This window comes from Eschrichtius robustus, chromosome 9, assembly GCF_028021215.1.
Source record: "Eschrichtius robustus isolate mEscRob2 chromosome 9, mEscRob2.pri, whole genome shotgun sequence".
NCBI classification, from domain to species: Eukaryota; Metazoa; Chordata; class Mammalia; order Artiodactyla; family Eschrichtiidae; genus Eschrichtius; species Eschrichtius robustus.
This window is the reverse complement of record NC_090832.1, coordinates 19,853,052-19,997,230: the sequence shown is the minus strand read 5'-3', so window position 1 is coordinate 19,997,230 and position 144,179 is coordinate 19,853,052. Positions and strand designations below refer to the sequence as shown.

Sequence of the window (144,179 nt, the reverse complement as noted above, 5' to 3'; positions counted from 1 at the left end):
ACTCTCTTTTAACAAATGTGATTTCTGGTAAAGAATAAAACATGTATATTTGAATGATTCTGTTTTAGCTTTTACCCTGCTCTTACAAATGTAAATTCTATATTGAATCTACACAATGCAACTACTGGAAAATCTGTTTATCTTCAAAATAAATAATTTATTTAGTGGCATTTGCTCCAGAGCCTGAGAATAATTTTCATAAATCAAATAGTTCATCAAGATGTTTCAAAGAAACAGAAAAGGAAGGCAATTTGAGAACACTGGGTAAATGAAAGTAGCTGCTTTCTCATATCCTCATACAAAATACATCCCTTAATCAACAAGATTACTTCCTTTTGGAAGAATAGAATAAAGTATATTACCTACAACTCCTTCCAACCTCTACTTTCAAATGACTGTGTGGATCTAAAATATAAGTATGTAGAAAAAGATCTAAGTCTGAGAAACAGTAATGAGGACCACTGGCCTCTAAAGATGAACTCAGCTAGACTGTCAGAGTGCCAGACATTTCACTGCTAGGGATTCATTCCTTGGGGATTTTTGCCATGTGGAAGCAGGTCCCTTTTTGGTGTCTAATTTCGGGGGGATCACTAAATATATCAAACTTTTACTATTCAATCATGTTGCACCTATAACTTAGAATACTGTCAGCCCAACCATGAAAGTAAGTCACAAGCAGGAAGGAATATCAGTTAGATTGGAGAGATGAGGAGAGAGGACCTATAATCAAGTAGGGCAGGCCTAGGGGACCAGAGTGAGGCATCTCTGCATTCATATTGTGGCTTATTGGTATCACTGGGGTTGGGGAGAGGGAAGGAGGGAACAGAGAACAGTAATGGATGCTTAAAGGAACAGCAAGATGATGGCAAAAATTAAATTTACAACTTTGCCAGGGACAGATTACATGTTTCGTGGTCCACTTATTACAGAAAAGTTGCTTCTGAAAGTCAGACAGTGGCTTTGACTGTCAACCTGGAGTTCACCTTCCTTTGAGAGACCGTTCGGTATTTCTAACAACAACGACAACAGCAGCAGTTATTCACAAGTTATAACAATTATACCAGAACGCCATACATGGTAAGTAAAATACTCTTTGGTTTAGCATGTTCTCACTTGAGTATTTAAAGGTTTTTTTTTTTATCTTTTATAGAAACATAGAAAAACATACTCTGAACAGTTTGGGCACTACTCTAACTTTTGATATCACCAACCCCCAGTAACTGGCCCTGTACTAGGACATGTGTGCTTCATAAGCTCAGGCTCTTCCATTAGCCTCTTCTCTAAAGCCGGGATGCTAAATAGGAATTCTTCATTCTGAAGTTCAGCCACAGTGAAAGGTAAGAGTATGACTATGCAGACTGCAAGTCTCAAAAAGGAATAGATATGGCTCCTATATATGGCTCAGAGGTAAACCACCATCACTGTAATTCAGGAAAACTGACACTCAAAAGAGAGTGTTCTCAGGCAGAGAAAGACACATTGCTTACTAATAATGCTGGCTTTCCAGATACAAAAAGGGAGTGGTAACCTTGGCATCAAATTTTTATATTGTAATTTACCATTTATGTACATTAAAATTAAAAAGATTTAAAATTAAAAACTCCATGGTCAGAAAGAAACAAAAAATATGCTTTCAGACTCGGAAGAAATAACTCAAAAAGTGATACACCAAACGACAGCATATTTAATATGGTTAAGAAGAAATTGTGGAAAAAAAAAAAAAACTACAGGAAGCTTTCATCACACCTTAGATTCATTGATAACCCTAACTATTCATCATACAGCTTTTTATCCCATGGGATACTTCTCAAACCAGGTGACTAGCTATGGAAATTTACTTCTGCCAATTGATTATTCCTTTAGCAATCATCTAAATTCTTATTCAGTTTCATAACCACCAAAGAGAAAAAGAAGAAAATGAAAATCAAATCCAGGAACAAAAGTAGAAAAGTTTGACTCTACATGAATAGAAACCCAATTGTTCATGGTTCTTGTGTCCCCTACTCAGCTATTTCTGTGCCCTGCATGAACTTCTGGAGGCAGCACACATGTATACTTTAATTTTTCATTTCTTAACTGTGTAATTTATTTTATTTTTTAGACATCATCATTCTTTTTCCTCACTGGTGCACTTCTTATATGTAGAAAAAATAATAATACCCTGGTATAAATAAAAAATATATATGCTTTTTAAAGCGTGTGTTTACATTTTATGTTAATTTTTCATGTTTAAATATTTATATATTATATTAAACTTTTATGCAGAAAGCATTTCTAAATTACGAACCAGAATCCATTTGAGCTATGCCAAGACATAAATATTTGCTTCATCGTTTTTTATTAACGATTTTAAATGTTATTTTTCTATTTAAAAAACCATGTGTACAGTTTGAGTTGTCTTCAATACAAATTTAAAAATTAATCAGCTATAATGGCAATGTGGCATAGTGACTAAGAGTGGGGTTTGTGGTATCAAAAAGCCTGATTTTAATTCTGCCTCTAACACTTTCAAGCTGTTTTACCTTACAGAAGGTATTAAACTCTCTGTATCTCAGCTTCCTCGTCAGCAAATGAGAACAATCGTAGCAACTACCTCAAAGAATTGTTATGAGCCCTGTTCATTTAAAGTCATTACTGTTACTATCGTGTCTAGTGTCAGCCGAGGAGATATCTTGGTATTGTTTTCACTATCATCCCCAAGAATCAATTCTGCACTTATAGACACATGATGCTTTGCTAGACACTAGGTACATGAGTTCATCAATTGAGTCCTCTCAAAACCTGCAGACCCACACATGTGCACACGTACACACATCCTGCAACAGAACGGCCTGTACCAAACTCTGAAATAACCAATTAAGAACATCATCTATAGATGTGCTGTGCTGACATTAGAAACAGGTCAAAGGTAAATGGGAAGGGATGTGGAGATGCCCGTGGAAGTCCCTGGGAATTCTGTATTTCACAAAGAAAAGTACAGATCCCCTCTGGTTAATGGCTTCATGGAAGAGCAGTGACAGTGACAGTTTTAAGGGAGGAGAAACACAATTGGGTGGATTTGAAAGAAAAGAACCTTATCTAGGCTTACAAGGCTGTTATCTTAAAGACTTGGCATTTGGACTGGAATGACTGTATCATGGGAGTTTGAGACAATTTTGTCTAACATGATTAAAGACTCATGAACCAAAGAATAGAAACTAAGGAAATGAAGTTCAAGGCTTGTCCCTGACAGGCTGTGAAGCACGGTATGTGGATCTTAGAGTTCTGAAGAACATAATTAGTGACAAGACACTATCAGGCTCTGGGGGGAGATAAGCAAGAGCATTTTAAGAAGAACTTCAAGAGGCTAAGAGATGGATGAAGAAAACAATGCTGACCACAGGATGACAGTGAGAAGTGCAGGACAGCTGTAGGCAGAGAGCCCAGAAAGAGACTAAAATCGATCAAGACACAAAATTAAAAGTACTCGGGACAGGTGGTAAAAATGTGGGACAGATACGAGGGAAAAGCATGAAGCAGAATAAAGTTTAGTTTAGCAATAAAATGCATGAACAGAATGCAGAGGAGGTGAAATGACACTAGTTTGCGGCTTGAAATGGGAAAGAGATGATGATGACACAGCTGCTTTGATTGACAGCAGGGTGGAACAGAGGATTTGAAGGAAAACATAACATTGTTCTTGAATCTTCAGCTGACATGGGATCTCCATCACAACTCATCCTATGTTCAGGGAAATATAAATCAAGAGTGGGAGCAGGCAAAAGGAAAATTACATTTGTATTTCAAAGTCCTTGATACCATGTGAGGTCAGCACTTACTATCTAAACTCTCTGCTGCGTCTCTCCTTTTCTTAACCCTTTGTCTCTATCAGTTACCCAGTAGTTAGGCATCTGGCCTGTGCAGGGGGAAGACAGAACCTAGGATTCAAAGATAGTTTTATGTACACACAGACTGAAGCATGCATGCACATACATACACCTTCCAAAGCTAGAAAACAGTATCAGAATTCAACTTAAGAAGCTATTTCATTAATGCCCTTTCCACGTTGTTTTCTTTTGTAAAATGACTCTTGCTTTCTGCACTTACTCATATAAAAATATCTTTGTTATTCCTTACATTTGTTTCACATGTATCACTTCATAAACAGTTGAATTGTGGTAAATAAGAGGAAATGCTCACAATACCTCCTTAGTTGGTCATCTCTCTTCTCCCGTGGTACTAAAGAAAGTAGTATAAGCAACACATTTTTAAACAACAGACAGTACAGAAGAAGTGCTGCTTTGAGGACCCATTTAAGTTTGATGTATTTTCAGAGAGCCATAACACGGTGCTGAAGAAATAGATGCAAGTGTGCCACGAAGAAAATAGCAAAACGAAAAGTTACTCTCAGAATGAGCATCTGAGAGCCAGCTCCCATCCTGAGCTAAGTACCTCCACTTCAGCACAGACAACAAATATCTAATTAACACAAATATCTAATTGCTTTAACAGAATAGGCAGTAAATTATATTAAAGGGAAAAAAAATAAACAGCAGGGAAAATAGGGAGAAAACTACTCAGGAGATTATTTATTTGAGAAATGTGATTATACTCACAAGTGTTCTTCTCTTTACTTTACTTGGCTAAGACACCGTCTCAGCAAACAGCTCTCATCCTATGAAACAGTAAAAGGAAGCAAGTTCTCCCAGGGAGAGGGAGGGGATGGTGGTTAGCCACAAGACCAGGTAATTAGTAGAATCCTGGCATGTCTAATACACTTGCCTTGAGTAGTGTTCTGAGTCAATTAATTGATCTGATATATTGCTTAGCTCAAAGTTAAAATACCAAATGAATAGGTGAGCAGGACTTGACCAGTCAATACACCTAATATAACATAGCCCATAGAACTGTCAGCCAATAAACTAGAACTGTGTCCAGGAATGATCAAATTTAAATTTGCTTTACTGACACCAGACTGGATTTCTGTCAGAGATGTTTTAAAGTGAAATTTTCATGAATTCCGAATAAAAATTTTACGTGGAAAAATGCGTGGAGAAGATAATGATGTATACTCAATCAAGACAATTACATGAACTCTAAATGATTTCAGGGGTTTATTCTTGTGGCAAAGATGGCCTCTTCTCTCTTGCAGGCTATGACCCTCTGTTTCCTTTAAAGTTCTTCTCATTGGAGAATCTACCCACAGCTCATTCCATTTGGCCCACGGTATGTTATTCCAGTGTTCCCTACACACATAATGTGGACCCCTGCGTAGCTTCAGAAGGTTTACACTTATTTTTTATCTGTACATTCATTCATTCATTCATTATTCATTCATTCCTTTCTCCTATCTTCTCCAACATCACTAGGAAGGAGCAAGAGCCAGTTGAGCATTCAGCTTTCTCTCTGAGCACTGTAGAACATTTTTACTGTCCTCTCAGGTCCTTTGGTTGCTTTGGTAAATGCCAATTTGTAGCTTTTTAATGTTCAAGGGAAAAGAGGAAATTGAAAGTTGACACAAATCACTAATTAGAAGCATAGATTGTTAACTTTGGAAAGGACCTCAGTAGTCATAGGATCAAGTCTTCCATCCAGGAACCGACCCACTTTAAAATATTTGTAGAGGGGGTTTTTTTCAACTTCTGGTTTAAAATCATTTAGTGGCAGGAAGCTCATTATCTCACAAAGCAATCTATTTTACCACTTTCCAATTCTGTTTGGAAAGTTCTTCCTTAAAGGAAGCCAAAACCTACTACCCTATAACTCCCAGCCATGAATCTTTCTTCTGCCCTCTGGAGCAGCAAGTGCAAGGTACTTGCCTTATTTATATGTCAATTCTTCAAATATTTCGAGTGTTATTTCTTTCCACAGTCTTCTTTTCTCCAAGTGAATTGTCCTAATCTCCTTTCTATATATTTTGATAATTACATCCGTTTAACAAAGCCATTGTATTAAGTGAAAGTCCCAAATGGTGCCTGGAAAACAGTAAGCATTTACACGATTGTTCAAAAAGATGAATTTACTAGTTCAGAAAGATCTCTGGGTTTGAGGATACGGGGAGGGGGAAGGGTAAGCTGGGACAAAGTGAGAGAGTGGCATGGACATATTTACACTACCAAACGTAAAATAGATAGCTAGTGGGAAGCAGCCGCATAACACAGGGAGATCAGCTCGGTGCTTTGTGACCACCTAGAGGGGTGGGATAGGGAGGGTGGGAGGGAGGGAGATGCAAGAGGGAAGAGATTTGGGGACAGATGTATATGTATAACTGATTCACTTTGTTATAAAGCAGAAACTGACACACCAGTGTAAAGCAATTATACTCTAATAAAGATGCTTAAAAAAAAAAAAAAAAAGATCTCTGGGTCTTGTTTTCTCCACCTATACTTTTAAAGAAATCAGAAATCCTCTTTGGAAAACTGTCTAATCTGTAAACGTCAATATCCTTCTGCAAACTTGTTGACAGAACAGAACACAATACTTCAATTAGCTAGTGGTCAGAGCAAAAATTCTGCACTATACTTTTACGTGGTCAAGACCTAAGTGCTCCTTGTTTGTATAATTTTGTGTGTAAAAAACCAGCCCATCATTTTGTTAGCCTTTTTAGCAACAACAGCAAATGGTGGGCTCATTTAAATACCCTAGATTTTTTTCACTTGCACTATTACTAAACCAGGTTTCTCCCTTATTTATTTTTGGAAAGTATCTCATTGATAACATTTTTATTATGAGCTGTGGGAAGATTGACTCCTGACTAAAATGTGGATTTTGTTTATGTATCCTCTATTTCTGTCATTAAAAGTGACAATCAAAAATCATATATCATATGGATCAAAGAGTTCTTCTCTTTGAATTGAAAGAAAATAGGCCACTGAGGGATAAAACATATTCTGTGCTAACAACAAATATTTTTGTGAAAGTAATTCCTGGAGAAAGAAGATTGGCAAATGCTTCAAATTAAACTGGGACATTTACCTATAGACACTTAAAAGCACTTTGTCAAAGAGACTTGTTTTATATCAGTTGTTATTCCTCATGCATATTCAGAACTATTTAAATAACTTAAAAATAAAACAAATTTTCTTTACACAACTCTAATTACTGTTTGCCAGTGATTACATGCAAGCGTCCTTTATTTAACTGGTTTACATATGCAATGATCTTGTTATCTTCCAAAGAATATCGCCTCCATTTTCAAATAATCAGCTTAACATACTTAAAACACTGAAAAATTTTCTGTGTACAGAAATTTGAATCTTTTTAGCTAATAAGTTAACAAATTTTGATTACCCTTGGAGAAAACAATATACTATAAATAGGAAAAAAATTAAAACTTTGTGTTTATTTCATAAGGGAATACTGTGGATGTCATAACAATACTATCAGGTATGCAGTTTTCTCTGGAAGAGAGAATTCCACTCCGCAGACATCTGAAATGTAACAGGTCACTAGGTGAGCCTAATCTTTTAGTTGTGACTTTTATTTATGACTTTCAGAGGGCTGCAGCTGTTTTTTCCTTTTTGTCAACATCTTTATTGGAGTATGATTGCTCTACAATGGTGTGTTAGTTTCTGCTGTATAACACAGTGAGTCAGCTATACATATACATATATCCCCATATCCCCTCCCTCTTGCCTTTCCCTCCCACCCTCCCTATCCCACCCCTCTAGGTGGTCACAAAGCACCGAGCTGATCTCCCTGTGCTACGCAGCTGCTTCCCACCAGCCACCCATTCTATATTTGGTAGTGTATACGTGTCCATGCCACTCTCTCACCTCGTCCCAGCCCACCCCTCCCCCTCCCTGTGTCCTCAAGTCCACTCTCCACATCTGCATCTTTACTCCTATCCTGCCCTTAGGTTCTTCAGAACAATTTTTTTTTTTTTTTAGATTCCATATATATGTGTTAGCATATGGTATTTGTTTCTCTCTTTCTGACTTACTTCACTCTGTATAACAGACTCTAGTGAGTTGGACTCTATCCACCTCACAACAAATAACTCAATTTCGTTTCTTTTTATGGCTGAGTAATATTCCATTGTATATATGTGCCACATCTTCTTTATCCATTCATCTGTCGATGTGCACTTAGGTTGCTTCCATGTCCTGGCTATTGTAAATACTGCTGCAGTGAACCTTGTGGTACATGACTCTTTTTGAATTATGGTTTTCTCAGGGTATATGCCCAGTAGTGGGATTGCTGGGTCATGTGGTAGCTCTATTTTTAGTTTTTTAAGGAACCTCCATACTGTTCTCCATAGTGGCTGTATCAGTTTACATTCCCACCAACAGTGCAAGAGGGTTCCCTTTTCTCCACACCCTCTCCAGCATTTATTGTTTGTAGATTTTCTGACGATGCCCATTCTAACTGGTGTGAGGTGATACCTCATTGTAGTTCTGATTTGCATTTCTCTAACAATTGGTGATGCTGAGCAGCTTTTCATGTGCCTCTTGGCCATCTGTATGTCTTCTTTGGAGAAATGTCTATTTAGGTCTTCTGCCCATTTTTGGACTGGGTTGTTTGTGTTTTTGATATTGAGCTGCATGAGCTGCTTGTATATTTTGGAGATTAACCCTTTGTTAGTTGCTTCATTTGCAAATATTTTCTCCCATTCTGAGGGTTGTCTTTTAGTCTTGTTTATGGTCTCCCTTGCTGTGCAAAAGCTTTTAAGTTTCATTGGGTCCCATTTTTTTATTTTTGTTTTTATTTCCCTTTCTGTAGGAGGTGGGTCAAAAAGGATCTTGCTGTGATTTATGTCATAGAGTGTTCTGCCTATGTTTTCCTCTAAGAGTTTTATAGTGTCTGGCCTTACATTTAGGTCTTTAACCCAATTTGAGTTTATTTTTGTGTTTTGTGTCAGGAAATGTTCTAATTTCATTCTTTTACATGTAGCTGTCCAGTTTTCCCAGCACCACTTATTGAAGAGGCTGTCTTTTCTCCACTGTATATTCTTGCCTCCTTTATCAAAGATAAGGTGGCCATATGTGCGTGGATTTATCTCTGGGCTTTCTATCCTGTTCCATTGGTCTATATTTCTGTTTTTGTGCCAGTACAATACTGTCTTGATTACTGTAGCTTTGTAGTATAGTCTGAAGTCAGGGAGCCTGATTCCTCCAGCTCTGTTTTTCTTACTCAAGATTGCTTGGCTACTTGGGGTCTTCTGTGTTTCCATACAAATTATGAAAATTTTTTTCTAATTCTGTAAAAAATGCCATTGGTAGTTTGATAGGTATTGCATTGAATCTGTAGATTGCTTTGGGTAGTATAGTCATTTCACAATGTTGATTCTTCCAATCCAAGAACATGGTATATCTCTCCATCTGTTTGTATCATCTTTAATTTCTTTCATCAGTGTCTTATACTTTTCTGCATACAGGTCTTTTGCCTCCTTAGGTAGGTTTATTCCTAGGTATTTTATTCTTTGTTGTTGCAATGGTAAATGGGAGTGTTTCCTTAATTTCTATTTCAAATTTTTTGTCATTAGTGTATAGGAATGTAATACATTTCTGTGCATTAATTTTGCATCTTGCTACTTTACCAAATTCATTGATTACTTCTAGTAGTTTTCTGGTAGCATCTTTAGGATTCTCTAAGTATCATGTCATCTGCAAATAGTGACAGTTTTACTTCTTCTTTTCCGATTTGGATTCCTTTTATTTCTTTTTCTTCTGATTGCTGTGGCTAAAACTTCCAAAACGATGTTGAATAACAGTGGTGAGAGTGGGCAATCTTGTCTTGTTCCTGATCTTAGTGGAAAAGGTTTCAGTTTTTCACCATGGAGAACGATATTGGCTGTGGGCTTGCCATATATGGCCTTCATTATGTTGAGGTAAGTTCCCTCTATGCTTAGTTTCTGGAGGGTTTTTATCATAAATCGGTGTTGAATTTTGTTGAAAGCTTTTTCTGCATCTATTGAGATGACCATATGGTTTTTCTCCTTCAATTTGTTAATATGGTTTATTTTATTGATTGATTTGCATGTACTGAAGAATCCTTGCATTCCTGGGATAAACCCCACTTGATCAGGGAGTATGATCCTTTTAATGTGCTGTTGGATTCTGTTTGCTAGTATTTTGTTGAGGATTTTTGCATCTATGTTCATCAGTGATATTGGCCTATAGTTTTCTTTTTTTGTGACATCTTTGTCTGGTTTTGGTATCAGGGTGATGGTGGCCTCATAGAATGAGTTTGGGAGTGTTCCTCCCTCTGCTATATTTTGGAAGAATTTGAGAAGGATAGGTGTTAACTCGTCTCTAAATGTTTGATAGAATTCACCTGTGAAGCCATCTGGTCCTGCGCTTTTGTTAGTTGGAAGATTTTTAATCACAATTTCAATTTCAGTGCTTGTGACTGGTCTGTTCATATTTTCTATTTCTTCCTGGTTCAGTCTCAGAAGGTTGTGCTTTTCTAAGAATTTGTCCATTTCTTCAAGGTTGTCCATTTTACTGGCATAGAGTTGCTTGTCATAATCTCTCATGATCCTTTGTATTTCTTCAGTGTCAGTTGTTACTTCTCCTTTTTCATTTCTAAATCTATTGATTTGAGTCTTCCCCCTTTTTTTCTTGATGAGTCTGGCTAATGGTTTAAAAATTTTAGTTATCTTCTCAAAGAACCAGCTTTTAGTTTTACTAAAACTCCTTCATTTCTTTTTCATTTATTTCTGATCTGATCTTTATGATTTCTTCCCTTCTGCTAACTTTGCAGTTCTTCTGTTCTTCTTTCTGTAATTGCTTTAGGTATAAGGTTAGGTTGTTTATTTGAGATTTCTCTTGTTTCTTTTTTTTTTTTTAACATCTTTATTGGAGTATAATTGCTTTACAATGGTGTGTTAGTTTCTGCTTTATAACAAAGTGAATCAGTTATACATATACATATGTTCCCATATCTCTTCCCTCTTGCGTCTCCCTCCCTCCCACCCTCCCTATCCCTTGTTTCTTGAGGTAGGACTGTATTGCTATAACCTTCCCTCTTAGAACTGCTTTTGCTGCATCCCATAGGTTTTGGGTCATCGTGTTTTCATTGTCATATGTTTCTAGGTATTTGTTGATTTCCTCCTGATCTCCTCAGTGATCTCTTGGTTATTTCGTAGTGTATTGTTTAGCCTCCATGTGTTTGTATTTTTTACAGTTTTTTTCCTGTAATTGACATCTAGTCTTACAGTGTTGTGGTTGGAAAAGATACCTGATACAATTTCAATTTTCTTAAATTTACCAAGTCTTGATTTGTGACCCAAGATATGATCTATCCTGGAGAATGTTCCATGAGCACTTGAGAAGAAAGTGTATTCTGTTGTTTTTGGATGGAATGTCCTATAAATATCAATTAAGTCAATCTTGTTTAATGTGTCATTTAAAGCTTGTGTTTCCTTATTTATTTTCACTTATGATGATCTGTCCATTGGTGAAAGTGGGGTGTTAAAGTCCCCTACAATGATTGTGTTACTGTCGATTTCCCCTTTTATGGCTGTTAGCATTTGCCTTATGTATTGAGATGCTCCTATGTTGGGTGCATAAATATTTACAATTGTTATATCTTCTTCTTGGATTGATCCCTTGATCATTATGTAGTGTCCTTCTTTGTCTCTTGTAATAGTGTTTATTTTAAAGTCTATTTTGTCTGATATGAGAATTGCTACTCCAGCTTTCTTTTGATTTCCATTTGCATGGAATATCTTTTTCCATCCCCTCACTTTCAGTCTGTATGTGCCTCTAGGTCTGAAGTGGGTCTCTTGTAGACAGCATATATATGGGTCTTGTTTTTGTATCCATTCAGCCAGTCTATGTCTTTTGGTTGGGGCATTTAATCCATTCACGTTTAAGGTAATTATCGATATGTATGTTCCTATGACCATTTTCTTAATTGTTTTGGGTTTGTTTTTGTAGGTCCTTTTCTTCTCTTGTGTTTCCCACTTAGAGAAGTTCCTTTAGCATTTGTTGTAGAGCTGGTTTGGTGGTGATGAATTCTCTTAGCTTTTTCTTGTCTGTAAAGCTTTTGATTTCTCCATCAAATCTAAATGAGATCCTTGCCGGGTAGAGTAATCTTGGTTGTAGGTTCTTCCCTTTCATCACTTTAAGTATATCATGCCACTCCCTTCTGGCTTGCAGAGTTTCTGCTGAGAAATCAGCTGTTAACCTTATGGGAGTTCCCTTGTATGTTATTTGTCGTTTCTCCCTTGCTGCTTTCAATAATTTTTCTTCGTCTTTAATTTTTGCCACTTTGATTACTATGTGTCTCGGCGTGTTTCTCCTTGGGTTTATTCTGTATGGGACTCTCTGCGCTTCCTGGACTTGGGTGGCTATTTCCTTTCCCATGTTAGGGAAGTTTTTGACTATAATCTCTTCAAATATTTTCTCACTCCCTTTCTTTTTCTCTTCTTCTTCTGGGACCCCTATAATTCGAATGTTGGTGCATTTAATGTTGTCCCAGAGGTCTCCGAGACCGTCCTCAATTCTTTTCATTCTTTTTTCTTTATTCTGCTCTGTGGTATTTATTTCCACTATTTTATCTTCCAGGTCACTTATCCCTCTTCTGCCTCAGTTATTCTCCTACTGATTCCTTCTAGAGAATTTTTAATTTCATTTATTGTGTTGTTCATCATTGTTTGTTTGCTCTTTAGTTCTTCTAGGTCCTTGTTAAACATTTCTTGTGTTTTCTCCATTCTATTTCCAAGATTTTGGATCATCTTTACTATCATTACTCTGAATTCTTTTTCAGGTAGACTACCTATTTCCTCTTCATTTGTTTTGGTCTGGTGGGTTTTTACCTTGCTCCCTCATCTACTGTGTATTTCTCTGTCTTCTCATTTTGCTTAACTTAATGTGTTTGGGGTTTCGTTTTTGCAGGCTGCAGGTTCATAGTTCCTGTTGTTTTTGGTGTGTGCCCACAGTGGCTAAGGTCGGGTCAGTGGGTTGTGTAGGCGTCCTGGTGGAGGGGACTGGTGCCTGTGTTCTGGTGGATGAAGCTGGATCTTGTCTTTCTGGTGGGCAGGACTGTGTCCGGTGGTGTGTTTCGGGGTGTCTGTGAACTTAATATGATTTTATGCAGCCTCTCTGCTAATGGGTGGGGTTGTGTTCCTGTCTCGCTAGTTGTTTGGCATAGGGTGTCCAGCACTATAGCTTGTTGGTCGTTGAGTGGAGCTGGGTCTTAGCGTTGAGATGGAGATCTCTGGGAGAGCTCTCGCTGATTGATGTTACATGGGGCCAGGAGGTCTCTGGTGGTCCAATGTCCTGAATTCGGCTCTCTCACCTCAGAGGCTCAGGCCTGACAGCTGGCCGGAGCAACATGACCCTGCCAGCCACACGGCTGGAGAAGATGGGCCCTGAGTTGTGTGTCAGCCACTGCCCTGTGTAGCTCTGTCTCAGCTGTCTCCAAAGGTCACCCAGATACATTGGGTTATCCCAGCATTCCTCAGAACTTGCACATGCCAGTCTGGGATTTGTAGTTGTCCTCCTGATACTCTTCCCTGAAGTACTAATTATAGGCCCATCAGTCAAAATTATGACCTCCAAAATAGCAGGCTTTCGAAAGTCAGCTGAAGGTACATGTGTCACAGGACAAAGCTTGCATTCATGGTGGTGAGAGATAGGCTAATAGTGTTGGTTCTCTTCAGTTCAGACACTGGGACAGTCTGAGCCTTCATGTAGCCAAGTCAGGAGCAGCTGGTCAACGGCCCCAAAGTGGTAACATGTTAGATTCCAAGAAGGCTTTCTGTAGCACCCGAGCAGTAGTCCCAAGCAGCCACTCTGCTCAGCTGCAGCACGCTGACCAGGGAACCCGGTGGGACCCTCAAATGAGGATTTCTGCTGGCCCTAGAGCCTGACTTGCCCACCCAGGCAAGGAGCTGAGGAGGGCATCTCCCGGCTCCGTCTCACCAAAGGAGCGGACACCTGGAAGCTGTGCAGCCAACAGCGCTGGAGCTGAGAGGTAGGCAGGCGGGGCTGACGGCCTCCCGAGAAAAGCCTGAACTGCGTGGAGGGTTCCGGTGCTACCGCCCAGGTAGGGGAATTTATTCAGAGCTGAGGCTGAGAGTAGTTCCCAGCCCACCCTGCCTGGAAAACCTGGTGTTACCCCACCCGGTCCTGATAAGGCAAGTTGCTGCAGCTGTTTTTATGCTCAACAGAATGTATAGAGGAAGAACAGGTGTTCACATCTGATTATTTACTCCATCGATTATAAATGAAATTATGGAGATGAGGCAATTTGTTGGATTAATCAGAAAAAGAAAAGAAAAACACAAAAACACATCCCTCCCTCTGTAAAGTTTTAGACATACAGGAAACTTATGATGATGACCTGAATTCTAGCTCATCCTTGCTTAATCATAAGAATGCATCTATCAATCAAATCAACACATAGGCAGGAAGACAATCTGTGGGTTGAGACAATCGTCTGATATTTGTGTCCATGAGGCAAAGTATAAAGGATGATGGTATTTTTAGAGTATCTTCATTTCCAAAATATGGAATCTTATCCTGAAACATATATGACATTTCATGACATTTCACCACTTTTTGACATTTATACAAATAGTATTCATATTCATTCTTTATTGAGCAAGTGTTTTAACATGGCAGCTATTTTATCTGTATATTTATTTAATCCTCTTTATCCAAAAGGAATTAAATATGACACTTATAATGAATAAAACAATATAGCAAAATGAAAATAAAATTTTAAGTAAGTAAGAAAGATGAGGCAATGGAGTAAAAATGGGCAGAAAAACAAGGCAGACCATGGAGTAAATTTAGTTCAAGAAATTTGTACTACATAATCCTAATTGTTACTGGGAAGAGGAAAACAGTTATTTGTAAGCTTCACACTTTCATAAAGTATTTTTTATTGCTCAAGAAAACAAGAACTGTGCCTCATTCCTTGGCCAGAAGGAAATTTCTTCCATGAGATCACTCATTGTGAGAATACTGTGCAGTGCAATACAATCAATAATATTCTTAGTACACTTAGCAATGTATTTCATAAGGCTGTTCTTTTTTGAATGCCATCAGTATTAGCCTATGATGGCAAACCAAAGGGGGATTGAATAAATGCAACTTTCAGCAAGAGATTGGGTTGAAAATGCAATATAAAATTTTATGGAATCATGGCTTTCTGCTGTTGACATATATTTGTTATGATTTAATACCATTAAATACTAGTGGTATATATAGAAATGGATATTAAGCAAAAAACAACAAAAGGAAGCCTCTGATAGTACTTTTCAATAAATTACCCAATCATTAACTTACATGAAAAAAAGTTATTCTGAAATGTTTTCTTCATATTTCTCTTAGGTTAAAATATACATCAGATCTGAGCACAGGAGCCAAAGAAGTATTTGGCTTAAATGATATCTGAGAATGTGCAAAAGCCTGTGCTGCTAAACACTATTTACGATTCCTACCTAAAGATGTTATAGTGCAGTGTGTTAAGTGCTTGAAGAGCAGCAAACGTGGGTCCTATGAAAATGCCGGGGAGGAGCAACCTTGAGGACGCACGAAGACATCTCAGAGAGGGTGACCTTGGAGAACAAAGGACAGGCCAGACATAGATGGGAGGGAAGAGGGTTCCAGGCAGAGGAAAGAGTATGTGCCAAAACCAGAGGGTAAAAAAGTTCATAGAACATTGATGTAATTCACTGTGACTGGAGTGTACTCTTGGAGGATAGTTACACGAGTGACAAGAGACACTGGAGAGAAAGACATGGTCTGGATCATAAGGGGCCTTATATGTCCCAGTAAGAACTTTTTAACTTTTTCCCTAGAACGATGAGGAGACATTGAGAAACGCTGAGCAAGGAAGAGACAGTATCATATTTGAATTTTAGAAGGGTTTCTCTGGTAGCCACATAAAGAATGGTCTGGAAAGGGGTAAGAATAACAGTAGGAAGATAACTCAGAATGTTTTAATAATCTGTATCAGAGCTGATAATTGGAAGTGGACATACTTAAGAGATATTTAGGAGGTATAAGTGAAAGAACTTGCTGAGTGATTAGAGGGCTGGTGAATGGGAGGAAAACGGCAGAAATGACATTCAATCTTCTGACTTGAGCAACTGGGAGAAAGATGTTGTCACTGCTTGCCCAAAGGAGAAAATGTGGGAAGTTCAGCAAAAGAAAGAAAACTTCATTTTGTGGCATGTTGAATTTGAAAGCTATCCTGGGAGATGTCCAAATAAAAATGTTCAGAAAAAAAATTGATATATGGGCCTGGCACTCAAGAAAGAGCTTTAGAATTGAGATTTGGGTGTCACTGGTATAGATGATGATTGAGAAAATTCTGATTTAAAATGGCAAACATGGGCTTCCCTGGTGGTGCAGTGGTTGAGAGTCCGCCTGCCAATGCAGGGGACACGGGTTCGAGCCCTGGTCTGGGAAGATCCCACATGCCGCGGAGCAACTGGGCCCGTGAGCCACAACTACTGAGCCTGCGCGTCTGGAGCCTGTGCTCCGCAACAAGAGAGGCCACGGTAGTGAGAGGCCCGCGCACCGCGATAAAGAGTGGCCCCCGCTTGCCACAACTAGAGAAAGCCCTTGCACAGAAACAAAGACCCAACACAGCCAAAAATAAATAATAAATAAATAAATAAATTTAAAAAAATAATAAAATAAAATAAAACAAAACGGCAAACAAGCTATCCCTCCTGACATCTGAATGGAAATTACAACATAAAATTTGAGGATAGAAATCCACCTGCAACAATGAATAGAAAAGTTAAGAAGGATGATAAGACATTTCATCACCGAATGAGGAGATGCTGTACTGCAGGAAGATGGGCAATAATGTGCTCATTGGAACCTTGAGACTCACTGAGCTTAAAGTTCTCAAATATAATGGAAGTTGTGAGATATAGGAAGTTGGCAAAAATGAGATGGGGTGGTAATTATAAGTCTGGCAATAAAGAGTATGTCCTCACCAACATTTGCTTTGCCCTCCCTAACAATTAAAAAAAGTTAGAAATATAAAAAGGAAAAAAGAAAGTATATCTAAAACAATTCATAATTATAATTGTAATAATGTCAACAGGAAGGAGGGATAAACACAAGTGGCTGTAGGTCAACATTAATGTTCTTTCCTTTAAGGAGGAGGAAATAAAGTCAAAACTAAAAGCAAGAAAGGAGAAAATAAGGCATAGAAAAAGCAGAAAGATTTTGAAATAAAAACTAAACAATAGAAACAAGTTCAAATATATCAGTAATCATAATAAACAGAAATGGCTTAAATGGCCCCTGAAGCATGTGAGGTGCTGGGCAGACATAAGATTTGTTTGAATACCATTCTATAAGAAACGGAGGATACTTATCTTGTTTGTCCACAGTTGGTACAAAATCTTCACTGCAATTATCTGGACCATGAATCCATCTTTGGATTTGTCGTTTAACTTTAAGAAAGCAACAATAAGGATCTCTATTAAATGAAAAATATATTCCATTTTCTTAAATAATTATATACAGCAAACTAAATTTTATTCAGTGAGTTCTGAGTTTTCTCTCACTAGAAATTGATGAAAGCCTTGATAGGTGTGACAATGACAATTATCTGTTCTGTTCTGTGCTAGGTCCAGCTCTTTACTCTTTCACTGTCCAGTTTCTTCTGAATTTCTTTTTTGTAATCCATACCACTTTGATGCTAGGCCAGATCATTTAATACTAATTATTTATAGTTCAGGTTTTAAATGACAACAATCTTATCCACTGAAAGCTAAGTAGTATTTCCTTTAGTAATATTGGTATAATGCCTGATACAACTATAGTACAGGAATTCATCCTGCCTGTTACTTGAATGGCCCAACATTTTCTGTCTGCCTCCGGCTATTCTTTCAGCTGTCTCTGGATTTTCTTCTTGGGTTTCTGTCCTTTGGGCCAAATGATAACTTCCAGATCATATTTGAGCTTAAAGCTTTTCCCCCATTGGACATATTCTTAGATATTCTATATCCTCTAGCTACAGGAGCCCAGAGCTAGTCCATGCCTACTATAATGTTAACTAACCACATATTTTATGTTGACACTAAATTAATGCTAAGGAATCAAAGAAAAACAAACAAGACTAATGGGACATCTTTAGAAGGTAATAAAAGAGCTGCTCAGTAGAAGACTAATAACATGAAACACACAAATACATTTTTACCAAACTCTAAATGATCTCACATAATAATAATAGCTAATTATGCAACCAAAGAAAGTTTTGAATGTGTTTTGTGTTAGGGTTTTGAATATAAGTTTTATTAGATTAAAAACGTGGTCCAAGTTTACAGTAAAAGTATACAACTAGAAACACTGAACATTGTCATATGAATCATATTTTAAAGTTTCCCTCATCTAAATTACCTCCTTGAAAATTCTACTTTTAAAATGTGAAAACCCAATTCATATATTAAGGGGCTAATGATTCCATTTGTGAAAGTCCATTATTTTTACTGCTTCTTCCTTTACATGCTACTTTTTTCTTTTGTCTCTTTTCTTCTTTAAGAAAAAAACAACTTTATACTCAATATAATTTATGTCTAAAGGTAGGGAAAAGAAGGCATAAACTTCAAATCAGCCCAGTCCGTTTAATTTTTCACCATCTACTTGGTTAGATATTAAGATTACCTGGCTCACATAAGGTGTGGAGACTATCTGAAGGTGTAATCCTGCGCAGTACATTTGTTTATTGCCAAGAAAAATGGTGGGTTTTCAATATCTTTCATTTTTGGGTTGGCTTTCGGTTAGCTGGGTAAGAACCACTACTCAAAGTACAATCACTGGAAATCACAAATATAAAAATGTTCTAAGAAATTCATCACAAACTACTTTTCTCTGTAACATTTTCATTTGCAGATCATCATTTAAGAGCTTCCATCTTCCTTTTAAGAACTATCCTCTGAAACCCAGTAGTGAAAACACTGCTATTGGGCAATATCCCAGTAGCAGCAAATATAAAACATAAGCTGTTTAAGTGACATCAGAAATCAGAATACATTTTAATGCCACAAGTTATGACAAAAATATTTTTTTGCCCCAAAACTAGAACTTATGTGTTGGAAATGAACCAAATACAATGGCTTCAGCTGTAAGCAATAGAAAACCCAGCTCTCTGGTTTATACACAAATAAGTAGTCACACACAACTGAAGTCAAGAAGTTGGGAAGACTTCAGGCTAACTTTTCTAGTAGCTCCAGCTTCACCACTTCTCTTTTCTCTCCTTTTGTGTTATTCTCAGGCTGGTAGGAAGATGGTTCCGCTAGTCTGGATCACATATCTACACAAAACAACCGCCAAAGGAAGAAAGAGCATCTCTTCCTGTAGTTCTTTCTCAAGAGGGAGAAAACTTTACCCAGAAGCCCCCAGAAATGCTTTATGTATGTCAGGGACCCGTGTTAAGTCACATATTTTTCCTGAACTCATCTCTATTACCAGGGAAATACTTAATTTTACTCAACTCTGGGCTCCTGAACCAAGGAGGGGAGTGCTTCCTGTCAAGTGTTTTACTGGGACTGTGGCCTGACATCAGGGTAAAGCGGTAAAGGCAGGAGACTCAGTCCATTCTGAGCCCTTCTTCCACATTTCCACTCTTCTCCAACCTGCCTGGTTTTTCATTCACCATAGTCTACTGGAAGTTGTTTTCTGTGGTGGTATGGTTTGAATTGCGTCCTCACCAAAATTCATATGTTGAAGTCCTAACCTCCAGCACCTCAGAATACGACCTTATTCAGAAATAAGGTCTCTGCAGTGTAACTAGTTAAGACAAGGTCAGACTGGAGTAGGGTGGGCCCCTAATCCAATGTGACTATACCAGTCCTCATAAGAAGGGGAAATTTGGACACAGACACACACATAGGGAGAATACCATGGGGAGATGAAGGCAGAGGTTGGGGTGATGCTTCCACAAACCACGGACTGCCAAAGACTGCTAGCAAATCACAGAAACCAGGTGAGAGGCCTGGAGCAGATTCTCCCTCAGAGCCCTCAGAAGGAACCAGCCCTGCTGATACATTATCTTGGACTTCTAGCCTCCAGAACTGCAAAACAGTCCATTTCTGTTGTTTAAGCTACTCAGTTGGTAGTACATTTTTATGAAGGCCCTAACAAACTAATACATGTGGTGTGCCCAGAATTCATATAGGCGCTTCTCCACCAAACCAGGAGTGAAACTGTCCTATTTGCCTTAGAATAAAGTCACATTTTCTTTGTGCTTTCTTATCTGTCAAATAGGGATAATAATAATATTTACCTCATAGGATTTGCTGGGAAGATTAAATAAGCTCCCAAGTATAGGTAAAGCACTTGGAGAAAAGTACATGGACCATATATGCTCTCAATAGTTACTAGCTAGAAGAGAAGCAAGAAAAACTACAATCCTGCAGCCTGTGGACCAAAAACCACAGTTACAGAAAGATAGAGAAGATGAAAAGGCAGAGGGCTATGTACCAGATGAAGGAACAAGAAAAAACCCCAGAAAAACAACTAAATGAAGTGGAGATAGGCAACCTTCCAGAAAAAGAATTCAGAATAATGATAGTGAAGATGATCCAGGACCTCGGAATAAGAATGGAGGCAAAGACTGAGAAGATGCAAGAAATGATTAACAAAGACCTAGAAGAATTAAAGAACAAACAAACAGAGATGACCAATACAATAACTGAAATGAAAACTACACTAGAAGGAATCAATAGCAGAATAACTGAGGCAGAAGAACGGATAAGTGACCTGGAAGACAGAATGGTGGAATTCACTGCTGCGGAACAGACTAAAGAAAAAAGAATGAAAAGAAATGAAGACAGCCTAAGAGACCTCTGGGACAACATTAAACGCAACAACATTCGCATTATAGGGGTCCCAGAAGGAGAAGAGAGAGAGAAAGGACCAGAGAAAATATTTGAAGAGATTATAGTCGAAAACTTCCCTAACATGGGAAAGGAAATAGCCACCCAAGTCCAGGAAGCGCAGAGAGACCCATACAGAATAAACCCAAGGAGAAACACGCCGAGACACATAGTAATCAAAGTGGCAAAAATTAAAGACAAAGAAAAATTATTGAAAGCAGCAAGGGAAAAACGACAAATAACATACAAGGGAACTCCCATAAGGTTAACAGCTGATTTCTCAGCAGAAACTCTGCAAGCCAGAAGGGAGTGGCATGATATACTTAAAGTGATGAAAGGGAAGAACCTACAACCAAGATTACTCTACCCGGCAAGGATCTCATTTAGATTTGATGGAGAAATCAAAAGCTTTACAGACAAGAAAAAGCTACGAGAATTCAGCACCACCAAACCAGCTCTACAACAAATGCTAAAGGAACTTCTCTAAGTGGGAAACACAAGAGAAGAAAAGGACCTACAAAAACAAACCCAAAACAATTAAGAAAATGGTCATAGGAACATACATATCAATAATTACCTTAAACGTGAATGGATTAAATGCCCCAACCAAAAGACATAGACTGGCTGAATGGATACAAAAACAAGACCCATATATATGCTGTCTACAAGAGACCCACTTTAGACCTAGGGACACATACAGACTGAAAGTGAGGGGATGGAAAAAGATATTCCATGCAAATGGAAATCAAAAGAAAGCTGGAGTAGCTATACTCATATCAGATAAAATAGACTTTAAAATAAAGAATGTTACAAGAGACAAGGAAGGACACTACATAATGATCAAGGGATCAATCCAAGAAGAAGATATAACAATTATAAATATATATGCACCCAACATAGGAGCACCTCAATACATAAGGCAACTGCTAACAGCTATAAAAGAGGAAATCGACAGTAACACAATAATAGTGGGGGACTTTAACACTTCACTTACACCAATGGACAGATCATCCAAAATGAAAATAAATAAGGAAACAGAAGCTTTAAATGACACAATAGACCAGATAGATTTAATTGATATATATAGGACATTCCATCCAAAAACAGCAGATTACACGTTCTTCTCAAGTGCGCACGGAACATTCTCCAGGATAGATCACATCTTGGGTCACAAATCAAGCCTCAGTAACTTTAAGAAAATTGAAATCATATCAAGCATCTTTTCTGACCACAACGCTATGAGATTAGAAATGAATTACAGGGAAAAAAACGTAAAAAAGACAAACACATGGAGGCTAAACAATACGTTACTAAATAACCAAGAGATCACTGAAGAAATCAAAGAGGAAATAAAAAAATACCTAGAGACAAATGACAATGAAAACACGACGACCCAAAACCTATGGGATGCAGCAAAAGCGGTTCTAAGAGGGAAGTTTCTAGCTATACAAGCCTACCTAAAGAAACAAGAAAAATCTCAAGTAAACAATCTAACCTTACACCTAAAGAAACTAGAGAAAGAAGAACAAACAAAACCCAAAGTTAGCAGAAGGAAAGAAATCATAAAGATCAGAGCAGAAATAAATGAAATAGAAACAAAGAAAACAATAGCAAAGATCAATAAAACTAAAAGTTGGTTCTTTGAGAAGATAAACAAAATTGATAAGCCATTAGCCAGACTCATCAAGAAAAAGAGGGAGAGGACTCAAATCAATAAAATCAGAAATGAAAAAGGAGAAGTTACAACAGACACCGCAGAAATACAAAGCATCCTAAGAGACTACTACAAGCAACTTTATGCCAACAAAATGGACAACCTGGAAGAAATGGACAAATTCTTAGAAAGGTATAACCTTCCAAGACTGAATCAGGAAGAAATAGAAAATATGAACAGACCAATCACAAGTAATGAAATTGAAACTGTGATTAAAAATCTTCCAACAAACAAAAGTCCAGGACCAGATGGCTTCACAGGTGAATTCTATCAAACATTTAGAGAAGAGCTAACACCCATCCTTCTCAAACTCTTCCAAAAAATTGCAGAGGAAGGAACACTCCCAAACTCATTCTATGAGGCCACCATCACCCTGATACCAAAACCAGACAAAGACACTACAAAAAAAGAAAATTACAGACCAATATCACTGATGAATATAGATGCAAAAATCCTCAACAAAATACTAGCAAACAGAATCCAACAACACATTAAAAGGATCATACACCACGATCAAGTGGGATTTATCCCAGGGATGCAAGGATTCTTCAATATACGCAAATCAATCCATGTGATACACCATATTAACAAATTGAAGAATAAAAACCATATGATCATCTCAATAGATGCAGAAAAAGCTTTTGACAAAATTCAACACCCATTTATGATAAAAACTCTCCAGAAAGTGGGCATAGAGGGAACCTACCTCAACATAATAAAGGCCATATATGACAAACCCACAGCAAACATCATTCTCAATGGTGAAAAACTGAAAGCATTTCCTCTAAGATCAGGAACGAGACAAGGATGTCCACTCTCACCACTATTATTCAACATAGTTCTGGAAGTCCTAGCCACGGCAATCAGAGAAGAAAAAGAAATAAAAGGAATACAAATTGGAAAAGAAGAAGTAAAACTGTCACTGTTTGCGGATGACACGATACTATACATAGAGAATCCTAAAACTGCCACCAGAAAACTGCTAGAGCTAATTAATGAATATGGTAAAGTTGCAGGATACAAAATTAATGCACAGAAATCTCTTGCATTCCTATACACTAATGATGAAAAATCTGAAAGGGAAATTATGGAAACACTCCCATTTACCATTGCAACAAAAAGAATAAAATACCTAGGAATAAACCTACCTAGGGAGACAAAAGACCTGTATGCAGAAAACTATAAGACACTGATGAAAGAAATTAAAGATGATACCAACAGATGGAGAGATATACCATGTTCTTGGATTGGAAGAATCAACATTGTGAAAATGAGTATACTACCCAAAGCAATCTACAGATTCAATGCAATCCCTATCAAATTACCAATGGCATTTTTTACAGAGCTAGAACAAATCATCTTAAAATTTGTATGGAGACACAAAAGACCCCGAATAGCCAAAGCAGCCTTGAGGGAAAAAAATGGAGCTGGAGGAATCAGACTCCCTGACTTCAGACTCTACTACAAAGCTACAGTAATCAAGACAATATGGTACTGGCACAAAAACAGAAACATAGATCAATGGAACAAGATAGAAAGCCCAGAGATTAACCCACACACCTATGGTCAACTAATCTATGACAAAGGAGGCAAAGATATACAATGGAGAAAAGACAGTCTCTTCAATAAGTGGTGCTGGGAAAACTGGACAGCTACATGTAAAAGAATGAAATTAGAATACTCCCTAACACCATACACAAAAATAAACTCAAAATGGATTAGAGACCTAAATATAAGACTGGACACTATAAAACTCTTAGAGGAAAACATAGGAAGAACACTCTTTGACATAAATCACAGCAAGATCTTTTTTGATCCACCTCCTAGAGTAATGGAAATAAAAACAAAAATAAACAAGTGGGACCTAATGAAACTTCAAAGCTTTTGCACAGCAAAGGAAACCATAAACAAGACGAAAAGACGACCCTCAGAATGGGAGAAAATATTTGCAAATGAATCAACGGACAAAGGATTAATCTCCAAAATATATAAACAGCTCATTCAGCTCAATATCAAAGAAACAAACACCCCAATCCAAAAATGGGCAGAAGACCTAAATAGACATTTCTCCAAAGAAGACATACAGACGGCCACGAAGCACATGAAAAGATGCTCAACATCACTAATTATTAGAGAAATGCAAATCAAAACTACAATGAGGTATCACCTCGCTCCTGTTAGAACGGGCATCATCAGAAAATCTACAAACAACAAATGCTGGAGAGGGTGTGGAGAAAAGGGAACCCTCTTGCACTGTTGGTGGGAATGTAAATTGATACAGCCACTATGGAGAACAATATGGAGGTTCCTTAAAAAACTAAAAATAGAATTACCATATGACCCAGCAATCCCACTACTGGGCATATACCCAGAGAAAACCGTAATTCAAAAAGACACATGCACCCGAATGTTCATTGCAGCACTATTTACAATAGCCAGGTCATGGAAGCAACCTAAATGCCCATCAGCAGACGAATGGATAAAGAAGATGTGGTACATATATACAATGGAATATTAGTCAGCCATAAAAAGGAACGAAATTGAGTCATTTGTTGACACGTGGATGGATCTAGAGACTGTCATACAGAGTGAAGTAAGTCAGAAAGAGAAAAACAAATATCGTATATTAATGCATGTATGTGGAACCTAGAAAAATGGTACAGATGAGCCAGTTTGCAGGGCAGAAGTTGAGACACAGATGTAGAGAATGGACATATGGACACCAAGGGGGGAAAACTGCGGTGAGGTGGGGATGGTGGTGTGCTGAATTGGGCGATTGGGATTGACATGTATACAGCGATGTGTATAAAATTGATGCCTAATAAGAACCTGCAGTATAAAAAAAAAAAAAAAATAGTTACTAGCTATTCTTGGCCTTGACTCACTGAGCTACATGCCAAGCTCCATTACAGGCACTGTAAGTACATCACCAAACAAAACAAATACAAATTTTGGCCTTTATGATTCTTACATTGGTAGTGAGAGGATGCAGAGAATAAAACAAATAAGCAGATTATGTGATATACTGGCCAGTAGTAAGTTCCATGAAGAGAAATGAAGCAGAGAATGAGGAGAGGGAGAGCTGGGACTGGGTGTGGCAGGTTTCAGTAGGGTGGTCCAGAGAGGCATCCCTGGAGGAGGGATGGGAGTGAGGCATGTGCTCACCTGGAAAAAGACCATTCCAGGCAGAGAGAAGAGCAAGTGCGAGTGCCCTGAAATAGGAGCCTTCATGGAATAATCAAAGAGCAAGAAGGCCAGTGTGGGGAGAGCAGAGTGAGGTGGAAAGCAGTAGGAGGTAAGGTCAGAGACATAACAGGGGACCAGGTTGTGTAAGTTCTTAGAGGTCTTTGGTTTTTATTTTGAGTGACATGGCAAGACATTGGAGGTTTTGAACATGGGAATGAAATGATCTGACATACATTTTTAGAGAATCACCCTGGCCACTGTATGAGGATGGTGGAGGCAGAGGGAGAGGGAAGGCAAGACACAGGCAGACCAGGTAGGAGGCTGTTTCTGAAGTCCAGTCTAGAGATCATGGTGGCTCTGCCTAGGGTGGTTTGGGGGAAGAGGTAAAACACAGTCAGGCTATAGATATTTTAACAGGAGAGGTGACAGGTTTTCCTGATGGAGTAAATGTGGTATTTGAAAGAAAGAATGGAGTTAAGAATGTCTCTGAGGTTTGAACCTGAGACTCTGGAAGCATATTTCCATTAACCGAGTTGGGAAAGACTGTTGGAGTAATTGGGGAAGGAAAGAACAAAGTTGTTATTGTTGTTCTTCTTCTTCCCTTTATTATTATTGCCATTATTATTGTTGTAATGAGAGGTAGCTTCACCAGTCCTTCCCATTTTATTCTTAGTCCCATCTCCTATCAGATTTTCTCTTTCTCCCAGCAGGTAATAAACCTCTGTGCATCCCTCCCTTCTATTTGGTCAGCACATTACATCAAACTGGTCCCTTTTCCTACTGTGATCTAGTCCCAAAGAGAAGTATTATAGATGGATACTTAGCATGACCCTCTATCCTGGGAACATAAACTTGACCCTAACTGCCCGTTTCTACATTCACATCTTCCTTCTCAATCCCCCCAATAGTATCATTATGAAAGGAGCCACCTGCTTTTTCTTCTTTTGGAAATTTTGCTGCCCTTTGCTTTTTCTCATTTTAGCCATTTTTCTTCCACTTACTCTAGTTTCCATTAATCTTCCCACCAACTCTTCCCCACTAACAATACTGTCTGCTCTCACTCCCATGAACTTTCCTATGACCCCTCAATACCGCAATAAATCTCCTGACCTATCTCCCTAGCTCATCCCTTTCCACTGCCCTCAACTAAAGCTTTTTGCTGCAGGAAGAGTCATTTGAGGTCTCTGAGACTTAGTTTGCTCCTCTGTAAAATAAAGGAATTAAACAGATTATCTCCAAAGATACTTTCAGTTTTAACTTTTGATCAAACTGACTCTACGTTTAGCAATTCAGTATTCTTTCATGTGTGGAAGTTCTCATTTCCTAGCTAGCTCGTCCTCGATGTTTCCTTTCATTACTTCTTTACAGGTTCCAAAGTCCTAACCACATTTTTTCATCATTATTTCTTAGGCCAAGGCAAGTGGTTTTCACCCACACCTTAATGTTGGTCAAAAGAGTGTTTCTTTTCTTAATTTTTTCCTAACATTAGCACACAAAATAATTGAAGGATAATGTTTCAAGTCTAAAAGAAAGTAAACTTATTGGGACATCTCTTTACCCTGAGTGAGATCTTATGTTGTTCTTTGAAAAATCTGTGACTGGAAAGTTTTGTTAATGCCAGTGACAAGCAGCTAACGGCACAATATCTGCTTTGATTTTCTCTGACACACCCTTGAGCTTTCCACCCTCACTTCTTTGTGGTGCCCCCACCTTTGACTTTCTTTTGTCCTGTAACTGCCAATTTTGATCAGCTAATGAGAGCGATAAGGGAAAAACAATTTAGCTCAGCCGAATGCCTCTTTTAACAAATAAGGAAACAGTTTGTTCTTCTGGATTTCAGACTAAATTAACAACATTTTAAAAAATCCTGTACACAGAGGTCATTTTTAACGCTTTTATTTAGCAAAAGTTCCAGGTGATTTTGAAATACTTTGGACATTCCATTCACTGAGGATAAGTTTTTCCAAAACATTTTTAATAGCCCTAAACTGATTTTGTCTATCAAAGCAAAAAAGGCGAAAATCCACCCCAAAAAAGTCTTTCTATAGTCGAGGTTACGTAGCTGGACTTCGTAGACATTAAAGAAATTCTCACACACACACATTTATATAATTAGTTAGAAATATTCCATTTTTAAGATTAAATTTTACATAACACATTATGACTGTGGGTTACTCGAATACCATAGGTATTTCTACTTATTTTTAGCAAGAGAACTAGACTTCACATTACTTAATCCTGGCTTATAAATGTAACTTTGTAAAATTGTAGGATACATGTGTCCTGTCTAGCCTTCTCTGCTCAAATTAAATGCCATCTCCTTTGAGTCCCATTTATAAGATGCCTCTCCCTCCTCTGAACTCCACTGGGACTTACCTTTCGCCCTTCTTATCCCCATACTTCCTAAATCAGAGTCTCTCATATCTATCAATAAGTGTTTATGGAAGAAAAGGAGGAGGAGAAAAATAAATAAGCATTTTATTTTAACAGAAAAAGTATGGGCTTTGAGTCAGACAAACCTAGTTTTGTATCTTATTTCATCTATTTATTCACCGTGTGATAGAGGACAGTTGATTTAATCTCTCTGAGTCTTAGTTTCCTCATCTATATAATGGAGATAATAAAATCTCCCTCATAAGGTACCGTGAAGGTTACATTAAATAAGATTTAAAGCATCTAGCACATAAGAAGTACCCAATAAAAGTTATTTCCCCTTCCGCATTCCAGCAAATCATTACTAGTTCAACCCTGCAGTGCACCTGACTGAACACAGGGCTTTTTCTAGGCTATGAGCTTTTTGAAGACATCTTTTTTTTTTTTTTTAAATTATTAATTTATTTATTTATGGCTGTGTTGGGTCTTCGTTTCTTTGCGAGGGCTTTCTCTAGTTGCGGCGTGCGGGGGCCACTCTTCATCGCGGTGCGTGGGCCTCTCACTATCGCAGCCTCTCTTGTTGCGGAGCACAGGCTCCAGACACGCAGGCTCAGTAATTGTGGCTCACGGGCCTAGTTGCTCTGCGGCATGTGGGATCTTCCCAGACCAGGGCTTGAACCCATGTCCCCTGCATTGGCAGGCAGATTCTCAACCACTGCGCCACCAGGGAAGCCCGACAACATCTTATTAATCTTCATATTTCCTGTAGAACCCAGGATAGTGAGTTGCATAGTCTGGAGGCATAGTAACTGTGTTTTGTATTAAACTGGGGGATAACGCAGGATCACCCCTAAACTGTGGAACAATTGTCTGTGGCCTTCGGCACTTGGGGCTCTTTTGCGAATACAGCTCCTCTTGTGAGCTCTGTACGGCTCCGGCCACTCTGGCGGTGAGACAGCCCCCATGGTTTAAATCAGGATAACTACCTTCCTGAATTCTATGACGACTGATCAGAACACTGTTCCATTTCTCACTGTAGAAACTGCTGCAAACAAATCGACCTTCCTCTGAGAGGGACTGAACTTTGTGCTGGCAAAACCACAGGTTGTGTTGAAAAAGCACTGAGTCAAATAAACCTGGGTGATAAACTCCAGCTTGTCCCTGACCAGCCATGAGACCTTGGGCACGCTCCCTCTGCTTCCAGAGCCTCAGCTAAAACAAATAGAGATAATAATGCTAACTGAGGCTGTCACACAGGGTTGTGGGTAGAGAAGGAAGGCAAGGCCTTGGAACACATTTTAACAACCATGAAGCAGAATGCAAAAAAAAAAAAAAAAAAAGTCTAGAAAGTCATCGCTTTGGGTCATATGAGGCTCTTACTTTATCATAGCCTAGGCTCCCGCCCACCCTTATTCCCTTCTTTGGTCAAATGACCAACTCTTACTTTATAATTCCATCTCAGTTCAGCAGAAAAGCTGTGCGTGTATGTACGTGTGTGTGTGTGTGTGTGTGCATGGACACACACAGTGACGCCATCTACATAACTCCTAACCTTTTCTTCCGCAAGCCAAGTCACAACGCAACAAGCAAGGGCAGTCGTGCGGTCACGGTACCGCAAAGCAGCCAGCATGCTGAAGGGGCCGAGCTGCCTGCAGGCACAGAACTGCACCCATTCACCTTCTGTCTGATGCCAGAACCACACTGCACAGTCCAGCTGCTTGTGGACTCTTCTTGTGTGTCAGTTACAGCTTCCTTTGTAAAATAGTCCAAGGAAGATACAGTTCAACCAAAGCGTAACCAAAAGTCAGTGCCAGACTAAAGAAGGCAGGTCAGGGAAGAAGCCAGGACCCGTCTTTCCAGTTGAGGAAGAATCTTGGTTTCTAGGTCATTTACAAGCAGCACTCCAGGCTTCGTAAGGAAACCGGGAGGGAGCGGAGGCAGATCCATCACCTATACACCGCATGGGGAAGACCGAACCTTCCCAAATTTCTGATAAAAGTCTTCCTCTGCCTGGGCCAAGGCGTCTTCATCAATGTACACAGCCGGCCTTTTGGCCACGAGGAAGTACTGCACCTTCCTGCGATTCCAGCCCAGCACGTACTGGAGCCAGCCGCAGACGGCGGCGGTGGAGCGGCCCACCCCGGCGTTGCAGTGCACGTACACGGTGTGTCCGTTCTCAAGCAGCGCGTGGAGAAGACACACCGCCTGCGGCAGCATCTGGACGCGGCCTGGGATTGAGAGAGCACAGCATAGACCAGTGAGAAGTGAACCCCGTGTTGCCGCTAATAGTCACTCCTCCAGCGCACCGAGAAATCACAATGTTTTGGCGGGAGGGGCAGGGATGTCGGAGCTTGCTTCACTCCTTTGTTTTGAAAGAAAAGGTGAGACAATATCAAAACCTGCTAATTATGAAGTGGAAAGAGCAGCCAGAGGCAACAGGTCAGCTCTGAATCTTCACTTGATTTTCCTTTGAATGATGTCTGCATCCGTGCAAATCTCCCTTCAAAGATAATTTCACTACCGCCTATCCTCAGAAGAATGGATTTTTACATCCATCAGAATGGTCTGTACAGATTGGGCAGAGGTTTAAAGGATTTCAAAGAGAAGCTCACAGGTCCTGTCACCTGAATTTCCTTTAATCCAAAAGGATCTCCCAGGTAAATCCAAAACAGAGTTAGTCCATATTGGTTAAAGGAGTCAATCTGACTCTTTCAACATAGGCTAATTTTAATTTGTCCAATGAAAAGGCTAACTTATTAATTGATAAATGTGGGATAGCCAGTCATTCATGTATTCCCTCATGACGCAGTGTGTATTAAAACTGATTCAACTTCTCCTTTACTGTGCAATTATGATTATAGGTGTTGCTGCTCTATGGCTACTATCTTGATGATTAGATGATCCAATGTCTTCCCCTCGTCCCACTGAGACAGGATATACAATGCTCTGCTGAGGCTCATTGGACTCAGGCCCTTTTCATCATCCTAGGGACAGAGAGGCCCCTAAAACCAGCAAACTCCTGGATGCCTGGAGTTTCTTCTGCTCACAGATTCTCAGAGCAAAATGAATTTAGTGGATTTTTTTGGAGAGTGGAGGATGGTCATTATAAATTACTTCAAGAAGCGATTAAAGAGGGAAACTATACAGAGTCCTGGATGAAAACTCTGTGCTATGACCTCACATTCTCCAGCTGCTCTCTGTCCTCAACCACATGGAGACACCACAGCCCTGGGGCGACCTTCCGAGGGCCACAGAGAATGCCCTGTCCGGCCCTCACATTGCCATCCCGTTGGATGACGGCAGAGGTGGGAAAAACCCCTCCCTCAAATGATTTCATGAGGCCTGGAATTCTCCCATGAGAGCTGCTCAAGTAAGTTTAGACTTTCCTTAGATGTCCTTTTTTAAAATGCCTTGAAGGGACCAACACAACACATTGCAATCAGGCATCACCACCTTAGAAGGAGAGAGTTACCAAAATCCCATTGTGGCCTGAAGTCACCTCCCTGCTGGGGCAGGGGGTGTGAGGGGGGTAGCACTTAGCTTCAGGCTCACCCTGCTCTGAGATCAGAGCAGGAGATCTATATGGAGGCCGGATAATATTCTAGTTGCTCCTGGTGCTCTGTTACTCCCTCTGACTAAGGGATCTAAAGGCCCCATGCGGCAGTTTAGAGATGCTTTTAACAGGAATGCTTGAGGCAGAGCACACTTCGAAGTTCCTGAAGCTCCATCTCTTGCCAGTACCTGTTGCCACACTTTCATGTTCCCTGCCTTGTCCCTGAAGGCATCTGAATTGGAGACACACCAGCTCCAAGCCTTGCTTGATTTCTCAGAGTCCAAACTGAGCCATAAACTTTAATTGATCTATGCTTCTGTGCTTGGTTGCAGGGTGCTCTGAGGTTAGAGCTAGGTGGGCCTGCCATACAGTCAGTTACTCATGGCCCTCTCCTAGAGGCAGTAAGTATCACCGGAGATGTAACAAGGCAGAAGACACCATATGTACCAGAGAGGTGTCTCTCTGTATGTCTCAGGGAAAGGGCTGTGTATTTGGTCCAACATTTGAGTTAAGAGATCAGAGGAGGCAAAACCTCCAAGGTCTGTTTGAGTGACCCTGCTGATAAGGGCGAGGCCTGTTCAAGGGCACAGCTTTTGTTCTGCTGAGGGCATGTTAGAGGTTTACTTTAAGTAATGTTGTCCAGGAAGGGAACTACCAGTGACGGATCTGGGAAGCTTGGGTTACTCCTGTTCCTGCCACAGCTGGCATCACTTTTCAAGTTCCCTGTTACGGCTGCCTCTCCAGTTACCATGTTCATGGCCAGGAAATAAACATAAACATTTTTAATATGGGTTTTCATCAAATGCCAAATACACAAGTAAACCACAGCGGACATTTGCAGGAGGAGCTGCTGCAGAGTCCCAGAGTCAAGGTTCAGCTTTTGCAGCATCAGTGGGGCCAGCCTGCCCCGGCCACGTCTATATGGACCCATCGGGATCCCTTCCGCTGACCTTCCTTCTGGCCAGAGGTTCCCCAAGGAAGGGTCTGCACCAAATGGCCGAAATGACCTAGTATCTCCCCCTCTCCTTTTTATCTGTAAAAGATTCTTCAACAGGTATGTACACAGTTTAGAAGTTGAAAAGGGATTTGTGTTAATTTAAGGTTCAGTGAACTCAGACACATAATCCTGGAATGTAAATGCCAGCTGCCACGTGGAAACTCCAGAAGGCTCCCAGTTTAAACACAGGTCTCACCCACCAGTGGTCTTCTCCTAGAATCACTCAGCCGTCCCCCTTAAGAACTGTCACACAATTATTTAAATAACATAAAGAATGAATAAAGAATAAAAAGGAGAGCCAGAGAAGCAGTCAGTCTAGGGGGCCCACCCCTCTCAGCCTGGCTTCAGCTGGAGCCCTCCTTGACTTTGACCCTGTTTTGAGTGATGACAGCTAACACGTACTGAGCCTTTTCTACCTGCCAAGCACTGATCTAAGCACTGTGTGTGCAATAGCTCCTTTATAGCTACCTCTCAACAGCTCTGAGGTTGGTACTATTATTATCCTCAGTTGTATCTGAGATTTGCCCAAGGTTATTCCCTAATGGCCACCTCCAACCCAGCCATCCAGATTCTAAAGCCTCTGGTTTTAACCTCTGTACTATTGTCCTTCCCTAACCTACCTGGTCAATGGCACTTGCTGGCCACTATGCTGTCAATCTGAATTTTCAGTCAGTCCCTGCCCCCACTTACCTGGTCATGCTGCGGCCCTCACTCCTGGAGGATGGTAACACCCTCCGTGGGATTCAGCACCTCTGCCCCTACCCTCGAGGGGCCATCTGTGCCCTACAGGCGCATGTCCTTCTGCTTGAAAACCCATTCTAGGGAGCCTGAGCTAATATGTAACCCACCAAGGAATCACAAGACGGTCCCCAGGGTCAGGGCTCACACAGTAAAGCCAGCGTCAACCAGATCCCCTAATTTTTATGTTTCATATATTTAGACGCCATATAGAATTTAATTTGATAAAATGTTTCCATTTTTAAAAACAATAACACCCCAAGGCAAAAGAGAACCACTGATTTTTTCGTGTAAAATATTCCAAATTTTAAGTGTTGGCAACTAAGTTGAAAATTTTAAAGCCTGTACAGGTCCAACAAAACACTCCACCATCTGTGATTCTTACTTTGGAATTTAAAACAGGCCTTGACTCTCCATAGATGCTCAATAAACATTCTTTAAATACATGAATTAAAACAATGTAAAAAACCCGTTAATACCGATTTGATCTGAGACAGTCCGAGACCCCTCTTATCTAAATTTCTGGTCCACATCTTCTCCAGGCTAATCCAACTCTGGAATGATTAAAAGCTACCTGAAAACATGCAATGAGCAAGCAAGCACAGGTGAGAAGGGGGACAAGGGCATGGTGGGGCAGCCTGAGGCATGAGGGGGCCTGAAATAAGTGGGAGTGGGGAGTCCCTAAAGATATCTGAGGTTGACCTAAAGCTGACCCTGAAAGAAATCATTCCTGGCACAACTTTCAGCCTTCCAACACACACACACACACACACACACACACACACACACACGTCTTTCCTTTCTTAATCCAGAGGCAGATTTATGGCTGAATATATTACTGTTTTATTTGAGCATATCTTCTTTTCCTGAATATTGATAAGGTCTATGTTATCTGTAACGCCCTTTGGTAGAAACTGAAGAACTTGGCACTAATATTATAGTCCCAACTTTGGAATTTTCAAAGCACTTTCATATCAATTATTTTATTCTATTGTTATAATTGTGTAAGTCTGCAATTATTATTCCCCATTTTCCAAGTGCAGGAACGAGCCTGCCCGTATCACGTGATGGTGATAAGGCTCAAGCCCAGGCGGAGTGGCTCCAAGGCCAGTGGCTTCGCCTCATGGCAGCACTGAATTTAGCATGCTGAGTCAGAGAAAGAACTAAGACTGTCATCGCAAATGGGTGGCTCTGGGGACCATGTTAACCCATTTGGGAGACAAGGGTAAACCATTTGTTATAAACAGCACTGCGCTTACAGAGGTCAAAACCCAATCTGAGTACTTCCTGTGTGAAGGAAAACTGACTTTTAATGAACAGATTTTATGTTTTCAGGTGAGTGCTAGATTTGGGAGCTTTTTGTTCCTCAGGTGAAAGACACAAACCAAAAAAAAAAAAAAAGAAAGAAAAGAAAAGGAAAAACCTAAACAACCCCAGCCCCACTGCATATGACAAAAAGTACAAGAGAAAGAATCGACGGCACAATTGATTGTACCAGGTCTGTGACAACCAGTGGTGACAGTCAGGCCTAACAAACTGTCTTCTTTCTCAGACTTTATCTGACAGCATTATGCTGCGGCTCAAAACACTTCCAGATGGATTTTTCTCTAGAGTTCTAAAAATATTCAGCTGAATTAATCTGTGTGTTCATTGTGCTAATGTTGTGAGCCACAGAGATTGATCTATTGGTCAGAAATTCCTCGGCGACTCAGGAGTGTTGTTAACTCTTTGATTACCCGCCCCCCCAGGTTATGCTGAACCAAAGAAACCCTTTATTTAGTCTTGGGGTTTGGTCTTTTTCAAGTGGGAGCTTTCATTTTGCTGCCATTTCATGTTTCCAAAGTGCCTCAGGGTGGAAGACGCTCTGTTGTATGACTGGGTCCTGGTGACTCCGTATCCCACCCACCCCTCCCCGACAAAGGTTTTAATACCATGACAGCGGGTCTTTGGAGGTAGAATTTTCCATCAGGCTTCTGTATATTCCCAAACTATCAAGCAAATTGCCTATCAGTCAGCAGGGTTTTGGAGAATCAGTGCATGGGGTGCAGCAGGCCATATTTATCTCAGCTTCTCTGAGCCTCGTCTCACATCCTACTCCAACAGGATAACAGTGCTCTAAGATGACAACCAAAGAAGCGAAAATCAAAACACTCCCTAGAGGCTACAGGCACACTGTCCTAACGACCTTCTCTATTTTGAAACCAGAGAAACAAACTGGACAGGGCAAATATGACCTAGATTCGACCACTGCTCTTCTGTGCAAATAAGGTGGTTTTTTTTTTTTTAATTCCTTGAAAAAAGACAGAGCTCTTGCAGCTGAATCAAGCTCCTTTGGATCAGCATTAATTACCAAGAAGAGTAACCAAACTATCTCCTCCATCAGGAAGAAAAATTATACATCCCCAGTGATAGTTCAGTTCAGACGGACCCACAAAGGGGTCTAGCCCGGCCAGGAGGACCATAAAGATTCATTAAGAGCCAAGATGGCCAAGGTCCTGGGACACTCTGGGGTGACAAGCTGCCTCCCTGGAAACTCATGACTTTGTCTAACTCCAGCTGACGATGTACGTGACAGGCTGAAAGTGCGGGTGGTGGTCTGCAGAAGGGGCATGAAGAGTCCACGTGAGCATGTAGAGAAGCTTCATCATATGGTGTCAGGAGCAATGCTCTGCGCCTGACTGCCTGGGGTGGAATCCAGCCTGTGTCTCTGCTATATGACATAGGCCAGGTTACTTAACTTTTTTGTACCTCATTCTCTTCCTCTGCAAAATGCAGATAACTACAACATCTGCCTGGACTCTTGTCTTGAGAATTAAATGAGTTAATGTATGAAATTACTGAGAAGAGTGTTTGATACGTAATGTACTTTGCGGGGAAGAGGGCTGATCGTAGAGACGCTTCCCCCCTGGCCAACACTGTCTTCCTTCTTTCCCCCAGAATAGCAGTTCACCAAACTCCCTCAGCCTGCGCCAGTCCATAGCTCTCTGCTGCCCCCTGCTGACATCTGGTTGATATTATTCGTGTGACTTGTTCTCTTGGCTCCACTCCTTTCTACAAACAAGAACCCTCCTCCACAGCCAGGCTGAAATTCAGATCGTTCCTCTAAAACACCATGCCTCTGTGCCTCGGTTGTTTCTTCCACCTGGCACGCTCTTTCTCCCTCTACCTTGACCTGCCACGCCCACCTCAAATCCCAGGAGACTCATGTAGCCTCCCTGCGCTCCGCCGTAAAAGTGCTCCTCCCACGCCATAACCCTCCTAGTGCGCAGGACTCATCCCTCTCATCACATTCTTCTTTCTACTATAATTAGTTTTGAACTTGCCTTACTGCCTCTTACCATGAGATCAAAAGTGTGCCTTGGGCTTCCCTGGTGGTGCAGTGGTTAGGAATCTGCCTGCCAATGCAGGGGACAAGGGTTCGAGCCCTGGTCCGGGAAGATCCCACGTGCCGCGGAGCAACTAAGCCCGTGAGCCACAACTACTGAAGCCCGCGTGCCTAGAGCCTGTGCTCCGCAACAAGAGAAGCCACCACAATGAGAAGCCCGCGCACCGCAATGAAGAATAGCCCCCGCTCGCCGCAACTAGAGAAAGCCCGCGCCCAGCAACGAAGACCCAACACAGCCAAAAATAAATAAATTAAATAAATAAATGCAAAAAAAAGAAGTGTGCCTTATTTATCTCTGTTTCCCTGGCAGCATCCGTGTCACACCCTACTTCCTTCTTCACAAAGACACGCTCAGCCAGTGTTTGTGCAGTAAATGAAGCATCACTATCGCCACCCTGCCCCAAGCTGCTGCGTTCTCTCTCGTTATCTCTCACCTTACCTACTGCAGTCGCCTCCTAACTGGCGTCCCCAGGTCGGCTGGGGCCCACTCCGACATTCTCTACACTGCAAACGAAGGGCACTTTTAGAGGGAAAAAAAAAGTTAATTTGACATCTCTCAGCCTCCTGCCCTTTCGACTGCTTCTCACTGTTTCAGGATAGCATCTAAAGTTTTTATTGTGCCCCAAATCCTGCAAGACTCTGTTCCCTCCTTCCCAGCCCTGCAGCCACACTGGCCTTCTTTCAGTTCCTCCAACACTCTGTGCTCTCCTGCAACGGGGATTCTTCCCAAGCTGCTCCCTCTGCCTGGACCAAGCCTCTTTCCCACCTCACCCGTGCCAACCCCCGCTTCAGATCTCAGCTCAAACACACCCGAGAAAACCTTCTCTGGCCCTTCTTCCTAGGTCTGATTTGCCTGCCTAGGCTCTCATAGTAATATCTATGTATCTTTCTAACCAAAAAACTCATCATAGCTTTACAACTCTATCTGCAGTCCTTTGATTAATGCTTGTCTGCCCTATAGAGCTAGAAGCTCCATGAGGACAGGAGTTGTGCCTGCTTTTCCTCACTGTTGTATTCCCAACCACCAGCCTAGTGCCCCTAGCACACACGTAGCTGATACACAGTAAATACATGTTTAATGAATAAATAAATCGAAGGACCCATGTTAAACAGAATCTTAGCCAAGGTGTCAAAAGATATATATATATTAAATATATTAAACCAAAAACCTTATATTTATTCCATATCTGTCATTCACATTTAGGTCATTCAATTATAGACAGCAAGGTAGGTAGGTAGATAGGCAGACAGATAGACAGACAGACAGGCAAAAAACCAGCAAGGGCTTCTTTGAAACACATTCAACAAGGAGCCAGAAAGCTCCTTCTCATGCTTACCTTCAGTGCTCATATCCGGTGTCGGCATCCAGATGTAGGCCAAGCCTTCTTCCTTATACAGCTTAATCATAGTGTCAGGAGTCATGGGTTCTGGGTAGCGGTTACAGCCTGAGGAATTCTGTACAATATCCCATTCCGTCTGGAAATTCATTACAGCCGTAATCCCCAGTTCATGCTTCAGTTTGATGGTTACATGTTCCACTTGGCGAGGGCAGCTACCCAGCCAGATATTTGGTAGAATTCTAATAAGAACACATGGAGTCAACTATTACTATTGTTGGTGTTACAGGAGCTGCATAAAACACGTAGTATTAAAATGCAATTAACCTTTAAAGCTGGAACAGGAAAAGCTGTATTAAGAATATGAGAACCAATATTATTATCAAAAGACCGAAATACTGGTGGTGGTGGTTTGGAGGAAACAAATAATTCAATTAACTAAACGCCAGGAAATAAGCATTAGCAAACCAAATCTAGCAATATATTAAAGTAAGTCCACCAAGTTATACCTATTCCAGGAATGTATATGTGTTTCAATATTAGGAAACCCATCAACATATTTCAAATACTAACAAATTAAATGTAAAACTCCTATGATTAATTCTGGAAAATATGTGCTAAAATTCAGCATTCATTCCTGTTTAAAACTCTATACAAAAATTTCAAATAGTATGAGATTAACAGAAACTAATAATCAACAATCTTCTTTTAAATAAAATCAAAGTAAAGATTATTTCCATTAGTATCAACATTGTATGATTCACCTAATGCTACAATGTAAGAAGAGGAAATGTAACTCTGAAAAAGAGATTAAACTACAAAAGCTATGAAAAATATTAAAAGTATTAAGATTAAGATATCTGGATGAAGGAAAATATAAAAAAATCAAGCAACCATTCTCTGTACTACCAATAGCCAGGTAGAAATAGAATGGGAGGAGCAGGGAAAATCTCATTCAAAAATAACAACAAAATTATAAAACATCTAGGAATACCTTTTTTTTTTTTTAATTAATTAATTAATTTATTTATTTATTTTTGGCTGTGTTGGGTCTTCGTTTCTGTACGAGGGCTTTCTCTAGTTGCGGCAAGGGGGGGCCACTCTTCATCGCGGTGCACGGGCCTCTCACTATCGCGGCCTCTCTGTTGCAGAGCACAGGCTCCAGACGCGCAGGCTCAGTAGTTGTGGCTCACGGGCCTAGTTGCTCCGCGGCATGTGGGATCTTCCCAGACCAGGGCTCGAACCCATGTCCCCTGCATTGGCAGGCAGATTCTCAACCACTGCGCCACCAGGGAAGCCCCTAGGAATACCTTTAACCAGAAAGCACTATAAAATTATATTAGAGGACATTACGAAAACAACAACAAATAAATAGAGAGACATACTGTGATATTGTGATTTTTAATAAGAAGTATATATTTGCTCTTCATAAACATTTCTGGCACAGAGCTCCTAAAACCATTGAAATTTCCTAAGTGATGAGAGCCGCAACGGTGTCTTTTGTTAATGAGGTAACTTTTGGAATACACCTAAGCATGGGGGCTGGTTGCCATGGGGCACCAACCTTGTGATTAGAGAGTTGGAATTTTCATCCCACCCCCTGACCTCTTGGGAGGGGAGAGGGGCTGGAGGTTGAATCAATCACCTTTGGCCAATGATTTTATTAACCATGCCTATGAAATGAAGCCTCCGTAAAAACCCAAAAGAACAGAGTTTGGGGAGCCTCCAGGTTGGTGAACACGTGGAACTGAGAGAAGAAGGCCCTGCCCTTTTCCCCATGCTTCCCCTAGGTGTCTCTTATATCTGACTGTCGCTGAGTTACATGCTTTTATAATAAACTGGTGATCTAGGAAGTAAAATGTTTCTCTGAGTTCTGTGAGCTGCTCTAGAAAATTAATCAAACTCAAGTCTAAGGAGAGGTATGGGGAATCTCCAATCCGTAGCCAGTCAATCAGAAACACGGGTAACAACCTGGGTTTGCAACTGGCTTCTGAAGGCAGGTTGGGGGCTGGGTCTTGTGTGACTGAGCCCTTAACCTGTGGAATCTGATGCTGTCTGTAGGGAGGTAGTGTCAGAATTGAATTGAACTACAGGACACCAAGCTGGTCTCTGGAGAATTGCTTGGATGTGTGAGAACACTCCCTCCCCCACACATTGGAATTAGGTCTCAGAACCCAAAAGATATACCATGCTCTTTAGTTGCAAGACTTAAAGTCATAAAATGTAAGTATCTTAAAAATGTAAATATTTTCCAAATTAATATATAAATTGAACACATGTTATTATAATCTGTTACATATGGTATATGTTGTCTTGCTCACTGATTATTTCACATGCGTACATTCTCTCCAGAACTAATAGGTGAATAATCTATTTCAAACTTTACTTGATTCATGTAACCTAGAACCTTACTAGGTTCATTACAGGGCGTTCAGACAATAGTTCTTAGATGACGGTGGCAGGCATCACGGATGCTCACCAGTGTTCCCAGGTATCCCCTTTCAAGCATGGAGGACTAAACTTCCTCTCCGCCTCAAAGTTAGATATGGCCACGTGACTTGCTTTTGTCGATTAAACGTAAGCTGAAGTGACCGGTGTGACTTCAGAGGGACATACTTAAGACCTTATGCATGATCTTCCACTCTCTCTTTCCCTGCTGCAATGAGTATGAAGGCACATGTGGATGCTGAGCTTCTAGGAGCTGAAGTCACCTGGATGGTAACCTAACTCAGGGAGGACAGCAGCCCAGAGAGCTAACAGCTCATTGTGTTAAGCCAATTTTGGCATTGTTTGTTACCACAGCCTAACCTGACTTGTTCTGACTAATACAAAGCCTAAATAAACTAATTGCTTAAAGTCTCTAATATGCAGGGAAGAAACAGAGCAGAGGGACTACACTTTTATTTAGTTACTTTCATTTTAAGTTTAGAGCAGTCATTCTCAATTGGGAACAGTTTTGCTTCCCGAAGGATATTTGACAGTGATTATGGAGACATTTTTGATTGTCACACTGGGTGGTGCTACTGACGTCTCGTAGATTGAGACCAGAGATGTTGCTAAGCATCCTGCAATGCACTGGACAGCTCCCCACAACAAAAAATTATCTTCTCCAAAATGTCAATGAAGTAGAGGTTAGGAAACCTTCGTTTAGGGGAAGAAAACTGGAATAGAACTCTTTACTTTCTGTAGAAAGAAAAGGAATGTGGAGAATGAGTAAGACCAACATATCTGACACAGAGTTTGTGACTCATCAGCTACAATATTCTGATGATAATATGATTCCATGTCATATTTGAAAATACGTAAGTATGTATGTATGTGTGTATATGAAGAGAGATTATAGAGAATGAAGCAAAAGCCTAATATTAGATAGCTGAACAGCATGATAACATGTTAAGTGTGGCATAATGGAAAGGGCACTAAACACAAGCTAGAAAAACTGGGTTCAAATACCAATTTTAGCACAATATTTTTAAAAGCACTTGGTAATAACTGTCTGACCTTAGGCCAACCTATTTATCATCTCTGAGCCTTTGGTGTGCTCATCTTTAAAATGGGTCTAAAAATAACTAATTCATAGGAATTTTGTAAGGAGTAAATACAATTAAGTAATGTATTTGAATAAGTCTGACACTAGTGGATACACAATAAATACTAGTGGAGTTTATGTCTAGTTATTATAATTTACCTATTTTAGTAATTTATTTGATATTGAAATGACTATTCATATAATTTTTCATTGTTCTATGTATCCTTCGTTTGAATGCTGCAGAGCGTAGACTATTCACCCTATTTTATACTATGAAATCCAGCTAGTTATTCTCCTTTGGTTGTTGTTGTTGTCATTGTGGATGTTAACATTAAGAAGCCAACTGACTAATCCTCCAATGTGGGTATTATCCATCCTCAGTGAAAATATCTTACAAGATCAAGCATCATCTTTCTAAAGCTTGAACCCTACTTACTCTCCAGGAGAGGATAAACCAATTTTTGTTGCCGCTTGGGTTCTAAGTATAATGGGTTATTAGGAATTTCCTTGTGGATATTGATGATTATTATGGAAGCAATAAAAGGATAAAATTTAAAACAAAGAGAAACCCAGGTGCTATGAAGAAGGGCACAGGATCCAAAGGTTTTTTTTAAACCTTATTTCTGACTCCAAAGAATTCTCAGACGCCCCAGTGAACTGAGAGAAAGACCACCAGCAGGGACACATTTAGAGTACCCCAGAGCTATGCTTGGCCAGGACACTGTTAGCTGAGTATTTGGTCTTTGCAGGAATGGAAACTTCACATCCCCTGGGTCGTTGCCCCTTCACTCCGGCTGTTCAGTGAGAGTAGGAACCCTCCCCCATGTAGATGTTCCATCCTTCCTTCCATTATTCCATAAAGATTCCTCCTGCAGCAACCTGCTGGATGCCTAGTAGGTAACAGTGTTGGGCTGCTTTACCTATACTTTGGGGTTTAACTGAGTATACTTAAGAACACTCAGCTGGAAAAAGAAGGAAGTGGACACCTCAGTTATACAACCTTCTGAACAATAGTGTACTTTTACTGTCCAAATTTTGAAGTGGACTGGTTACATATTAAAATGAATATTCATGACAGGTAAGCTAAATTCCAAATGTTATCCAGAGTTCTCTTGAGTACTGTACTCTCTGAGTGGGAGCATTTAGTATTTAACTAGTAAATAAATGCCAAAACAAAGTGGCTGGCATGCAAGATTTGCACAAATACCAGAGTAGTTCATAGAGATATATAAAGGGTAAATCAGGATATTTGACCCTATAAAATAAGAAATCAGAATCCAAAACCATACTCAATATATAGATCACATTGTGTTGCTAAAAAAAATGGTGTTATTTTATCATCTCATTCAGCCCTGGTCTTCAAATGTATTTAAACTAGCCAGTAACCTTAAGAAACTCAGAACAAATCAAAGATAAATAGGCCCAAAGTTGGTACCTTAACATATATATTTCCCACATCAAGTTTCTAATGGAAATAAGCCCTTGAAATACATACCCACACATACTCACACACAAATAACACCAGTTTCTATACCAGATACTTCCAACTTTTACTTAACATAATTAATTCTTCCTCTAACAATTCTAGAAGGCAGAGTACATATTTAAGAAATTAATATAAAATAATTCCTGATTTTTTTAGAGTAAGATGTTCTGAACCTAGGAGGCGGATAACTAAAGATAAATTCTGAAAACAAGCAGTGTAGTGAAGGATAGAGAATTGAAGTTGTAAAGTAAATTATACTGAACCATTACATGGGATATAGAGACAAAATACTGGGCTTGTTGGAAACAGACAGATCAATAGATTCTACTTAATCAGGCAGCTAAAGTGCCCTTTATATGCATCCTATTTCAGTTTTTTGTCTCAATAGTAGGTGATACATTTCTAGTTACACGATACACTACAGTAATAAGATGCATGATGTCCCTTCTAAACAGTAATTAAACTTTTACTTCATTCAAAAGAGAATGATTTGACACCATTAAAAATCAATTTTTACTCATCTCATCTTAGTTTTAATCTTCTTTTGGTGTCAATGATACTTTAAATGATTTTTTAAATCAGGATTTTTTTGTAAAGGTGATAAGAAATTTGTTGAAATATAAGATTTAGGGAATAAAAAATCTTCTGTAAAGGTAGTTTTAATGCTAGACACACCAAACTTCAAAGATACAATAACAGAATAAAAAGCATAGCTTACAATTATATTGTAAATGACATCATAAAACTTCCAGAGAACTATTTTATGAATAACTCACTATCAATCATGAATTACAGCAGAGATTTCTGGCAGCTCCACTATAGATTATTTGGAAAGGTCAAAGAGAAACCACTGTACCAAATGGGCATTGACACTCAGTCAACCCAGAACAGAAGTTCCCAGATCTGGCTTTGCATTCAAGTCACATGCAGTGCTTTTATAAAAACTTCTATTACCAGGATCTACCCCAGAGATACTCATAAAGTGGCTCTAAAGGGAGGTCTCAGGTTCTGTGAATTGATTTTTACTTTATTTTTTTAGAAATTAACCATATTACATATATTGCATATGTAGCTAGATTCCAGAACCACTAGCCTAGCAGATCCCAATAAACATGCAGGAGGAGCTGAGTATATAGATCTCAATACCTTTTAGTAGTGGTGAAAAATATGGAGATGAGAGGATGTGGACTTGCTCAGCTCTACACATGGACATATAAAGTGAAGCCCTTACTTTCTCCAAAAATAGTTTCAAGACTGCAAATGATTCCTAGACAGAGAGTGAGGAATGGGAAACTCTGTTATAAGAGAGTAGTTGTGAGACCATGTGTCCTTATGTTTAATGCATATTATCTTCCAAAACATCAAAACTAAATCTCTTTCTGAGTCATGCCAAATACTTAACACAGTTATATCCACTAAGAATGTACTATTGTAGAAAAAATTATTCACTTGGGTTTTGACTATTGCCACTATGATTCAACAAGATTGAATTTAAATAAAATCCATCCTAGTCATATCACAACTTGGTTAAAGACCAGGGGAAAGAAATGGATGGCTGACATTCTGGAACCTTACTTTCTTGGATTGCAAATCAAAATCAGTTCCATTCATTTGAGTGAATCTGGATTTGTGGTTCCAGGTAATCACATCGCAATACTACACCGATTGCTTCATTTGTCAGGCTAGGACCTACAGTACAACAGCTACTGAAGCATATGAATCACAACTCACTTGCTCCATCTCAGCTGTCAGTCAAAGGAGGCCTCACTGGCAGTAATGAGTACATCAAGCAGAATGGGCACCCAAGCACTTTGCAAAAACATCACAGGGTACTGACAGGAGGAGGGAGCATGGAAAAGACAAGAGATATCAGGAAAGGAGACAGCTGCATAGACTCCACATCGCAGGTTCCATCCTTAATGGCCACAAGAAATGGCAGAATAAACTTTTCCTGAAGGTGAAAATTAGCATTATTTTTTGTCCACAGGAAAAAAAATTAGGAAAACCACAGGAATGGTGGGATCAATGGATGAACATAGGCTTTTGTTTATTTCTTATCACACCAAGAGACCACAACTCTGGAATTGCAGCACCCTCTTCTTAGCCATACAAACACAGCACCATTTCAAAGACAGAGAAAATGGATTTTGCTGAGGTTCTTCACAAAATCTAGCTAAGAATTCAGGAGCAAAAAGAGATTAGCACATTTCTTAAGATGGATAATTGTGCTGCATTTACCTTATTTATTATTTTATGGGTGATTCGATGTGAAATTAAAATGTGATTTGGCTTTTAAACAATAGGTGAAGGGGCTTCCCTGGTGGCGCAGTGGTTGAGAGTCTGCCTGCCAATGCAGGGGACACGGGTTCGAGCCCTGGTCTGGGAGGATCCCACATGCCGCGGAGCAACTAAGCCCGTGAGCCACAGCTACTGAGCCTGCGCGTCTGGAGCCCGTGCTCCGCAACAAGAGAGGCCGCAACAGTGAGAGGCCCGCGCACCGCGATGAAGAGTGGCCCCTGCTCGCCGCAACTGGAGAAAGCCCTCGCACAGAAACAAAGACCCAACACAGCCAAAAATAAATGAATTAATTAATTAAAAAAAATAAAATAAAATAATAGGTGAAGAAAATAAGTATATTAGTACTGTAATTTAGATCTCATTAGGGAGAAAGCAAGAGAAACATTAAAATCAACCTCTAGTAAGCTCCAAGCTTCATTAGCACATATAGCTCCTTCCGCTGAAAATTTGTTCTCTGGTGTCAGGTGTTATTAATGTCAAATTTCTACCCCAAAAGGGTGCTTATAACAGACTCCAGTTAAGGCTGAATAACTGCTCAAAGACAAATTCCAATTTAAAGAGTGATGCTAATTAACTTCCTCAATAAAAAAGTTTTTGTTTTTTTTTTAAAGATTTATTTATTTTTATTTTTATTTATTTATTTGGCTGCATCAGGTCTTAGTTGCGGCATGCGGGATCTTTCATTGTGGCATGCAGGCTCTTCATTGTGGCGCGTGGGCTTCTCTCTAGCTGTGGCGTGCGGGTTTTCTCTAATTGTGATGCGCGGGTTCCAGAGCGCGTGGGCTCTGCAGTTTGCAGCACGCGGGCTCTCTAGTCGAGGTGCGCGAGCTCAGTAGTTGTGGCATGCTGGCTTAGTTGCCCCGCGGCATGTGGTATTAGTCCCCCGACCAGGGATCAAACCTGCGTCCCCTGCATTGTAAGGTGAATTCTTTACCATTGGACCACCAGGGAAGTCCCAATAAAAAAGTTTTATTATAGTTTGCTTATGGGTCATAGACTATAGTCTATATAGAGCATATGTGAATTTCTATAAGTGCAGTTAGTTTCTTAGATTTTTGGGGATGTGCTGTGTAGCTTTTGGCCACATAAAGCAAATATTTTTGACATGTTCTTTTATTTTCTGTATTATAAAATGCCATTTAAGTAAATTAATTATGAAGGTCTGTTATGGGTTGAACTGCATTTCCCAAAACTTCCTGTGTTGAAGTCCTAATCCCTTAAAATGTAACTTTATTCAGAGAAGGTTCTCTACAGAGATAATCAAGTTAAAATGAAGCCACTAGTGTAGGCTAATTCAATAGGAATGGTGTCCTTATAAGAAGGGAAAATTTGGACACAGACACATACGGAGAGAAGATGATGTGAAGTTAAAAGGAATAAGATGTCAATCTCCAAGGCAAGGAAAGAGGCCTAGGACAGATCCTTTCCTCACAGCCCTCAGAACAAATCAATCCTACAGACACATTGATCCCATACTTTTAGTCTCCGGAACTGTGAGACAATGAATTTCTGCTATTTAAGCCATCTGCTTGGTGGCACTTTTTTATGGCAGCCCCAGGAAATGAATATAAGGTCTAAAATTCAGACTTAAAATATATACTATTATCCAGACTCTTCAAATATCCATATATCAGGTGCACTTAAAGTTAAGCATTTGGATAGATATTTTTCACCTTTCATCCTGATATTTGGAATTCTACAAATGCAACTAACGTTTGATTGCGGTGCCAAATTGTTCTTTATACACAATACTACCCACACTCCTTCCTTTACTCAGGTCCTTCAATCCATCACCTGAGCACCTCCAACGTAGGGGAAGAGACCATCAGGCCCCTGGCTGGGCTATTTGCCTTTTTTCTTGATCTAATAACTCAGTTCTAAAGTCCTGAGGTATCTATCAATAGTTTTGATAAATACAGTAGAGTCTTGGGCCCCTTTGCTTGGCTTTCAGGGAATGCGCCTCAATGGAGAATTACCTGAAATGTATAAGAGCACAGTCTCTCAGACTCACGATTTCTTCAGACTCTTAGTCCTATAGAGTTTGTTCTTCTTATTTTTGCATATGTGTTGGCCTGAAATTTGGTTTATATGTCATATTGACAGATTGTACCGGTAAATATGGCAACTAGCACACTTCCCTTTCTTAAAGTCAATCACAAGGTGCTACAGACTAAGACAAATAACTAGGCTAGCAGCCTCAATTGGTTACCTTGATACAAATTTCAACAAAATGCTCCATTAAAATATCCTCTTGGCATGTTAATTTTGTTTCCAATGCTGAGCATTCCTTGAAAGAGTAAAATGTCATGTTTAATATTTCTTCACATAATGAACTTGAAAGGATTTCTTCAAAATTAATCACTTGCATAATGAATTAGGAATCACAGAAGATCAAGGAAGTAATAAAAAATTAAGCATGTGAAATTTTTTATATTTATTTTACAGTCATCCTTTCTATTCAAGAAAAATGTAATGATGCCTGCTTTTTGCCAGGTACTCAACAACTGGTGGTGAGCAAGACAGTCAAGGTATGCCCTTATTGGAGCCTACTTTCTTTGAGGAAGACAGGCAATAAATGAATAAATATCCAAAATGTATAAAATTTATAAAATTAATTTGTAATGTGCTACTGAGGATTTAAACAGGGAGTTAAAATAGAGAACCACAGAAGAATCAGAATTCAAATAAGACAATCAGGCAGGTTCTTCCTGAAAAGGTGACATTATTTATTTTTTTTAATTGAAGTAGAGTTGATTTACAATGTTGTGTTAATTTATGCCATACAGCAAAGTGATTCAGTTATGCATATACATACATTCTTTTTTATATTCTTTTCCATTATGGTTTATCATTGAATATAGTTCCCTGTGCTGTACAATAGGACCTTATTATTTATCCATTTTATATATACTAGTTTGCATCTGCTAACCCCAAACTCCCCCTCATCCCTCCTCCACTCCCCCTCCCCCTTGGCAACCACAAGTCTGTTCTCTATATCTGTGTCGTTTCTGTTTTGTAGATAAGTTCATTTGTCTCATATTTTAGATTCCAAATATAAGTGATACCATATGGTATTTGTCTTTCTGTTTCTGACTAACTTCACTTAATATGATAACTCTAGGTCCATCCGTATTGCTGCAAATGGCATTATTTCATTCCTTTTTATGGTTGAGTAGTATTCCATTGCATATACGTACCACATCTTCTTTATCCATTCGTCGATGGACATTTAGGTTGTTTCCATGTCTTGGCTATTGTGAATAGTGCTGCTATGAACATAGGGGTGCATGTATATTTTTGACTTACAGTTCTGTCTGGATATATGCTCAGGAGTGGGATTGCTGGATCATATGGTAATTCTATTTTTAGTTTTTTGAGGAACCTCCATACTGTTTTCCATAGTGGCTGCACCAACTTACATTCCTACGGACAGTTTAATGTTCCTTGAAAAGGTGACATTAAAACTGAGACATGATATAGAGGGACTTCCCTGGTGGTCCAGTGGTTAAGACTCCAAGCTTCCACTGCAGGGGGCACAGGTTCTATCCCTGGTCGGGGAACTGAGATCCCGCATGCTGCTTGACATGGCCAAAAAAAAAAAACCTGAGACATGATGTAGAAAAAGGAGCAAGACATACAATGTTTTATGGTGAGAAAGAGAGGTATATACTTTAGGAACCAAGAGAAACGTGGAGACAGGAGTGAGGGGAATAAGGAAGAAGTGTGGCATGAGACAGATTGAAAAGACCATGCCAGGCCTCACTGATGTACTAAGGAATTTGTATAAGAATATAAAAGCAATGAAATGCCAATGAAGGGTATTTAAGTATAGGAGTCACATGGACTTATTTCATAATTTTTAAAAGGTGGCTCTGGCTGCTATGAGGAAGAGGGAAGACCTTTTGGATAGTGACAGCTTGGAATATAATTAGCGGTGCAGACAGAGAAGTGGATTAATTCAAGATGTACGTTAGCAGTGGAACCAACAGAACTTGCACATTGATTGGATGAAAGGATTGAGAAAAGGGAAGATTATAAAATGTCTCTAAGTTTACTAAAGTAATATTATAATTTACAATTGCTTAACCAGGTCTGCCCTCAATGAAGTCTATCTCTCTAAGTTTCCTTACTACATATTTTTACAAGTTTCAGATTAACCAACATTTCATTGACTAGACATCATGCTAATGGCATCCATATGCCCAAAGTCTTGAGAATATCAAACTATTCAAACTTCCTTTCAGTTTTCCACTCAACTCTTTCATTTCTATTATGGAAATGTTAATAAGGTAGGATTTTATTTTGTTTTTTTGATGTAAGAACTTTGTACACAGGATATGTTGCCCATCAATTAGATTTAACTCATATCAAGGAAATATCCATTGTAGGCAAAGTGGTACACAATGAAACTGATTGACTTATTTAATCAGTTCTCTAAAGAGTTATTTTTTAAAATTTATTCTTTGCACCTGTGGGTCTTTATTTCAGCTCTGGAAAAATGAATTTAGAAAACAAGACGGTTGGAAAATGAAAAAAATGATTTTTTTTCTTTTTTATGTTAATTCTTCATCATTGCCAACTAATCATTGGATTTATTGAAATACAAGGAAGTTCTATTCTGAAAGGAATTCTATTATGTACTTTGAGCCACAGTAGGCGCTTTCCTTATAATTTTCTTGATCAAAAAAAATCATCTGGGGTATTTGTATGGTTATTATTCATCTAGACCAGTGTTTCTTAAATATTAATGTACAGGGCTTCCCTGGTGGCACAGTGGTTAAGAATCCACCTGCCAAAGCAGGGGACACAGGTTTGAGCCGTGGTCGGGGAAGATCCCACATGCTGTGGAGCAACTAAACCCGTGCGCCACAACTACTGAGCCCGCATGCCACAACTACCGAAGCCCACGCGCCTAGAGCCCGTGCTCCACAACAAGAGAAGCCACCGCAATGAGAAGCCCACGCGCCACAACGAAGAGTAGCCCCCGCTTGCCGCAACTACAGAAAGCCCACGCACAGCAACAAAGACCCAACTCAGCCAAAAAATAATTAAATAAATAAATAAATTTATAAATTAAAAAAATATATGTTAATGTACAGAGGAATCATCTGGGGATTATGATAAGATGCAGATAGTGATTCAGTAAATCTAGGTTAGAGCCTGAGATTCTGCATTTTCACAAGCTCCCCTGTAATATCAATGCTGCTGGCCCTTGGAACACACTTTGAGTAGCAAGGAGTACTCTAATAGTGATATTTAATCTATATGCTATTATGATATCGTTATACAATAGATCAATGCAATTCATAATGCTCAGGTGCACTGAGAAGTAAACAAAATAAGGTCCCTCTTGCAAGTAGAAACAAAAAGAGAAGCATTTTATCTCTATTGTTGATACTGATACTAGAGGCCTAATAACTGTGCAGAGAGGCTTGCTATTTTTAAAAATTCTACTAATTACAGAAAAAATTTTAAATCTCTTTAGCCCTCTTTCTTGATTTCTCAGTGAAGAATCTGTAGGAAGCCAAATGGTTGTATTTACATAATGACCTTCCTTGGTTCTAAAACATTCCTCTTTTCTCCTTATTTACAGTGCTCACTGGCCTCTTGATAGGGGGGAAAATTCCCTTTTGTGTTACCTTTTTAAAATGAAGCTTGAGCTTTTTTACATGCAGATGCTGAAAACTGGGGATGATACACACAAGACTTGAAATTTAGGGAACACCAAGGAATTTAAATGGTTGAGAACTCTGATGCAATTAGCAGTGTTGCAGTCAGGAGTGTCAGAAATTAGATAAGCTTCCAGAAAGACAAACAGTAAACACCTCCTCTCCCCTATGAGGTGTAAGTAGTTTGGATGACAGGTACAGAAGAGAGATTCATAGCTACAAATACTGTAATATTGGGACTGAGAAAATCCCTGGGAAGTTTTGCTTCTTTCATTCAGCCTGGAATCAGGGCACATATATTTCATGGAGACCAAAACAAAGTCATGACAGTCAATAAACCCACTTAAGGAGGTACAAATCAAAAAGGCCTCTGTTTACTTCATGTTACCCACAGATTCTGAGCATCCATAGATATGGAAAAAAATCCACAGATATGTCAGATATCAGTGATACTTGGTCTACTTACGTTATTTCTAACTAGGAAAGGTCTTAAATAAACAGTCGGGCATATATTCTAATACAATACACAAAGAGAATCAAACACCAATAATACCCACACTAAAACTGTCATATTTAAATTGGTGAATTTCAAACAACCCTAATCATCACGAGAGTGCATTCAGTTATGTGGTGCCCTTATATGAAGTTAATTCATTCTGGCAAGACCTTCACAATACAGATTTATTTCAGATCATCCATTCCACTGAGCATATATTAGCTTCCATTCATTGAAGTGCTTAATTGGGAAAAACTGGTCTTATATTTTTTAAGCTAAAATTGCCTCTTCCATGTTTCATGGTCAAGGACATCATTGCCTCCAACTGCTGTGCTTAGATGTTTTCAACATTTTTCAGGAACATTATTCTGCATTCACAACTGGGCTTAAGTGTGTGGAGAAATGTTTGGATTTCAAACTTTTGAAACATATCTGATATCTAAAACATCTGTCCCTTAAATAATATAAATCATCCATAGGCTTCTACTAAGAGAATTCAGCCCAGCAGCCAGAGACCCAACACCTATCAAGTCCCATCTGACACAGTTGATATTTCACAGTTTAATGTACACTTTCTATCTCTGTCTCAAATTACCTCCCTATTACGTCTATCAAATTACCTCCCTATTACATCTATCAAATTACCAAATTACATCCCTGTTATATTATCCCAAATTACATCTCTGTCCCAAACTACATGTATCCTATTGATCACTTCTACTATCCCACATACTCCTAGTTTATTCATACTTATGCTCTGTTTCCCTCATAAACTCTGTGTCCTCTACAAGCCTTAAGTGTGAGTGTTTCTCAGGGTTCCAAACTCTGGTCTCTCTTCGATTTATATACTCTTAAGTTATCTCACTAATATACGTTGCCATCTATAACTGCCATCTACATGCTGGTAAATTCCAAATCTACTGCCTCCAGCTCAGACCTCAACGCTCTATTGGAATTCTCCACTTATAGTCCCGTAAGTATCACCTGAACTCATTTTCACCATCTTCCACTCTTTGCTCCCGATCCACAAACCTGATTCTCCCCAGTTGCTCTAGATTTCCATGTATTGTGCCACAAGCTGCCCAGTCACCTAAGCCAGGAAACTTTTCTTCCTTCTTTCTGCTTCCCCTCTCTACAGTCACTAACCCAGTCATACAAGACAAACTCCTGAAAAGCTGCAGAATCGATCCCCTGTTCTCCATTCCCATTGCTTTCCTTCAGAGCCTCAACACTCAAGAAGTGAATTACACTAACAGCCTCCTAAGTGATCTCCCAGTCGGTCTCCCTTCTACATTGTAGCTAAAGTGATCTTTCTAAAACACAAATCTGATCACATGACCCTACTGCCGAAAATACTAAGGTGACTACCCATCACTTTCATATGAAGTCTCAAGTCTTTGGCCTGACCCTTTGGAATCTGACCCCGACGTAGGTCTCTCATTCTGAAGCCCCATATGAACCCCACCGTCCAATTTAGGGGAGATACTTGTAATTCTTCTGAAGCACCATGCACTCTCCCTTCCCTGCCATTTATCCTGCTGTTCTTCCTCTTGGAATGCATTTTCACTGCTCATCTATCTGATTAAACCTATTCAGTCTTCCTTGGTCCTCCACTTAGGTCCTCCTTCTTTGTGTTCCCATAACATATACACACCTTTATTTCAGTCTCTGACCTCTCTCGCTAGAAATTTTGGGTTTTCTGAGCATTTCTCCCACTGTAATGTGTGCCCCTTGAGAACAAGCATGACATCTTATTGATCACCTTATTTCCAGAACTTAACATTGTATCCAGCATAACGTTAGCAATTAAAAGCAAACAGGTGACTGAATAAATGAATGAGTGAATGAACAACTGTAGAAATGTCTTTACTTACTCAAAATATTTGGTTCATTCAACTACATGATGGTTCTTACAACTATCACCAATTGAACAGCATTTCTATAACTTTTGCAAAACTGTGGTGAAGATATTTTTAATTGTGTTATCCCAAGGATATATGTTAAATTGCTGGTTGAAATTAGTTTAAAAATAACAATTTTCTCTGCAGACAAAGTGAAAGCTGTTTTTAGCCAAAATATAAAACTATATTTATATCCTTTTTTTGCCTTAACTACCAAAAAAGTTAAAGACAGATTTAGTGTTCAACAGTAGTAATTAGACCATCTCAAGTCCCTGATAATTTCTATCCCATTTCCTCTCATAAATGTTCTATTTCTATCCTAAATTATTTTACTACACATGATTTATTCTCTAAATTCTTCTATTATAAATGATTTTAATATTTGTAAGTAGGCAGAGAATGGTGGCAAAACCTAATCCTTCAAAATATGTGTTTCTTCCACCTTAAGTCCCAGGCATTGAAGAGCCACATCAAAGTGAAGACTGAGGGCGGGAGGGGGACGAATTAGGAGTATGGGATTAACAGATACAAACTACTATACATAAAGTAGATAGGCAACAAGAATTTACTGTATATCACAGGGCATTATATTCAATATCTTGTAATAACCTATAATGGAAGATAATCAGAAAAAAATAACTGAATCACTTTGCTGTACACCTGAAACTAATACAATATTGTAAATCAACTATCCTTCAATTTTTTAAAAAGTCAAGACCAGCCTCTATCTGAGCCATACAGACTTCTGGCAACCTATCAGAATCTGAGTTTTCTGGTTAGTCTGATTCTGCAGCTATGCACGTCAATCCAAACGTCCCACTCACATAAAACTGCATATTACAGCCACCAGTACAATTTACCTGCAATACTAAAGTTCCACTCATGCTTGGAATGTGGTCACATTTTTATTAATTATAACCCATGGACCATAGCCGTAAGTTTCATTTCATGCCATGTAGCATTTTAAATGTTAGCTGTTAATGCAGGTGGACAAATTTAGCAGACGATAACAAAGGTGATTCACAATCCAGCTCCATACAAGAACCTCCTGGGGGTAGCTTTTGAAACACTTACACCAGATCCTCAATTAAAATGTAATTTCTGAAGCAGTAGGGTGGGGCTTAGCATCATTTTTTCCAAGTACCCCAAGTGATTCTACTGTACATTGAGACTTGAGAATCAATGGCTCAGCACCTGGGAAAGAGGTCCAAGTTACAGATAAATATTTGTCATATTTCTCTTAACAGAAGATTGCCTATCAGATTTTTTAAAGTGAAAATAATTCTACTTTCTAAAAATCAAACTGTATTTACCCCATTGAAATGAAGCTCGTTATAAAAGCCTGAATAAAAAAGGGAAAACTAGAGACGATTACTCATTTTTAAAAGGATTTCTGGGGCTTCCCTGCTGGCGCAGTGGTTAGGAGTCCGCCTGCCGATGCAGGGGACACGGGTTCGTGCCCCGGTCCGGGAAGATCCCACATGCCGCGGAGCGGCTGGGCCCGTGAGCCACAACTACTGAGCCTGCGCGTCTGGAGCCTGTGCTCCGCAACGGGAGAGGCCGCGACAGTGAGAGGCCCGCGCACCGCGATGAGGAGTGGCCCCCGCTCGCTGCAACTGGAGAAGGCCCTTGCACAGAAACGAAGACCCAACGCAGCCAAAAATAAATAAATACATAAATTTATATATATATAAAAAAAAGGATTTCTGTCTTTTTAAAGGATTAATTCGAGCATTTCTTCAAGTACCAGGTGGTGATTTAATTGATTTGTAGACTGGTCTCAGTTATTAATTATACTTGTGACCTTTGCCAAGTCACCTGAATCTCTCTAGACCTTGCTTTTCCAATGTGTTAACTGAGAGAACTGGATGAAAGAAGCACTTTCTCAGCTCACACTGTTTCCCAGAGGTGTCTAGATATTACACAGAGGTGGAAGGGTAGCTGAGGGCACAAACCCTGGAGCCAGGCTGCGTAAATTTGTATCCAGGCACCACTAATTATGCTACCTTGGGCAGATTAATTAACCTTTCAGTGCCTCGGTTTCATCAACTATAAAATGGTATTAACAATACTCATACTTCATAGGGTTTTGAGATTAAATGAACTAATATATGTAAAAGCATTTAGAATAGTTCTGGGCACACAGTAAGCACTATTAAAGCATAAGTTATCATTCTTATTACTTATATTCCACCCCCTGAAGAAAGTCAGGGCCTTGAGTATCGCTAATGTATTGGTGAGCCTCTAAGAAGGGGGGACATCATGTAGCACTTCAAAAATATATTTGACCAGTTAACCTTTGATTGCAGGGGGGCAGCTGTCTACGGATCACACATTGGGGAAAGCTGGACTACATGATTGCCATGTCCCTTTAAACACTAGTATTGTGTGACTCATCTCCATGTCTTAGAGACTCAGAAAACTATGGCCCATGGGCTAAATCCAGACGAACATCTGTTTTTGTAAATAAAGTTTTCAGGGAACACTGCCATTCTCATTTGTTTACATATTTCTATATCTACTTTCACACTACAACAAAAGAGTTGAATAGCTGCAACAGAAACCATATGGCCCACACAGCCTAAAATATATACTGTCCGACCCTTTGCCAATCCCTGCTTTAGATGTGTAATGTACTGCAAAGCCTACAGCTCTTCTCCATGGTAACTTAATCGAGACAAATTTCATTTTATGAATAGGCATTTCTATTCCATCGACCCAGTTGGCTGGAGAATGAGAGGAAACAGTCATCAATGTGGGATGCAAAAAGAGAATGGGTATGGGGGTGGGAGGTTCTCGATTATATGGTCTGGAAAGGATAAACGGCAAGGATCATAGAGGAAGAACTGCTGATGGCAAAAAAACAGAAAGCAATTGGAAAAACAGAAGGTGACCCAAAGACCTTGACACTAGTTAAAGGTGCTAACATAGATGGGCATCTTCTCCCATAACCTTCCAAAAGTCTACTCATCCTCCCCCAAATATTAGATTTCCTTTATAATTAGTACTATTAATCAAGTACAATCCTAGAAAATGCTTTTGTTATGCTATTTGTTTCTTTTTTTATTAATTTTTATTGGAGTATAGTTGCTTTACAATGCTGTGTTAGTTTCTGCTGTACAGCAATGTGAATCAGCTATACATATACATATGTCCCCACCTTTTTTGGATTTCCTTCCCATTTAGATCACCACAGAGCACTGAGTATAGAGTTCCCTGTGCTATACAGTAGGTTCTCATTAGTTATCTATTTTATACATAGTAGTGTATATATGTCAAATGTTATGCTATTTGTTTCTTTATATAATTATTATCCTAATTTTATAGAGGAATAAACAGCAAAGTTCAAGCAACTTTCCCATAGCTGATCAATGGCTGAGCTCTTAGTCAAAACTAGTTTTACTGATCTCAGATTTTCCATTATGCCCCAGCTGAAGTTATTTGGTTTTAGAAATTCTCTTAAATGCAGATAAATGCTAGATAAAATTCTGATGACCAGAATTTTTTATGCACTATTCTAAATAATTGTTTATCACTGGGCAAAGCTTTACTATTTCTACCCATACAAACAATCTATTGCTCTCCACAAGTTTAGCTCTTGGGTGGGGGTGAGGGGCGGGGAAAGGATAGAAAGGTGATATAAGGAGTCTGACTGCATTCTGCATAGATAGGCAACCATGCTGAAATTTATCTTGTCAAGAAAGATAAAGAAAGGAATTCATTCAGGATGAATAGAAACACAGGAAGCTACTGAAGAATAGACAAAAATGCACTGTTTGAAATGGCAGCTGCAAATCTTATCACTTATATTCCACTGCTACAAAAACTAGTCAGCTTTTCTTAGCCAAATGTGAATTAGAAGAAATATAATTCAGTGTTTAGAAAATATGCCTAATTTACCACCAAAGCTATATAGTTTTGTCTTGAAGTAAGGAATTCTACATCAGCTTTTTAAAATGATGGTGATTAAGTAGACTACAATATACTTCCAGTGTTCTGTTCTTTTCATTATTTGTGGCACCCTGATGAAAAGTAATTATGCTTTGGCAAATTTTCCTCTTAGATGTAATTTGGACCACTTATCTGAGATTCTCAGAAGGGAGCTGACTTGACAACTAAAAGAGAACACCTGTTTCTATCAATGTAAAGGAAGCCTTCCTGGGAGGCTTTTCCTCTGCTTAGCAAGGCACAACACTTCTACAACCAGAAATACTGAGTGATGCATTAATGAATTGCCTTCTCTATTTAGCAAACAGAATCAGGAATTAAATGGTATATCTTTATATTTACATAAGGAAAGAAAGAATGGTCATGAATATAAAATAACAAAAAGAGAAAAGGGAGTGTGGCAGTGATTGAGAGGAGTGAGCTACACTGATGTCTGCCCTAGTGACCCGCCCACCTGCAATGAGATCTCTCAGCTACTCAGGTGCTTTAAAAAAAGTTCACAATTTGGGATTCTGTTATTTTATTAAATAGGTCAAAGGGGATCTACAGAAAAGGTTCGTGTATGTTTTATTGTATCCAACACACACTGTGCGTGTGAAAATTCCATCCATCCTCTTTTCACTGATGTTAAAAGCAGGCAGCTGGCACGATACTAACAGTTCATAAAAAGAGGATGGTCCCACTGCTTTATTGAAATACTAAATAATTCCATTTTCTGACTAGGACCAGTGAAGCTTCAAATACACTTTTAAGAGGCTTTATTTATTCCTTTTATGATCTATAAAAAGGCTACACGGCTATTACTTTGGCTTTTCCATCCTGTTTTAATGAACATCAAAAAGCACTTTTACAAATACAATCTTTTGGTCTCACTGCATTCTTGAGATGAACATCAACAAGTAAAATAAATACAGTACCAAAGATCTAAGGCACAATTTATGTGGATCTACTGAGAATCAGTTAATGGACTTCAAGGAAATTTGTTTTTCTTTGCCTATAGTTTACCATCCCTTTTTGTTTGCCTCTAATGGGAATCGAATTTTCTTATGGAATAGTTTATGGAAACTATTGAAGGGAAATTCTGCAACAAGTTATTTTGGTTGTTTATATTTGTAACACATTAAGAGCTGGCACCCTATCAATTTTTCTAAGTATCTGCAAGACTGGGTACATGAACTTCTAAAAACTTTTTATTGAAATGTAATATACATTAAAAATACACATACGTGTACTACTCAGTAATTTATTTTACAAATAATACATTCATATAGCCAGCACCCAAATTCAGAAACAGAACTTCTACCAGGCCCTAGAAGACTCTCCTCACACTCCTTTCTACTCATCATAAAGATAACTACCATCTGCACTTCTCCTAACCCTAAAGATGTCAGTTCCATAGGGTCAAGGATGGGCACATAAAATCTTACAAATCGGGAATTCCCTGGTGGTCCAGTGGTTGGGACTCCATACTGACACTGCCAAGGACCCAGGTTCAACCCCTGGTCGGGGAACTAAGATCCCACAAGCTGCACGGCACAGCCAAAAATAAACAAATAAATAAATAAAATAAAATAAAATAAATCTTACAAATCCTCATTGATCCCCCAAACATAAGCCTGGCCTCAAAGTTCTCCATAGCAATAATCAAGTCAGGAGATTAAAAACAACATCTAAATATATTTGAAAGTAATTCAAAATTCTATATCTAATCAAGTTGCCATCTATGTATAAAGACAATATGAAGACATATTAAATATGTAAAAGATTTAAGAAATAAACTCTCATGAATCCTTCTTGAAAAACTACATTGTGACTTAAACTAACCAACCCAGTGATGACTTTAAAAAGACTCAGGAAAGGTAATGCCCTTATATGAAAGATATGATGGTCAAGCAATTTATTTAAATATGTAATTAAATCTAAAGAATTGATTATAGTGACAAAACAATGTGTTGTCACTTATAAAAGTAAAGCTATACAATATTAAAAATAAAAATAAATAATTATAAGGGACAGGGAAAAATCCCACTAATACTAAAAACTGAGGTTGTAGCCAAGGGAGAGTGGGTTCTTTATCTATCTATGGTCTTTCAAAAGGAGGCCTCTCTGGGTGCTTTCAATCGATTAAATTGAATTTGAAGTAACAGTATGTTCACATTCAAAAGATAACCTATAGTAGAACAAGAAACATTCTATATATCTTCTAATTATCAGAAAGATGATCATATATAAAAGACAGAATGACAGGAAACGTTTAAAAAGCATTAAAAACAGGAGACTTAAAACAAGATGGTATAATTAAGACTGAGCATAACACTAAATATTAATGGGCTATATTTACCTATTAAAGAAAAACTACTCTCCCACTGATTCAAAAAACAAATCTAACTACATATTAAATATAAAAGGCAAAGTAAAAACAATGTGATTTGGAAATGGGTAAAGTAAATAGATAGACGCATGTTTATCTTTTTACTATTAATTTACCATTAAATTATTATTTGCAAAAATAAATCAAGGAACAAGATTTTAATAGAAGGCAAGATTGAGTTCAAGGTAAGAATATTAAAGGATTTCATTTTATATTAAACTGAAAGATTTGATTATTTCAAAGGAGCCAACCTTCTGAGTAGAAAATTAAGATTATATTTTATGACTTAAATGAATATAGAGTTTTATTATCTATAAGTGACCAAAGAAATTATTGACCTCCATATTTTTATCCAGGGAGAATTTCCCTACTGAATTCTGGAAGACAGAATAAAGTTGTTGCTTGTTTATAATGCTAGTTATGAAAATAATTAAACACGTTTGGCCCTTACTGTGTTAACGTTTTTTCTCATTTAATCCTAGCAACAGCCTATTAAGGTTTAAGTTTACTATTAACATTCTCTTACAGATGATGCACAGCACTTAAGTAACATACCCAAAGGCCTACTGCTTAGGGAGTGGTAAAGCTGGAATTCAATCCCTGGCAGCCCAACTCAGAGCACATGCTTTTAATGACTACATTAAAATATAGTGGGGGAAGAAAAACAAACCCATTCACACAGAATAGGATGCATGTACCTGGGATTCACACCAAGATGACCAGATACCAGTCTAAGGCTAAAAGTCTGCCTGCACCTCTACTGATTGGTGGTGAAGGGTCTTCTGAGAGCTTGCAGTCCTAGCCAGGACTGGCTCAACACATTAGCTAGGCTGAATCCCATCAAGTGAATATGTCAGGGCTCCTCAAGATCACTCCAGGTTTGGTGATTTGCTAGGTGATCTCACAGGACTCAGCATATAGTTGTACTCGTACTGAGATTTATGACAGTAAAAGGACACAAAGGAAAATCAGCAAAAGGAAAAGGTGCATGGGAGAAGTCTAGATGAAACTAGGCGCACGCTTCCAAGAGTCCCCCAAACATATAGTGTAATTGCACAGGACATGCTTAATTCCTCCAGCATCAAGTTGTTACAATAAATGGGAAGTATTGTATACCAGGGCAGCTCATTAGAGACACCACCAATGGTTTTTATTGGAGGCTGGTATGTAGGTATCCTCTGCCCAGTATGTACCAAAATTCTAGATTCCCAAAAGGAAGGCAGGTGTTAACTATAAACATATTCTTTGCACAGTTTAGGCACAGTGAGCCACAATGATTATTTAGGGAGAGTTTTATATCAGTGTGCGGGACTGTTTACTAGCCAAATTCCCAGAGACCAGCAAGAGAGCCAACCTTGCAAGCAGCCTTTTCTAAGAATAGGCAATTTCAGACCTGCACTATTCTTTTTCTGCCCAGTGAACATGAAGCATTCAACTACCTCGTTCTGAGTTTCCCTCTATGATTTGTGAATTGACACTATAATATTCTACAGTTCTATATTTTTAATTTTCTTATAATTTAGATTTCTTCACCTTTCTCTACTCCCACCTGCTTACTCACTCTATCCACTGAAATGTGTACTCATCATCATTAGTTACTTCTGAAAAACACTCCCTCTGAATTGCTGACATTACACAGTCAGACCCTCTGGCACTCTAGATATTCAAAGAGGGGAGAAGGCATTGTGCCTGCTGGTGGCCAAGCTATGACTCTGTAGCAATTCAGTTGTCATTTCCTCCACCCTCACCCCCCACCCCAGCACTGCACACAACCTACCGAAGAGTTGCAAAACTTTTGGATAAGTTCCTAGATGGCAAATAATAGTGAGCCACTGAATGAAGTTCATCATTCAATCTATACATATAACCATCAGTTATGTGCAAGGCATTGCGTTAAAAGCAGTGAATAGATGTGACGCTGAATTCAGACATATATCCTACATTGAAGGAGTATATAGTCTTATAGGATGCATCATTAAATAACTTTTATATGAAATAAGAAGTGATGGATTACAAAGTGTAGGCACCGTAACTGGGAATACAACAGTGACTGAAATAGACAAAGTCTTTACTCTTATTACCAGAGAAAGGGCAGGTGGCATCAGAGAATGGGCCTGATCAATATCTGGATATGTCAACATGATGACACAATGTCATCATCATGGAAAACAGTTGACACAGGTACAGTGATGTTGCCAAAGGAGCCATATGAAGCCGGATGGGATAATTTCCTGATCCAGTGTGACTGACTATGTTCTATCTGCATAATGCCATGCATAGTATTCGAAGTCTCAAAAACATCCCTGCTCTCCAAGGCTCTTTAACACTCCTTTGACAGTGTGGCAGCATGAAATTTGCCCAATCTTGTAGATAAAAATGGGTGCAATTCAATATTGTACTTCTACAGGTAAAATAATCTCCTGAATCTTATGTTTATTAGTTTATTTTTAGGAAATGTTAGAATTTTTTTCAGTGTCCGCTCATAAAACAAGGCAGGATTCACTTTAAAGAATGTTTATAATAGATTTAGAATCAACAATAAAATTTGAAGAGTGATAAATTACAATAAACAAAAGAATATGCTCCAACATTTTTTTTAATTTGAGAAATTTCATCTTTCTGATTCTTTTTTTTAATGGAAGCTAGGCTTCCTATCGAACGGACAGGATTTATTCTCATCATTAAGTTGTATTTAGGTTTTTCTTTCTGACCTTTGCTTTTTTCATTTACATCCTTTATTCCTTTTCTTCCACTTGCTCATGCTCCTTCTGTGCTGGCTTCTCTGAACCACCTGATCCATAATCAGAGATCTGACTTTCAATTTAAGTGGCATTTTTGGTCAGTTTGGTCAAAATCTGTTTGGTCAGTTGGGGCCTCAAGCTACTACAGGGCAGGTTTTAATTAGAATTTTAGGAACACAAAGCAGCCTTTTGCTAAGATTTTCAAGTTCATTTTAAGGGCCAATTTCATGCTCTAATCAAAAGACTATCATTTCACTCCTAAAATAGCGGAAGATTTACAATCCCTGTTCCCAGAGTCTGCTGAACTCAGACATACGGTCACTCAGGTGATGCATCTCATGGGACTGCCCTTCAGCTTTGTCCTAAACTGATAATACCGAATTCCCATCAGCTTAGTATATCATAAGACTATGTTTGTTCCTTCAACTGTCTGGAATAAAACTTCGTTTTCTTAATTTTTCTTAGTACACTAGCTACCTTTATGTGCACTCTATATTTGCTATTTTGATTTTCCCAAAAAAGCTATTTGCATTAGCAAGAGAGCAGCCTAAGACAAACATCTTTAAATAAGCTGAAGAAATCAGCCACTACATTAAGCCAAAATTGCATAGTAAATACTGTCTGCATCTGTCCAAGCATGCAGTCATACTTTACTATCTCTTTATTTTGCATTTTATTTACAGATATGCTCCATTAAATGACTGACCTGTTCTGTACTACCCCACAGCATTTTTTAAATTTATGGGCTTCTTATTTTTAATGAAGATCTGTTAGTTTGGATTCACCATTTACAATACAATAGGTGGATTTTGCTCCTAAAATCATTATTTCTCCTTCTCATTACAATTACTAGAACTCTGAGATAGTTTCAGTCAGAGAGTTAGTTGTTCCTTACTTTTACTTCTAAGCCTAGAAGAGGACTTTCCTATTCCTTTTCATTTAAAATACAACTTATTCTGTAATGGCATAGTTCACTGAACTCCAGATGAAAGTTATGTTGTTTTCATTAAAATTCATTTCATAATTAAGCAATAAAAAATCTACTCTGGGATGACACATGCCTTATAAGGCTGTTTCAAAAACCCATATATGTAGAAAAATCTACTTTGCCTTTTATAAGTTAATGTAGTGAAAAGCCATAATGGTTTTCTAAATTCAAAAATCTAAAAGTGGCTTTGATTTTTAATTAAATTAATGTCAACTATTAATCCTCCCAGTACATTAGGGGTCTTCATATAATTTTTTAATCTCCATTTTCAAATAGTGTTTAGAAATATTTGTTTCTAGGCTTAGATACTTTCCCCTACACAAATTCTAGGAAGATTTTTTCAGACTGTTGCAGGGGAGGAATAAATTCTTTTTCTAATACCCTTCTAGGTTCTCTGACCAGAGTTCTATAAATTAGACTCACAAAAGACAGATTAACATGAGAAAGGCATACAAATTTATTTATATTAATATATACTTACTTAATATAAAATTTACAAGACACAGGAGCCTTCACAGGGACACGAAGACCTGAAGAAGTGGTTAAACCTGAGCATTTTTTATGTTAGGTTTGATGAAGAGTGGAGAGCAGTGGGAAAATGTAATAGAACAAAAGGATGTGAGCTAAGGGTGGTGAACTGGGGGAAACTAGCAAGGTATGTGCATTTGGATTCCTCTCAGTCTTCAGAGATAAGGATGCTCCTTTCCTCCAGGTGTAGGGGTATAGGGAGGGCACTGTTCACACAGAGGTCTTGATACCTGTTTTAGGAGAAGGCCAGATACATGCTGTTTCTCAAACTCCTTCCGCTTAAAATATTTGATATCCTGAGGTGCCATATTTGGAGCAGCGCATTCTAAACACCGTCACTGTGAAACTGGACATACGCGAAGATTAAATAACATGAAGTGTAACCAACCAGGACCTTATGGGCCTTCCCGGGACAGGCCACCCCCACTCCCACCCTCTGCTTGAGCTCCTCTCTGAAGTACGTAGATAACAGTATCAGATGCACACTTCCCGGGTAGTTTTACAGATGCTAAAACCCCACCAGGTGGAAGAAATTAACACATCCCCTCTGCAATATGGCGGGAACCAGGAAATATTTGCAACGACTTATCTGCCTTTTTACTTTACCTCACCATCAACCAATCAGAGGATTGTGCAGGAGCTGATCATACCCTGGGACTTCCATCCCTTGCCTGGCCTTTAAAAATGCTTTGCTAAAATCCGTCTGGTAGTTCGGGCTTTTTGAGGACTAGCTATCCCAGACTCCTTATAGGACACCCTGCAATAAATGTTGCACTTTCTTTCACCACAACCCGGTATCAGTAGATTGGCTTTACTGCGTGTGGGCAAGTGGACCCAAGTTTGATTTGGCAACAATAGGCCTTAACTCACTCAGAGTCCCTTAGGAAATGTGACGGAGTATCAGTCAGTTGACTTGCAAACTAAATAGTTTAACACAGGTAATTTCTTAGAAGTTATTACATCTGGGTCCAAAACATACTATAAAGTTTTTAAGTACATGTCAATCCAAAAGATTATAATGCCCACCACATAGATTTGTGTGTACTGTCTAAAATTATTACCCAACCAGGACCACCACATGTAGCAAGGCAGGCTTTGCACTGCACAGAGTGAGTGGTAGCAGGGTGGGTGGAGAGGGGATTCACGTAAACTACTGTATGAATCATATGTTCTGGAGTTGTGCACAGAAAAGGTCCTAGACCCAAGCCTCTATGAAAATTTATTTTGAATAGTGATAAAAATCTAAAGCCCAATTTTAAGACAGTGCTGTACTTTACCCAGAAACTTTTTCTGTACTTCAACAGAATAATTATTTAAAAGATTTTATTAGGGTAAGAAAATAAGAATGTGAGGTAAATAATACTTTTATTAATTTCCTTATTTCATAAAATTTTAAGCATCATGGTCTCTCCCTTTATTAAAAAAGTTTGTTCCTGAGAATTAAATATTAACTAAGTTTTTGTAAGCAAAGTCACATTTTACATGTAGAGAGATTTCAGCAGGAATTCAAGACCTTAATTCACTCCAAGCCACTTAAAGAAAATAGGGTGAAAAATCTCAGAAAAGTAAGAACTAAATTAATTGGATTAAGGTTTTCACAGTAATACATATTGGTTTTGTCTCTACTGTGGGACTATTAGCTTTTGAAGGAGAGACATTAGGTCGTGTTTAACTTTGTACCCCCAGTATCTGGCATCTGGCAAAAAGTAGGCACTCGAAAAATAGTTGAATAAGTGAATGGAGACAGACCAAAGTCAGCTGATTACCACATTAAGAACAGAAAGTACTAAATGTTTTAAATATTTGTTTAGATATGGACTTCAATTCCATATTGTGGCCAGTTAATAAAGTATCAAGACAAAAATGAAGGAATGGAACAAGGACATTAAGATAAGAAAAAAGGGGACAGGAAAAGACAGAGGGAGGGTAAGGGACCAACAGGGAAACAGGCACAGTGTAAGAGACAGTGGGGAAAAAAAGGGAAGCGGGGGCAGGAGAGGAGTAGACTGGAAATACAGAAAACAGTAGAGAAATAGGAAAGGCGGCAAAGAATAAGGGCAAAACCTAACAGACAAAGGTGCATTTGTACCAAAAAATTTATAACTGCCCTCCTGCAATCTGCAGCTCACCAGGGCCATGAATTTCAGAGTCTAAACTTCTCATCACTCATCTTTGAAATGTGAGTTGGCTGGTTAATTAGTGTTCACAGTTTTGGGGTTGTTTCCCTGTAATTAATTTTTCTTAGTCATAGCGGCAGAGGCCAAAACAAAAACATTCCTCAGGTATTATTAATTCAGGCCAGGGAGTGATCCTTCCCCATCAGCTCTATCCTGATACTGTCTACTATCTAAAAGCAAGAGAATCCTTTCACAAAGGGAAGAACACTTTTGTGATATAAACAAATACCACATCATTTCATTATTATTTAAGTTGAAAATTTTTAACAGTACCTAACACAGTACTGGGCACATGGTACACAATCAAAATGATACTTCTAAATTCAGCTTTTTAGGTTGTTGGGTTTTTTTTTTAAGTAGAGAATATTAGTCTCATGAAAAGAGCATTCTGAAAGTTGGTGATCTGATGTTCAAATCTATTTCTATAATCGATTACTTACACGTATTTTCCACTTCTGTGATACCATTTTTATCATCCTTTTTACTCCATCTTGACTTAATTAACAATATATGATTTGAATATCCTGAATTAAAGGGAAGCTCTCAAAACCCCAGCAACTGTAAATAGCTATGATGATGGCTGCGGATCCTTGATCAATGCACTGCTGACCCCTCTCAGAATGGTTCTTTCACTTTCACTGCATCCCTGAGCTTTGTTTTTTTTGTTTTTAAAGATCTGAAGGAATAAAAACTCACTGTCGTGGCTAAAAGCAATGAGACACAGAAGAGGCCCTATTTTCAAACCTCTGGTAACGTCAGAAACAACAGATTAATCAAGGTGAACTTTAAAGGGACAGAGCGAAGGAAAGAAATGGGACTAAGAAAATAATCCATGGTTCCCCCTGTTATCATAGAATAGCTAAGTGACAACTGGCCAAGTCTATGTTCCTTCATTCTTTCCACTTTCTTCTCCATCCTCCCTCCTTTTTTCTTTCTAATTTTTCTAGGATATGATGAAGAAGCAACTACAAACATACAAGTAGCTGTACAGATATAGATATATTTCACTTTGCACAACAAAATGGGTCCTTAAAAAGTTGTATAAACCTATTATTTTGTAACAAATTGATCATGCTTCTCTTTAATTTATCATTTTTGAGATGCTTAATTTTCATTCCTGATTAATCAATTTTGGCTTTAGGTTTCTCTTCCCTCCTAAAACTAGACTGAAAAATAAAAGTCCGGAAACAAACTCTTAGATCCTTGGGGAGGTCACCATTTATGTAAATTCTCTGGTGACTTCCTGTTTAATGCAAAAATGTCTCTTTGAGCTTTGGGATTTTATACATTGTTTCCATAGAACTTAGCATGAGGAGTCACACCAACTATAACTAAGCTGGAGTAGCAGCAGAAAAACAATGTGATGTAGTTTATACTGGAAGATCCTCTCATAAAATGTCTTCCTCTACCATCAATAAGCCTATTCATAATGGGGCGGGGGGGTAAACATGTCTGAGGAGAGGGCGTAGCAATGGAAATGCCAGTGATTAAATTAAGAAGATAAATAATAATTGCTGGAGAAAAACAAAACAGCCCAAACAAATGAATCTTTTGGAAGAAAGGAGTGTTGGGACAGGATCTGCAATCTAGGAAAAGGGAAAATGAGACAAGCAATTAATACCACAATTTAAGATTATACGGTGAGGAAGGATAATGAGGTAAGTTGATGCCTGAATAAATAGCAATTTCCAAAAAATGGCATAAAGGTGCTGGGGGAGAGAAAAGGTTTTTAGGTACTTTTTATAATTAATTCAACTTATTTTGACTTATACAGACTATCTAAACTTTAAACGTTGATTCGTGAAAATAAGCAGGAATTTTTTGTCATTTATTTGTGTCCAGATGTGTATTTGGATCAGAAGTTGATGGCAGAACGCGATGGTAGAAGAAAACGGAGCCCCCATTTCATGAGGAGGAAACAGAGGCACGTGGAGGAGAATCTGAGAATGGGGTCAGCTGTCGTGACCTCAGAGCAGGACCTTGTAGAGTTGGTTCCCATTTTGCTTCTCTACAACAGGAGGGGATACTGTGTAGGATGCCTTTTCTCTCATAGTCAGAAGTAGCTCAGGGTTATAAAGCATTATTAAGGTTTTACTTGCCCAACAGAATCCTCAGACAACACCTGAAATCTACCCCCTGCTTTCATTAGCCTGAATCTGAGAGTTGTGCCCCAGCACTCTGTCAAACACATCATGTGGCTGCGGGTAGAAAACAATCCTTTCCTTATAAAATGGAGAGCCTGCAAAGTAGGTGTTACCAGTGTGTGTGTGTGTGTGTGTGTGTGTGTGTGTGTGTTGCTACACCCAGTACTTTTTTTTCAGAGTATTTATCAACTACGTGGTGAAACACTTAGCATTTACGTATGTTAATCAATTAAATTATTGATTCATTTATCAGGAACGATAAGTCTACAAGACATTCAAAGAAAAAAATTAAAAGAACTTTGAGAAAGAAGGTTGAGAAAGGCAATTCACAATGTATCAAAGCATGAAAATAAAGATCTTGCTTTTCAAAAAACGTCCGTGAACGTACAAGTCATTATAGGACCTTTACGATATAGAAATAGTCAACAGGAAAACTGATTATCTTATTTAGTATGTAACATATGCATTTTCACTACTCTTTATTCACTGACCCCTCCTCCACGGGTTTCATAATCTTTGCGTTCTGTTCAGCCAAAGATGAGACTATGTTCTAAGAAACTAATCATTTTCAGTCAATTTAAATGATCACAGTGATTGGCAAAGTGATAGAAATATACCAACCCCTTGAAACCAAGAAAGGAGCATTCCCCAGTGTGTTCACTGACTCCAATATAAATAGATCCATTGTTCTTCCAGAAGTGGACCTTCCATAATGGCCAGCATAATAAATTTAATTCTAGCTCTGAAAAATATGTCATATAATTCCCAATCTACAAAGCCTCCATTTTAGCATATTACTTAGACTTCTTTCTGATCTGGCTAGAGTCACACAGAAAACTGTCAAAAATATTCTGTCTGTCTTCTGTACCCATTTAAAATGAGAGAATAACTTCTTTGTTTGTCATAGTCACTGTAATATTGGAATTGGGAGAGTCTTGTAAAAATAAAAATTCATGAGTCAGTACATTCACATTCCATTAGTTACCCAGTCTATATATCTCATTCAAACCTAAAATTCTTCTCTCTTCTCACTCTCATCTGATGACCTTGCTTCCTATTTCATGGAGAAAAGAGAAGAAATCAAAAGACGCAGAAGTAGAGAATGGACTTGAGGACACGGGGAGGGGGAAGGGTAAGCTGGGACGAAGTGAGAGAGTAGCACTGATATATATACACTACCAAATGTAAAATCGATAGCTAGTGGGAAGCAGCCACGTAGCACAGGGAGATCAGCTCAGTGTTTTGTGACCACCCAGAGGGGTGGGATAGGGAGGGTGGGAGGGAGACGCAAAAGGGAGGAGATACGGGGATATATGTATATGTATGGCTGATTCACTTTGTTATAAAGCAGAAACTAACACACCATTGTAGAGCAATTATACTCCAATAAAGATGTTAAAAAAAGAAAAAGAGAAGAAATCAGAAACTGAACTTCCACATGCCCTCACTACTTCACTGACATACCTGCACCCATGCCCATTCTCTGCTTCCTCAAGGACAATGAACTCTTTGTTCTCCTGCATTCAGATCACTCTTGTTTACAAAAAGATTTTGCCCCTATGACTCTCCCCTTTCTCCTCTTAATCATTAATTTTTCTCCACTCTGTGAGATCATTGTCATTAACATCCAAACATTCTTTAACAGCACCCACCTTATAAATTACCTTCCCCTATCCTATATTTCCTTGCTTCTCTGCTCTCTTTTGTAGTAAAAATTCATATTTTTATAGTAAAATTGCCATGTTTTCCCCACATAATGACTTAGGAATCCAAATTGCTTAACTTATATGATAGAATATTCCCTTTTTCTTACTACCATTCCTATAGACACAATCTGAGATCTGACAACCAAGTTCTCTCCTTTAATCAAGCTTCTCTCTCACTGGCCTGACCGAGACATTTCAATCATAATTTAAATAACAATGCTGTTGATAATATAAAGGCAGCAAAGAATCCAGCTGCTTCCTTTATAATTGTACTGAACCCACAACAGCACTATCAGCAAAAACTGACTTCTCCATAAACTTTAGCAAATACGTTTTAAATAACTTCTAAGAAACAAGAATTAAGGGGTATGTTTACAATTAGTTCATATTACCATTAGGATGCTAATATCTATCACTAATTTTTTGACATGATACTGAAAATAAATCATCTCAATGTAACTATACATAATATAAAATATATAATCTATTTTAATATATTTAAATGTTTTATATAAAAATATGTATTTTAATCATAAGAAAAAGGGGACATCCATCGATTAAGTTGACCTCATAAAATATGAACAGCATTATTTATTTAGGAAAAAGGAACTCTTCAAGGAAATCTCACACACTCAGTTAATACTCAATACAAATCATTGCCCAATCAGAAGAACTCAATAAGAAGGAAGATTATGCTGTTTTCCTTTCCTAGTAGGATGAACAACTATAATCTTGGTTGTACTGTTTAGAAAAATCTCAAATCATTCAATCAGATGCAAATAACAACTGAAATTAGATTCTTCCTTTGGCCAGTAATTTCTTGATTGCGAACTACAGAAGCAGGACAATGTAGTTAGGTCCTGCTGCACACAGAATTTTGTGGCTATTCTCTATTTAGTCCAAAAGAGATCTCGTGTCAAAATTTGATTATGAATATGAGCAATGTAAAATATCATTTTATAATAAGTATTTACATACTTATTAGGGATTAATTGTAAAATGAATATAACATATGTATAGTTCCAAATATTTCTGTAGTGTTGGACTGAATGTATGTCCTGGGCTACAAAAATGAAGGAAAGTGCCACCTAGAGGCAGCACTGGATTGCAGGCATTTGATGGCTGAATCTGAAACCAAAGAAGCTGATACGGAGTATAGTCACTGTTAAGTCAGTATAATATATTGGCAAAATGTTGAATAAGGCTTAGCTTTTTAAATTAACTTTAACCCTTGATTATTTCCAGAACTGACTTCAGTATTCATCTAGTTTAACCAACTCACTTTGCAAACCAGGAAACTGAAATTCAGAACTGTTACAGGATTGTCCCAAGGTTGCCCTGCAGTAAATGAGAGAGCTGGGCTGGCACCAAGTTCCTCACTCTTTCTCGAAAGTAATTAATTCCATTCATTTGGAAAATGTGCTAGACAAAACAGTATCAAAAATGTGTGAAAGTATTGTTCTATAGTGTATAAAATAATTTTGAGATTTGAAAATTACTGTATATCTTTTCCTTATAAGCCAAAGAGGCTGCAAACAATAAACGAGCTTTTATAATACATTTTCTAAACTGTAATATTTTTATAAGAATATAAGTGTGACTTTCATAAAGTCTAATTTATGGCTCTTGAAATGTGTTTAATTGGCAATAAGCCTTTTCAAGATACAGAAGACACAGTCCCTTTTCACTAAAGTCTCATTAAATTAGTTATCTGTGCCTTTAATGCAAACATTCACTCTTTTGCATAAAAAAATCTATTGAAGAGGAAGATGTAGTTTGATACCAAGTATAGGCTGAATATGGAAGTACACATTGATTTTTAAAATCTCATTCTAACATGGTAGCATCTTATCTGGGTCAGAGTAACAGAATACAAACTAAATGTTAGAAATAAAGAATGTAGTTACTATTTATTGAGCTACTCTTTACGAAGTTTTATGTTAGACACTTTGAATACTTTATTTCACTTTAATTCTATTGCAGAAAATTTGATTTCACACATCTAACTTTCACCAAACCCCTTTAAAACAAGCATAAAGACATTTTGTGGAAAATTAAACACATAAAACCCCAAGAAAGAGAGAACAGGAGGAAAGATAACAAAAAAAATTGTGGAAACTGTAAAGCAATTGGTTGATTACTGAATAATTTAGCAGACTGAGAAAAACTAAGTCCTAAGGCCAACACTGGAGAAAGCTGAGAACTGTCTGGAATTATACTACAGAATCCCCAACAGGCTCAGAAACTGGGATTTCCAGGTACTTCTGGATGTGGGTGAAAAGAATAAGGAAAACTGGCAAGTCTGTTTAGGACGCAGCCAGACCCTTAGACTCATCTTCCCACTCTCCTCAGCTGGGACACTTTCCCTCCCCAGTCCTGACAAAAGACTGGAGGTTTATTCTCTGGGGAAGGTTAAACAAGTCTCTGGACTGGAAGACACTCAGATAATTAAATGAAGAGCTCCCAGAAAACAAAATATGATAGCAGCAATTAAAAACTAAATAGTAGTGATGGATGATTAAGTAAGTTGAGAAAATCTGTTAGAAAGAAGAGAAAAAAACCCCCAAAGATATGCAAAATATAAAAGACTCAGACCAAGATTCCACTATCTGAATAACAGGAGGTCCAGAAAGGGAAATAAATCATCAAAGAAATAATTCGAGTAATTTACCTTTAAACACTTGAAATTGCAGAATTTGCAGAATTTACAGAATTAAAAAATCTACTCACTGAGAGGTTAGCAAAATGCATAAAAAGTAACCACATCAAGACATTCCATTATGAAATTTCATAATATTGAAAATGAAGACTCTGGCAGCTTCTCCAGAGTGGGAGGAGGGAAACTCAGCTCAAACATAAAGGGTTAGGAGCCATAAAGGCTTCAACTACTCAGCAGCAAACCAGAAAGCTATACATTCTTCAAAGAAGACTTAGACATGTGTGAACAGTTAGGGGGTGTTAAATGGAATTTACACAGGCATACAAATAAACATGTGGCATACCGATCTCATCAGAATGATGGCATAACTATGTTGGGAGGATTGAGCAATAGAGGGATGTCACTGAGGTTTGTGGGGGAAGGGGAAGAAAAAAGAGCTAAATTTTCATTTTTCAGGTGTGAAATCAATAAATAATACCAAAAACTAAAATCAAGAAGCAGTAATATAATCATATTATTTATCATTTACCTGAAAGTAATTAGCAGATAATCAGCTTAAAGATGTGAAAGTGGTTGCCTGTGGACAGACCAAATGAGAGGAGGTGTGGAGGCAGGGGGAGCGGCAGACTCCTCTTCCTAATAAAGCTTGTAGATCTACTAGATTCATCAAACATGCGCACGTACACCTTGAGTATGAAAGACTCATTTATATTCGCTAAATTAAATCTAAGTTCTATAACCCTTGGAAATGTAAAAGTAATGAAAAACAGGAGTTAATGGGTGGAAGTAGGTGTGGAGGAAAATACAGGGGCAGTAAATCTCTTATCTTACACAGTAGGAAATCAAGGGGCTGTCAAAAATGTACGAGTCAAGAAATAGAATTTTTATGAAGCTAAATAACAAAAATTTTTTTCATGAGCTTTGTAGGGATTGGAAGTGGGGAGAGAAGATAAGTGAGCTAAATTTCTCTCATGTCATAGAGGGGAATCAAAAGCTATTTTTAAATTGACATATTAACAAATAAAGTATATGCATATTATTTAAGACTTGGATTTAAGCTCCGGAAAAACTAACCATAAAATGGCTAAAAATAAACACTTTTGGTGAGTAGGAATGAAGGAAAGAATTATATTGAACCTTACTTTTCATTTAGCACCCTCTTTGGTGTTTGAATTTGTATTATGGCACATATTGTTGGCATAATAATTAAATAGACAAATAAATCTATTAATAAATACTGGGTGGGTCAAAAGGTTCCTTCGGTTTTTTCCATGAGATGGCCCTAGTAGTGCTTAGTTGTCTTTAACTTCATTCGAAACAATTTTGTTAGGTTGTATGTAACAGCTGTCATATCAGCATGAATTTTTAAAAAAGACATCAAAATTGGTGAATTTTTGTGTAGCCATTTTAATATTGAAGATGGAAGAAAAAAGCAATATTTTCGGCATATTATGCTTTATTATTTCAAGAAAGGGAAAAACGCAACTGAAATGCACAAAAAGATTTGTGCAGTGTATGGAGAAAGTGCTGTGACTGATTGAATGTGTCAAAAGTGGTTTGCGAAGTTTCCTGCTGGAGATTTCTCACTGGACAATGTTCCACGCTCGGGTAGACCAGCTGAAGTTGATAGCGATCAAATTGAAACAATAATTGAGAACAATCAATGCTATACCACGCGGCAGATAGCCAACATACTCAAAATATCCAAATCAAGCGTTGAACATCATCTGCACCAGCTTGATTATGTGAATTGCTTTGATGTTTGGGTTCCACATATTAAAGTTAAGCGAAAAAAACCTTCTTGACCATATTTCCTCATGCAATTCTCTACTGAAACATAATGAAAATGTTCCATTTTTTAAAACAAATTGTGACGGGCAATGAAAAGTGGATACTGTACAATAACGTGGAATGGAAGAGATCGTGGGGCAAGCCAAATGAACCACCACCAACTGCACCAAAGGCCAGTCTTCATCCAAAGTAGGTGATGTTGTGTATATGGTGGGATTGGAAGGGAGTCCTCCATTATGAGCTCCTTCCAGAAAATCAAATGATTAATTACAACAAGTACTGCTCCCAATTAGACCAACTGAAAGCGGCACTTGACGAAAAGTGTCCAGAATTAGTCAACAGAAAATGCGTAATCTTCCATCAGGATGACACAAGACCGCGTGTTTCTTTGATGACCAGGCAAAAACTGTTACAGCTTTGGCTGGCAAGTTCTGATTCATCCGCCGTATTCACCAGACATTGCACCTTCGGATTTCCATCTAGTTTGGTCTTTACAAAATTCTCTTAATGGAAAAAATTTCAATTCCCTGGAAGACTGTAAAAGGCACCTGGAACAGTTCTTTGCTCAAAAAGATAAAAAGTTTTGGGAAGATGGAATTATGAAGTTGCCTGAAAAATGGCAGAAGGTAGTGGAACAAAAGGGTGAATACGTTGTTCAATAAAGTTCTTGGTGAAAATGAAAAATGTTTCTTTTATTTTTACTTAAGAAACCAAAGGCACTTTTTGGCCCTCCCAATAATAGAGCAGATGATCACATCCTATCTAGTTTTATGTCTAGACTTGCACACATGTTTATTTGAATAATATTTTATAAAGAGACAGCAATTTTTGTTTCACAGCTGGTCTGTAGCATAAAAGATACAAATGCTGGGCTTCCCTGGTGGCGCAGTGGTTGAGAATCTGCCTGCCAATGCAGGGGACACGGGTTCGAGCACTGGTCTGGGAAGATCCCACATGCCGTGGAGCAACTGGGCCCGTGAGCCACAATTACTGAGCCTGCGCGTCTGCAGCCTGTGCTCCACAACAAGAGAGGCCGCAACAGTGAGAGGCCCGCGCACCGCGATGAAGAGTGGCCCCCGCTTGCCACAACTAGAGAAAGCCCTCGCACAGAAACGAAGACCCAACACAGCCACAAACAATAAATAAATAAATTAATTTAAAAAAATTGTATAAAAAAAGATACAAATGCTGATTTATGATATTTTAGTCTGGTTTCTATTTTTAATCCACTAAGTAAGTACAAAGATTGGTAAACTACTGTCTGGTCAAAATATGTTGATGCCAGGGTATATACTTAATAAAATAATTCTATAAAAAGGATCCTTCACATCTAGAACCAGAAAATCTCACACAGTAATTCACTGTAATTTACCTCCTCAAAGCACTGCAGGCCTATATAACCCTCCAAAGGGAGATGCTGCAGTTTTACACACAGTGAATATTTCCATTGTCCTAATGCTACCCTTGTCCTACTTCTATGCTTATAAACATGGCACTATTTTTACCTTGAATAATGCATGGCTTGGTGGCCTGCAATATTAAAATAGAAGTCTGTTGTGTGCTTCATCTCATTGGTGTGCCCAGTGGCCTCGATCCAGTGTCCTACTGGGAGACAATAAACACCATCCACCAAGTTGTTTTCATTATAAATACAGCAACGGTCGTGGTGAGGCCCATTGCCTAGAACAAGAGGAAATGACAAACAAAGCAATTACATCAATGTTTTGCTTAAACAGCCACAGAGTTGCTGATACAAAATTAATAGTAAGATGAAGATAAATACAACGCTGCATAATCTACACATTTCAGTATAAACAAAAATAGACTAGAGTAAGAGGGAACACAGTAAAAATTTGTAGAGTTACTTATGAATTTCATAGAGTCCTATGCTCCCTTTGAATACATGGATATTTCCAAAAGCATATTAACTCAGAATTTCTTGGGACCTTTCAGTGCCTTAAGAGCCTGTTGTGAGTCATTTTGTAGCCTGATAAGCTGCTGAAAAGGGTTTTTAAAGCCATTAATGTCCCTGCGCTGCATACTTTTATCTTCCTGGTATGCAAATTTATGACTAAGATCAGTAATAAAGTGTTTCAGTATCAGCTCAAGCAATAAATTTTAAAAAACAAATACATTAAGAAATAATAAAACAAATATCACATCCAATCCAGTTTGCATGTAAATCAGTGGTTAGTATTATCTTCAAATGGGAAAACTAAGTATCACAGAGATTAACTAGCTTGTCCAGGGTCACAGAACTAATAAGTGCACAGCTATCAGTAAACTGATACCCCTAGACCCCAACTTTCAGGCACCTGACACCTTCATGCTGTTTTCTGCCTACTTCACAAGCACCAAGACACACATCCTCTTTCCAGTGAGTGGAACAAAAGAGGCAGAGACAGAAGAACATGTCTCTGAAAACACTACTTGCCTACATCACAATTCTGCCCAGTATCAACTACACTAGTAAACAGACCTTTTATTTCTATGAAAATTGTAATTCGTACACTATTTTTATTAGCCCTTCTTATGTGACCACCCCATTTCAAATAATTCTTTTCCTTAAACTACCTAATTTCCATATATTGTCATTTATAAGAAAAACTTGTAAGCAAAATAAAACAGGAAAAGTCACATTTATTATGAATATGAAAATTCGACTCATTTATTCCTTGCTCTATCTTACAAAACATTTTACCTAAGGTTATTTGGCATAAAATCTATTTTAAAAAATCCTTAAGTCATTGGGCATTTCTTTAGAATGTAACCCCCTTCCATCAGATAGAAGGTACAGGATGGCTCCTTTAATAAATCACCATTGATCTTCCTAGCTCAGACTCCTCTTTTTCTCTTGATGGCTACAAGGCACTACACCAACTGCCCTACTAACCTTGATATTTAATAGACGAAAATCAAACTATACTAGCCATTTCATTTCTAGAAGTATATCCAACAGAAATACAAGATTAAAGAAAGATACATAGATGCATACATGTGTGTGGCAATACTATTTTAATAGCAATACGGTACACTACATAAGTTCATCTATACATTTTTCCACAAATATTTATTGAATGTTGACTATATGACAGGTATTATACTAAGTCATGCTAAAGATTTAGGTATTTCCCATAAGAGCAATGAAAAATTAAAATATTTTAAGCAGACAGGGGACACGACCACATTTCTATTTTGAAAGTATCTCTCTGGTTATAGAGTAAAATATTAATTCAAGCACAATGAGATTAGAAATAGAAAGTCCATTTAGGAAAATACTGCATTAACCCAGGAAAGAGATGGTAAAAGCTTGGATGTAGAAACGGAAAGGAGTGGGAAGATTCAGTAGGGAAAAGCCACAGGACTTGGTGATTAATTTGATATGGTAGGTGAAGAAAAAAGGGAACCAATAATGACTCCTAGGCTTCTGGCAAATACAACTCAATATATAGTGGTACCAGTCACTGAGATGTGAAATCTGGAAGAGTTGGAAGGAAAGATCATCCGCCTGGTTTTGGCATTTGGGGTTTGAAGTGCTATTTAGATACAAAAGGAGATGTCAAGTAGAGAGTTAGAGTTATTGATTTGACACTCAGACCAGAGATCTAAACTAGAAAAATAAGTTTATGAGTCATCTAAGTATAAATGGTAGTTGAGACAAGGATATAGGTGAGTCACCAAAAAAACCAATACTTTATACATTCTTTTTTAAAATTTTTATTTATTTATTTACTTTTGGCGGTGTTGGGTCTTCATTGCTGCGCAAGGGCTTTTCTCTAGTTGCGGCGAGCGGGGGCTACTCTTCGTTGCGGTGCATGGGCTTCTCATCGCGGTGGCTTCTCTTGTTGCGGAGCACGGGCTCTAGATGCGCGGGCTTCAGTAGTTTTGGCTTGCGGGCTCTACAGAGCAGGCTCAGTAGTTGTGGCGCACGGGCTTAGTCGCTCCGTGGCATGTGGGATCTTCCCAGACCAGGGCTCGAACCCATGTCCCCTGCATTGGCAGGCAGATTCTTAACCTCTGCGCCACCAGGGAAGCCCCGAGAAACAATATTGATTGAGAAGAAAAGGCTTCTAGAACCAAGTTTAAAAGCATCTCCACATCGAAAAGCTGGACAGAGAGGGATGAGCTTACAAAGGAGGCACAGAAAGAGAAGCTGGAGAGGAAACCTAGAAGTGAGTAAGTGAGGTGGGGGAGCATGACTGAAACTGTAAACATAGACTAAAAACTTGATGGATGCATGTCTGACTGTTAGCAGTAGTTACATCTGAAGAATGTAATTGGGATGGCAGGACTACTTTAAACTATTTTGAATCCATTGGATCTGCTACAAAGAGAAGGTATTACTTTTTAGTAATAAAAGAATACTATCTATGGCTCCTACTGTTCAGTATCAGAGACTTACGACAGTTTAAATGTTGTAACTTAAATAAATTTAATTGTTGAGGAGCTCAAATATACATAAGCTACGCTGCTGAAGAAAACTTATGTGGGTAACATTGGCTTCCTAAGAATTCTTCACTCCTAGAATTAGTTTTCTGAATTATTCATTTTTACACATACATGCTTTAGGAGAAGTAACAAGACACATCTGTCTCTCTCAGCCAGGGAGGTATCAGCGCAGGTGTAGGGGAGAGCAGGAACTCCCCCCACCCCATTCAGTAGTAGTAAGGAGTCCAATCCCTTCCGCTCTCAATGCAGACTGGGTGAGGAACCTGGGTAATGAGGTGGTACCTCCACTCTCCTGCTGGAGCAGCACCAGAGGAATCCAGTTAAACCAAAAGGGATTTGGTAAGATGCACGGTCTCCTCATATAATCCTCAGAATGTCGCGGCTTCAATAAAAAGTCACTAATGATATCAAGAATCACAATGATCTCAAACGGAATGAAACAAGAAAAGCTCAAAAGATGCTAACCTCAAGATGACAGAGATGTTAGAACTATCTGACAAAGATTTTAAGCTTCAACAATCCATGGAACACATCTGAAACAAGTGAAAAATCACAAAGTCTCAGCAAAGAAATAGAAGATGGAAATAAGAACTAAATGGAAGTTTGGAACTGAAAAGCGTCAGTATTAACAATTGAAATAATACCTTCAGGGGATAGGCTCAGGAGCAGAATGGAGGGGCCAAAGGAAAGAATTAGCAAGCTGCACGACGGAACAACAGAAACTACCCAATCTAAGCAACAGAGAGAAAACAGATAAAAAAAAAAAAAAAAAAAAAGGGACAGAGACTTAGGGACCTGTGAGACTATAACGAAAGATGTAACATTCCTGTAATTGGAGTCCTAAAAAGAGATGAGAAAGAGGGTATGGTGGAAAAATATTTGAGAAAAATTATGTCTCAAAACTTTCCAAATTTGCCAATAAGCATAAATCTACAGGTTCAAGAAGTTGCACAAACTCCAAACAGGGTAAACAAAAAGAAATCCATGCCACAACACATCATAATTGAATTTCTGAAAACTAAACGCAAAGAAAAAATCTTGGACGTAGCCAGAGAAAAATAACAATTTAGGAAAACAGCCATTCTAATGTCAGTAGGCTTCTCAAAAAAAATGGCTAAACAGAAGATCTCTATAAACAGAAAGGAAATTGTTGAACATCAGGAAAGAAGAACATGGTAAGAAAATATATGGGTAAATACAATAGACTTTCTTTCTCCTCTGGAGTTTCTAATAAAAATTACAATGCTCTCTGATGTGGCCCTACATGGATGTAGTGGAAATATTTAAGGCAGTTATATGGAGAAGGGCAAAGAAATAAAGAGGGAAATAAGATTCCCCTAATTCATGTAAACTGGCAAAATGATGAAACCAGTTAACTATGACAAGTTATGTTTGTATAACGTAGGTAAATCAAAACGGAATTCTAAAAAATGTTTAAGTATGAACCATATTGCCATAAGAAGGCAGAGAAAGGAAACAGAGAGAGAGAAAAAAAACCCTCAGAAACAAAAAATAAAATAGCAAACTTAAGTCCTAACATACCAATAATGTCATTAAATGTAAACTGTCTAAATACACATTAAAATACAGAGATTATCAGAGTAGATTTTTTTTTTAGTGAACAAGCTATTTGCTGCCAGAAGAAACTCACTTCAAATTATATAGGTTAAGTGGAAGGTAAAAGTATAGAAAAAAATGTACCATGCAAACATTAACTAAAAGAAAGCAGAAATGGTTATATTATTATCATGTAAAGTAGAACCTCAGAGCAAAGAAAATCAGAGATAGGGAGGGAAACTATATGGTGGCAAAAGTATCAGTCCAACATGGATGGACCTGGAAGGCATTATGCTAAATGAAATAAATAAGACAGAGAAAGACAAGTACTTTATGATTTCACTTAAATGTGGAATCTACAAAACAAAAAACAAAACACAGAAAAAGTGATAAGATGTCTTTCAATGACTGAATGATTTAACAAACTGTGGTACATCGATACCATAATTTAGCCAAAAAAAGGAATGGCCTATTGATAATGCAATAACCTAGGTGAATCTCCAAAAACTTATGCTGACTGAAAAAAATGCCAATTCCACATACTGTATAATGCCATTTATATAACATTCTTGAAATCAAAAAAAAAAAAAATTATAGAGATGGAGAACAGTTTAGTGGTTGCCCGGGGTTAGAGGTTGGGGAAGGAAGCAAGCAGGTGAGGCTAGAAAACAGGAACATGGGAGATCCCTGTGGTGATGAAAATGTTACCATTGAGGGAACTGGTAAAAGATACACAGGATCTTTCTGTATTATTTCTTACAATTGCATGTGAATATACAATTACTTCAAAATAAAAAGTTGAATTAAAAAATAAATAAATCTTGGTTTGTCTGTTTTTCCCAAATAGACTGGAGAATTTTTAAGTTTCCAACTCACTTTCTTTTCCATAGGACTGGCCTAAGAGTACAATGTATAACACATTGTTTACTACCGCAGTGATTTACACCTAGAAGTTTAGTTGACTTTTCCAGGTCTCTTCTACCTCATAAAGGAGTCAGTTGGCTGTGCTGTAACAAGGTTAAAGGAGTAACTTCTTTGGAGGGGGGATGGGGGTGGGGAGGGAGCCTGTAGGAGGTGAATTATCTGTTCCATTGGAGACGCCCATTGCCAGTCATTCATTAGCATTAATTTAAAATAAATAAACATACAAACAACTCACTGAGGCAGGATAAACTAACATGTGTTATTGGCAGAAAAGTAGAAAAGGGTTGGTTTAATTAACAATAAACACCTATTTCCTTAGAGCAGATTTGGCCATAATATTATTTGTTCACTGAGGCAAGTTAGGTAAGTTAAAATAAAGCAAGTAAATGTGAAGGAGTAAGAGGCCTGCTTTCTGGCACTCCAATTAAAGCCCGAGAAGTAAGAAACCTCAAAAATTTATAAACCTGGACTAACACATTATTTTAAATAGTTCTATAAGTTTGAAAGTTCAAGTTACAATGACTTTATTTTTTATAAACTCAGAAGGCTTGAAATTATATTGGACAAGCAAAATCTATTGGATAGTGTAGTCTACTTAAAATTAAAATTCTAATTATTTTGCATACGTTATTTTATTTGAATCTATCCTCTTTGGAGTTTAATTACCTTGCAGTTTTTATTTCCAGCACACGAACATCAATTTTGAACCTAACACATTAATCTCTAATTTTAGCTAGTAATTCACCCAAATCAGATCTCTCTCATGCCCCATCTGTTACTTACTGCTTCAGAAACTATTGGTGCATAAAGTTGTACAAATATGGTATAATCATTACCAACTCTGGTATTTTGATTTTCTGTTCCAGTGGCAAAAGCAAAACAAACTAAAATGCAAAAAATCTTTTTGTTCAACCAACTGCCTCTTTGAGAGAGTGGATCCTGTTCCACTTGAGCACTTTGGTAAATTGCAGTATGCAACGGTAGAAAATAGCTGAGTTTGGGAGTAGCAATGGGAGACAGGTAAACTGCATGATAGAATAGAGGACACAGGTGCGATCAACAAAGGAGAAGATGGGGGAAAAGGGTATGAAGATTGAGAAGGAGAAGGAACGGTGAGATGGAGAAAGAGAAGAGAGAAGGCAAGATGCAGCTGGCAAACTACATAAAGTGAAGTGATCAAACACATTGGTCATGAGACCACCAGAGAGCAGGTAAAAGCAAGCATTTTAATACTTACTTTGAAGTTGTTTGCCTTTCTATAATATTCCTCTCCACTCCTCCCAACCAACCTTCAATATAACCTACTGCATTCACACACAAATTTCTTGCATGGAGAGAGAGAGAGGATAGTCCATTAACGAAAATTTATTTAAAAACTCAATTTCTTGCCTGTGTTGACGATGTATAACAGGGCAACAAGAAGCTTTATCTGCTAAGCAGAGCAGAAGCAGGAAAGCAAATGTAAATCCTTACAGGAGGATTTAAACCTTCCCTCCTACACAGGCATCTTAGAGAGGGTTCCATCCTCCCCAATCTATAGGAACAGGGACTTAGATAGATATACATAGATATATAGATATATAGATGTATAGATATTTAGATATATAGATATCATAAGGAGGAAGACCACAGTTAAAATCTAACTTATGTAATTATACAGTCTTTTCAAGCTTTCAGAATCTGTACACACACAACAAAGTTAAATTTTAAGAAAGAAAACAAGGAAAGCTAATAAGAAAATAATAAATAATACAAGATTTAGGAAGAATATTTTGATTTACAAGATTTTTATCTCATTTGATTATAGGAACGCAAAAGCCTTAAATGCAAAGAGTTAAGTAGACAACACTTCATGCTAATGGTAAAAAAATTAAATTTGGGTAATGAAAATTAGGAAATCAATGACTACCTGTGGGCATGAATAAAGTTCTATACTAACTCAGGTAGGTATGTAGACAAGAGCCCAGTTCCTGTATAATAATACTGCATTAAAATAATAGGAGGTGTATATAGTCAAGTGCCATGCCAAGAGTTAAAGCTAAAATAACTCCTAGGAAAAATCCAATACAAAACAATCCAACAAATTCAGGAAAGAGCTCCAACAGTTTTGGTTTAAAATAATTATAATGACTACAAAGACACTTAGCAATGATGAAAATAGGAACTAGCTTTAGAGATAATAAGGTTTTTCTACAATAGATACGAAAATATTATTGTTAAGGAGGCTAGAGTTTGGAGGACCAGAAAGGAAAACATCAAATGTGACAGGATGATTATGGTAATGAATCAAACATCTGACTCAGGGGTGTGCGTGTGTGTGTGTGTGTGTGTGTGTGTGTGTGCGTGCGCATGTGCGTGCATGCATGCAAATATGTATATGTGTGTGTGACTGTCTTTCAAGGTAAAAAACTGATTATTATTGGTGATTGTTATTTTTATGGTGAATAGTAAGTTGAAATGTGATACATAAGCATCATCCTTTCTGTAAATCTGTACACTGTCTAACCCTTTCAGTCAAAATTTAGACAATTACTTGATAGAACCACAAGTCAGGGGTCTCCAACCTTTGTACATAATAGGTCTGGCCTGACTTGCTCTCATTAATAATCAGACTTAAAATGATTCACATATTCTTCAAATTCTATGAGATGACAAAAGTCCTTCAGACAGTTGTTTAGTAGGCAGGTGTGATGTGTTGGTTCTCTCAAAGGTGAGCTTGAGGTGTGCGGAAAACAGGAACAGCAGGAGTGATTAATAAAGCTTAGCCTTGGGTTCACTCTCTACCAAGTCTCCAGAGGGGATCTTTTACGCAAAACTCCCCGAAGAGGCTTGATCAGTTCCAGCTAAGAATTTTAAAGAAAAACTTAACACCTGCCAAACCATACAGAACAGAAAACATTAGAAGGGAAAATTTCCATGATAATAAGAAGATATAGGTGAAGTGGAGGCTTAGATCAAGCTAGGTTGAAGAAATATAATTTAAAATGGTTATGGGAAAAGCAAAATTCAATAGTTCTTTTCTTAAAAGATTTACTACTAATTTAATATCTCATTGTTATGAACTAAATTATGTACCCCCAAAATTTATGTGTTGAAGCTCTAATCCCCAATGTGCCTGTAGCTGGATATAGGGCTGTTAGGGAGGGAATTCAAGTTAAATGAGATCATAAGGGTGGGGCCCTAAACCAATAGGACTGGTGTCCTTATAAGAAGAGGAAGAGAAACCAGAGATCTTTCTCTCCATGCAGGCATAGAGGAAGGGACACAGTGAGAAGGCAGCCATCTGCAAGCCAGGAAAAGAGTCCTCACCAGAAACCAAATCTGCTGGCCTCCTGACCTGGAACTTCTAACTTTCAGAACTGTGAGAAAATTAATTTCTGTCATTTAAGGCACTCAGTCTATGGTATTTTGTTATAGCAGGCTGAACAGACTAATGCACTCATATATGTGAAATATTCTAGAATTTAATCCAGTTAATATCCAAGTATTGTTGAAAGCTTGTTGTATATCCAGTCCTGTGGTAAACTGAGGTAGACAAATGAAATTTAAAACATGATTGTCACAATGAATTGACTATTGTTGATTAGACACAGGTTACACAAAGCAATTAGTGAATGAAACTAAACTAAATGGTGAAAATAATTTTAAAACTACGCAAGACACTGATACATGAGCAGACTGTTCAAGGACTGCAAATAAGCTGCATCTCCAATGACATTTTTCAATGTATGATGACTGGAATGCTATGTTGAGATTTATTTTAAGGATCAATTGGCTCACTGGGAAAGGAAACTATGATAGATTTGCAGTGTGTACATGGATATAGAAGACTGAAAATAGAGTATCAGTAGGAGCTACATCTACTGAGAAAAGTTTTGTGATAAAGGGGATGGGTCTCAAGCTGTGATGACAACAGAGTATGCTTTAGATACATAACAAAGAGCACAACAATGTATGAATGAGTATGATTCGAAGAAGAAAACAGATAACAAAAACAAATGTTTACTTCAGTGGGTAAAGTGACAACATAATATGGACTCATAGGGGGTTCTTATTACTTACCAAATTCTAAAGCAAGCACTGTAAAACAACTGGATTTCACGACTTGGAAAAGCAAAAAAGAGAATTACCACTTTTCTAACCATTATTTAGGAAGTCAGACTTTTTTTATTTCAGACGATTTACATTAATTAGTGATTCATGAGGATACACACATCTTAAAATGGGAAGCATCTCAGAGATTGAAGATTCTCTTTAAAAACATCTCTAAAATGTCATTACCAGGCAATTATGCTTCCATTTAAAATTAAATACAATAACAGAGCTCTCCTTTTTATATAATTTTTAGAGAAAATCTGAAACTTAGATTGTTCTTAATAGGCTTACTCAAAGCACCAAGACTGAATTATTAATAATTCATTCAATGTGATGATAATCTAGAGAGAAGCCAAAAGATTTGACCACCTGATTTGAAGTGATCAAATCTTTTGGTAGCTAATAATGCCATGACTCAAGGGATTAAACAAGAAGATTGGAATACTAAAATGCTCCATCTCTGCATAATTGGATATATTTCTACATACTGCATTTACTTTCTATAGTCACATGCAGAGATGTTTATTCATGTGTTTAATGTATTTTTATTTGATTTCTCTAATAATTTTTAATGTTGATTTTCCTACTGTCATTTAAACAATTTTTATAATAGTGTCTAGACTTCTGTTGTTAAATTGTCAGGTCAATTTTTCTCTCCATAGCACTCTCAGAATTGACTAGAAATTTCATTGTGTTTCATTGTCTGAACACAAATCCAAGTCACACTATTAAAAATAAAGCATCTATATTAATATTAGACTCACTATATGAAGCAAATTCCTCTAACCAAATTTCACTACTTCATTTGACACACTGTGATGCCCACGACAAAAGCTTTCATGTCACCTACCTTTGTGTACTTTAAGTCAAATAATGCTGAGGCAGAAGGCAATACCTTCCCTAGTAGCCATATCTCATTTGGATGCAAAGAACATAAAATAATCATATTCATCCGAGGAACTCTGAAGAACATTGAGGATTATTTTACATTTAACCCCATCCTAACCCAGCTCACCCAGCAGACAGGCATTTTAGTAGTTTCACAGTAAGTAAATGCTTTGGCATGAAATCTCTCTTCAATTATGATTTTCTAGAATGTGGCCTAAATGGTTTAATGAGACATGCCCTTGAGCTGATCTAGATCTGATGTGAAAACCATCTCTGCTTCACGCTTTGGTTTCTTCCATGGCAAAAATATTTTTTTGATAGTATAGAGATACAGCTGATGTAAACATCATAGAGGCACTGCTCTAGTTACTGAAAAGAAACTAGAAATGAACAGCTAATTGAATAAAGTGGTCAAATAGTTTTAAAGACTGAATTGTTTCTGAAATTGATAAGCCAGATTAAAACCTTTTTAATGAGACATATAGGCTGTAAAAATAAAAGAGTGTCAATTAGGTAGATTATCTTAAAATTTACCAAAGCCATAAACTACACATGTATAAGAAAGAGTTGATAAAGAATTTTGCTTCTCTGAGTCCTACATCTGACTACGAGCAACAGAAAAACTGACTCACAGTGACTTCAACAAATACACATATATCTCTCATGTAACAAGAGGTACAAAGCCAGGCAGTCCAGAACTGGTGAAATACCAAGTGCCTTCTAAATGTCTGCTTTGCCATCCTTCACACATTGACTTTGTTGTCATGCTTGTCAACCCATGTTCAAAGGGTGACCTCTAGACATAATGTCTGACACTCCACTAGCCAAGAAGAAGAGTGAAGCGCCCTTGTTCCTTTTCATGAGAAATTGAAAGCTTTCCTGGGAGCCTCACCCAAAAGACTTCTCACATCTCATTAGCTAGAACTAGGCAACACGGTCATCCTTAGACCAATTGTTAGCCAAGATGAATAAGAGTACCATAACTGATTAAAGTAATAATGTTTCATCCCACTGCTACCAAAACAAATCAGGATTTCTGCTATCCTGGGAAAGTTGGGGAAAACAAATGCTAATTAGGCCATTGATGGTGATGGTAGTGGTTTGGAACACATCATCTTTCTCCAGCAAATCATTTTGGAAGATAAACCACATTTCTTTAGGTAGCACTTGTCTCTACCTGATTTAATTCAATAGTACCCAATGCATTAAATTTTTAATTGTAAACTATTTTTAAATAAATCAACAGGAAAACTAAAAGCATTTTATGGTATTAAAACCTTAAAAATTGCCCACACATGCCCCCCCACACACACAAAAAAAGAAGAAAAAAGAGAGAGGGAGACTACAGGCCGTCTAGTTCTTGACTGTGTTTGTCTTGTATAACCTGTTTGCTATCACACAGACTCTCCTCCCTTCTACTCCTAGCCTTAAATCTCTCCACATCCCTCCTCTTCAAGTTTTCCTTTAGTCTCTGCCCCACCGCCATCTCTGATAACCTTACTTTTCTTCTAACTAGCCTGGTCCCCAACAAATACCCTCATTTCCCTATTCAGTCTTCAGGGGCCTACAATTTGGCATCTGCCCTCATCACCCCACTTGAAAAAAAACTTTAAATGAAGTCCTCTCATGTCAGATTCATTTTTCACCTTTCTTTACCTGCCTGCAGCATGTAATGATAGTGGCCACTCTGTTGAAAGTCTCCTCTGTTGGCTGCATAATACTCTTTCCCTGGACGGCAGTATATTATAGCAGTTAAGTGCATGGACTCAAGGTCCAGACTCAGACTCCATCCCACGTTATACCATTTACTGTTTGTAAGTAGTATTAAGAAAATCATTTAAGCAACCTGTGCCTCTGTTTTCCTGTTTGTGAAAAAGGGACCTCATAGGGTTGTTGTGAGGAAAGTCAATTAGATGATCCTTTTAAAGATTTAACACAGGACCTACCACAGTTGGTGTTCAATAACAACTCAATAAGAACTCTTGACTAGTCTTCTCTTACAACTCTTCCACTCCTAGTCTGTTTGCAAAACTGTTTACTGATCTGCAAAACAGGTATACCCCTAAAATAAGTTCAAATTGTTTTAACAGCTCTGTCCAGACCTACATGTTCCAAAGACAAGATCACCCATTTTTTTCCAGCAACTCACCTAGTTTACAAATTCTGATCAATCTCTTTCCAAACCATGCTAACTTCTCCCTAAAACCAAAACTAATTGAAACTCCCAAATCTTTTCACTTTGAATTGTTCTCAAAGCAAATTCTCTAGTTCTCTATTTTTATAAAATAACTTACTAATGCAAATACAAGACTTGACTTTTATTAATTTCTTCTCACTGGTTTATTCCTACTTTGGGACTTAATATTTTGAAGACTGCTGCTTTCAAATGAAATAGCAACTCTCTCTCCCAGTTTTCTCTCATCAGCAAGATTGATAAGCATGCTTCCTAAATTACTAATAAAAAGATTTAGCAGGAAAGGACCTAGAATAAAGTGACTTGTGAAATGCCAGTTGCATTCACCCTCATGTTCCTACTGGTTTATTAATCAGAGCACTTTAGATTCAGTTGTTCAACTTGCAATGAATCCACCTAACTAATCTATTATCCAGCCAGTCGCTTCCTAATCTGTAGACAAAGAAATTGAGAGGTTTTTCTAAAATCCTTAACTAAGATACACTGCTCCTCCATTTCTTCCCTTTGTACAAATGAGGATTGATATTTGATGAGGTAAAACTTCTAAAACAATTTTTAAACCTACTTTAAGATATGTAATGATGATGAAATACCAGAGGTTTTCTTTTTTTTTAACTACTGTGGGTCGTAAATCCTTTTGATAAGCAGTAAAAAGCTATGAATCATCTTCCACAAAAAAATTTTTTAAATGTTCATGCACACAGTGCAAACAGCTTATCACTATCCTGTATATTAGAAGAGAGGAAATGTGATTCATGACTATGACCATAAGAGAAAGAAATGAAATTTTCATTAACATATCAATTCAGGTTTAGACATCTATCTTTTTAACATTTTTTTCCTCCGTGAAAACAGCAACAACTTATTTGGCACAAAACTATTAAAATTTTCTATCAAATGTCAGCCATTTAAAAATCAGATTTCTCTATCCACACCATTTTATAAGCAATTTTTCAACAGCCTAATTTTCAAAGCAGCTACTTTTTCTTGTACAGAGTGCAGTGATTATGGCAGTTTAAAACTGCACGGATGGTCTCCTTACAACTAAAAACTAGCAATCCATTATATTGCTAAAGAATCTTTATATTTTTTTCATGCTACAGGGAAAGACTGCTCTAGTAGACCTAGGCCATCACTTACGTGGAAGCCTTAATATCAACAGAAGTCAGCAAGGAATAACTTATCAAGCTTTACAAGTATACTTTTCCTATTTAACTCATCTTGTAGAATTAATTTTCTAAGAAATTCTGACGCAAAGTAAACTGATATGGAACCATGACAACATGTTTCACAAACATGTCATAGACGTCAAAAGATTCAGCATAACAACTTTATCATCTTAGGATACACAGGATAAAATAAGCATCGGTGGTATTATCAGTCAAAAACGTCTACATGAGTTTATTGAAAAAAATTGTTAAAGCAGTCACAAAAAAAGCCAGTGGCAAGATATTTGTAGGTGATTTTACTGATTTTAATTACCTACATCAAACTAATTTACCTACATCTGGGCAAAATTAGGCTATCTAACACTTCTTCCCAAAAGACGCAAAAGTTCTGGGTAAATTGCTAAGTCTTAGTGATTGTCGTCACACATATGTCATTAAATCACTTTTAAACAAATGGCAACCGTTTCTCAGAATTGTTTTGGGAGATAGGGAGCGCACAGGATGGGAAAGGGGAAAGATAAGGTTGGGAGAAAATGAGATGGTGATTAAATTATTTTCTTCGAGATTAGATACAAACTATAAAATTATAGTTGAGTGCAAGTGAAATACTGCCACCCAGTGGACTTAAAATATAAATAAAATCTTCAAATTTGAAAAGATGGCCAAGAATTTCATATCACTTTTCAATTGGAAAAATAGAGCTTAATAAGTTTCAAAGTACTTTCAAATATATTATTCCTCAAAAAAAAATCCAGTGGGACAGATAGCAGACATGTGAGTACATTTTTTCCTGAGTCTGAGATTCTAGCAGATTACATGATGACTGAGTCCTATGCTTAACCAGCAGCAAAGCAAGCGCTGGAGCCCAAAGCTGCTGGCTCTCAGCCCACTGCTGCTTACACCACACAGCTCCTCCTAAAGAGACTCTGACATCTCTACCTTTGTCCAAACCCTGTATTTCACAGAGGAGGAAAGTGAGACTCAGAGATTATCAGGGTTTCTCAAACATTTCCAATATATAGATTGGCATATATAATTTATAGGAATATAGATTAAAGTGAATCCTACTGTCATAAAAATTCTCATATTTTTTCCTTATAAAAGTCCTGTGAAATCTGTGTTCTCTTCCATATCATATGCATGTCTGTTTTAATCTGAAAATAATGAGGTTTTTTCCTCAAAGATCTTTTACAGAAAGTGTTGCTTTAAGACAATGGTGCATTTCTATCCTGTGCTACAGACTCACCAGTCCAGGACCACATCAAAGATCGGAAGACAGAGAGTATGAGTGTACTAGTTCGAGACACCGGGAAATTGCCTTGTTCGAGTTCATTCATTCATCAAGTACTTAATGAAAACCTGCCAAATGCCCGGCATTGTTTTAGATCCTAGGACATACTGTGATAACAAACAACTCTAAGTTATCAGTGGCATAGAAAAGCACTTCTCTCCCATGCTAGAGCTCATTGTAGATTGACTAAGTAAGGGCTCTTCTTCACATTGCCAGTATCTTCATATTGGGACCATCAGACAGAGCAATCATTTTTAGAACATCAATAGTAATCTCTTGTCAGAGAGAAAAAAGTGAGGCAAAACAACAGGAAATGACACACATCATTTCCTCTTACACTTTATTGACCAAAGCAAGCCACGTGACAAAGGTATACTTCTTCAACAGGGCAAAGAAGAATAATCCTCCCACAGGGAGAGGGTGTGGATATTGGTAAACGATAATCATGTACACACCCCAACTTTTCCAAATATGCTGAGAAAAGGTGGTGCTGGGTAACACAGAGGAAAGAGGTCAGATCCCTCAATATATGGGATGGGAATTCAAGCAATTATACTTAAATATCAAAAGAAAGGGTTATCACAGAAGCCTAGAGGACTCGGAATATTGATGCTTCAGATATGTGAGATATAAATGAGTATGTATTAAACAAGTAGACAGAGAAAAGGGATTTAGAACATTTGTAAGTATGAATTACAACTCTTAGTCTTAGTTCTGGACATAGCACTTTATCAGTACAAACTGACAGAAGCTGCCTGTGTTCAGTGAAGGATACCATATCTCATCAGAAGCAACATGGCAGGGTTACTTAATTTACATGAACACAAAACTATAGCCAAGTGGGTGGGGTATCAGAGCCAGATGTATGCAAATTATATCTAGTGTCAACTCAAATGGATGCTTAACTTACATGTATGTAAAACCCACAACCAGTTAAGTGGGGGCAACAGAGCCAGCAGGTGCCCTAATCACATATATGACCAAAATATATGAGTTCACTAAACTGCATGCTATTTTCATAGCTCAAAAACACTTGCTCTAGCAGGAGGGATGCATATTGTTCCTTCCCTCTGCCAATGCTGGAAGGTTAAGTCTCTGACCAGAAGCTCTAAAATGAAAACCTTCATACTGAATCTAATCAACACTGATAACCTAGACAGCTGCCAGAGAAAAAGAAAGCAACTTTACCTACAAATGCCACCAACGGACTATGAGAGACACCCCTTAGAGAGTAAGAAACTCGTCCCCTATATCCCTAATCCAAAGAAGTATATATATGCATGTGTGAGTGTTGTGCATTAGTCATAAGATTTTTTAAGATAGATTCAATAATTTTACATTATACAATCATTTGTTGTACTTAAGAATTATATAATAAATATGTTATTTCAAGAGGTTACCTCTAACTGGTTTTCATATTATTCCACCAAAGCCAATGGAATAATGTGGCATGGTTTGTTGCAGATCTAAGACTGCCATGGTTTTGACAGAAATCCAAGAAAAGGGTACAGCACTAATAAAGAACTGCATAAAATATTGGGGAAAAATAAGAGTCTAGGTGGCTGAAACTTAGACTTTTTTAGGAAGTGGCAGGAAAAGTACAGGCAAAAGTAATTTTTTTTAAATAAATAATTGCCAGATTATAAGGAACCTGAAAGGTCATACTAAGAAGTTTAGATTTATTTTATAGGTAATAAGAAATCATCAAAGAATTTTTAATCACACATGGGACATTATCCAATCTGTGCTTCAGGAAAATAGCAGCATGGAGGAAGGAATGAATAGAGAAGGGACACAAAGGAATTAGATCTGTAGAAGGCCACTGAAATGCAAAGGAACCAAACTATAGCAAGAGGCAGGAAGATGAACATAAAAAGGGATGGGGTGCAGATTGAAATATTTCAACTGCAGAAGCACTTTCAGTGGTTTCCCAAGCCACTTGCTTATCAAAAGCACCTGGGGAAATTGTCAAATTCTTATTCCCTGGACAATTCCAGAATTATTAAATCAGAATCTTTAAGGATGTGGCCTAGAAAATGCCCAGGGGCTCATGATGCAGGCAGACCAGGCTAAGAAGTACATATGTTTCCATATACTTGAGTGACTAAGCTATATTGTCTTTACATTTGGGAACAAAGAAAAACAAGCTTTGCAAAGGTTGATTATAAGCTGAGGTTTGAATATATTGAGTTTAAAGTACTTGCAGGACATCCAGATGAAAAAGTCTTGTAGACAATAGACTATATAAGCTTGGAACGTAGAAAAGGGATTAAGAGGACACCTTCAAGATGGCGGAAGAGTAAGACGTGGAGATCACCTTCCTCCCCACAAATACATCAGAAATACACCTACATGTGGAACAACTCCTACAGAACACCTACTGAATGCTGGCAGAAGACCTCAGACCTCCCAAAAGGCAAAAAACTCCCCCTCATACATGGGGAGGGCAAAAGAAAAAAGAAAAAACAGAGACAAAAGAATAGGGACAGGACCTGGACCAGTGGGAGGGAGCTGTGAAGGAGGAAAGGTTTCCACAAACTAGGAAGGCCCTTCACTGGCGGAGACGGGGTGGGGGTGGAGGGTAGCTTCGGAGTCACGGAGGAGAGCACAGCAAGGGGGCTGCAGAGGGCAAAGCGGAGAGATGCCCGCACAGAGGATCGGTGCCAACCAGCACTCACCAGCCTGAGAGGCTTGTCTGCTCACCCGCCGGGGCGGGCAGGGGCTGGGAGCTGAGGCTCGGGCTTCGGAGGTCGGATCCCAGGGAGAGGACTGGGGTTGCTGCGTGAACACAGCCTGAAGGGGCTAGTGCGCCACAGCTCGCTGGGAGGGAGTCCGGGAAAAAAATCTGGAACTGCCTAAGAAGCAAGAGACCATTGTTTCGGGGTGCGCGAGGAGAGGGGATTCAGAGCCCCGCCTAAACGAGCTCCAGAGACGGGCGCGAGCCGCGGCTATCAGCGCGGACCCCAGAGACGGGCGTGAGACACTAAGGCTGCTGCTGCCGCCACCAGGAAGCATGTGTGCGAGCACAGGTCACTCTCCACACCGCCCCTCCCGGGAGCCTGTGCAGCCCACCACCGCCAGGGTCCCGTGATCCAGGGACAACTTCCCCGGGAGAACGCACGGCGCCTCAGGCTGCTGCAACGTCACGCCGGCCTCTGCCACCGCAGGCTCGCCCCGCATCCGTACCCCTCCCTCCCCCCGGCCTGAGTGAGCCAGAGCCCCCGAAGCAGCTGCTCCTTTAACCCCGTCCTGTCTGAGCGAAGAACAGACGCCCTCAGGCGACCTACACACAGAGGGGGTCCAAATCCAAAGCTGAACCCGAGGAGTTGTGCGAACAAAGAAGAGAAAGGAAAATCTCTCCCAGCAGCCTCAGGAGCAGCGGATTAAATCTCCACAATCAACTTGATGTACCTGCATCTGTGGAATACCTGAATAGACAATGAATCATCCCAAAATCGAGATGGTGGACTTTGGGAGCAACAATATATATATTTTTTACCTTTTTCTCTTTTTGAGAGTGTGTATGTATATACTTCCGTGTGTGATTTTGTCTGTATAACTTTGCTCTTACCATTTCATTTCTCCTAGGGTACTGTCTGTCTGTTTTTTTTTTCTTCTTCTTTTAGTACAGTTGTTAGCACTTGTTATAATTGGTGGATTAGTTCTTTGGTTTGGTTGCTGTCTTCTTCCTTTCTTTCTTTTTTATTACTTCTTAATTTTTTTATTTTTAATATTTATTTTTTATTTTTTATTTTAATAACTTTATTTTATATTACTTTAGTTTTTTCTTCCTTTATTTCTTTTTTTCTCCCTTTTCTTCAGAGCCATGTGGCTGACAGGGTCTTGGTGCTCCGGCCGGGCGTCAGGCCTGTGTCTCTGAGGTGGGGAAGCCAAGTTCAGGACATTGGTCCACCAGAGACCTCCAGGCTCCACGTAATATCAAATGGCAAAAGATCTCCCAGACATCTCCATTCTCAACACTAAGACCCAGCTCCACTCAACGACCAGCAAGCTATAGTGCTGGACACCCTATGCCAAACAACTAGCAAGACAGGAACACAACCCCACCCATTAGCAGAGAGGCTGCCTAAAATCATAATAAGGTCACAGGCACCCCAAAACACAACCGGACATGGTCCTGCCCACCAGAAAGACAAGATCCAGCCTCATCCACCAGAACACAGGCACCAGTCCCCTCCACCAGGAGGCCTACACAACCCACTGAAACAACCTTAGCCACCGGGGGCAGACACCAAAAACAACGGGAACTGTGAACTTGCAGCATACGAAAAGGAGACCCCAAACACAGTAAGTGAAGCAAAATGAGAAGACAGAAAAACACACAGCAGATGAAGGAGCAAGGTAAAAACCCATCAGACCAAACAAATGAAAAGGAAATAGGCAGTCTACCTGAAAAAGAATCCAGAGTAATGATAATAAAGATGATTCAAAATCTTGGAAATACAATGGAGAAAATACAAGAAACGTTTAACAAGGATATAGAAGAACTAAAGAGCAAACAAACAATGATGAACAAAACAAAAAATGAAAATAAAAATTCTCCAGAAGGAATCAATAGCAGAATAACTGAGGCAGAAGAATGGATAAGTGACCTGGAACATAAAATAGTGGAAATAACTACTGCAGAACAGAATAAAGAAAAAAGAATGAAAAGAATTGAGGACAGCCTCAGAGACCTCTGGGACAACATTAAACGCACCAACATTTGAATTATAGTGGTCCCAGAATAAGAACAGAAAAAGAGAGGGACTGAGAAAATATTGGAAGAGATTAGAGTTGAAAACTTCCCTAATATGGGAAAGGAAATAGTTAATCAAGTCCAGGAAAAATAGAGAGTCCCATACAGGATAAATCCAAGGAGAAACAGGCCAAGACACGTATTAATCAAACTATCAAAAATTAAATACAAAAATAAAATATTAAAAGCAGCAAGAGAAAAACAACAAATAACATACAAGGGAATCCCCATGAAATTAACAGCTGATCTTTCAGCAGAAACTCTGCAAGCCAGAAGGGAGTGGCAGGACATATTTAAAGTGAGGAAAGGGAAAAACCTACAACCAAGATTACTCTACACAGCAAGGATCTCATTCAGATTCGACGGAGAAATTAAAAGCTTTACAGACAAGCAAAAGCTAAGAGAGTTCAGCACCACCAAACCAGCTTTACAAAAAATGCTAAAGGAACTTCTCTAGGCAGGAAACACAAGAGAAGGAAAAGACCTACAATAACAAACCCAAAACAATTAAGAAAATGATAATAGGAACATACACATCGATAATTACCTTAAATGCAAATGGATTAAATGCTCCCACCAAAAGACACAGACTGGCTGAATGTATACAAAAACAAGACTGATATATATGCCGTCTTCAAGAGACCCACTTCATACCTAGGGACACATACAGACTGAAAGTGAGGGGATGGAAAAAGATATTCCATGAAAATGGAAATCAAAACTAAGCTGGAGTAGCAATTCTCATATCAGATAAAACAGACTTTAAAATCAAGACTATTACAAGAGACAAAGAAGGACACTACATAAGGATCAAGAGATCAATCCAAAAAAGAAGACATAAAAATTGTAATATTTATGCACCCAACATAGGAGCACCTCAATACATAAGGTAAATGCTAACAGCCATAAAAGGGGAAACTGACAGTAACACAATCATAGTAGGGGACTTTAACACCCCACTTTCACCAATGGACAGATCATCCAAAATGAAAATAAATAAGGAAACACAAGCTTTAAATGATACATTAAACAAGATGGACTTAATTGATATTTATAGGACATTCCAGCCAAAAACAACAGAATACACTTTCTTCTTAAGTGCTCATGGAACACTCTCCAGGATAGATCACATCTTGGGTCACAAATCAAGTCTTGGTAAATTTAAGAAAATTGAAATCGTATCAAGTATCTTTTCCGACCACAACGTTATAAGGCTAGATATCAATTAAGGAAAAAAATCTGTAAGAAATACAAACACATGGAGGCTAAACAATACACTACTAAATACCCAAGAGATCACTTAAGAAATCAAAGAGGAAATCAAAAAATACCTAGAAACAAATGACAACAAAACACGATGACCCAAAACCTATGAGACGCAGCAAAAGCAGTTCTAAGAGAGAAGTTTATAGCAATACAATCCTACCTCAAGAAACAAGAAATATCTCAAATAAATAACCTAACCTTACACCTAAAGCAATTAGAGAAAGAAGAACAATAAAACCCCAAGCTAGTAGAAGGAAAGAAATCATAAAGATCAGATCAGAAATAAATGAAAAAGAAATGAAGGAAACAATACCAAAGATCAATAAAATTAAAAGCTGGTTCTTTGAGAAGATAAACAAAATTGATAAACCATTAGCCAGACTCATCAAGAAAAAAAGGGAGAAGACTCAAATCAATAGAATTAGAAATGAAAAAGGAGAAGTAACAACTGACACTGCAGAAATACAAAGGTTCATGAGAGATTACTACAAGCAACTCTATGCCAATAAAATGGATAATCTGGAAGAAATGGACACATTCTTAGAAAAGCACAACCTTCTGAGACAGAACCAGGAAGAAATAGAAAATATAAACAGACCAATCTCAAGTACTGAAATTGACACTGTCATTACAAATCTTCCAACAAACAAAAGCCCAGGACCAGATGGCTTCACAGGCAAATCTATCAAACATTTAGAGAAGAGCTAACACCTATCCTTCTCAAACTCTCCCAAATATAGCAGAGGGAGGAACACTCCCAAACTCATTCTACAAGGCCACCATCACCCTGATACCAAAACCACACAAGATGTCTCAAAAAAACAAAACTACAGGCCAATATCACTGATGAAAATAGATGCAAAAATCCTCAACCAAATACTAACAAACAGAATCCAACAGCACATTAAAAGGATCATACACCATGATCAAGTGGGGTTTACCCCAGGAATGCAAGGATTCTTCAATATATGCCAATCAATGTGATACATCATATTAACAAATTGAAGGAGAAAAACCATATGATCATCTCAATAGATGCAGAAAAAGCTTTTGACAAAATTCAATGCCCATTTATGATAAAAAGCCTCCAGGGAGTAGGCAGAGAGGGAACTTACCTCAACATAATAAAGGCCATATATGACAAACCCACGGTCAACATCGTTCTCAATGGTGAAAAACTGAAACCATTTCCTCTAAGATCAGGAACAAGACAAGGATGTCCACTCTCACCAAAATTATTCAACATGGTTTTGGATGTTTTAGCCACAGCAATCAGAGAAGAAAAAGAAATAAAAGGAATCCAAACTGGAAAAGAAGAAGTAAAGCTGTCACTGCTTGCAGATGACATGATACTATACATAGAGAATCCTAAAGACGCTACCAGAAAAATACTAGAGCTAATCAGTGAATTTGGTAAAGTAGCAGGATACAAAATTAATGCACAGAAATCTCTTGCATTCCTATACACTAATGATGAAAAATCTGAAAGAGAAATTATGGAAACACTCCCATTTACCCCTGCAACAAAAAGAATAAAATACCTAGGCATAAACTTACCTAAGGAGACAAAAGTCCTGTAGGCAGAAAACTATAAGACACTGATGAAAGAATCTAAAGATGATACAAACAGATGGAGAGATATACCATGCTCTTGGACTGGAAGAATCAACATTGTGAAAATGACTATACTACCCAAAGCAATCTACAGATTCAATGCAATCCCTATCAAACTAACAATGGCATTTTTCACAGAACTAGAAAAAAAAATTTCACAATTTGTATGGAAACACAAAAGACTCCGAATAGCCAAAGCAATCTTGAGAACGAAAAACGGAGCTGGAGGAATCAGACTCCCTGACTTCAGACTATACTACAAAGCCACAGTAATCAAGACAGTATGGTACTGGCACAAAAACAGAAATATAGATCAATGGAACAGGACAGAAAGCCCAGAGATAAACCCACGCACATATGGTCACCTTATTTTTGATAAAGGAGGCAAGAATATACAATGGAGAAAAGACAGCCTCTTCAATAAATGGTGCTGGGAAAACTGGACAGCTACATGTTAAAGAATGAAATTAGAACACACTCTAACAGCATACACAAAAATAAACTCAAAATGGATTAAAGACCTAAATGTGAGGCCAGACAGTATAAAACTCTTAGAGGAAAACATAGGCAGACCACTCTATGACATAAATCACTGCAAGATCCTTTTTGACCCACCTCCTAGAGAAATGGAAATAAAAACAAAAATAAACAAATGGGACCTAATGAAACTTAAATGCTTTTGCACAGCAAAGGAAAACATAAACAAGACCAAAAGACAACCCTCAGAATGGGAGAAAATATTTGCAAATGAAGCAACTGACAAAGGATTAATCTCCAAAATTTATAAGCAGCTCATGCAGCTCAATATCAAAAAAAAAAACAACCCAATCCAAAAATGGGCAGAAGACCTAAACAGACATTTCTCCAAAGAAGATATACAGATTGCCAACAAACACATGAAAGGATGCTCAACATCACTAATTAGAGAAATGCAAATGAAAACTACAATGAGGTATCACCTCACATGGGTCAGAATGGCCATCATCAAAAAATCTACAAACAATAAATGCTGGAGAGGGTGTGGAGAAAAGGGAACCCTCTTGCACTGTTGGTGGGAATGTAAATTGATACAGCCACTATGGAGAACAGCACGGAGGTTCCTTAAAAAACTAAAAATAGAACTACCATACGAGCCAGCAATCCCACTACTGGGCATATACCCTGAGAAAACCATAATTCAAAAAGAGTCATGTACCACAATGTTCATTGCAGCTCTATTTACAATAGCCAGGACATGGAAGCAATCTAAGTGTCCATCGACAGATAAATGGATAAAGAAGATGTGGCACATATATATAATGGAATATTACTCAGCCATAAAAAGAAATGAAATTGAGTTATTTGCAGTGAGCTGGATGGACCTAGAGTCTGTCATACAGAGTGAAGTAAGTCAGAAAGAGAAAAACAAATACCATATGCTAACACATATATATGGAATCTAAAAAAAAAAAAAAAAAAAAGGTTATGAAGAACCTAAGGGCAGGACAGGAATAAAGATGCAGATGTAGAGAATGAACTTGAGGACACAGGGAGGGGGAAGGGTAAGCTGGGACGAAGTGAGAGAGTGGCATGGACACATATACACTACCAAATGTAAAATAGATAGCTAGTGGGAAGCAGCCGCGTAGCACAGGGAGATCAGCTCAGTTCTTTGTGACCAACTAGAGGGCTGGGAAAGGGAGGGTGGGAGGCAGATGCAAAAGGGAGGAGATATGGGGATATATGTATATGTATAGCTGATTCACTTTGTTATAAAGCAGAAACTAACACACCATTGTAAAGCAATTATACGCCAATAAGGATGTTAAAAAAAAAAGGGATTAGAGCTAGAGCTATAGCATCACAGGTTTGGAGGAGGTCTTCCAAAGAAAGCACATAATATAAGAGGTGACCCAAGGAAAGAAGCTTAAAGAGCACTTGCACTGAACAGTAGTGCACAGAAAGATGAACATGTTAATATTAGGGTTGGCCAAGAAAGGATAAATGTATTTAACAGATAATTCCATTAAACCAAATTGCTCCACTTGTTTACAACAAAGTGAAGCACTATACAAAACCAATTCATGCATTTCAAAGTAAAAGCTTCAATGTTCAGCCCAAATTAGATGTATCAGCTGCCTATCCTATAGTTTTCTATTATCCATCCAAATATCTGCCTCCATGCCACCTCAGGAAGCAAGAGGGAGGCGATATGGGGATATATGTATATGTATAGCTGATTCACTTTGTTATAAAGCAGAAAGCAACACACCACTGTAAAGCAATTATACTCCAATAAAGATGTTAAAAAAAAAAGAATGCAATAGAAAACAAAAATAAATAAATAAAAACATGGACTCTCAATAACTCAACATCTGTAAGGCAAATAGCCCAATTAAAAATGGGTAAAAAGATGTGAATAGACATTTCTCCAAGAAGATACACAGACATGTGTATCTTCTGATTGACAAATGGCCAATAAGCATATAAAAGATGCTCGAGATTATCAATCATTAGGGAAATGCAAATCAAAACCACAATGACATACCACTTCACGCCCTCTGGGATGGCTAAAATAAAAAATACAGAAAATAACAAGCATTGTCAAGCATGTGAGAAACAGAAACTCTCATACACTGTTGGTGGGAAAGTAAAATTCTGCAGTCACTTTGGAAAAGTCAGTTTGGTAGTTCCTCAAAAGTTAAACAATGGAGTTATCATATGATTCAGCAATTCCACTTCTGGGTATACACCCAAAAGAAGTAAAAACATCCATCCACACAAAAACTTGCGCACAAATGTTCATAGCAGCATAATTCAAAAAGTGAAAATAACCCATATGTCTGTATGGGCTGATGAATAAACAAAATGTGGTGCATCCACACAATGAAATATTACTCAGCAGTAAAAGGAGATGAAGAACCGAGACGCGCTACAATATGCTTGAACCTTTGAAAACATTATGCTAAGTGAAAGAAGTAGGTTATACAGGGCTACATATTGTATGGTTCCATTTACATGAAATACCCAGAACCGGCAAATCCATAGAGACAGAAAGTACATTAGTGTTTGCTGGAGGATGCGGGAGGGAGGAATGGGAACTGATTAGTAATGAGTACAGGGTTTCTTTTTGGAGTGGTGAAAATGTCGGGGAATTGGTGTTGGTGGTTACACAACTTTGTGAATATGCTGAGAATCACTGAACTGTACAATTTAAAGGGGTGAAATTTATGATATGTGAATTATATCTCAGTAAAACTGTTAGAAACATATGGACGTGTGGACACAGGGGTGAAGGGGGGGTGGGATGAATTGGGAGATTAGGATTGACATACATACACTACCATGTGTAAAATAGATAGCTTGCGGGAACCTGTTGTATAGCACAGGGAGCTCAGCTCGGTGCTCTGTGGTGACCTAGAGGGGTGGGATGGGGGTGGGAGGGAGGTCCAAGAGGGAGGGGATATATGTATACGTATAGATGATTCGCTTCATTGTACAGCAGAAACTTACACAGCATTGAAAAAGCAACTATACCCAAATAAATAAATTCAGTGGCAACAACAACAAAAAAATATGGATTTCCAAGCTTCATCCTTGGATATTCTGTAAGTCTGTGATTGACCCAAGAATCTGTATGTTTAAAAAGCTCCCCTGGTGATCCTAATGCTCAGTCAGGTTGGGGGATCATTGATGCACCTAGAAACTTCACCAGAGAGTTACTTGAGTTACATTTTAAGAAAAAGAAAAGATGCCAACAGAGACAGCTTAAAATGAGCAATGCAGCAGGAAAGACTATCTCTGCCCAAGTCCTCCAGGTCCCGAGAAAGAAGGCCCTCCTCAACACCCCACAGTGGATGCCCCCAGACCCCTGCAGACCCCATTCCCACCCTCCTCACCAGATGCCCCTAAAGCACCTCCCTCAGGATTCCTTTACCAAAAACTGATGTTCCTACACCTCACCCCACGCCATCCCAGGACTCCCAGGGAGCCCCTCCACAAAAGGCTGAAAGGCTTACGTGCCTCTGAGTCCTCAGATTTGGGCTTTTTCCTTCTCACTTTAGTAAAACCATGACTCTCACTTGTGGAGGATAAACTCAGGACACCAATTTCCTGTTGGATTCACATCAGGCAGGTTTTTAAAAATAATTTTGTTTTTATTTTCATAATTACAGAAAGAAAATAAACGAGGGAAGATTCTATTCTTTAAATACCAAGTTCAAAATACTGTGCCTTCTATAGAGACTTTCCCATCCTCCTCCCTTTCCTGAATTCCCACCAGGATGAACTTGCACCACTACACTGCTTATAGATTTTCAGATTTCTGTTACAGTCCTTACTTGATTGAAAGCCTTTTCTTTTTTTCCTCTGCTAGAATATGTCTCTAGACCTGTGATTTTTCATCTTTGTTTCCCAGCACTTATTGCAATTCCAGGTGGATAACTGAGCCTCAAAATTGTGTTAAATGAGTTGAATAAATGAATCAATACTGATTATGATTTCTTAGGGGTTGTTTTTCCTAATTGAGGGAGGGAAAATAAAGAGATCCTTTCTCAAAGGCTAAAACCAAAATAAGGTTTTAAATAATACTAAAATTCGAGGTTTAATGATATTAATATATTTTTATTTTCATGGCACTTTTTTCCTTTGTAATAGCAGACTACCTAGAAGAGTTACTTTTTTAAGTTTGATTTGGATTATGTCTCTCTACATTGCCCACACCTAATTAGTTTGATCCGCTAATGAATTCTAAGTACATCTCTCTGAGAAATAATAAAACCTCTTCAACCACAATCAAAAGACAACATTATCAAGTGAAAATTTCAGATTCAGATTACTAAACAGATTAAGTAAAGACAGAAGTCTGTGCAAAAAAGTATACACACCTCGGGGGTAAAGGACTTTTAAAAATTTTTTATGGGATACTCCTTCATTGAAAATAAAATGTGAAATGTCACCAAAAAATAATAAAGATAAATAAACTAATGACAAAACCTTGTCAATATTTTTAATACAAAATATTTATCACTTCCATTTACAAAGACTGTTCCTATATATTAACTCAATTCTTCCTCATAATTATTCTGAACTACTAAGTTTTAAAGCAACACTTTAAACCGATGTCTTTTGCACAACATTCAGAATTTGCACAACTTCAAAATTCAGTAGGTGATATATAGAATAGTTCTGAATCTAAGATCATGGAAATAACAGTGTTAACTCCCAAATATAATTTTCTGTATACGGGAGCCTGAATTATTCTAGTTCTGGATAATGACTTTCACACTCAACAAATAGATTTTTAGTGATTGCAGTCAATAAAGGTGGTAGTAAACTGGTAATTTATGGCAAAAGACTCAAATGTAAATGCTATATTAACCTTTTCCAAAGGTACAAATCTACAAATATGACATACAGAAATTTTGGCAATAACAGATCAAATGATGATCTATTATTTCTCCTAGAAATAAAGTACAGCCTTTTACAACTAAACTGAAAAAGGAAATGATTTCAAAGTTACCATTCCTCTGACTCTCTATGGTTTAATTAGCTAAAATTCGGAATAAAGCTCTATGTTAATGTGACATTATGATTTAACATTTAAAAACATGAAGTTCATAGAATTGAAAATGTTAAGCTTCTCATTCTGTAGTATACTGGCTGTACTACAGACCTCAACTAGCTGGATACTGGCCCATGATCCCACCATCAGAGCAGAAAACTGAGAAAATGTTCTACATAATGAAACTCAAATTGATGATCATCTTGGAATAATGAAACATTTTAAGGAGGTTACTAGTTATGGAAGCACTGGCACCAACACTGGTACGAAGACAGAGCCACCTCTCACGCCCAGCAGAGACCCACACAGCTAGTCAGACCTGACCTGCCAGCCAAGCCCATCTCTTTCACAGAAAGTTGAAATCTCCTCAGGCTTCTTTCGTCTCATTAAGCTATCCATCTCTGGCTTTCTGCAAATCACAATTTATAAATCTTTTTCTCATTCACTCTCATGTCCCAAACACTCATGAGCATTATCTTTACACAAAGAAACATAATTAATGAAGTATAAAATCTGCACCATAGGCATTTCATTTCCCTAAACTCTCCACCACAAAATGTTATACTGGTTTAAACTAATGCTTTATCCAGCTTATTATTTTGTCTCTACAGGAGCACAAAGGAACATTTTTACAACATTTAGTTGTTCTACCACTTTTTGAAAAAAAAACTTTCCATAGCATCTCTCCCTCCCCACTGTGTGAGCATGCGACAATATTTTCTTTAATTTTCCCTAAAATTAGAACCCCATTCTGCTTCTGGGGACATGAATAAGTCATCTAAAAGCAGCAAGGATTTTCATTTCAGCTCCCATTCAGCTCTCTGGCAAATGATGGAGGGTCAGGTACTGGGGAAGATGGAATGAGAAACGGCAGTAATATCTATTCCTGGATTATTTTAGTCTGGCACAACTTATTTTGGATACATGGTAGACCGTGGTTTGGTCCAAGAGCAGAGAAAAAAATGCTGTTTATTCTGATTTAAATATCATTCTTATTGATGTTCTAGAAACTTTGGGTCGTTTCAGCTGAAGCAACACATTAAATAAATGCTCTGAAGAAAAAGAAGGCGGGAAGAGGATTAAGAGAATGTTGAAAGAAAGAACCATTTGGAATAGAGTCTCAACTCACTTCTCCATTTTTTCTCATTTTTCTCCATCAGTTCCCGTCTCACTAATCATGCAGAGATATCCCAGATATTACACAACCACCATGAACTTCTTCTCACCTATGAAGTCCCAGAGCTCAGAGTTTATATACAGGATATTAAAATTCACTCACCAAATTTCCATGCCCTGCCTAGCAGAGGTGATGTAATCTGGAAGGAAAAGTGCTAAATCATGACACCAGCCTTCTAGCCCAGTGTTTCTCACAGGCTAGCAGTGTGTGAGCTTAACCTCTCTGGGTCCCACTTTCTCCATCAAAAAATAAGAAGGGTTAATTTGATGATGTTATGATTCAACATAGATTCAGGTTTCCTTGGATGGTTTCAGGTGATCAAGAAACAGTAAAATTAAACCTATTGTAATTTTTAGTGAGTAGCATTTTTCATTCAACAGTAATAAACTATTGTCAAAATGAATATTTCTCTCTTGACCATTTAATGCGTCACTCTTCAAAGTTTTATTTATACTTGTCTTTCATAACTATTTCATTAAGCTATCTCATGTAACTCTCTACCAGGTACCAGTTTATATTCCCTTTTAATGATTCCTTTGATAGTTTGAGTGTAGTAAGCATAGTCAAACCCAGTCTTCACCAAGGCGTAGCACAGTCAGAGTAGAAGCACAAGTAGACATGGTCAATGCAAGTAATTTTTGACTTTGCAGCATGGTCTAGAATATACTGGAACATTGGTATAGTTTGGGGTCAGTGTATGGAATAGTCCAATATTACATAAAACTGATGCCCCTGTGAACATAAACTGCCTTTAAGATCAAGAAATTTCATCTTAGTAAAAATGGAAAGGCAGAGGTAATTCAGCTGCCAGAAACTGCTGGCTATCTTAAAGTTATACCTACTACCTTGTTCTAGACACCTTACAAACTAGTCCTCACAACAACCCTGGTGTGGTTGTCAGTCATCCCTTTTTAGAAAGAAAGAAACAAACTCATGAGGTTAAGTAATTCATGTAAGGTTATACAACAAGTCTTTGGCAGAACCTGGAGTCTAATCTGGGTTTATCTTATTGCAAACATTTGTTCTTTATACTATGGTGTCCCTACATAATGCCTTCCAAATAGATGTTTTTATCTAGAATACAGATAACAGTGAAGTAGCTCTAGGGTAAGTTTTTCTACCCAAAGGCAAATGATAACCTTCTTTAATAATTTAGAATGTAAAGAACAATTTGATGAATGAAATAAATATTGGAAGAGATTTGTTATTGGTATCGGTTGAATTGTGTCCCCCAGAATTCACATGTTGAAGCCCTAATCAATTCCCAGTTCTTCAGCGTGACCTTATTTGGAGGGTCTTTACAGTGGTAATAAAGTTGAAATGAGGGCATTGCGGTGGACTCTATTCCAATATGACTGGTATCCTCATAAAAAGAGGAAATTTGGACAGAGAGACACAGAGAGAGAAGGTGATGTGAAGACACAGGGAGGAGAAAACCATCTGCAAGCTGAGGAGAGAGACCTAGAACAGATCTTTCCCTCACGGACCTCAGAAGAAACAAATCCTGCTGACACTTTGATTTTGGACTTCTAACCTCCAGAACTGTGAAATACTAAATTTCTGTTGTTTAACCCATCCAGTCTGTGACAGTTTGTTATGGCAGCCCTAGCAAACTAATGCATTATCTTAACAACATAAAGTTGCATGTTGATTTGCTTAATCTTCTTAAATTATAATAATAGATTATTTAAGGATTAGAAATTTTAACATGTCAATTCTACTGTAACACAATCTTTGTAGTGGCATGAAAGGTAATATGAAATGAAGACAAATTACAGTTTTTGCAGAGGAATAAAAGTTGAGTAAGGAATAGTGATAATTTGAATGTTGAATTTATGGCCATTAAAATCTAAGACTAGGATGCCTAATCCAGAGTGTAATTGAGTGGAAACAGAATTTAATGCCAGTTAATAATTAAAGAGTTAGGAATCTTCAGCATGAAAGAAGATATTACCAAATAAAATAACCTAATTTTAACAAGAAAGATATAGGTTAGACTATACATATATGTGTGTGTGTATACACATATATACATATATACACACATACATAAATATATTAGAAATAAATTAAACAAAACCAGGAATTGCCATTTCACAAAGTTTTTAATAATATGCTATAAAAATATCTAACAGTAAACTTCTAAAAATCAGTCAGCGACTTCTCCTGCCTATAAAAGCAACAACTAGAAAAATGGCAAAATATATGAAACAACGGTTTTTAGATGTTGAACAAAAGGCAGTGCAGGAGTGAAATCTCTGAGAAAAGAAAAACAAAGCGAACAATATGAATGCCACAGATTTCTGCCTGTAGAGAATTTCTGAACCATGACACAGGGATGGAATCCCAAAGAGAACCCAACGGTGTCACTGATCGAGGAACTAGAAATACAAATTTGGGAGAATGAAGTGACTAGAATTTGTAGGGTCAAATTCTAGAGATGAGAAAGCCATGCAAAGAGGTCCACAAATCTTCATAAAGGTCTCGGGCTTCCCTGGTGGCACAGTGGTTAAGAATCCGCCTGCCAATGAAGGGGACACGGGTTCAATCCCTGGCCCAGGAAGATCCCACATGCCGCAGAGCAACTAAGCCCGTGCACCACAACTACTGAGCCTGCGCTCTAGAGCCTGCGAGCCACAACTACTGAGCCTGAGTGCTACAACTACTGAAGCCTGCGCGCCTAGAGCCCGTGCTCCACAACAAGAGAAGGCACGACAATGAGAAGCCCGCACACCGCAACGAAGAGTAGCCCCCGCTCGCCGCAACCAGAGAAAGCCCGTGTGCAGCAACGAAGACCCAACGCAACCAAAAATAAAAACAAATAAATTAATTAATTTTTAAAAATCTTCATAAAGCTCTCTTAGATTCTTTGGTTTCATGCCTATCTGTGGATGCATAAGTTGGAATTTGACAGAGCCATACAAAGAACAAATGACAAGAAAAGAACAATTTCTGAAAATTGTAAGCCAAAGAATTGGCAGAGCTCACACAGAACTGGGAAACATTTGAGTTTCCACCAGATAGAGTGGGAAGATCTTGTTTAATATGTGAAGCATCCAGCAGAGAACACAGAAGGATCATTGCTTAGTAGTGGGGCTAAACTAGCCCTACAGTAAAAGCTACTGCAGTTATGCTCTTATAAACCTTCAAAATAACCTCAAAAGGAACAAGCTAATCCATAAATAACTTAACTGCTTTAAAAAATCCCAAACTTTCTTTGAAACAATGTAAAACTACAATGTCTATGATCCAAACAAAAATCAATAGATATATAAAAGTCGATTTATTTCCTATATGCCATCAATGAAAAATTGAAATTTACAACTGAAAAAATTTTAAATACACCATTAAAAATAGCACCCCCCCCCATTTAAAAAAACTTATGTATAAATCTAATGAAACATGTACAGGATCTGTATATGGAAACTACAAAACACTGATAAAAGAAATCAAAGACCTAATTAAATGGACATATATTCCACGTTCACAGACTGAAAAACTCAATAGTATTAATATGTCAATTCTTCTGAACTTGATCTATAGATTCAATGCAACCCTAATCAAAATTATAGCAAGCCATTTTGCAGATTCAACAAATCGATTCTAAAATGTATACGAAAAGGCAAAAGACCAAGAAAAGCCAACACGATACTGAAGAGGAACAAACTCGGGACACACACACTAAACTATTTCAAGATTAGTATAAAGCTACAGTAATCAACACAGTGTGTCACTGGTGCGAGAATAGACACAGATTAGTGGAACCAAATAAAGAGCCAAGAAATAGACCTATGCAAATCGAGTCAACCTGTTTTTGATTAAGGCAATTCAAAATAGACAGGATAGTATTTTCAACAAATGGTGCTGGAAAAGTTGGACACCCATATGCAGAAAAAAAAAAAAGACCTAGATACAGACTTTACACCATACATAAAAATTAACACAAAATGGATTATAGACCTACATATAAAATGCAAAATTACAAAACTTGTAGAAGATAACATATGAGAAAATCTAGATGACCTTGGATTTGGGGAAGAGTTGTTTATTCAAAACCACAAGCACAATCCATGAAAGAAAAACATGGTAAATGGGACTGTGTTAAAATTAAAAGTTTTACATTATAAAAGACACTGTTGACAGAATAAAAAGACAAGTCATAGACTGGGAGGAAATGTTTGCAAGTAACATATCTCTTAAGAGTTTGTATCTGAGATACACAAAGAATTCTTAAAAATCAGTAATGAGAAAACAAACAACCCAACTAAAAAATAAAGAACTGAGCAGACATCCAATTAAAGAAGTTATACAGATGGCAAATAAGTATATGCAAAGATGTGCAACATAATTTATTTTTAGAGCACTGCAAATTAAAACAGTGAGATACCACGACACACCTATTAGAATAGTTAAAACCCCAAAAATGAACAAAACCACCTGATGAGAATGTGGAGCAACAGGAACTCTCATTCATTGCTGGTGGGAATGAAAAATGCTATGGCCACTTTGGATGATGGTTTGGCAGTTTATTACAAAGATAAATATAGTCTTATCATATGATCCAGAAAATCCACTCCTAGGTATTTATCCAACTGACCTGAAAACTTCAGGTTTATGTAAAAACTTGCACATCAATTGCAAACTATTATATATAGAATAGATAAACAACAGGGTCCTATTTTATGGCACAGGGAACTATCAATATATTCAATAATTCAATATCCTGTAATAAACCATAATGGAAAATAATATGAAAAAGAATATATATATGTGGCTGAATCACTTTGCTGTATACCAGAAACTAACACAGCATTTTAAATCAACTATACTTCAATTTTTAAAAATGTGAAAGAAAAGACACCAAAAAAAAAAAAAAACTTGCATATCCATGTTTATAGCAGCTTTATTCATAATCACCAACCCTGGAAGCAACCAAGATATCCTTCAATAAGACAATGGATAAACAAACTATGATGCGTCCACAAAATGGAATATTATGCAGCAATAAAAATAAATCATCTAACAAGCCACAGAAAGACATGGGTAGATCCTAAATGCATATTACTAAGTGAAAGAAGCCAGTCTGAAAAGCCTACACACTGAATGATTCTAGTTATTTGACATTCTGGGAAAAGCAAAACTATAGAGATGGTAAACAGATCAGTGGCTACCAGAAGTTTGAGGATGGGGGAGGGTTGAATAGACAAAAGACAAGAGAATTTTGAAACTATTTTATATGATATTATAATGGTGGATGATATACAACTGTGCATTTGTCAAAACCCATAAAACTTTATATTACCAACTGTGTATCTGTTCCCCATATATACACATACATATTTCTTTGTTCTGTTGGCTAAGAGGGCCTACAAGCAGCAATATCCCAGAAGCAAGGAGCATACTCAGTGCCCAGATCTTGGTTTCTGATACAATTCTACAATAAAACAAACCAGAGCTCTTTGGAAAAATGGCTGATTTTAGCATGAGGGCAGGAAATACAAAAGATGAGCCTGGAGTACTTTGCAGTACCAGAAAGTAAGAAAGTGCTCAAATTGAACAAGCAAACAAAGAAATAAACCACACATACAATGATGCGAGCAGCTCAAAGAGCCACTGGAGCCACTGAAACAGCTCTCAGTGGCCAAAGCTGGACCAAACTGAGCAAGAAAATAAATAAAATACTAGAGGCGGGGGTAGCGGATGGATGGGAGTGTGGGCAAAATGGATGAAGGGGGTCCAAAGGTACAAATTCCAGTTATAAAATAAACAAGTCATGGGGATGTAAGGTACAGCAAGGTGACTATAGTTAATAATACCATATTGCATATTTGGAAGTTACTAAGAGAGCAGATCTTAAAAGCTCTCAACACAAGATAAATAAATTTTGTAACTAGGTATGGTGACAAATGTTAACTAGACTTATTGTGGTGATCATTTTGCAATATATACAAATATTGAATCATTATATTGTATACTTGAAACTAATATAATGTTCAATGTCAATTATACCTCAATAAAAAAATAAATACTGAGATTATAACCCAAAGTATAAAATAAATATCTATGAATCCATACCAAAATCAAAGTGATTGAATAAATAAATAATTGGAGGAGACAAATCCTGCATGCAGATGGATTCCAAATAATTTATGTAGATACCCCATCCTTAAGGAGGTGGAAAATAACTCCCCACTTCTAAAATGTAGGCTGTACATAATGAATTCTTTCCAAAGAGTACAGTGTTGAAAGAGAGGGGAAAAGGGTAACTTTACAGCAGAGAAGACTAATAGACAACTTACCTCAGCCAGGTGATCAAAGTGAATATCAACAGTGGTAAATCATGTTCAAAGTATGTACCCTTGATATGATGTGATAAGAAAGGCAATTTACCTCTATGATCTTCTTCCCAAAAGCCCACAACCCCAGTCTAATCGTGAGAAAAACACCATAAGAATTCCAGTTGAGGAACATTCTACAAAATACTTGATGAGTTCCTTAAAACTGTCAAGGTCATCTCAAAAACAACTGAAATCTGAGAAACCAACACAGCCATGATGACTAAAACATAATGTGGTATTGTGGATAGGCTCCTGGAAGAGGAAAGGTATGTTAGTTTAAAAAAAAATTTTTTTTTGAATGAAGTATAGACCCTGGTTAATAATAATGTATCAACACTGGTTAATTAATTTTGACAAGTATACCATACTAATAAAAAATGTTAACAATAGAAGAGTGGGTGCGGAGTGTATGGGAACTCTGCCCTATTTTGCAACTTTTCTGTAAAGCTAAAACCATTCCAAATACAGTTGACATTTTAAAAATACATGCAGTACGGCCCAAAATGTGTAAAAATAAAATCCACAAATAAAGCTCCATTATAGTAGGGAAAAAGGCATGAAAAGAAGCAGAGAAGTATTATTAATAACCAATAGGAAAATTAGTCAATAGAAATCAGACCCAAATATAAAACAAATATAAGGGGAATAGAAGATACGGACTCTAGCTATAATTTCAATGTGGTCAAGAATTTAAAGAAAAACATAAACTAAATAAGAACAAACGGAAAATATGCAAAAGAGTATGAATGAAACTTTCAGAGAAGAAAAATACAATATCTGAAAAGAAAATTTCACTGGATGAGGTTAATAGCAGATAGCAGATTGTAGATTAGACCCTGCAGAAAGCCTCAGTCTCCTCATTGGTGTAAGAGGCAATTGAATTTCTTCCTCCTCACAGCGTAGTTGGGGAGAACAAAGGGTAATTTAGTTGAAAGCACCTAAGAATTAGCACATGATAGATACTTAGAAAAACTTTCATCTTTCTGTTTGTGCTTCACTCATTCAACCAATATTTATTGAGCAGCTACTATGTGCCAATTACAATTGCAGGATATAAAAGAGTGAATAAAGCAGACATAGTCCCTACCCTCATAGAGCTCACAGTCTGGTGGGAAGGTATACATTAAACAAATAAATATTGTAGTTGATATCTTTTGTTTAAAATGTAGCAGACATTGTTAATTGTCTACCTAAAATCAATTCTCCTTATTCTTGGTAAACAGAATCCTAATTTTCCTCAGGGCAGCAATGTGCTAGGCTAAATAATGTACTTTTCCAGTCTCTTCTGCAGTAGAGGTAGCCCAGCACAACCGTTCTGTCCAATTCTAAACATGAAGAGAAGTATTGGCATACCTCAGAGACACTGCCAATTCAGTTCCAGACTATCAAAATAAAGTAAATATCACAATAAAGCAAATCACATGAATTTTTTGATTTTCCAGTGCATATAAAGTTATGTTTACACTATGTTGTAGTCTATTAAGTGTACAATTAGTATTATATCTTAAAAAACTATTTAAATACCTTAACTTAAAAATACTTTATTGCTAAAAAATGCTGACCATCATCTGTGCCTTCAGCGAGTCATAATCTTTGTGCTGGTGGAGGGTCTTGCCTCGATGCGGACGGCTGCTGACTGATCAGGGTGGTGATTGCTGAAGGCTGGGGTGACTGTGGCAATTTCTTAAAATAAGACAACAGTGAAATTTGTCACATCAATTGACTCTTCCTTTCATGAACAATCTTTCTGTAGCATGCAGTGCTGTTTGGTAGCATTTTACCCATAACAGAACTTCTTTCAAAATTGGAGCCAGGCCTCTCAAGCCCTGCTGCTGCTTTATCAATTAAGTTTATGTAATATTCTAAATCTTTTGTTGTCATTTCAACAATCTTCACCAGGAGTAGATTCTATCTCAGGAAACCACTTGCTTTGTTTATCCATAAGAAACAACTCCTCAGCGTGAAAGTTTTAACAGGAGATTGCAGCAATTCAGTCACATCTTCAGGTTCCACTTGTAATTCTAGTTCTCTTGTTATTTCCACCACATTTGCATTTACTTCCTCCATTGAAGCCTTGAACCCTTCAAAGTCATCCACGGGGTTTGGAATCAGCTTCTTCCAAACTGCTGTTAATGTTGATATTTTTACCTCTTCCCATGAATCACAAATGTTCTTAATGGAATCTAGAGTGGTGAATCCTTCCCAGAAGGTTTGCAATTGACTTTGATCCATCAGAGGAATCACTATCTATAGTAGCTATAGCCTTATGAATTGTATTTCTTAAATAATAAGACTTGAAAGTCAAAATTACCCCTTGATCCATGGGCTACAGAATGGATGTTTTGTTAGCAGGCATGAAAACATTAATCTCATTGTACATCGCCATCAGAGCTCTTGGGTAACCAAGGTGCACTGTCAACAAGCGGTAATATTTTGAAAGAAATCTTTTTTTCTGAGCAGTATGTCTCAAGAGTGGGCTTAATACATTCCATAAACTATGTTGTAAACAAATGTGCTGTCATCCAGGCTTTGTTGTTCCATTTATAGAGCACAGGCAGAGTCATTTTATCATAATTCTTAAGGTCCCTAGGATTTTCAGAATGGTAAATGAGCATTGGCTTCAATTTCAAGTCACCTGCTGCATTAACCCCTAGCAAAAGAGTCAGTCTGTCTTTTGAAGATTTGAAGCCAGGCATTGACTTCTCCTCTCTAGCTATGAAAGTCCTAGATGGCATCTTCCAACAGAAGGCTACATTGAAAATCTGTTGTTTAGTGTAGCCACCTTCATTAATTATCTTCCTAGGTCTCTGGATAACTTGCTGCATCTTCTACATCAGCACTTGTTGCTTCACCTTGCACTTTTACGTGATGGAGACAGCGTCTTTCTTTAAATCTCATGAACCAACTTCTGCTAACTTCAAACATTTCTTCTGCAGCTTCCTCACCTCTCTCAGTCTTCACTGAATTGAAGAGAGTTAGGGCCTTTCTCTGGATTAGGCTTTGGCTTAAGGGAATATTGTGGCTGGTTTGATCTATCCAAACCACAAAAACTTTCTTTGTTTCAACAATAAGCCTCTTTCACTATCTTATAATGCATGTGTTCGCTGGAGTAGCATTTTTCATTTCCTTCAAGACCTTTTCCTTTGCATTCACAACCTGACTAACTGATGCAAGAGGTCTAGCTTTTGGCCTGTCTTGGCTTTCAACATGGCCTCCTCATTAAGTTTAATCATTTCTAGCTTTTGATTTAAAATGAGAAATGTGACTCTTCCTTTCATTGGAACACTTCCAGGCCATTGTAGGGTTAGTAACTGGCTTAATTTCAATACTGTCGTGTCCCAAGGAATAGGGAGGCCTGAGAGGGTTAAGGTAGGGGAGGATGGCCAGGTCAGTGGAACAGTCAGAACACATTTATCCATTAAGCATTAAGTTTGCTGTCTTATATGGGCACTGTTAGTGGCACCCTAAAACAATTACAATAGTAATATCAAAGATCATTGACCACAGGTCACCATAAAAAATATAATGATAATGAAAAAGTTTGAAATATTGCAAGAATTACCAAAATGTGACACAGAGATGTGAAGTGAGCAAACGCTGTTGAAAATGGCACCTAAAGACTTACTCAACACAAGGTTGCCACAAACCTTCAATTTAAGAAAAAAAAAATTGTAATATCTGCAAAGCTCAGTAAAGTGAAGTACAATAAAACAAGGTATACCTGTATGTATGTTGAGGGGTGGGGAGAATTCTGGCAAAGTTAATGTTTTCTAGAAAAATGGGGATACCCATGGCTGACATTTCCATCCTTCCCACTCCTCCCATGTTCCACTGAATGCACATGTGATGATTAGAGCAGCAGCTGCTGCCTTGAGGGAAAAGCCGAGAAAATGCAATGACACCTCACCTGACATCCATGAGCTATGGCCCATTACCACTGCCACCTACCTATGAACTTTTTACATCAGGAAAACAAACCCTTATTTTTTTAAGCAACTGCTTGTTGTGTTTTCTGTTAACCTGTGGCCCATTGCATTCCAAACTGCCTCTGAAACAGTACCTGCTTTCTGGGGCAGGGGGAGGGATAGGGAGGGGGAGGGGGAGGTGTTCCTCCTCCCTACTCCAGGAAATGTTTGTTGTTGGAAATGCTCATCACTGTACCCCCACTTCCTTGGCAAGAGTGATTGGTTAACGCAAGGTGAATTCCAGTCTTTCCCCCAGATTTTTCTAACTAGAGCTGGCAGGGAAGATTATATTTTTCTTCTCTGGTTCTAAGTATGTAAGCCCAGAGCTCTCTGTGGGGAACCTAGCTTGACAGACTCAGTAAGCTTCAGAAAATGAAGTTCCTGAGTAAAGCAAAGGCACAGGGAAGAGAGAGAAAACTAGAGGGCAGGGGAGGAAAGAGGTTGGACCCCATGCTTCTTTAATTTGGTTATATGAGTTAATAATATTTCTTTTATAGGCCTGTTCATACTCAGTTTCTATTACTTGCAATCAGAGTCCAAGCCAACATAACGAATGCAATTTTAAACTATAATAAGAGATATAAGGAAAGAAACAGGTGCTGTGGGAAAGAATAAGAAGGTAGTTAGGGAAGACTTATAAGAGGAGACTTAACGAATAGAGAGATGCCAAAGTGGAAAAGAGTTGAAGGAAAGGTTTCCCACCTGCCTCCTTCCACCCCACCTTATCCCTAATATGAAATAAGTGTGCTGTAAACACAGTAAAGAATGGCTTTCCTGGAAAGGGCCCTAGTGTGGGTATAGGGGCTAGATATCTGAACAGAACAGATCTTGAGACATCTATGGACCCATTGACAGACCTGGAGATGAGAGAAAAAGGCAACACCATTCAGGAATAAAACAGACTGAAATATCTCTTCCTATAGTCAAGTTTTTTGTTTGTTCTGTTTGTTTTACTTTGCTAATGATAAGGACCTGGAGCCTGCTAGATCCTCAGCCATTAACCCTAAGTGAAGAAACTTTCCCCTCCACAAAATCTGCCAGATTACATGGTATCCCATGAGTGTCCTCCCATTTAGAGAAGATTTTGGATAAACATAAGCAACTTCAACAGGAAACCAGCACAGCTGCCTATACAAATCAACATAACCTTTATTCATAAAAATGAATGGTCACCTAGGGATTACCAGATACTTGAGAAAAACCCTTAGCATTAAAAAAAATTGACTACAGAGAGGGAAAAAAAAGTTAATGCAAGACAAAAACAACTTTTAATCAATTCTATTTAATGTCCTCAGAAAGATTCAAGTATAAATTATCCATATAAGAAGAACAATCAGCTCTGAAAAAAAAGAAATCAGAGAATAACAGAAAAAAAAGGTGGGAGATTAAAAATACAATTGCCAAAAATTTCAAAAATATAGTGTAGGAAGTAAATGATGGAATGGTTAGTATTAAAAACCGAACAGTGATCTGGAAACACAGCCAGGGAAATCTATTCAAACAAAAGATGGAAAATACAGGAGAAAAGTTAAGAGATATTCACATAAAAGCAGAAGGTACAATATATGGCTAACAAACATTTCAGAGAAAAGAAGAGAGAAAACAGAGAGGAGGAAATAAAGGAATAATAGAAAATTTCCATGAGTTGAAAAAAACAATTCCTAGAATCAAAACAGCCAACCAATTGTCAAGTCACAAGAACAACAACAACAACAAACTCAGATACATCCTGGTAAAATAGTGTAAGGAAAAGTGTTAAAGCTTCAAAAGAGAAAAAAAAAGTGCCTACAAAGAAATGGGCTTAGTTTGACATCAGAAATATCAGCTACAACAGGTGCTAGAAGGTACTGTGGCAATTCCTTCAAAGGGAAAATTATTTTGAGACTAGAATACTCTACCAGATGACTAATCAAGTGTGAAAGCAAAAGAAAGACCTTTTCAGGCATTTAAACACTCAGATATTTTATCACCCACTTACTGTTACTTCAAAATTATTTGAGGGGAGATGTTCAAGATGGCAGAGGAGTAAGATGTGGAGATCACCTTCCTCCCTACAAATACATCAGAAATACATCTACATGTGGAACAAGTCCTACAGAACACCTACTGAACACTGGAAGAAGACCTCAGACTTCCCAAAAGGCAAGAAACTCCCCCAAGTACCTGGGAAGGACAAAAGAAAAAAGAAAAACCAGAGACAAAAGAATAGGGACAGGACCTGCACCTCTGGGAGGGAGCCGTGAAGGAGGAAAACTTTCCACACACTAGGAAGCTGCTTCACTGGTGGAGATGGGGGGTGGCAGGGGGGAAGCCCCGCATTCTGTACCCCTCCCTCCCCCTGGCCTGAGTGAGCCAGAGCCCCCTAATCAGCTGCTACTTTAACCCTGTCCTGTCTGAGCAAAGAACAGATGCCCTCAGGCGACCTACATGCAGAGGCAGGGCCAAATCCAAAGCTGAACCCCAGGAGCTGTGTGAACAAAGAAGAGAAAGGGAAATCTCTCCCAGCAGCCTCAGGAGCAGCGGATTAAATCTCCACAGTCAACTCCATGTACCCTGCATCTCTGGAATACCTGAATAGACAACGAATCATCCCAAAATTGAGGCAGTGGACTTTGGGAGCAACTGTAGACTTGAGCTTGCTTTCTGCATCTAATTTGTTTCTGGTTTTATGTTTATCATAATTTAGTATGTAGAATTTATCACCATTGGTAGATTTGTTTATTGATTTGGTTGCTCTCTTCTTTTTTTATATATATTTTGTTTTTTTCCTTTTTTGCTTTTTTGTGAGTGTGTATGTGTATACTTCTTTGTGTGATTTTGTCTGTATAGTTTGCTTTTACCATTTGTCCTAGGGTTCTGTCTGTCTGTCGTTTTTTTGTTGTTGCTTTTTTTTTTTTTTTAGTATACTTTTTAGCGCTTGTTATCACTGGTAGATTTGTTTTTTGGTTTCGTTGTTCTTTTTTTCTTTCTTTTTTATTCTTTTTTTTATTACTTCTTAATTTTTTTTATTTTTAATAATTTTTAAATTTAATAATTTTCTTTCTCTTAATAACTTTATTTTATTTATTTATTCTTTTTTTCTTTCTTCTTTTCTCCCTATTTTTCTGAGCCGTGTGGCCAACAGGGTCTTGGTGCTCTGGCTGGATGTCCCAGGCCTGTGCCTCGGAGGTGGAAGAGCCGAGTTCAGGACATTGGTCCACCAGAGACCTCCAGGCTCCATGTAATATGAAACGGTGAAAGCTCTCCCAGATATCTCCATCTCAACGCTAAGACCCAGTTCCACTCAACGACCAGCAAGATACAGTGCTGGACACCCTATGCCAAACAACTAGCAAGACAGGAACGCAACCCCACACACTAGCAGAGAGGCTGCCTAAAATCATAATAAGGTCACAGGCACCCCAAAACACACCACCGGAGATGGTTCTGTCCACCAGAAAGACAAGATCCAGCCTCATCCACCAGAACACAGGTGCCAGTTCCCTCCACCAGGAAGCCTACACAACCCAACCTTAGCCACTGGGGGCAGACACCAAAAACAACAGGAACTACGAACGTGCAGCCTGCAAAAAGGAGACCCCAAACACAGTAAGTGAAGCAAAATAAGAAGACAGAGAAACACACAGCAGGTGAAGAAGCAAAGTAAAAACGCATCAGACCAAACAAATGAAGAGGAAATAGGCAGTTTACCTGAAAAAGAATTCAGAGTAATGATAGTAAAGATGACACAACATCTTGGAAATAGAATAGAGAGAATACAAGAAACGTTTAAAAAGGACCTAGAAGAACTAAAGAGCAAACAAACAATGATGAACAACACAATAAATGAAGTTAAAAATTCTCTAGAAGGAATCAATAGTAGAATAACTGAGGCAGAAGAACGGATAAGTGACCTGGAACATAAAATAGTGGAAATAACTACCACAGAGCAGAATAAAGAAAAAAGAATGAAAAGAATTGAGGACACTCTCAGAGACCTCTGGGACAACATTAAGCGCACCAACATTTGAATTATAGGGGTCCCAGAAGAAAAAGATGAAAAGAAAGGGACTGAGAAAATATTTGAAGAGATTAGAGTTGAAAACTTCCCTAATATGGGAGAGGATAATCAAGGCCAGGAAGCACAGAGAATCCCATAGAGGATAAATCCAAGAAGAAATATGCCACAACACATATTAATCAAACTATCAAAAATTAAATACAAAGAAAAAATATTAAAAGCAGCAAGAGAAAAACAACAAAAAACAAACAAGGGAATCCCCATGAGGTTAACAGCTGATCTTTCAGCAAAAACTCTGCAAGCCAGAAGGGAGTGGCAGGACATATTTAAAGTGAAGAAAGGGAAAAACCTACAACTAAGATTACTCTACCCAGCAAGGATCTTATTCAGTTTTGACGGAGAAATTAAAAGTTTTACAGACAAGCAAAAGCTAAGAGAATTCAGCACCACCAAACCAGCTTTACAACAAATGCTAAAGGAACTTCTCTAGGCAGGAAACACAATAGAAGGGAAAGACCTACAATAACAAACCAAAAACAATTAAGAAAATGGTAATAGGAACATACATATCGATAATTACCTTAAATGTAAATGGATTAAATGCTCCAACCAAAAGACATAGACTGGCTGAATGGATACAGAAACAAGACGCATATATATGTTATCTACAAGAGACTCACTTCAGACCTAGGGGCACATACAGACTGAAAGTAAGGGGATGGAAAAAACTTTCCCATGCAAATGGAAATCAAAAGAAAGCTGGAGTAGCAATTTTCATATCAGACAAAACAGACTTTAAAACAAAGACTATTACAAGAGGCAAAGAAGGACACTACATAAGGATCAAGGGATCAATCCAAGAAGATATAACAATTGTAAATATTTATGCACCCAACATAGGAACACCTCAATACATAAGGCAAATGCTAACAGCCATAAAAGGGGAAATTGACAGTAACACAATCATTGTAGGGAACTTTAACACCCCACTTTCACCAATGGACAGATCATCCAAAATGAAAATAAATAAGGAAACACAAGCTTTAAATGATGCATTAAACAAGATGGACTTAATTGATATTTACAGGACATTCCATCCAAAATCAACAGAACACACTTTCTTCTCAAGTGCTCATGGAACATTCTCCAGGATAGATCATATCTTGGGTCACAAATCAAGCCTTGGTAAATTTAAGAAAATTGAAATCGTATCAAGTATCTTTTCTGACCACAACGCTATGAGACTAGATATCAATTACAGGAAAAAATCTGAAAAAATACAAACACATGGAGGCTAAACAATACACTACTAAATGCCCAAGAGATCACTTAAGAAATCAAAGAGGAAATCAAAAAATACCTAGAAACAAATGACAACAAAAACACGATGACCCTAAACCTATGGGATGCAGCAAACGCAGTTCTAAGTGGAAAGTTTATAGCAATACAATCTTACCTCAAGAAACAAGAAACACCTAAAATAAACAACCTAACTTTACACCTAAAGCAATTAGAGAAAGAAGAACAAAAAAAACCAAAGTTAGCAGAAGGAAAGAAATCATAAAGATCAGAGCAGAAATAAATGAAAAAGAAATGAAGGAAACAATAACAAAGATCATAAAATTAAAAGCTGGTTCTTTGAGAAGATAAACAAAATTGATAAACCATTAGTCAGACTCATCAAGAAAAAAGGGAGAAGACTCAAATCAATAAAATCAGAAATGAAAAAGGAGAAGTAACAACTGACAGCAGAAATACAAAGGATCATGAGAGATTACTACAAGCAACTCTATGCCAATAAAATGGACAACCTGATAGAAATGGACACATTCTTAGAAAATCACAACCTTCCAAGACTGAACCAGGAAGAAATAGAAAATATAAACAGACCAATCACAAGCACTGAAATTGAGACTGTGATTAAAAATCTTCCAACAAACAAAAGCCCAGGACCAGATGGCTTCACAGGCGAATTCTATCAACAATTTAGAGAAGAGCTAACACGTATCCTTCTCAAACTCTCCCGAATATAGCAGAGGGAGGAACACTCCCAAACTCATTCTACAAGGTCACCCTGATACCAAAACCAGAAAGAGATGTCACCAAAAAAGAAAACTACAGGCCAATATAACTGATGAAGACAGATGCAAAAATCCTCATCAAAATACTAGCAAACAGACTCCAGCAGCACATTAAAAGGATCACACACCATGATCAAGTGGGGTTTATCCCAGGAATGCAAGGATTCTTCAATATACGCAAATCAATCAATGTGATAAACCATATTAACAAATTGAAGGAGAAAGACCATATGATCATCTCAATACATTCAGAATAAGCTTTTCACAGAATTCAACACCCATTTATGATAAAAACTCTCCAGAAAGTGGGCATAGAGGGAATCTACCTCAACACAATAAAGGCCATATATGACAAACCCACAGCAAACATCATTCTCAATGGTGAAAAACTGAAAGCATTTCCTCTAAGATCAGGAATGAGACACGGATGTCCACTCTCACCACTATTATTCAACATAGTTTTGGAAGTCCTAGCCACGGCAATCAGAGAAGAAAAAGAAACAAAAGGAATACAAATTGGAAAAGAAGAAGTAAAACTGTCATTGTTTTCAGATGACATGATACTATACATAGAGAATCCTAAAAATGCCACCAGAAAATTACTAGAGCTAATCAATGAATTTGGTAAAGTTGCAGGATACAAAATTAATGCACAGAAATCTCTTCCATTCCTATACACTAATGATGAAAAATCTGAAAGAGAAATTATGGAAACACTCCCATTTACCATTGCAACAAAAAGAATAAAATACCTAGGAATAAACCTACCTAGGGAGACAAAAGACCTGTATGCAGAAAACTATAAGACACTGATGAAAGAAATTAAAGATGATACCAACAGATGGAGAGATATACCATGTTCTTGGATTGGAAGAATCAATATTGTGAAAATGACTATACTACCCAAAGCAATCTACAGATCCAATGCAATCCCTATCAAATTACCAATGGCATTTTTTACGGAACTAGAACAAATCATCGTACAATTTGTATGGAGACACAAAAGACCCCGAATAGCCAAAGCAGTCTTGAGGGAAAAAAACGGAGCTGGAGGAATCAGACTCCCTGACTTCAGACTCTACTACAAAGCTACAGTAATCAAGACAATATGGTACTGGCACAAAAACAGAAACAGAGATCAATGGAACAAGATAGAAAGCCCAGAGATAAACCCATGCACCTATGGTCAACTAATCTATGACAAAGGAGGCAACGATATACAATGGAGAAAAGACAGTCTCTTCAATAAGTGGTGCTGGGAAAACTGGACAGCTACATGTAAAAGAATGAAATTAGAATGCTCCCTAACACCATACACAAAAATAAACTCTAAATGGATTTGAGACCTAAATGTAAGACCGGACACTATAAAACTCTTAGAGGAAAACATAGGAAGAACACTGTTTGACATAAATCACAGCAAGATCTTTTTTGATCCACCTCCTAGAGTAATGGAAATAAAAACAAAAATAAACAAATGGGACCTAATGAAACTTCAAAGCTTTTGCACGGCAAAGGACACCATAAACAAGATGAAAAGATAACCCTCAGAACGGGAGAAAATATTTGCAAACGAATCAACGGACAAAGGATCAATCTCCAAAATATATAAACAGCTCATGCAGCTCAATATTAAAGAAACAAACAACCCAATCCAAAAATGGGCAGAAGACCTAAATAGACATTTCTACAAAGAAGACATACAGATGGCCAAGAAACACATGAAAAGCTGCTCAACATCACTAATTATTAGAGAAATGCAAATCAAAACTACAATGAGGTATCACCTCACACCAGTTAGAATGGGCATCATCAGAAAATCTACAAACAACAAATGCTGGAGAGGGTGTGGAGAAAAGGGAACCCTCTTGCACTGCTGGTGGGAATGTAAATTGATACAGCCACTATGGAGAACAGTATGGAGGTTCCTTAAAAAACTAAAAATAGAATTACCATATGATCCAGCAATCCCACTACTGGGCATATACCCAGAGAAAACCATAATTCAAAAAGACATGCACCCGAATGTTCATTGCAGCACTATTTACAATAGCCAGGTCATGGAAGCAACCTAAATGCCCATCGACAGACGAATGGATAAAGAAGATGTGGTACATATATACAATGGAATATTACTCAGCCATAAAAAGGAATGAAATTGAGTCATTTGTTGAGACTTGGATGGATCTAGAGACTGTCATACAGAGTGAAGTAAGTCAGAAAGAGAAAAACTAATATCGTATATTAACGCATGTATGTGGAACCTAGAAAAATGGTACAGATGAACTGGTTTGCAGGGCAGAAGTTGAGACACAGATGTAGAGAACAAACGTATGGACGCCAAGGGGGGAAAACCGCGGTGGGGTGGGGATGGTGGTGTGCTGAATTGGGCGATTGGGATTGACATGTATACACTGATGTGTATAAAACTGATGACTAATAAGAACTTGCAGTATAAAAAAACAAACAAAAAAAACCAACTAATACTAAACTTTCTTTGGGTTATCTGTATGGAAATATATTAATATAAATGTTTCAGACATTACATGAAATTTCTAAAAATCTTATATGTTCTGGTATAATGTTATAAGTCATAATTCTAGTTATTACTTTAAAATGTATATCTCAAAAATAACTAAATTTCCTTGTCAATTGCATTATTATGAACTTTCATTAAATCTTTAACTGTGGTCATTTTTAAGTCTTTTGTCATTTGCAGACAGTTCTGGGTGTACTCTGATGCTTTTGCAAATATATTCCTATAAAAGGGTTTCATTTCAAGGAATTCATGGAAAAGACTCTGACAAGTACAGGTTTCTGGTAACTGACTATACTGCTGAACTGAATGAATAAGCATTTTCAGAACTCTAATGGAAAACTGATGAATTCATAAAAGTGCTAACAAAAGATCAAGATAAAAAAAATTAATTACATGGGACTGAGTGAACTGATGAGGATGATTATAATTTTTGTGACTTTCTGTTTGAATAAAAAAAAAAATCCCACAAAGACTCAGAGGCAAAAAATATACAAATCAATTTTCACTGCAAAGTAAAGGAGCTGTTACAGTGGAGGATTACTGGACTGAATGTCAATATTATAACATAGTATGAGTGTGTTTCGTGTTTGGTAATTGCAATCATTGTTGCTTTTGTTGTGGTCATCCATTTACAATGCTTGGTGTCAGTTTATTTATCTCTTGTAAAAATAAAATACAGGGTGTCTGTGTGAAAAAAAAATCCCCTTAAAAAAAAAGTATAAAAAAAAAAAAACAAAAAAACAAAAAATTATTTGAGGATACAATCCAATGAAATGATTAAGACATTCAAGAAAGTGGAAGATTTGGAATCCTTAACAATGCAACAAACATCGGAGTTCAATTAAAAACAACAACAATAAAAGTCCCAGATAGCTGTGCTCAGAAAGCTATATATTAGTGAAAATTGGAACAAAAATCCCAATTCTTCAAGGAAAAGAATGTTTTCAAAAAGTGAGGAATTTGCATTCATCAAATACTGCATTTAAGCTAGGAAATTTTGAGGATCAATGTGCTGTTTCTGTTTTTAAAAAGTAACTAGAAAGTTTGAAACAAGGTGTAGAACATTGCCACCCAAATATGAAGTAAAATGAACTCTGGTATCACTTTAAATAAAAATCTGAGCATGATTTACAGTGTAAGAGAAGAGAGCTTTTCCTCCTGGTACACAGGTTTCATGTCACAGAATTATATTTCCAAACTTTTAATGAGTGTAACTGAACTACTTAGTTCCACACTAATTATTTCCTAATCATAATAGTAAAAATAACAATAACAAACACTTATTTAACACTTAATATATGTCTTATTCTAAGCTCTTTAGATTTATTAGCCAGTTTAGTCCTTTCAACAAACAGCACAGTAAAGTGACTTGCCCAAGGTCACACACTGGTTGGTGAAGCCATTCTGGCTCTAGAATCCTTGCTCTTAAAGATAGGCTATGCTGCTCCTCGTGATACTCTTTGCTAACTTACAGTTCTTAGAATCAACCTATCCACCTAAAACAAGAAGGCACAGCAACAATTATAAAACAGAATATAAATTATATATTAATAGAACTTAATGTAGAAATGATGATTCACCAAAGTAAGGAGAAGGGGCGGAATGCGTAGGTGAGTTATTTTTCTTATATCCTTTTATATAGGAGTAACTTTCTATGTAACAGAAGCATAATACAGAAATTTCTATATAATAGAAAGTCAACAATAAACTACATATATGCAGTATGAAATAATAATATAAAAACCAGCAGGGAGGAGAGAGATAATGAACTTGAGCTAAATTCCTCATATTTCACAGCAAGTATGATGGTTAATTTAATGGGTATACAGCAGCTGTCAATAGATATTGTCTAATTTTAATTTAAATGTAATATATAACTTGTATGGTAACTCTCAGAAGATCTAAAAACAGAAAATTTCAAGTTGATATATTAAGAAATAGCAATATAAGCAAATTATTCAGAACTTTGGGAAGAATATCAGAAAAACTAAAAATAGAAAAGGAGGGAGACTGGGGAAAGGGAAGAATCTTTCTTTTTTACCATCCTAATTTTTATTAAAATTATCAGATATTAGTTTATTATGAAAAATAATTATATAATACTATTAATAATAGTAATATCCTGTAAAGAAGGGCATAATTGATGAGAGTACCTTTCAGTTCTGGCATGGTAATACAAAAGGACAATAAATGCCACCAGACCATGAAACTCAGTGGGGTACAAAAAGAGGAACAAGGATAATATATATATATATATATAAACATATTACAGAACACTCAAGCTCTTTGCAGATTCTTTGATTCCACATCATTATGGGCTAAGTGGCCCATTTTTGTCATATAAACTTCCACAGAGACATTTCATCCGCTTTAGACAACTCCTGAGCCACACATACTCCAATCCCCAACTTGGCACATTTCATTTAAAGAAAGGACTGTCTAAATTCACACATCGCGGGCAGGATTCTACACTGGCTTAAAGTTTTCAGGGAATTATTTGGTAGTCCTTACTGAAATGTAAAATATGGCCACGCTTTGACCTAACAGTTTCACTTCTCAGAAATCTACCATACAGGAACATTCCCAAATGCTCAAAGATAACTTTATACACGGATTTCCAATTAAGCTATTACTGTTTATAACAGAGGAAGACGTAAAACAACCTAAATGCACATTGGTAGATGCAGAATATTTCGTTGCCATTTAAAAAATGAAATATACATTTATACGAGTGACACTAAAAGGTATCCGCAACCTTTACAGAGCAAGAATAAGCAGGATAGAGAATAATATATTAACCAATTTGTGTGTGAAATAGATACATATGTCATGTATTGGTCAGTGTGCAGTGGACTCAGAGTGTGTGGAGGACACAAGTTTTTACTTTGTACATTTTTTGCTTTTGTTTTTGATTTTTTACAGCCAGCATGTATTGTTTTTATAGTTTAAGAAATCAGAGCATATCTCAACTGTCATATATTCGGGGCTTTAAAAAAAAATCAAAAAGAGAAACGCTCAACGTTTTTCCATTAGTTCACTCTCAAATCGAAAAGAAGAAAAAAAAAAAATACACTAAACAGCACGTTGTAGTTTAGGATTAGCGAAAAGGCTAGCTTCACTGGTTGGGTCAGTTTTTAGTGAATCGGGGGAAGAAAATGAGGGCACAAAAACAGTCGACAGAGTTGAGGAGCGAACCCAGGAGCGGCGGGGGACCTGGCAGCCCGGGGACCCGCGCAGGGAGGACGCGGAGGGCGAGGGGGACCGAGGCCCGAACCGGGTCCCGTGTCTGTGGGAAAGAGGTCGGAGGAGCAAAGACCGAAGGGGCGGGAGGCCGGGAACCCAGCCTCCATCTAGCGAACCCGTCGGGAGCGGGAGGCGCGGCTGGGGCGACAGCTGGGCGGACAGAGAAGGGTCAGCCCAGGGCGCCCGGGGAGTTCAGACAGCTTGCGAAGCCCGAGAGCCGGGCAAAGCGCCCGGGAAGTCGCAGCGGGGACTGTGGGGCCCGCCCCAAGCCGAGGCCGAGGCCAAGACCAAGGCCGAGGCCGGGGTGCAGGCCGGCGCAGCTCCCAGTACCTTCCCAGGAGAGCTCTCCTCCAGGCTCGCGCTTCAGGAACTTGTACCAGAACGTGTCCACGCGGCCCGGCTCCGCCCCGTCCTGCGCCGCCTCCTCGGCCGCCAGCTCCACCTCCCCGAGCCACAGGCCCGGCTCCTGCAGCGCCAGCGCCCCCGCGCCCGCCGCCGTGCCCGCCGGCCTCAGGCGCACCGCCCCGCGCGGCTCCCAGCGCCCCAGCTCAGGCCGAGACCCCACGACCAGCAGCTCCGGCCCGGCCCCGGCCACCGCGGGCGGCACCACCACCCCGAAGCGGAACCGCATGGCGGCGGGCGGCGCGGCTCCCGGGCTCCAGTGTCCCTGCGACCGGCGGCCGCGACCCGAGCGTCAGGCGGCCGCGGCGATTGGGCGGCGGCGCGCGAGGCCTGGACGCGCGAGGCGCGGACGCTGGCGGGGACACGTGCGATGCTGCACCTTTTTTGGGATGCATCACGCGGCCCAGGAGCCCGAGGATGATCCAGGCCGGGGCCTCTGGCCGCGGGAAGTGGTCAGCTAGGGCCACCACCCGTCTCTCCCGGAGAAGGAGCCTGGCCCTTGCCCGCTGCCTCTTCCAGCGGCTCCGCGGACGGCTGGGGACGCATCGGAAGCAAGGAAAAGGGGTTAGGAAAGGAAATAAAACATCTCATAAGCCCCGAGATTTTCCAGTAATCTTTCCAAAAAACTGGAAATTATTTTTGTGAGGATCGTAGGAAGAAGAGAATGGCATATAGAAAGCAGCCTCCATAATAGTGAAGTTGGGGAAAGATCCTGCAGCGGTGTCCGGAGAGCTCCGGACCTTCAACAGGTCATTTACTCTCTCTGGGCCTCAGGTTCTTACCTGTAAACTGAGGGTATAAAATAATGATCTTTAAAGACCCTGCCGGCTCTAAAGTTTCTCTGATTAGTGGAAGAGGCGCCATTCAGAGCCCAGAGCTCGTGCAAAAGCACTGAATACTTTTCCCATGCCTAGACCAATTTGATGCCTGAAATGACACATGATCACTTTCTTTTTTCGAAAGAGTGTTATAATACTTTTAGTATGTATAAAAATGGGTTTAAAGTAAATATTTTCAAGCCTTTCCGAGGTAAAACAAAACCCAAAAACGGTAATTCTATGACTATAAATATATGACTGATAATTTTTAAATGGCATAAAATAAAGCTTTTTGCTTTAAGTTTGCTTTCAGTAAAAGTCAGCAATATTTTTTCAACTTAAAACATCATTTTGTGTCCAGAAACACAGGCTTATAGTTATTTGATCAAAAGAAAACTGTTAGGGGTAGGGTGGGGAGGAGGGGGGCTTTAATTTTGGTCACTGCCTTAAGAAAACCACCTGTCCTGTTTACATAATGTGTTACTTTTTGATTCTTTATTAAAATTGTTCTCGTGGTCTTAACATTTCTATATTCATCAGCACTTAACCTAGCAATCTTATGTGAACTAAAGACACACAAAGACATGTCTTTACCAGTCTTTGAAAGCTTGTGAATAGTGGGGGGAAAGTCAAAAAGTTCAGACATTCAGAGTATCATAAGTAGAACAGAAAGAAGTACAAAAATGTAAACCATACAAACTCAGTCTCTCTGTGGAACAATTAGTAAACTATTAATACATTTCACTTTTAAATATCGATATTCCACTCAGTGTTTGGTTAGTTGCTAAGCTTAAGGATAAACACAAAGAAAAATGCGAAGACAGCAGGGCTGGCCAAATACGGCTGATTCAGTAGCAAAGCAGGCATTAAATCACAGTGACAAGTGAGTCCGTTTATTCAAATTGCTGCTACAAAATATTCTTAGAGTAATTTTAGGAAAATAAGAGTCATTTGGCCATGCAAGGACCCTGGAAGCTGAGAGTTCAGAGCTTCCTTGTGTTCTGCCATGCTGCTGTGTTTTGTACTTTCCAAATGGCATTATTCCCATCAGCTCTTCCAAAGGGAATACTGCCCATTCTGTAGATGAAACAATGACAAAAAAGAAAACAATATATTTTTTCAATAGACATTATTTCCTTTTCTCTTCTCTCCTCGTAAAGAAGTTGAGTAATTTTAACAGTTGGAAGCACCCTTTTTAAGCCTGTAAATAAAATTTATAACAGCTTATTTTATGGCATGCATGGATTTAAATATAGTACGAATGTGATGGCTACATTGCGCCCCAAGTAAAATGCAATTGGAAAGAGAGAAATACCAAAATATAAAAATACATATTTTAAAGTCTCAATCATACTTTGACTGTCAATCATTTTAATTTATTAACTATGACAGTTATAATAGTTATTGAGCCCTTTTTATGTGCCAGATACATGGTGTTCATATTCATATTATCTCATTTAATTCTCTCACCAATCCTATGAGATAACTGTAATTGTTATCCCTATTTTTATATGCGAGAAAACAAGCAAGAAAGGTCCAGTAAACAGCCCACAGCAAGGAAGGGGCAGAGCCAGATGCTAAAAGACATCCATTCATCTTATAGTTAAAGATAAGATAAGATAACATAATGTAATATAACACAATATTTGATTTCTGATAAGTAAATCATTTACAGAATGCATTTAAATCCCAGCATATTTAAATAAGTTATTCTCCATTAGTTCTTAATAAAAAAATGAACTTTCTGTAAATATTTCCGGTGACTAAATTCATGCTTAGGAATGATGGAATAGAAGATCATAAGTGGCAGTCTAAACTGATCAATGAGATCTGTAAAGACATAAATATCTTGGTATCTAAAGTGGATTTGACCTCAGGTTCTAGAAAATGGTCATTTTTATGTCTTAATATGCCTATCTTGTTGGCAGTAGTAACACAGATTTAAGAAGGCAAGGTGAAAACATTTACCAATTATTGAGCTGTGTTATTCCCAACTCGTTTTCCTTGTTGAGTTCTCCATGTAAGATTTCTTTTACATTTCAATGACTCAGGATATTTATTAAAAGAGATTAGTTATGAAATCCATTTGGGGTCAGATTCTTGATGCTATAACAACAAGCTGAATTTAGAACAAGAATTAGCCCAGCAGAGTAACATAATTCTGATAATAATTTTTAAAAGACCAAACTAATTTGTTGTCATTGAATTTCATTTCTATAGTGCTATCTTATATATAACTACAATATATCTTGAAGAATGGGTGATAAGTTCAAATTTAGAGTTTCAGGATCCAATTCAAATGCAAATTCTTTCAAAGCCCCCCCACCCCCACCCCAGGGAAAGGTCTTCCTTGGATCTCCGGTAATTTATGTTTTCTGAAGCAATCTTTCACTAGTCAGTGAGTTATCATAAGTCTTTCCTTATAATATTGTGTATGTATTCACACACTCACTGATGTAAAACGTATTTCAACCAAGTAGTTTAGGAACCATTATAAGTATTAGTTTATTACTTGTCAGAACATACTGAGTTAAATGTGTCACATATACTATTTCCAATTTTGTAGCTTAAAAAAAAATAATAAAAGCAAAACCAGACAAAACATTCCAGGGAGAATTTGAATACAGCTTAGAGATGTTTGCATATTGCAACTGACTTTTTTCTGGCTTGGAAAATTGTAGGTTAGGCTACTTGAAATCCCTTTGAGGATCTGGAACAGTAAAAGGATTTGAGCTATACCAAGGCTTTGTTCAAAAATCCCACAACATTTCTCAACTATTTAAAAAATCCATGTCCCTTTTTGGTATATATAAAAATCTTCTATCTCCAGGAGATTCCAATAATTCGACTTCCCACCCCATACAGTCATAGGGAAGTACTGCATTTTCAGTGCATCACCAACAACCAGTTTTGTCATGCATATTTCTCTGTAATTTATACGATCAAAAATGTTAATTGTTAGAAATGCTCCAAGTATAAAATTACAATGAAATGTATGCCTTTTCCAAAGACATTGACTCTGCCCCTCCCCTCAAACATCCCTCCCTCACACATCCCTTCCCACTCTCCGCATTGTAAAACCCACCTGCCTACACTTCTCAGTTGGAAATCTCTACGCAACAGGTCAGTCGAGCCTGGGTTCTGTTAGGCAATGACCTCAGCTGACTTTTCCTAGGGAAAGTAGTGGGCCAAGCCAGGTGCCCAGACCTTGAGGTTAGAGACACCAGTTTAGAGCGTCCTTCAGTGGTAAAAAGATCCTCCTAGGTCTGGGGTAACTGGAATGGCAGGCTCATTAACACCTTTCTCAAGGAGGGTAGAGGGCCTGATAACTCAACCCTTGGGAATAAAAGAGTCATGGCTGGAAGGGACGATCTGAAACTCCCAAGGGAACTTTCAAAGAGTTTGAGAAAAAGGAAGGAGGTTAGCTGAAAGCAGAGCTGACTCATTTATCCTAAAATGGAGAATGGAGACTAAAGTGGAGGAGGAGGGCAATTGTCAGTGGGGAGGCCCGGAGGCAAACCTGAAAGTACTTTTGAAGAATTTGAGCACACTGTAATTTACCCTTTGCTTATTTTTCCTCACCATTGTATGTGTTTGCATTAAGAATAAAAGTACTTTAAACATCAAACCATTTAGGGTGCCTATTTCTAAGATTGGGAGAGGAAGGAAGGCAGAAGGTTGTTTAGAAGACATTCCTTTACTACATCATCAGCTGCACAAAGACCAGGATCCCAGGGAGGAAAGTAAGCATTGGTGGGAACTATAAAGGGGAAGCCTGAGGTGAAACCCCACTGGCCTTCAAGAGGAAAGAAAGGATAAAGCAGGATCTGAGTAAATGCTCTGGGCCTTCCCCGAGTTTCTAGTTCTTACTAGGACCTCAGGAGCTCCCTGGAAATGCAGAAAGAAGTTAGAAGGAGGGGGTGTCCTTGTATTTTAATCAATGGAACGAGCCATTTTTTAAAAGATATATATTTGGGCTTCCCTGGTGGCGCAGTGGTTGAGAATCTGCCTGCCAATGCAGGGGACATGGGTTCGAGCCCCGGTCTGGGAAGATCCCACATGCCGCGGAGCAACTGGGCCCGTGAGCCACAGCTGCTGAGCCTGCGCGTCTGGAGCCTGTGCTCCGCAACAAGAGAAGCCGCGAGAGCGAGAGGCCCGCGCGCCGCGATGAAGAGTGGCCCCCCGCTCGCCACAACTAGAGAAAGCCCTCGCACAGAAATGAAGACCCAACGCAGCCATAACTAAGTAAATAAATAAAATTTAAAAGATATATACCTGTCCAAGCATGCATTATGGACATTGTCAAAGTATAATTTTCCAGAATGAATCTCTTGCAGATTAATGAGGGAACCAGCAGGATGGTAAAGATGGTTCAGAAAGAATTCAAGATGCAATATATATAGACACTGAAAGACTGCTAGAAGTTTACTAGGTTAAACACAAAATTGAGTAATTTCCCACGAGGCAATAAAAATGTGACCTTTGGGTTTATCTATTCTACCACACCGAAATCACTTGCATCTTTAACAGATAAACATTTACAAAATTTAATATATGACTTTGGGAGTAGGGCCCTAATCAATGGTAAACAGTAACATAAATCAAGACATGAAGAACCTCATAAAAAGTTGCACAATTCTTGACTGCATCTGGTGGACATGCAGTCAACCTTGCATCTTACCTCTAAGTTGTGAGTACTTTTTCTTAACAATATATAATAATAATAATAATAATAACGTCTCATTTATTGAGCTCCTATCTACCATGAGGTAGGCACTGTGCTGGGTGTCTAACATACCTTATTTAACTCTCTCCACATTTCCATGACATAGTTATGCTCTCCATTTTACAGAAGAAGGATGAAAGTTTCTGAAACATGAACTGATTTGCCTCAGGCCATATAGCTAATAAATGACAGAGCCAGGAACTGTACCCAGGAATGTCTCTCTAGCCAGGGACTCCAGCATATGGTTGTGCAGCTCAGGTACTGCACGGAAGCGCTGGGCTGGAGGGATCAGTGGGGGCTGAAACATAGCCCATGCTCTGCTTGCAAAGCCTTTTCCTCTGGGTGCTTTTTTCTTCCCATAAGATACCTGCTCCTGGGTAAGCCTAGTGCCACAGAGTAAACCTGTAGAAAGCCATGGGGGCCGAGAGTGCCCAGGGTTGACATATGTCACTACTTCCTTCTCCCAGAGGGAAATACTCCCAGTTCCCACAAAGGTATATATAAGCTAAAGCCCTGATTCCGAAAGTATAGAAAAACAAACAACCCAATTAAAAAACGGGCAGAAGAACTGAACAGTCATCTTTCTAAAGAGGAAATGCAGATGGCCAACAGGCACGTGAAAAGATGCTCAACATTGCTAATCATCAGGGAAATGCAAATCGAAACCACAATGACATATTACCCCACACCTGTCAGAATAGCTATCATCAAAAAGAACACAAGTATCTTGTATTGGCGAGGGTATGGAGAAAAGGGAACTCTCGTACACTGTTGGTGAGAATGTACGTTGGAAAACAGTATGGTGGTTTCTCAAAAACCTAAAAATAGAGCTACCATATGATCCAGCAATTTCACTCCTGAATATATATCTGAAAAAAAAAAACCCCACTAATTCGAAAAGATACATGCACTCCAATGTTCATAGCAGCATTATTTATAATTGCCAAGATATGGAAGCAACCTAAGTGTCCATCAACAGATGAATGGATAAAGAAGATGTTTATACACACACACACACACAATGGAATACTATTCGGCCATAAAAAAGAATGAGATTTTTGCCATTTGTAGCAACATGGATGGACTTAGAGGGCCTTGTGCTAAGTGAAATAAGTCAGACAGAGAAATAAAAATACCATATGATATCACTTATATGTGGAATCTAAAAAATACTACAAACTAGTGAATATAACAAAAAAGAAGCCGACTCACAGATATAGAGAGCAAATTAGTGGTTACCAATGGAGAAAGGGAAGTGGGGGACAATATAGGGGTTGGGGTTTAAGAGGTACAAACTATTAGGTATAAAGCAAGCTACAAGGATATATTGTACACATGGGAAATATAGCCATATTTTCTAATAACTATAAATGCAGTATAACCTTTAAAAATTGTGAATCACTATATTGTACACCTGTAACTTATATAATATGTATATCAACTGTAACTTTACTTCAATTTTAAAAAGTAGCCAAAAAACAAGAACAAAAATAAAGGCAGACCAGACAGTCTGCCACATAATATTGTCATAGACACAGTACCACAGTGCAAAGTTTGTGTAAGAAGGAGGGAGGGGAAGGGGACAAGAAAAAATACTCTTTAAAAAAATGTAAAAAACAATTAATGACAAAAAAAGGGAACCCTCATACACTGTTGGTGGCAATGTAAATTGATACAGCCACTATGGAAAACAGTATGGAGGCTCCTTAAAAAACTAAACATAGAACTACCATATGACCCAGCAATCCCACTGCTGGGCATATACCCAGAGAAAACCATAATTCATAAAAACACATGCACTTCAATATTCATAGCAGCACTATTTACAACAGCCGGGTCATGGAAGCAACCTAAATGTCCATTGACAGTGGATTGGATAAAGAAGATGTGGCACATATATACAATGGAATATTACTCAGCCATAAAAAGGAATGAAATTGTGTCATTTGTAGAGACGTGGATGGACGTAGAGAGTGTCATACAGAGTGATGTAAGTCAGAAACAGAAAAGCAAATATCGTATAATAACACATATATGTGGAATCTAGAAAAATGGTATAAATGATCTTAGTTGCAAAGCAGAAATAGAGACACAGAGGTAGAGAACAAATGTATGGATACCAAGGGGAAAAGGGGTGGGGTGGGAGGAATTGGAAGACTGGGACTGACACGTATACATTATTGATACTATGTATAAAATGGACAACTGATGGGAACATGCTGTGTAGCACAGGGACTCACCTGATGCGCTGTGGGGACCTAAATGAGGGAAGTCCAAAAGGGAGGGGGTATCTGTATGTGTACGGCGGATTCATTTTTTTGTGCAGTGGAGGCTAACACAACCTTGTAAAGCAACCATACTCCAATAAGAATTAATTAGAAAAAATTAATGACAACTGTTTAGACACAGTTTGGTAAATCTCAATATTTTTACGCATTAGCACAGATCCTTAGCAAAATTACAGCTATAAGCAGATCATATATAACAGCCTGGACAAATACAGATGTATCTAACTAAATGTAGAACAGTAGCCTAGACTTTATATTCATGCACTGTGATGAGATTGTCTGGCTGTAGGGGTCTGCCATGTGGCGGCTTCCACTCCCTCTGCTAAGACCTAGTTCTGCAAGAACTTCACAGGAAACTTCACAGCCGTTCTGTCACTCTGGGAACTCTGAGAGATGAGTGAAACGGGAAACAAAAATTCTACTGCTTCCTTCCTTAAAAGGAGGCCAGAGAAGGCTATGATGAGGGAAACAGTTTACTGAACCTGACTGAGCACATTTCACTTCAATTTATAAATATTAGCAGATGGAGGGAGGCACTAGTCTCTCTAGGCCACCGCACAAAAAAGAACTTGCAGAATGTACCCAAAAAAAAGCAAGTAAACTATTATACCAGCTTATACTGCACATTTAAGTCATTTGAGTTTTGAACCCCTGCTTTTCAAAGGAAAACACACATAAACCTGGTTCCTAAAAATCTAGAAGAGAAGAATTTGTTCCCTTCAGCATACACAAAGATACTGATTTGCACTTTGCAGTGGTGGATAGGAAAAAAGACTTTTTCAGATTTTTTCAAATCCTTCCAAAAGAGGCAACTAATTCACATCAGAAAATCAATATACAAATAATGTTGAAGTAGACAGCATTGGATGAGGTGACTTGGACCTCACAAATTAAGATGTGATCTTTGCCCTCAAGGAGTTTCTGGTGTAGTTGTTAGAGATAAATACACATGTCAAGTTGAATTACATCACAGATATTCATTTTTTTCAATATAAAGATACTAAATTATTTGTCACAGAGCAATGACTGACAGCCAGAAACAGGAATCATAAAGGTCAGAACAGGACTGAAGCACCAAGGACCTGGATGGTTTGGTCCTTGGAAGCATAAAGGTCATAAAGGACCTTGGAAGCAGAACATGGGAGAGACAATAAACAAGAGGTGAAGGTGAGGGGACACGGGTATCCCAAGTCAGAGAACTGCATCCACAAAAGCAGAGGCAGAAAACCTCAAAACATGTTTAAGGTAAAGTCATTTTAGAGGAGCAAAGGATAAGGATCCCAAAAATCATTTTTCTCAGATAATTATATGACAAACATGTATTTTGCCTTAGTTACATTTTAGAGAAATCATGCACTTTAACTCAAATGTTTCACATTTCACAATTTGTAATAAAAAATAATGGATAAAGAGACAAGCATGTTATGGTAGTTCTATAAGGAAGAAAGGGAAAATAAAAGAGAAAAGAAAATATTTTGGGTGTTTAATGTCCATAGAGAGAATATCAAACCTATTAAAATCAAGAGGTGAGGCATTTCATGTACCTTAGTTCAATATGAAGACGACTTCATTTATGCTATTTCATAACAGCAGAAATGAGTAAATTGCAAACTGTTACAATTTGCTCATTGCCTTCTTCATTGAGTATGTGAGTACATCACCCACCAGCTTATCAGGCTAACAGTATTAATCATGGCAAGGCTCATATACATTTAATAATCTCATTTAGTTATCAAACTTTTTGAAGTATTAGGTTAGGTACATGAGATTTCTTTTTTAAGTAAATATCTTTGGGATGCAGTAACATTCTTTTTAGAAAGTGTGATTTATTATCACTTTGAGGGAAGGATCAATTTTCCAGTCTTTAACTTTCAATAAATGTCCAGCTCTGACATAGTCACTGCCGGGCCACTAAATTCACCAGAAAAAAAAATTCTGTGGTTTAATTAAGTTTGTATGTCCCAGGTGGAGTAGCAATTGATTCTATAATTCAATTTAGAAATTCCTCCATAGAATAAATGAAAACATAATTTGTTTCACCAGATTAATGGCTTTAATATTCAGTCAGTTTAATATAGTTAGTTTACCACATTGCCCCGAGTTAGAAAATTCAAAGAACTGTTATATTTGGAACTGCAGATTTTTAAGAGCCTTCTGGACCTCCATGTTCCAGCCTCTTTGTTTCATATACAAGCAAACTGAAGCTCTTATAAAACCATTTTTTAAAGTTTCCATTCATTTGTTTTCACCTATAGATCTAGATTCCTAAAACATGGATTATCTGAGAGACACACGTCCTCTTTTTTTTTTTTAATTAATTAATTAATTTATATTTTTGGCTCTGTTGGGTCTTTGTTTCTGTGCGAGGGCTTTCTCTGGTTGCAGAGAGCGGGGGCCACTCTTCATCGCAGTGCGCGGGCCTCTCACTATCGCGGCCTCTCTTGTTGCGGAGCACAGGCTCCAGACGCGCAGGCTCAGCAGTTGTGGCTCACGGGCCCAGTTGCTCCGCGGCATGTGGGATCTTCCCGGACCAGGGCTCGAACCCGTGTTTCCTGCATTGGCAGGCAGATTCTCAACCACTGCGCCACCAGGGAAGCCCCACACTTCCTCTTATTTCCATGCTCTTCGTTCTCACTCCCTTTCCTGAAGGACTAACCATGTGGTAACCTCATGTCAATGATACATCCACGGGAACATACCCAATCCATGACTGATAATAATGTATTCATTATGTTGTGCGAGCATCACCAAAATCTTAATTCCAGAACTTTTCATCAATCCAAAAAGAAACCCCATACATATTCATATCAGTCTCAATTTCCCTCTTCCTCCGTCTTCTGGCAATCCCTACTCAACTTCTGTCTCTATGGATTTGCCTGTTCTGGAAATTTCATACAATTGGAATCATCTTAAGGGTTCCACTGTTGTCTCTGAGATGTCTTTACAAGCCACTGATATCCAGTCTACAAACTTTGATGCTGGTACTTTCCTTTTTCACTAAACTTATAGTTGCATTGTTTTCTCTCAACTGAATCACATGCCCACCTTTTGTTTAAAGCAGTAGATAGTTTTTGAAATTTGAAGTTTGATACCTTAGTGATAGTTGTTCACATCAGCCTGTACCTGTTTTAAATATTGTATAATTATTTGAACGGGTATGGCACCTCTCTTGCCTTTAGTTGCATCACCTGGCATGTGATAATCAAGCCTTTTGCATGTATCTTGGTAACAAAACAACTCTGCTTCACCTACTTGTGGCAATCTTCATCAGGTTCCATAAAGCACTTGGATATTGCTTTGCATGAATTTAGGGAATTGTGATCTTTCCACTAATGATAAATACTTGTTTCAATAGTATAAAATTTACATTTTGCTGATTCCTTGCCTTTCTTGTACACAAGAAGTTTTCAGATTCTAGACTGGATCATACTGTAATCTTTTTGAAGATATTTTGAAGGGCAAACAACATGTGTAGTAACAACCAAGCACACAGTTCAAATGAAGTGGCAACAATATGAAGAGCTGTGATTAATTCACCACAGTGATTGCCCCAAGGCAGAGGTCAGCAGACTTTTTCTGTAAAGGGCCAGATAGTAAATATTTTAGGCTTCATGGGCTATATGGTTTCTGTCGCAGCTATTCAACTTGTAGCACAAACACAGCCAAGGTCAATATGTAGAGATAATGAGCATGGTTGTGCTCTAATAAAGCTTTATTACAGAAACAGGTGCAGGGTATTGATTGATGGAATGGGCACATGATCTAAGCTGGTCCAATAAGATTTCTTCCCCAAGTGGAAAAGGAAAGTTCTTTAAATATCAGACTCTAAGACTAAAACTGAGAGCTACTTGTATCAAAGTTTCTAGCCTCATGAGGACAATTAGTCTGAGAGAATGGAGCTGACACACTAAGAGAAACAAAGACAAGAGACAGAATCATCTCAGTATTCAAGGCTGTAAATCCATTTTTTCCTGAGGTCAACACTTCCCCTGCCTTCTGTGCTTTGGTCATAGGTACCTACCTAGTCACTGTTTAGGCATAAGCTGATTCAACTTGTTTTCTTATGCTTATGATCCCAGGCTATGTCATCTTGTTTAAGTTCTCAAACTCTGTCTCTCTTTCTTCACTAATAAAATGGGAACAAAAATGAACCTGCTTCACCGGTTGATGAGGAAATCAAATGAGATATCATATAGAGGAAAGGGCTTAGAACAATGCTTGGCAGATAATAAACCCTATGCAAATATTATCATCATTATCGTCATTACCATTGTTAAGAAATTGGCTGCTTGCAAGAATATAACATAAATCTAGAATGCTACATTTTCATTAAAAGACAGAACAGTTCACACAGGCAAAACTCCTTGGCAAATCTAGCTTATTAATTTTTCCCTTCGTAATAAGGGTTATGATGGCGGAGGAACGAAAGAACTGTCAATAATATGGATTTTAAGGCTGATCTTTTCAGAATTCAGGAATACATGGGCCATAAGAATAGGAAAGTGAAGTCTATGTTTAAAATGCAAGGGCTTAAAAGTCAGATTGCTTTATTTCTTAGCTAAGTTGCACTGATCACCTAGCTGGCATATGTTCATTAGTAAATTGGATATTCAATAATATGTCCCCATTAACCTTTTTTTTTAACATCTTTATTGGAGTATAATTGCTTTACAATGGTGTGTTAGTTTCTGCTTTATAACAAAGTGAATCAGCTATACGTATACATATATCCCCGTATCTCCTCCTTCTTGCATCTCCCTCTCACCCTCCCTATCCCACCCCTCTAGGTGGTCACAAAGCACCGAGCTGATCTCCCTGTGCTATGCGGCTGCTTCCCACCAGCTATCTATTTTACATTTGGTAGTGTATATATGTCCATGCCACTCTCTCACTTCGTCCCAGCTTACCCTTCCCCATCCCCGTGTCCTCAAGTCCAGTCTCTACGTCTGTGTCTTTATTCCTGTCCTGCCCTTAGGTTCTTCCCATTAACCTTTAAAACATATTAATGTTTCAGCAGTTTGACATGCCAAGGAGAAAACTACCTGTGCAAATCCAGACTAGTCTTAGAACTAGTTAAATAATTCCTATCTATTAAAGAACATTGAAAACTCTCATTTTGTGATAATCATTTCCTTATTTCTCTTTATAGTTTTATTTCCTACATACACATCCATAATATAGTGTGGCAGAGGTTACTAGTATCCCACTCATATCCCCTAGCAATTACTAGGGTTAAGTCTCAAGTCCTATCATTTCATGATAGGAAATGAACTATTCTTCTATGAGAGGAAAGAATTTATCAAATGTGCTACATGGCCTAATACATACAGGCAGAAATTGAGAGGATATGCCTGAAAATGAGGGGGTGGAATATAAGCTGGATGTAGTATTGGCTTATTAATTTGAAGGCCCTCTCCTGTGATTCAGGATATACCGTCTTTAGCAAGGACTCAAGAGGTCAGTCCCAATACATTGTTGGAATGGCTCCTTCAAATTTGGGGAAAAAGATGGTACATAGTGAATGATGTGAATGTTGAAATTGCCTTGGCAGAGAGAATATTGAGGAAGGGATCAGAGAACTTAATGGGGTGAGCAGGCTAGACTAAATATTTAGAATATAGGGTAAGAGAAGCCACCAGCTGACCATGCTCCTTGGGGGTGCCCAGAGGATATCCTTTTACTAAAGCAATAAGGAATGCACTACTAAGGGAAGCATCAGTATTTGAGAATTTCTGTGGCAGCTCTACGTTGAAGCCAGGGCTAATGGTAGAAGACACTGCTTTGGAACTGAGCTTTTCATTTTCAATGAGAAAAATAAGAATCTGGAAGAGAAAATGGCAGGTGGCAGCCCATTGACATCAGAAGGGAAGTGGATATATCATCAATTGAAGGGAAGACATGTCCCCTCAAGGAAGGACTTTTCAGTGCCTCAGCAAGTACTTACATACTGATTTCCAAATCCTTCCACCAAAGGGCCATACACAAGTACACTGCAGAAAAGAAAATACCTATATCTTTTAAGAGCTCTTAGCTATTGGATCTGACTTGAAACTGTCAGGAAGCCAAAATATCATGGATATCCAGTCAGAAAGGGGGCATCCAGAGATCTGTTGACAATTGGAGTCCTGATCCATGTCCATTTCACAATGAGTCCAACGGGTCCATGAAATCATCCATGGTCATTTCTCCAGTCCTTGAGTATATAATCGGAAGGGAGGTACTTAGTAACCGGTAGAACTGGTGAAACTTAAATTGGCTCCGTAACTGTGGAGTGCCATAGTTAATTTTATGTGTCAGCTTGACTAACCACGGGGTGCCCAGATTAAACATTGTTTCTGGGTGTGTCTGTGATGGTGTTTCCAGATGAGATTAGCATTTGAATTAGTGGAATCAGTAAAGTAGATTGCCCTCCCCAGTATGCGTGGTATCATCCCACTGAGGGAGGGCCTGAATAGAACAAAAGGTGGAGGAAGGAGGAATTCTCTCCTTCTTGCCTGGATGCTTGAGCCGAGACATAAACCTCCTGCCCTCAGTGCTCCTGGTTCTCGGGTCTTCAAACTCAGGCTAAATCACACCACTATCATTCCTGGGTCTCCAGCTTGCAGATGGTAGATTGTGGGACTTCTCAACCTCCATAATTATGTGAGCCAATTCCTTATGATCAATCTCCTCCTCTCTCTCTATATATCCTATTGCTTCTGTTTCTCTGGAGAAACTTAACTAATAAGTGAAGTAAAATCATAATTGTATAAAAGTTCGTAGAAAATTATGTATGTACTTGAATGCCTTCACTTCAGGCAAGACAGACTCTTATCCTGGAAGAATGGCAGAGATGAGTGTCTCCCTCAAAAGTGTAAAGGATGCAGGGACACGACTCCATCATATCTCCATTTAATTCACTAATCTGGCCCTTGAAAAAATCATATGGATCATGACGGATGATAGCAGAATACCTCACAGCCTTCCCAGAACTATGATAACACTCCTGATCTCGAGCACAACATAGTTCAAGGGTACCTCAGTCATCTGGACTTTTCTCAGAACTCCACTATATTTGATAGTAAAATAATTGGAACTGAGGATCAAAAAGTTGTAATACTCTGGATGCCTTTGTAAGGCAAAATGCACACCAGAGGGTTGGAAATAATTCCTTCAAAGATTCAGAGGTCTGCAATGCCAAAAGAGTGTTTTGAGATTCAGTAGTCTGAGATATGCCAGCATATCCCCTTGGAAGTAAAGAACTGCACCTTGCAACTCCTACAACTAAGAAGGCGGCATGGACTTTCATAAGCCTCTTTGGATTTTGGAGAATACATACCACACGAGAATGTTGCCTCAACCCATTCACTGGGCAACTTGGAAGGTTACCAGTTGCAGTTGAGCCAGAACAAAAAAGGTCTCTGCAGCAATTCCAGCATATGGTACAAGTGACAATGCCTTTTGTAACATAGGTCCCATCTGATCCCATCAAACTAGAGATGTCCGAGGTAGACAGCAATGCTGTGTGGCATCTCGGCAAACCTTGGAGCAGTTCTCCAACAAAAATTAACAGGAAAAGGTGCATAAATATCTTAGCTTTGCCCCTAAAATAAGTTAATTCTGGTGCTTTTTCACTGGCTCCCTTGAGTTCCCTAATGGGACTAAGCTCTAGTCATCCATAGTGGTAGCTGGCTTGAAAAACACCATATATTGTCTGCTTCCACTTCTTGTCTATTTATTTCTCCACCTCCACTGCTATTTTTCTTTCCTTCCCAAATAAACTATTGGATTGACCCATCTTTGCCATTTTTGCAGGTCAAAAAATGAATATCACTAGTTTCATACATTTCAACCTAATATTTGAGCTTGAATCCTTGATTTAGGATCTGCTTTTGGGGACACTCATACTAAAAAATTGTTTCACCTATTTTTTGAATTTTGTATAAATGAAACCATACTGCATACACTCTTCTGTAACTTAAGTCTTTTGCTCAACACTATGTTTTTGAAATACATTCATATTGGGGCATGGAAGTTCAATTAATTTTGTTTATGTACAGTATATTTCATTGTTTGAATATCTCACATTTTATACATTTTGTTGTTAATGGAGAGAATCATTATTTTCAGTGTGGTCCAATTATAGACAGTGGAGCTACTAAGAGCCTGGTATATACATCCTGATGTACATGCACAAGTTTCTCTGGGGTATATAACTAGAAGTAGAATTGCTAAACCACAGCGTATGTTCGTATTCTACTTGTTCTTTAAGAATACTCAAAATAAGAAAAAATAACCTTTACTAGGGTACAATCCAGTGTGTACAGTATCTTCCTAACCCCTGCTTTCTACACAGCGTATCTCCGATGTAAGAATTTTAA

General features: G+C 38.2%; 1 protein-coding gene across 1 annotated transcript; it reads right to left on the bottom strand.

The window, feature by feature from the left end:
• Positions 1-27,600: 27,600 nt before the first annotated feature.
• Positions 27,601-128,216, bottom strand: EPM2A (EPM2A glucan phosphatase, laforin). The gene is made up of 4 exons (XM_068550946.1): positions 127,916-128,216; positions 76,000-76,174; positions 38,063-38,304; positions 27,601-30,280 (listed from the first exon to the last, which is right to left on the bottom strand). The coding sequence occupies exons 1-4, from the start codon at positions 128,214-128,216 to the stop codon at positions 30,003-30,005; spliced, it is 996 nt and encodes a 331-aa protein (XP_068407047.1). The 3' UTR covers positions 27,601-30,002.
• Between the last annotated feature and the right edge of the window lie 15,963 nt (positions 128,217-144,179).

Coding starts and splice junctions, on each gene's coding strand:
- EPM2A (XM_068550946.1), bottom strand. CDS start 128,216: ATGCGGTTCCGCTTCGGGGTGGTGGTGCCGCCCGCGGTGGCCGGGGCC. Junction 76,175..127,915: donor AGGAGAGCTCTCCTGGGAAG/GTACTGGGAGCT, acceptor CTCTTGTTCTAG/GCAATGGGCCTCACCACGAC. Junction 38,305..75,999: donor CAAGCCATGCATTATTCAAG/GTAAAAATAGTG, acceptor TGTTCTTATTAG/AATTCTACCAAATATCTGGC.